The 107,966-nt window shown below is 32.8% G+C and overlaps 9 protein-coding genes and 1 long non-coding RNA gene across 13 annotated transcripts; 4 read left to right on the top strand and 6 right to left on the bottom strand.

The window, feature by feature from the left end:
* Positions 1–820: 820 nt before the first annotated feature.
* Positions 821–4,880, top strand: LOC128176477 (probable cardiolipin synthase (CMP-forming)). Its single transcript, XM_052842859.1, has 7 exons — positions 821–1,193; positions 1,342–1,479; positions 1,905–2,034; positions 3,319–3,404; positions 3,567–3,635; positions 3,863–3,954; positions 4,732–4,880. The coding sequence occupies exons 1-7, from the start codon at positions 930–932 to the stop codon at positions 4,814–4,816; spliced, it is 864 nt and encodes a 287-aa protein (XP_052698819.1). The 5' UTR covers positions 821–929; the 3' UTR covers positions 4,817–4,880.
* A 142-nt stretch (positions 4,881–5,022) lies between these two features.
* LOC128176476 (serine/threonine-protein phosphatase 6 regulatory ankyrin repeat subunit A-like) lies at positions 5,023–9,266 on the bottom strand. The gene is made up of 3 exons (XM_052842858.1): positions 9,027–9,266; positions 8,216–8,326; positions 5,023–8,006 (listed from the first exon to the last, which is right to left on the bottom strand). The coding sequence occupies exons 1-3, from the start codon at positions 9,037–9,039 to the stop codon at positions 6,376–6,378; spliced, it is 1,755 nt and encodes a 584-aa protein (XP_052698818.1). The 5' UTR covers positions 9,040–9,266; the 3' UTR covers positions 5,023–6,375.
* A 6,464-nt stretch (positions 9,267–15,730) lies between these two features.
* Positions 15,731–21,641, top strand: LOC128177503 (probable G-protein coupled receptor 139). The gene is made up of 2 exons (XM_052844225.1): positions 15,731–15,990; positions 20,433–21,641. The coding sequence occupies exon 2, from the start codon at positions 20,438–20,440 to the stop codon at positions 21,590–21,592; it is 1,155 nt and encodes a 384-aa protein (XP_052700185.1). The 5' UTR covers positions 15,731–15,990; positions 20,433–20,437; the 3' UTR covers positions 21,593–21,641.
* Positions 21,642–25,532: 3,891 nt separating this feature from the next.
* Positions 25,533–29,652, bottom strand: LOC128176727 (protein MEMO1-like). Its single transcript, XM_052843239.1, has 8 exons — positions 29,493–29,652; positions 28,813–28,894; positions 28,250–28,318; positions 27,866–27,978; positions 26,988–27,099; positions 26,546–26,765; positions 26,111–26,215; positions 25,533–26,000 (listed from the first exon to the last, which is right to left on the bottom strand). Exons 1-8 carry the CDS (start codon positions 29,542–29,544, stop codon positions 25,863–25,865), a joined length of 891 nt encoding a protein of 296 aa, XP_052699199.1. The 5' UTR covers positions 29,545–29,652; the 3' UTR covers positions 25,533–25,862.
* A 1,493-nt stretch (positions 29,653–31,145) lies between these two features.
* LOC128178922 (RAC-beta serine/threonine-protein kinase-like) lies at positions 31,146–35,229 on the top strand. The gene is made up of 9 exons (XM_052846357.1): positions 31,146–31,432; positions 31,672–31,748; positions 32,210–32,335; positions 32,618–32,781; positions 33,514–33,664; positions 33,773–33,835; positions 34,140–34,270; positions 34,573–34,637; positions 34,918–35,229. The coding sequence occupies exons 1-9, from the start codon at positions 31,413–31,415 to the stop codon at positions 35,012–35,014; spliced, it is 894 nt and encodes a 297-aa protein (XP_052702317.1). The 5' UTR covers positions 31,146–31,412; the 3' UTR covers positions 35,015–35,229.
* Positions 34,002–34,566, bottom strand: LOC128178924 (uncharacterized). The gene is made up of 2 exons (XR_008243018.1): positions 34,416–34,566; positions 34,002–34,336 (listed from the first exon to the last, which is right to left on the bottom strand). It is a non-coding gene; the product is annotated as an uncharacterized LOC128178924 (long non-coding RNA).
* Positions 35,230–35,842: 613 nt separating the features above from the next.
* Positions 35,843–46,311, bottom strand: LOC128178923 (uncharacterized). The gene is made up of 14 exons (XM_052846358.1): positions 46,203–46,311; positions 43,536–43,673; positions 43,177–43,259; positions 42,881–42,987; positions 42,383–42,479; positions 42,179–42,292; positions 41,527–41,598; positions 41,276–41,341; positions 40,129–40,252; positions 39,642–39,748; positions 38,877–38,968; positions 38,171–38,263; positions 37,452–37,569; positions 35,843–36,396 (listed from the first exon to the last, which is right to left on the bottom strand). Exons 1-14 carry the CDS (start codon positions 46,309–46,311, stop codon positions 36,205–36,207), a joined length of 1,512 nt encoding a protein of 503 aa, XP_052702318.1. The 3' UTR covers positions 35,843–36,204.
* Positions 46,207–65,196, top strand: LOC128178921 (RAC-alpha serine/threonine-protein kinase-like). 2 transcript variants are annotated; one of them, XM_052846355.1, is made up of 11 exons: positions 46,207–46,340; positions 49,704–49,789; positions 52,647–52,769; positions 53,503–53,708; positions 53,850–53,981; positions 54,215–54,280; positions 54,670–54,861; positions 55,250–55,378; positions 55,637–55,851; positions 56,942–57,029; positions 64,135–65,196. In XM_052846355.1, the coding sequence occupies exons 2-11, from the start codon at positions 49,732–49,734 to the stop codon at positions 64,390–64,392; spliced, it is 1,467 nt and encodes a 488-aa protein (XP_052702315.1). In that variant the 5' UTR covers positions 46,207–46,340; positions 49,704–49,731; the 3' UTR covers positions 64,393–65,196. The 2 variants fall into 2 exon arrangements, with proteins under 2 accessions (XP_052702315.1, XP_052702314.1); XM_052846354.1 differs by lacking the exon at positions 64,135–65,196 and adding an exon at positions 58,862–61,990.
* A 1,220-nt stretch (positions 65,197–66,416) lies between these two features.
* Positions 66,417–75,806, bottom strand: LOC128178925 (mitochondrial amidoxime-reducing component 1-like). Its single transcript, XM_052846359.1, has 7 exons — positions 75,559–75,806; positions 72,470–72,646; positions 71,991–72,165; positions 71,629–71,769; positions 71,380–71,450; positions 70,740–70,814; positions 66,417–67,640 (listed from the first exon to the last, which is right to left on the bottom strand). The coding sequence occupies exons 1-7, from the start codon at positions 75,777–75,779 to the stop codon at positions 67,529–67,531; spliced, it is 972 nt and encodes a 323-aa protein (XP_052702319.1). The 5' UTR covers positions 75,780–75,806; the 3' UTR covers positions 66,417–67,528.
* Positions 75,807–84,898: 9,092 nt separating this feature from the next.
* Positions 84,899–102,274, bottom strand: LOC128175766 (inositol-trisphosphate 3-kinase B-like). 3 transcript variants are annotated; one of them, XM_052841603.1, is made up of 9 exons: positions 100,764–102,274; positions 99,215–99,232; positions 90,896–90,998; positions 90,636–90,776; positions 89,690–89,817; positions 88,022–88,171; positions 87,522–87,623; positions 87,097–87,168; positions 84,899–86,963 (listed from the first exon to the last, which is right to left on the bottom strand). In XM_052841603.1, the coding sequence occupies exons 1-9, from the start codon at positions 101,133–101,135 to the stop codon at positions 86,715–86,717; spliced, it is 1,335 nt and encodes a 444-aa protein (XP_052697563.1). In that variant the 5' UTR covers positions 101,136–102,274; the 3' UTR covers positions 84,899–86,714. The 3 variants fall into 3 exon arrangements, with proteins under 3 accessions (XP_052697563.1, XP_052697564.1, XP_052697565.1); XM_052841604.1 differs by lacking the exon at positions 99,215–99,232 and having other exon boundaries at positions 100,764–102,271; XM_052841605.1 differs by lacking the exons at positions 99,215–99,232; positions 100,764–102,274 and adding an exon at positions 92,871–93,041.
* Positions 102,275–107,966: the final 5,692 nt, after the last annotated feature.

The following is a 107,966-nucleotide window of genomic DNA, read 5'->3' on the forward strand; positions in this document are numbered from 1 at the left end:
ATACAAATCATGCCCCATATGAAATATAATTATTTCGTTATAACAAGATCAAAAATCACCTTAATACCTTTACTATATAGTTACATATATTTTAATTGTAATTAGATATTAAGTGAGAAATCTCGTTCAAATGCTGACATCCTTATAATTTATCTTGATCCGTTGTTGTCGGTCGTTTCTTACTGTGTCACAAGCTGTTCGCCATGATAGTAAGTTTAGTAAGTTTTTGAAAGTGTACAAAAAAAAATTAAAGGACCTAGACATAATTTGATATTAAATGTTTATTGTTTATATTTGTTATGTATAAAATTGTTTACTCGTGCATATTTATTGATTGACCAAAATTTGAATTTTATATAGCGATTTACAGAGGTTAGATATCATTGATATGTAAACAAAGCTCGATCGCTTTTTATATTTGTTTACAAATAATGCAAAGTAAAGAAATAACAATTTCTCTGACAAAACAAAATTATTAAATATATTCATAAATGAAATTATCAAAAAAACAAAAACAAAACAACGTTTGATTGAAACTTGTACCAATACCACACTTATGTAAAACAATAACAAGACTCGAACTTGTTTTCATATCAAAGAATTTCAAGCCCTGTATCTTGCTTGTAACTCGATATTTTACTTTCAAATTTTGACGAGCCATAAAAAGACTTTAAAATTTTGATATTGAAAATGGAAAAATAAAATACCTTTGTTCAAATTAACACGTCCGTAAGAAGAGCGAATATCTCATTAAATAGTATAAAGGAAAAATAAAAGATAAAAAATACATATCATCGAGATCGGAATACATTAAATATCATCCAACATGTCTGCGCCCTTGAGTCAATGAAAGGAACGACTTCTGAAATCTTGCACAAATATTGCCATATCTGGTTAATTTGCCTTGATTTTTAAAATGTGATAGGAAAATGCTGTGCAGAAATGTTTATTCTTTGGCTGTTAAACTCGGCGCTAGTTTGAAAATACCATGCAATGTGCGCGAGCTTTGTTCTGTCAAAACACAACATATTGGTACACTCTGTTCCGTTAGCCCCAGTCGTCAGACATACGGACAATCTTTTATAACTACGACTACCAATGCAAAAATATTCTATCGTCGCTTTGTTTTAACAACGTGTCAAAACTGCCGAAAACATGATGATTTTAGGAGAGGGAAAGGGAATGTACAACAGGTTAATACTTATACCTTAGTGAATAATGTTATGAGGAAAAGAAACTGTATAAAAACTTATAAAATCTACTGAAAATATTTTCATTATTTCAACTAAAAAACGTTTAATCTTAAATTATCACTTACATTTTCTGTTATATCTCTTTTAGAAGGAAAATATTCTGACTGTGCCAAATCTTCTAACAGCCAGTCGAATTGTTTCTACACCATTTCTAGGCTACATGGTGACACATGGGCATTTCGAAATAGCTCTTGGGTTGTTTGTTGTTGCTGGCATCACTGACCTTGTAAGTACACCATATTTAGATGGTTGGAAGTACTGGCAGGGTTTTGAACCTGGGACCTATGCACTTTTAGCCACGAGCTATAACCAAGCTGATATGCATGATCCATAAAGCTCAGAAATGAATGCAACCATCATGCTGATTTTACTCTCTCATAAATATTTATCTTTGGTTTATGACTCCTTATATTAATTCATCAATGATAATCATTTACTCTATATGTATATATTGGTATCAAATATCTTGAAATGCTCTTTCTTATCAGTAGTTGTTTGTATGACAAAAATTTTCAAACCAAACTGATTAGAAAGGCTGTATAATTTGAGATTCAGAATCCTGGGGACAATGACATAACTTTTGAAGATTTTTTATTCAAATACGTTGCCTAGCTAGGTTATGTTTTATAAAGAAATGCCTTTTTTTTAAAGCTTGATGGATATGTTGCAAGAAATTTCAAAGGACAAATGTCGAGCTTTGGGACATTTCTGGACCCTTTGGCAGACAAGGTCATGATGACAGTGATGTTTACCACTCTGTCAATGGCAAACATTGTTCCAGGTAAATTAAGTTAATATATAGAAATGAAGAAAATGTATACTCAGTTGTTAACAATACATCTGAGAGAAGCTTATAGTAATTAATTTAGATACATGTATAAGATAATTACATGTGTAATAGGAAAGGAGGAATATTGAAAACATATGGCTGGACCGGTAATCGACCCTGGAACCCCTGTATCTCTAGTCAGGAGCTCTACCACTGAGCTACCCAGGCTGACATTCACAGTCGATATAACCCCAACTACATTTGTACTACATTCCTCCCTCCTTCAGGAGGCCAATTTGGGGTTTTTTGCGGAAAAACTACAATAGCATAACTCTTTTTTTTTAACCATATGTAATTTAAACCAACTCTAGTTTATTTGCGAAGGTTCATGAAAATCGACCGTCTGGTTCTTTTTAGGGACCATCTCTAAATAGAGGTACATTTACTATAGGAATATATTAAGGAAACTGTCATTTTCCGCACATCAAAGCAGTTAAAAAAAATACTACAATAGCTTTTTTTCTCAAATTGTTATATATGATTAGTAATATCATTTCCTACCTTATATGTAAAAAACCCAACCGTCTGGTTTTTAGTGGGGGCCATCTCAAAATATTAAAATGCACCAAATTTTGCTATATATTTGGATCATCACGAATGATGATTGGTATAATGGATTCATTCCAAAAATGAGGAAAATGTCCTCGAGGATAGCATCATTCTCAGTGTATATAAAATTTCAACAGCGTACAATTTTTACTTTGTCTTTTATGTTATTTCTTATAAGGTACTCCTACAAAGCTTCATTTTATCATAACATCATAAAAGCGCAATGGCAATGCTCCCCTACCGCACAACGTAAAAATCGTGTAGAAAATAAAAATTTCCTTTAAAAATATAAATATTTTTATCTGTATTTTGCTTATTGTGTTCAATTTTATAAATGATATCGAAAAAATTTCATAAGAAGTATAAATCAACTGTATTATATTAGAAAGCGCAAAAACATGCGCAATGCAAACTAAAGTCGGCCTCCTCAAATGATCTTCGCCCCAGGTTCTTGTCAGGTGTTAACCTGTCAGTTCCAGGGGCAGGTCACAGCACCAAATGTAATAGGAAAGGGGATATTGAAAACATATGGCTGGACCAGAAATCAAACCTGGGACCTCTGTAACTCTAGACAGGAGCTCTATCACTGAGCTACCCAGGCCGATATCCATGGTCCATATAGCTCCAACTACTACACATGTATAGATATTTTATGAATATGATATATCCGTTTGTTGTACATTGCAGTGGCGCTGGCTGTGATAGTGGTGGGCAGGGATGTGTTACTGGTGGGGGCCGGATTCTATGTAAAATACATTTCACTAAAACCACCAGTAAGTGTTTACATTCTTCTAAGTGAAATAGATATTACTTAAAACCCCAGTAAGTATTATGCATATATTTTTTAAAATGTGTACCAACATTTTGTCCTACTGATATTTTAAGAGTTTATAAACGATTACCATATTTCACTGAATGGTTATTTGATATTGTAGATAACATTCTCGAAATTCTTTGATGTTACAAATGCAAGTGCAACACTTCATCCTTCGACACTGAGCAAGGTGAGTGTAGTCTAGAAAACGCTTTACCTCCATTTAGTTCACTTGCTTTGTCAGAAACCCACATTCAGTTGAGGCATATACTTGCTGACCATGGACTTTCTCCCTTTTAACTCCACTATCATGAATGATTAGTTTGTGTCAATTTTTCTTTGAGCATTTGATCACATCCTTAACACTTTTAAGCTTATTTCTGCTCTAATTTTGTTGTTTGTTAAACTTTGTTACAGTACAACACACTTCTCCAGCTGTTGCTAATCTCCTCAGCTCTGGTATCTCAGGTGATGGGATGGGGGGATAACTCTGCCCTCCAAACTCTATAGTAAGTATTTCGTTTTAATGGCCACCAACCATTATAAGTTCAATAATTCCTTAAAAAGTGTATAAAAGCTAGACTTCCATATACTCTTTATTCAGTTTATGAATATATCTACTTCTGTGTTTGTTAATGAAAAGTAAAACTGGTGCCACAGATTTAAAGGGACTTGGACACGATTGGAGATCAAAATTTTATTTCTTATTTTTATGTATAAAATTGTTTACTTGTGCATTTTGAATGATTTACCAAAATTTGAATGTGTGATGAATAGTTTCAAGCAAGATACAGAGGTAAGAATTCATTGTTATGTAAACAACACTTGAGTCTTATATTTGTTTACAAATAATGTAAAGTAAGAAAATTAATTACCATTTATTTGACAAATTGACTCTCGGTTAACAAGATACACTGATTTAATGTTTTCATAAATAATATTATCAACAAAAGAAAGCACCATTTTATTGAAACTTATACCAATACAACACATATGTAAACAATAACAAGACAAAAAAAAGAATTTCAAACTCGATCTGTATCTTGCTTGTAATTTGATATTTGACTTTCAAATTTTGATGAAGCATTTAATAACAATACACATATTAACCATTTTAGACATTATAAATGGAATTTTTTTTTTCTTCAAATTTTGAGTTCAAATTGTGTCCAAGTACATACATGAAAAATAATGATCACATCACTATATTTTTATCTGTATTTTTAGAACTAAAAGATCGATTGTGATCATAAAAGATCCTCTAATTAGTACATGTTCTGTTTTAGTTTGGTCACAGGTTGTACGACTATTGGATCAGGCCTGCAGTATATGTGGAACTCTAAAGCTTATTTTAAATTAAAGAAAAAATGAAAAAACAAAACACTGGCTTTGGTTTTTTTCCTGATCTCATTCTATAGATAAGTTGCAGGTAAACAGAGATATAAAAAGTCTGAGGAAATTAATGATAAACTTCATGAGCTACACAAATACTAAAATTATACAGTATATGTACAGGTCTGTGATTTGATTGAAATAAAACATGCAGATATTGTATCCTATGTTGGTATATGCTATATATGAAACTTTTTTTCACAAAAAATAACCTTAACTAAAAATTAATCTAAGAATTTTCACAAAATGTGTAACACATGAAAAAAATATCTAAATCAGTAAATGGGATTAACAGTATGTGGGATATAGAAACAATTATTCTTGTTTGTGCAGTCTAGTCTGTTCTCATTACCTTTGTTTTGTGGTCAGAAGAGACAGGTTGTATTTATCTCCCTTATATATTATTAATGCTGCTTAATTTGGTCTAAGTAAAATAATTGCTTATAAATGAACCTTTCTATTCTCATCTTCCATGCAAATGATCAGTTTTGTTAATAATTTATAAATACGATTCAACTTCAGAGAAAATATATTTTTTCTTAATAATTCTGTTCCATTTCATTGTAAAATCAATTCAACAGAGAAAAACATCAAGATTTGTAAATGATCTAGAATTTTTATTAGGAGTTAAGAACAAATAATTAGATCACGAAAACAGCATGATGGACAAATAATGTATCAGCATATCCTTTGGTCATAAACAAGAATTTAGAGCAGAAATCCGTTAATTTGAGCGAGACAATATGCCCCATAAAGGTTAATTTTTCATTGATTTGCAATGAACAGAGATGAAAGACTTGTAGGTTAATATCTCTGTTAAGAGAATTGTGTACAATGTATTTTACTGTACAGTACATGATTAATAAATTAAACAAAGAGAAATGAATGATAAATCACTGACAACAATTTATTCTGGGAAGGGGGGGTGGGAGTGGGGTCAATACTGATAATTTAAAACAATTGTTGCACAAAGTCGGTCTCATGCAACTAAGGAATAAATTTCGAAAAAGCAGTTTGCACCTACAGCTATGCTATATTGATAGGTTCAACTACTATTATTTTGCAACATTAAAAAACAAAGAGCATAGAAAAGGGAAATTAGAAAGAACCAAAGTTCTTTTATGTACATGATCCTTATTCCAGTATATTTAGATTTTCCAATGTTTTTGATCACTGTAAGAGTCTTTATAACATAGTTTAATACATTTCATCAATGATGAAAATGATTGAATGTTGTGGCATGGGCAAGCGGGGTCTGCAAAATTATTCAAAATGGAAATAATGTAAAAATGTAATTAATTTAATATTTAAAATCGTTCATTTGCTGAAAACTATATAAATATATTAATTAAGTGAAAAAGGAATTATTATTCTTTGAATATAATGAGGTGATCTTCATAGTCTGGGTAGTAGGATCATTAAATCTATCATAAAGCTCTTCACTACTGTTTTCAAGTACAAGCCAACAAATAATACAGATAATATAACTGCAAGAAACAAACTTTTTGACAATACAAAAACAACTATTTAAGATGATTCTACATCTTAAAGAATTCCTCTGGGATGAGATTTTTCAACATCAGATTATTTTTGAGATTTCCAGGAATATCCAAAGAACTAACATTCTCCTCCAAGTTTCCTTTGAATCTTCTTCTAAAAAACACTCTGCACAGGGCCAAAAGGCGAGGAGGAGAGGAAGAAAAATTAATCAACATCCTTCGCAATAGTGGGGAACTGTCGTAAGGGAATTCACGATCTACGACCCATTGCTCTCGGTAAATGTTGTAGCCAGCCAGAATGAGAGTCATCACTACATCGACAGAACACTGAAGGGCCGCCACATAAAGCAGTGATCTCGGCACTGGATATATTACAGTGGCAACGTCTGATTGAGCATGCTGGTCTATGCCTCGTGATGACACCTCCAGTTCCACATTCTTTACTAGTAAATATCTGATGGTATCCTGGTCATTTTTGTAGACAGCATTCCACAGTGGGGTGGTGTTGTGATGGTTTCTACAGTCTGGGTCTGCCCCAGCGTTCACCAGCTTGCAGACCATTTTTAAATTGCTGTTGAATGTGGCATACAGTAGTGGTGTGTCATCATCTTTGTCGACATTGTTAACATTACATCCCAGAGGTAGCAACATGTTGATAACTTCAAGATGGTTTCCATGGGCAGCCAAGGACAGTGGAGTGTTGCCATCATTAGTCCGTGTGTCATGCTCCATTCCTGTTTTAAGCAACAGATCAACAATATCGTTATAGCCATTCCATGCAGCTATATGTAAGGCATTGTAACCTTGCGCATTCTTAGATGTTACCTCTGCCCCATGTTTAATAAGTTTCTGCGCCACATCAAAGGCGCCTGCAATGCTTGAGAGTACAATAGGTGGGTTACCATCATCTCCTGTCACATTGGGGTCTGCTCCATTCTCGACCAAATAACACACCATTTCTGTGTCCTCTGCCATGAGTAGGTGCAAGGCAAATGACAGGGCAGTTTGATTCCTTTTATTTTTTATGTTGAGGTTGGCCCCTTTTTTGATAAGTGGTCGAACATAATCCATGCCACGAATGACTGCCATCATAAGAGCAGTGTTCCCCTTTTCATCCTGAACATCGCATTTAGCCCCGGCTTCCAGAAGAGACTCAAATGCCTCATAGAAATGAATTCGAACAGCATGAACAAGGGGGGATTCTCCTTTGGTATTTTTTATGTTTATTTTCAAATTCTTCACAGTTAAAAGTTTATTGACAACATCCATGTACCGTAAATGAACTGCTTCATGAAGTGCAGTGTATTTTTCAGGATAAACAAGAACATTCACATCAACTCCTATGCCCAATAAGAAGTCTATGACATCTAACTGTCTGTTCTTCACTGCATAATATAAGGGGGTTTTGTGACTCGTTGTCTTGGCATTCATATCACATCTGTATTTATTCAGTAAAGACAGAATTTTTATGTGTCCAAAGCCAGCGGCGGCATGTACCAGGCTTATAGTGGCAGAGACACTGTTGGACTGATTTAGGTCCTCCGTCCTACAGCGACATTTTCCCCTGGTAATGTCACCCAGCACAATGTTTAGTCCTTCATTAAGGGCATTTTCGTGCCTCAGTGGATGGCTCTCCAAAAACTTTAAACAAATGCACGTCTGGGTTGTACCTGAAAGTAAATTTCCTACATAAATTTTGGTATTAAATATACATTGTTTACTCATATTTGCTTAAAATAAGATAATTTTAAAGTTACACTTATCAGGTAAGGCATTTCCATGCCTTTAAATGCCCAATATAACTTCCTTTTTATTTATGTAAATTACTGGTAATATTATATATAATGGGGCATGCATATACTTTCACAGACTTACTTACCCATAGTAATTTGCATATCCAACAGGTCTTTGTATTTCTGGAACAATAATTCAATATCACTGTCTCCCCTCACCACTCGCTCATACAGATGGGCCTGGGCCCTTCTCATTTCTGCAATAAAAAGTCTACATTTGAGGACAAAGCAATTCAAAACTTATTACATGACCAAGGATGCATGTTAATTATTATTCAAGCCTGTTATAAGCCTTGCAAATTAACACAACTTTGCATGTATCTCATGCTAACAAAACTTCACTAACTTGGTAGTTGCTGCTGTGGGATTGTGTTGGCAAGATGGTATGCAGTGTGACAGTGCGATGGTATGTTATGTAAAGCTGTGTCAGTGCAACAGCTTATTGTGGTACAATGTATGATGTAAGTTGCTGTGATAATTAGTATATTGGGCTCAGTACTGCCATGCTGCTACTAGCACTAGCTAGTAGCTTAACCCTTTAGCCAAGTCAGTACAGTGTTGGTTTTTAACTGAAGGGTTATGGATTTGGGCTTACTTGTGGTCATTCCCCCTAATCTGTAATTGTATATAAGTGCACAAAAAATAGTCAATGAGGAGTGGATTAATGACAAAATAGTCTAAGAGGAGTGGATTAATGACAAAATAGTCTTAGAGGAGTGGATTAATGAGTCTTGTGCAAGAAATTCTGTAATACTAATTAACACGTACGTCGTTCAGCATAAAACATAAATATACATGTAAATGTATGTAAAATACTGTACATTAAAAATTGACATGCAATTATTGATTGCTGGTATTTAGATGAGCTAATATGATATAAAAAGTTATGACATTTACCTAGATCATCCATTCTTATCTGCTCTCAGAGTGACAGTCACTTTCAGTTTGACAGGAGACTGAAAATTTTCCATGAACTCAGCAAGGCTCCATTTTTACACTTCAACTCGTGTTTAACTAAAAATGCAAATTCATTGTTGTCATAATCTGTATCGTGACCAAACAGCGTTTCATAAGGTTTGATTGTTTACATTCTCTTTCCGTCTTGTTCTCTGCCAAGACTCGACACACCTGTCAATTTCACCCGAAAACACAGAAGAGCTCCTCAGTGTGAAGAGTTATCGGTCGTGTCTGAATATAACGGGACTTAGACAATCTATGCCCCAAAAATCGTTTATATTACGGTTTTTTGTTTTTTTTTGGGGGGGGGGGGGTGTTGTTTGTTGTTTTTTTCTTCTTTTTTTTTGGGGGGGGGGGGGGTGCACATATTGTGTCAAAACCCTGCGGCCTTTTCCAAGTTTGATGTACGTTCTTGTACGAATTTTTGTCACAGATTTTTTTTTTACAAAACAAGTTTTACATTAAGGATATCGCATTATTTCACTGGCCCCTCTCCTTCTTTTTTTGCTTTGAAACTAAATGTAGAAGATTTATAAATGTCTTTTAGAAATGATAAAACACGCATTCACTTAAATTATTTTTAAAGATTATTCATAAGTGGATTTCTTTTTCAAAATTACTTATATCTAGTCAAGTATGTAATATATAGTTAATTGATGTTGTTTAATCTTATATCATTTAAAAATGTTAATTTTTAGAATGAAATAATTTTCACCAATGGTTTTTAAATTTAATTTAATGGATAAATTGTTGAAAAAAAAAAACGAGAGAACAAATTAAGAGCGATATGGAGAATTAAGGCACTGCTATAATCATTTTGTGGAATATCAGTATTGACATATTAAACAGTGTTAAATGACGAAGCATTAGAAAAAAATCACTAATCATGAGTTTCAAAACAAATAAACAAAACATGTTTCATATAAATACTGGCCGTCCATACCTCATAAAGTCTTACATCATAACGCCTCAGTCAAGAAAATTAAGTCGGTAGGTAAGTTATGGACACTTAAAAGCGAATGTATAAATTGTGTTATTTTAGCCTTATCTTTTCTATAAAAAAAATTTCAAATTCGTTCTCATTGGATATTATAATTACCTTTATTTATATTGAATACCTCAGCAATATTTTAAGTGTATGTTGAAGCATGCATTGCTTGCAAGCATCCACAAAATAAAGTTTAATCAAGGCGAACAAAAGATTCACGAGAATTATAAATGGTCATTTAGATCTACACGGACAAAATAATTAAAACTGGTTTGATGGTGATCCGATTTCAAATCAGTAACTGTATGAACACAACTGTTTTGTCACACCAAGTAAAAGACTGTGACGTCGCGCACGGTGTTGGTGTTAAAATGTCCTATCAGGGTGCGCGCACAGTATTTGAGTATTTTTTAAAACAAAAATTTGGACATATGTAATTTTATATACCGATCTGTTCGAATGTATACGGACTTCAACAAAACATGTAATAAAATGTAGGAATTTTTTTTTATATTTCATAAATCGGTGTTAAAACCTGAAATTTTTTCTAGAAATGGCATGTAGATAGGTAACACTTTTTGGGTACATATCTCAAATAAACTACATTATCTCGGTGAACTTTCATTTTGGGAGAGAAATTATTGGTGGACTAATTATTTTGATAATGTAACAGATATACGTCATAACGTTTTTGACGTAATCAATGACAGGGATCGATGCCGGATCAAAGAATTCCCAGAATGGAGTTGTAGATGCGTAAAAAATCCTCGAAAATGGCCAGGGCAAGATGAGTTAATTGCCAAAATATAAATTGTGATTCAGGAACTTGCAATGATCTATTGAAGTTTTTTTTTAAATATATGACTTTTTTAATAAAGAGAAATTGTTTCTGTGTAAAATTTTCGTAATATATATTTTATAATAATTTAATTTTCAATGATAAAATTTTTTTCGTTATGCTGGAGTTTATTCAAGACACGTGTCACAAGAGATATATTTCACAGTCGAACGTTATACGTAGCATGGCGATCACAAGTATTATGCCCGTTAAAAAAAATGTTGGCTATATTTCATAATAATAGAAATCATTTTAGAATGTGCATTTTCATAAGTTGTATAGCCATTAAAAAGAAGCAAATGTGTCCGCAAATTTTCTTAATAGAAACATTTTAGAATGTCAACATGAAATGTCACACTTTCATAAAAACACATTAAACTACATAAGCAATGAAAGAGAAAGTAACTTAGACACTTCTTTTAAAAAGTCGCGCAGAAAATTCACAAAAATGAATCGCAGTTAGAAATGTGCTTTTTTTCCCAAACAATTTGATGCCAAATATACAAGCATTGCGAATAAAAATAATTGATTTTTAGGAAAAAAATGATGTCAACATTATATGTCACGGGTACGTAAAATGACGCAAGGACTTAAACGTTACGGCATGCAGTATGTGTGCGGGGTTTTTTTCTTCATAAAACCAGTTATATAGAAAATTATAAATAACTACAAATTATTTTGTGAAGAAGGTACCAAAGTATAATAATAACTAAATAAGATATAGGAATAATAACTTACAGACATAATTGATGATAAATATCTGAACTTAACCGGTCGAATTAATTTATTTTTACTAATAAGATATAGGGTCATGTAAAATGACGCAATGACGTTAAACGTAATGTGACGATGAACATGTATTTTGATTATTTCAACGGGATCTTTGACTGCTACACTACGAATTAACATTAATGAAGAAAAAAGGAAACATAGAAGGGTAGAACAGACTCGGGAATGGAGGAGTTTTGTATATCATTTTTGAATCAAGAGCTATTTTTTATAATATATGACTAATTTCAGAGGAAGTTCATTTAAGAATTTAGGAATAAGAATTGAAAGCTGTGAGCGAATCACATGCTTTTGAACATTGATATTTCTTACAAATATTTATTTATATAACAGCTAATTTTGAAATATAAAATCTCTTACATGTGGAAAAAAATCAACTTAAAGGTCTTATTTTTCAATTTATTTGTATGTTGTGGTTAATGAAATGTATCATTAAGTTATGATAATGACGAGTGAAAATGACGTTTTTGACAATTTTTTACGTTACCGAAATTAACACCAACACCGTGCGCGACGTCTCTACACAATTAACCTTGTAAAATTCCTGGAATCGCCGAAGGATCGCAGAAAAAATTCAGTAAATTGTACAATTTTATATGAATTTTTTTTACAAGTAAAGATTTTGATGACAAAGGCGTCCTGACGGCGAACGGGGCGTTTCTATAATATGGCGCTCGCGCGGTGTGTAACTATTTGACAGCGCTCTCGCCGAGAATCCAAGCTCTCATTGACGTGCTAGGAGGTTTTAACTCGTGTACACGGCGTGCTAAGTGTGCTTACTGCGTGCCCAAGACTTTTAAAAAAAACTTTTTACAATTGTACAGATAAAATTTAAAATTGTACGTGAAACAAACATTTTTTTAAACTTTATTTCTAGTAAATAAATGATAAACACATTGTTTTTTGTTTGTTTTAATGAAATAAGGTAATTCAAACAAAACTTTCCGACTACACAAAAATCTTAGTAGTCGGATCTACTATTTCTTAATTAAAAAAATCGACTGTTATTCATATTAAAACCAATCAAATAACTTTTATGCTTAATGTTCACATTGTTCACCGGAGCTTTTGACTATGGAACGCCACAGCTGCCTTATGTGCCTATTTCATGTGAAGATGGTGCTTTATTATATTATGCTGTGGTTATTTCATGTGAAGATGGTGCTTTATTATATGAAAGTGGTGCTTAATTATATGAAGATGGTGCTTTATTATATGGAGATGCTGCTTTTTTATATGAAGATGGCGCTTTATTATATGAAGGTGGTGCTTTTCTATATGAAGATGGTGCTTTATTATATGAAGATGGTGCTTTATTATATGAAGATGGTGCTTTTTTATGTGATGATGCTTTTTTATGTGAAGGTGCTTTTTTATGTGAAGATGGTGCTTTATTATATGATGGTGCTTTTTTTCTATAATGGTGCTTTTTAATGTGAAGGTGGTCACTCGGAACTCCTCTTATTTTTGAATACTGGATTAACCATTTATGTATTATCTCGAAATATTGAAAGTAAAACAAAAAATTGATGCGATCAAAATCCATTTGATACACTATTGCTAGTTCCTCTTTTTTCTAGCACAATTAGTATATAAGCTATCGAGAAGATCTAGCTGTTTACGACTTTACCCCAACCGAACTTACATCTATTAAGTGACAACTATATAATGACGGAATATTACAAGAATTAAAGCCTAGTAACGTTATCCTGAAAAGCAGAAAATTGAATTTAATAATTATTTGTGTTTAAGCGAAGGTTATGCCCTAGCAATCTGATTAAAATAAGATCTTTGATCCGCTCTTAATTGGGAGTTGATTTTAATCAACTCTCCTATGCAGTTACTCAGACAAACCGAAAGTGAAACAGTGTTTGGACCTCATCACAAATCATCGCTGCTGACAAGACTTAGTTCTTGAACATAATTGATAAATTCGATGTAATGTATGCTAAAGCATTGTTTTTCAAGGAAACTTATTTATAAATAGCTTGAAAATAGTCAGATTTTAAATGGTACGAACAATTTAGATATTTTTTGTAGTCGTATGTATTCCTACGCCAGAGTTCAATATAGTCTCGTTCAACTCAACGCTCGGCTGTCTCCGTAAATCTTCGACAAGCAGAGAGTCTCCCTTGCTTGTCGGAGATTTACGGTGTCAGCCGAGCGTTTGGTTGAACGAGACTATAGAGTTCAATATTGCTTGGATCCATACAATTTTCGATAAATATTTCTATTACTGAAACATAGTTTGATTGAATTAATTTTATCTTTAAATATTATTTAAGATGATTCATATGGGGGGTTTCTCGACATTCTTGTCGAAAAAGTACAAAAATTCATATTATAAGAAAGTGCGTAATTCAAATACAAATTAGAAACTACATGTACTTGTCATGCAAAATAACATATCATTGATTTTAGAATAAATAAACATCGACAAAATCAACTCTCGTCAGTTCTTCAGTACTTTGATTTTGTTATTGTCATCGCCCAGGTCTTCGTCATTGATGACCGTTCCTCTTTAACCTAAGTGGTGAGTTGGAGGAAGAGCTCACATTCTGAGTGTTTCAAAACAAAATATTATTAAAAAAAAAAACAAATAAAGGAACGGATTGAGGATCTGATTTTAAACAGACTGATGCCCTAGGTGATAGGATTTGACTTGAAGATAAAGTAAGGGAAAGTCACAGGGAAAGGTCTACTATACTATAACATAGCTCAAAGAAGGCCCTTTTATAAGTGGTAAAGGCAAAAATAAAATGTCAAGAAATACTTACAAAATAGTGTATTATTCAATTAATCATATTCGTCAATTCAGTTGAGATTAAGTTGTACAGTTCATCTCGTAACATAAATACTTATTATGCTAAAAAAGAGAAACTAGCAATTGTGTATTAAATGGATTTTAACTGTATCAATTTTGTTCTAGTTTCAAAATTTCGAGATAATAAATGTTTAACTCAGTCTTCAAAAATAAAGTTCCGAGTGACCATCTTCACATTAAAAAGCACCATCACATAAAAAAGCACCATATTCATAAAATAAAGCACCATCTTCATATAATAAAGCACCATCATCACATAAAAAAGCACCATCTTCATATAAAAAGGCACCACCTTCATATAATAAAGCACCATCTTCATATAATAAAGCACCATCTTCACATAAAAAAGCACCATCTTCATATAATAAAGCACCACCTTCATATAATAAGGCACCATCTTCATATAATAAAGCACCATCTTCATATAATAAAGCACCATCTTCACATGAAATAACCACAGCATAATATAATAATGCACCATCTACATATAAAATAGCCACATAAGGCAGCTATGGCGTACCATACTTGACGGTTTGAATTGTTGATGTTAACTTTATGTTGTTTATATTTTGATCTTCGAGAGTTAATGCTTTATTTGGTGTTTCATATGTACGGGTTATATATACGTACGAAGGTAACGATCACTGTAGGAAAATTCACATAATCAGGTATTTAAAGCGGTTTTTTCTGCAATTTTCACTACCTTCATAACCCTATGAACCACATAAGAAAGCACTTTATTGATTCATTACTCACATGACTGATTACTGATGTATATATGCCTCTCGGGTCCTATGAATGAAAATAAATCGAATAGATATCTATAATATATATATATATATATATATATATATATATATATATATATATATATATATATATATATATATATATATATATATATATATATATATATATATATATATTGTACTTTTATTCTAAATCAATGTACATGTAATGTAATATTCATCTGTAACGATTTCTCAAGTTGTCATTTAACGTAGCGTAGAAAAACAAAAGCTTTTTAAAGATGCTAATAACATGAAATCACGGTTGTTTTTGCGGGGTTGAACTGGACCAGTGTCAACAGCATACGAATATATGTACATGTATATACCTACTACATTCACTCAAAGCAGCTGCTGTCCAGCTTGTGAGGACAAAAACTCGATAAGTCTCTCCCTTCTAAAATTGGTTCACAAGGATTAAGACACGATAATGCTTCCCTCGGGAATCTATAGGAAAACATCAATTAGAATTGATTGGGAGTGTCTTTCGAGGACCTCATTAAAAGCATCTTCGGAAGAAGACATCATATAAATGTTTATTGTAAGCAGTGTCAGTACATATATATATATATATATATATATATATATATATATATATAATGGGCGCTGGAAGTGAGACAGGCTCTTTTGTGTAGCAACTAGATTGTCCTCATGCGTTCCGACGGTTAGCAACACAGGTAAGACTTTTATAGATTTGAATTATGCAATATCGTTTCCAGGACGAAGTTAGATTTAAATAATCGCAAAATTCGAATGAAATGACAAATGAAGCAATTCTGTTGTTCAAATGAAAAAATAAAAAGGTAAATATAAAACGTATATATAAAACGAATTAAAAATGTCAAAAAATAAAATTCTGTACTGATATGTAAAACGTAAGCTTTCACTTTGAAACATCTTGAAATATTTTAGGGTCATGATTTATTTTAGAAGCAGATGACTATAACTGTAGTTAATTTTTTTTAAAGCAGAATTCAGAAAACAGAAAATTCAACCAGTGTTTAACCAATATGAATACTTAAAGGGGCATGGTCACGATTTTGGACAATTTTTTTTTTCGATTTTAATGTTTACAATGCTTCAGTAAGGCATTTTTAATAGGCAACTAAAATTTGAGTGTCATTTGTTGAGTTATAAGCGAGTTACAGAGCTTACAATTCTTCGCTATGTAAACAAAGCGTTTGTTTACATTTTTGAATGTTGAAGTAAAAATTCCAGTTTTAGACCTCAAATAAATGTGTTAATCGTTAGGAACTGTTTATTTATGCTTAAAATGAATAAGAAGATAGACAAATTAGCTTGAAAAAGATTTTTTGCTAGTATATTGAACCTATATGTAAACAAAAAAAAAAAAACAGGACACGAGCCTTGTTTACCTGACGAAGAATTGTGAGCCCTGTATCTTGCTTAAAACTCATCGACTGGCACCCAAATTTCATTTGATCATTAGAAATGCATTCCTAAAGCATTGTAAATAATAAAAGCAGAAAAATAAAATTTGACCAAAATCGTGACCATGCCCCTTTAACATTAATATTTAGTTCTACAATGTTTTTTAAAATGAATTTCTCTAGTTAAGGTAGCCCCATACTCGTAAAATTCTCTGAGGAAAGTTAAAAAACCAAACTGATTTCGACTTAATAGACTTAAATGTCATCAATTGTTAGAAAAAATATACATGTCATCACACTTTTTAAGATGCCAGATAAACATAAACTAAAGCATGTTTTAGCATTAGAAAAATGTATTTTTTTGTGTTAAAAGTAAAATCTTGTAGGCAGAAATTTGTTTTTCTTGTTTAATTTTAATGTCAACTTTATCAGAAAACTGAAATTACAAAAATATTTTAATATTAATCGTTGGAATAAGAAAAACTATAGCATTTAGACATACAACTGAGAGAAAAGTCAGAAAAAGAGTTATTTCCCCTTTGCATAGATAAAATATATAAAAATATGGAAATTTAGTATAAAATTAAGTGCGAAAATATCTTGAACCTACCAATAATCTAATTACATCCATGTGATTACATTCACATAAAATAGATAAAACTATATTGCACAATTTTTAAAGAATTCAAAGTTTTACAAAAAAGTGTGACATCACAGAACACTGGATCTACTTTAAACTGTCCAAAATGTCATGAATTTATACTTGTGTAAGTACAAGAAATATGCCCTCTTTTCAATAATTCAAACATACAGTTAAGGAAGGAGTCTTTTCATTATCAAACATACTTCTTATAATAAGAAATCCATGAAATTTTGACACAGTCAAACGGATCATATTACTTAATGATTCTATCAGTTTAATTAAATTTGACCTTTTTGTTTTCGGATAAAGGTCAGGTCAAGGTCACTACCTTTTTCCTCAACGTAAAGAGTGATAAAAATAAGTGTAGCTCTTTATAGTTCTGTAGACATTTGTTTAAGATTTGAAGATTCAAATCTTCAATGAAATCATACCACGTGAGAGTGTCTATCAGCTTATACTACTTAATTGGAATAAATATTTATACTAAATTTGATATTGCTTAGCCCGCATTTCCTCTAATTTTCTTAAATTTTGAAGAAATTTTGATTATTTTTTTTATGCTTCCAATAATAAAATATTTCTAATTTTTATGTATTATGAAGACTTTATATAAAGATATAAATTGACAGAAAAGCTAATATATTGACCGTTTCATAAGAGAGAAAAACTGATTTTAGTGATTTTTTCACAAAAATCAATGTATAGAATGGACGCTTTGAAAAGCTTATTAAAATGTTATTTGATAGGCAAATTATATTTTAAAAACATATTCTTCAACCCAAGTGTCATATTATTAGTTCACATTAGTAAAAAAAATCCAACATTATTGTTATTGTTTTTAAAATGCTAAAACAGACTCATTATATATATATAATCTGCAGCAATTCTGAATTGCGCAACATGTGATATTTTCCTACGCCAATATTACGCCAAAAATATAGTCCTTGTTCCATTCTAAACATTGATTACATTTTTCTATGCCAAGTTGTATGATAGTAAAAAAGAAAGAAAAATATACTATTTTAATTTCCTTTCATCTTGATTTAATTAACAATTAATCAAATTGACGTTTGACAAGTCGAAAACCAGAAAAGACTCCTTCCTTAACTATCATAACAGAACCATTCTAACAAGAGCTTGAACATGGGGAACTTGTGTCAAACAGCAATGTGACATAGGCCTGTCTATATCATTTTTGGCCACTAGCCATTGCATTTTGAAATCAACAAGATTTGTCTGGCTTTTGAGCAAAGACTTACACCATCTGTGTATATTTCACTTGAAACCAGCATCACTTTATAACTTGTTTTGATGCAAGAAAAAGATGGTTACACCCTACCGTAAGTCCAAGGTTTTGTTAAAATGGTTCTAACTATATTGCAGAAACCATGCTCATAATATTATTATATAATAAACAGATCTTGATACCCCTGCAGCTGGCGTATATATACATGTATACTGCAATATAGATTACAGTTGCCCATCTCAGATTGCTTTCACTTCTACTCAGAACATGCTTTTTCTGTCAAATATAAAATTACTGGGACCACTAGGATATTGAATGGTTAACAATGTGTCTGAGCACGATCTGCAACCCTTCAATATCGGCGCGTGTGAGTTCTGATTGATTTAATGAGGCTGGATTCCGTTGAACCCGAGTCATTGTCCCCCACACGTTATAGCAACCAGCCACCTCTAATTCCTTTCGAGAGCTATCAAGTATTCATCATGTATGATATGAAAAACAATCAATCGCGTGCGTCATAATTTCTGAACTTTGTTTTTGGTACACAAAAACTGTAAATAATGCTTTTCGCTCTTCTCTTGGACGTGATTTGGGATCGGAAAGACTGAAGGGTGTAAATCAGCTCCTAATCTATTTTATAAAGTGTGAGTTGCGACAGTTGACCGACAAACTCCGGGAAATTTCTTGCAAGTAAACAAGATTGACCTTGTCTGCTAGCGTGTGTATATAAAATCACGTGATGTGTTTTGATTGGATCTTTCTAAAACAATCATTAAAAGTTATTGCCTTATTGATGAATTGTAACAAAACTCAATTATTAGTTAATGCTTCAAGATATTTGCGCATGCACATGCAGCGATTTGTTATAACGCGTGTACTTTTTCTCTGGGCTAGACAATAAATCAAGGATGAATTTAACTAATGCAGACATCAACTTTATTGAGCTTTCATAAAACTTCGTAATTGAGAATTTTTTAAAAATCTTAGATGATGAGCTTTTATATACATTTATCAACGAGCTTTTAAAATATTTGAAAGCGAGCACTCGTAATTAAACTTTTTTATTACGCTTTTAAAAGACTTTATATAAAGCTATGTGATCATGCTCGAACAATGGAAACATGGAGGCTGCTGGTCATGTACCATACTCCTTGCTCACTCATTGTGGCTTTAATTAGATTAAAAAACCCATTAATAACCTGTTACAATTCAAACAACTTATAATGAATATAGTTAAATGATATGTACATGTAGATTGTATTTTTTTTTCTGTTGGCCTTTTTTATGTAAATTCAATGTTTATTCTTCTTTTTATCATGCATGAAAGGCCTTTATCAATTTATTTTAAAATCGCAGTATAGCTTATCTACACTGCGTGATATTAAAAAAAACGGACCCAAAATGTGGAGAGAAAAAATTCAATTATTGAAAATCATTTTGTAATCATGAAAAAAATAAAGCAAATTAAAAATTTCATTGTGGAGAGTAAAAAATTCCTTTTTATAAGTTTCATGTTTCTATTTTATTTGTCTGTCAGTGTTTTATATACAATGTAAAGGCTTGATTCCCTCTCTGATATTTTTGTATGAAGGTCATACCAGCAACCGGATATTTCATAATGATATAATATCTCAATTTATTAATGCATTATGCTTCATTTTACAAAATTCAAAATATTTTCCACTACCAGCCTCACCGATCCAGGATATATCGTCACTCATAAGTGAAGCAGATGTTTCTGTGGTCCGACGCCATTAAAAAAAAGTGGCGACCTAATTAACTATGCGATCATAACTCTTGGCAACATATGTTATGATTAGATCTGATATTATTTTCCAGAAAGAATGGATCCGAACTACACGAACGAGACGAAAACCTTGCATAATTTCATTTACGAGTTTATGATGAACAATTACGACACTGAGACTGATTCCCGGAATGCTTCTCTTCTGGACTGGATTGACGGGATCGAAAGGGACTCGCTTCTCCACCACGCCAGGCAGTTCTACTCCTACTGCACGCCGCTCATCTTGATTCTCGGCCTTTCCGGTAACGTCCTCTCACTGTGCGTGTTTCTGTCGAAGAATCTTCGGAGTCTCTCGGCCAGTACCTATTTAGCTGCGTTGTCCGTTTCTGACCTCCTGGCCCTCGTGTTTTACGTCACTGTGGAATGGCTCCGTCGTGGACTGGTGTACTTGGATCCGGCAATGAAGAGCAAGATTTTGTTCTTTGACGGGGATGTCGTCTGCCAGTTCCAGCTCTACGTGTCTTACGTATCACGGCTTCTGTCGGCGTGGATCGTAGTCGCTTTTACGTTTGAGAGATATATCAGCGTTTGCTGGCCATTACTAAGAAAGGACTTTTGCACCAAGAGACGGACCAAGCGCGTTATTGTTGGAATAGTGGCAACGTCGGCCGTAGTGGTTCTCTATAAGCCGATTCTAAGCGCCATCTATGTCAGTGGGGAGGGTAACCATTACTGCACCACGGACAAAGACCACGGCTTTCTTTCTTTTATTTTGGACAGCATTTACGCTATTTTGATTACGTTGGTTCCCTTTTCAGCCATTGCTGTCCTTAACATCTTGATTGTGCGGAAACTGATATCGCAAAATAAAAAGCGACAAAACCATTATGTTATAACCGAGGAGAGAGTGATTCGTCTGGAGTTCACCATTATTTTGTTGGTCGTGTCATTCTGTTTTATCACGTTTAACGTACCATTCTTTGTTGTGTGGCTAAGGAACTTTTTAAGTTCCAATCATATTTACAGTACAAAGGATTTGACCACATACGAGGAACCGAATGTCGATTACTGGCAGGGCGTTTTGTATATAACGAGGACGATATTTTACATGAACTACTGTATTAATTTCTTTTTGTATATTATAGCAGGAGCCTATTTCCGTCGGGAAGTCAGAATGTTGTTTTCTCCCAGTTCCCTTCAAGGCCACATTACCTCCCTCTCAAACACACAGACTCCCCATTCATATGTGTAGGACATATAGACAAGAGTCCAGTGACTTCTGTCGGTAATACGGGGGGGGGGGGGGGGGGGGTGCGGGACTTAAAGTTAAAATATCCGAACCGGATCCTCCATATTCCCGTGACACGTGCTACGCTCAAGTTTCTGTAAGAATCCGTCCAATATACCAGTACCATATGAATCTCCAACATAAACGATGATAGACTAATATTACTAGTATGTAGTATCTGCAATAAATCTTTTAATAGTATACTAAGTAAGCCTTTAAGCAATTGTTTTGTGGACTTTGGGTTGGTTTGTTTATCAACCCGATTTAAAAGTCTGCAACGAGATATCTATTAATGTTGTTACAATTCGATTTTTTTTTTTTCGAATTAAACAGGACGTTGTACATATCAAAGTTCAGAATTTTTTTCTTCAATAATCGCCTGCAGATATCAATGGTATTTTGCTTACCTTATGACGAATTGATTGAGAACCTGATTCTGTCGTTGGCGCTATATATGTATGTCATATGAATAATCAACTTTCAACCAATAAGGTGAAATGTACTAGTAGCTAAAACGAAGCGAATATATCAAAGAAAAAAACCTTTTGTCTTTACAAACTATAAGCTTTATATGCATGCCAAACACTCTTTTAAAGATGACTGATTGTATTAGAAATGATATTTACTCCGATGTAGATGATTATTTGTAGACGCAAAACGTGTGGTGTATGATGATGATGTAACTGAATTTGATGCAAAATGTCATAATACCAGTAATTGTAATATGATATAATATAACTAATATGATGGTGATGATGATGATGATGATGATGATGATGAATTTGATTTTCATGAAAGAGAAGATTTTTTTTAACCGATAGAGACCAAAATAAGAAAAAAAAGGAAGAAATTAGAAGATATGATTATCGTCGCTGCCTAACTAATATAATCATACATTCGAGGTAGATATATTCATAGCCTAACCATGGATGGTACTGATCAAAAGTAAGAAATCCTTTGATGATTCTATTGAGATTCTGATTCCTATATAAGGTTTATTATTAAATATGGACTATAAGCTCTAAAATAAAATATTAACATTTTTCAGTGTCTTTGTCTGTGATAACACTATACATACGAATCGATTTATCATTGTACCAGAGACATAACTAACACAATGTTATTTGTGTCTCTGATTGTACAGTCGAATACTAGTAAATTCAAATGACGTATTGTTGGGGACAAGCGGGGTTTGCATAATAAAAAGAAATGAAAATCACATAAATATGTCAATATTCTAAATTAATATTTAATCGTAACATTGCTGAAAATAATATAAGTATAAGTAATAAAAAATCATTCTTTGAATATTATGAGGTGAAAATTTTGATCAGGGCGTGATCAAATCTATCATAAAGCCATTCGGACTTTATTGGATTTGACCACGCTCCATCCAAAATTATCACCTCATAATACTAAATGAATGATTCCTTATTCCTTAATTAAAGTACTGATTTTGTTTGAATTGTAAACTTACAGCTAGCCAATTTCTCTTTCATTTTTAGATTTACGATTTTTATCTGTTAAAAGAGGTTTCTATTTCATTTATGAATACTAAGTAAATCTTACTAGTACATGTATTCTGTTTCATTGAAACCTTTTGTTGAAGTAAGCACGTCATTTTGCTGAATAACATATGTTTTGCAAAAAAGACTAACGACTTACGACCAAATTATAAAATGCTAATCAATCACACAAAAATAGATGTTTTATTTTTTCAGCTGTGAAATATGATAATGGAAATCGAAATAGTTTTAAGTAAAGGGTTTTATATAAAGTCGATCTGTTCGTCAAAGATTATCTGCAGAACTGTAGCTCCCGCTCTGAGAAAAATTCGGATGGACGACCGTCCATCCCATTTTTTTTAGACCAGGAGCTACAGACCTGCTACTAGGCAAAGATGAGACTGAAAATATTTACGACTTTGACATTTAGAGCTATGTGCAAACTAATATGATAATCAATTTTATTACACGAGATATAAATACCCATAATCATCAATCTCAGCTCTTCAAATATCGCATACAGTGTATTTGAAGGAGAAGATTAGTTTAAAATTAATCAGATTAATCATTAAAAATTATTAGTCTGCTTTCTAATGTTAGAGGATTTTATATATTTCAACAAGAGGCCCATGGGCCACACTGCTCACGTCAGCAACATGGTCATAATAAAACAGCTTTTAATATGGATTCGAATACAAAAAATCTGGACTATGTAGTAAATTAGATCCTGTATAAGCATATTTTTAAAATTTCCCCCAGTTATTATTATGCTAAACATAGAGTCGCTTTTGTAACTGGATGACTTCATAGTCATATCATATATTGAGCATGGCAGTTCACAATAAGATCTCGACCAACAGTTTTATATACACCACGGTACCTTTGGGTGCTTCCACACAAAATACAGCTTTATTGGCCAATTGGTTTTCTAAATTCTTTCCTCTATATATCCCTATGTACAAATTTAAACCCCATTGTCGCCCCACCTTATCCTCGGGGATCAAACTTAATTCTACATTACTTGAGGATGCTTTCACACAAGTTTAAGCTTAAATTTTTAGTCAACTGGTTTTTGAGAAGAAGATTTTTAAAGAGTTTCCACATATATTCCTATAAAATAATTGGCCCCCTTTGTTCCCTAACAGTACCTCTGGGGATCGTGATTTGAACTTGAATTTACACAACTTAATGTTGCTTCCACAACGATCAGATTTCTACAATACATGAATAGAAAACTAATTGAAAATTCAAAAAAATCCATACTTATAAATTAAAACATTTTGCCAATAAACTAAGAAATGCCTGCATCAGTGTAACTGCTCTCACCTTTGGCATTTCAACACATGTGATATGATGTCTGTAAGCTATAATTACGTGAGAAGTAATTATTCTAAAATTAATCAAAAACCAATCTCGTTTTCGATAAACAAGCCCAAAATAGCAAAACCGAGAATAAGGTGGTGGACACACGTTGGTGGATGCAAGTCAGTGCGATTTTGCATCAAAATATATGCTTGCAATGAAGTAATATTGAATAATTACGTAAATAGATAACATATTTACTGGGAAGTGACTTCAAGTGCACAGAGAAGTTAAGTTTTGACAAACATTAAATAATTAAAATAAGGCAATTCGTTTCTTGAATGCATAATTTTAGTTTGATGTATACAACTTATTCAAAGCACGACCTCTGGTGAGAAAATGGGATATAACTTACTAGAACAGGGTAACCAAGGCTAATTAACGTCATGGCGAAAAATATAGGACAGGACATTGGCTAATAGATATGATACACCAGAGAATATTTGACAGCTTGTTTCGATGAGCAAACTAGATAGTAACATCCACCGAAAGTCCAAGCTCTTGTAAAACGGCTATTGATAATGAAAGCTTTTCTAAAGTATTTTGCATATAAAAGCATAACCCAAAAATAAGAATATGCACGCTGGCCTCGGATTTATTTTAAAATTTTCAACAGATAAAGATGGGAGGGGGTGTCTATGCCCTAATTGCATGTGCTTATGACTTAAAATTCGTAATAAAGATTTTTATCTTCCCGTTGTAATAACTTTCTGTTTTGTTATCAAGACTTCTTTTATCTTGTAATAACAACATTATTGTATTATCGGGTTTTCATCATGTAATAACAATGTTATTGTGATTAATATTTGTTCAGTAGAACGATCTCCGCCCTGATATATATATATATTGCTCTCTATCTTGATATGAAAGCTGTGGATCTTAAATTCTGAAAGGCTGAGTAATAGGTCTACTGATAACTTGCAACACAATTGTATTGAATTCAAGTACTTTAGACTCATTACTAACAAGCACACATCAACACCAAAGAAATATTTTAAAGTGTTATTTAAAATACATGTAATACAAAAAAAACCATCTTAAATTATTTAGCGTTTATTCAGTACTAAGTCTTATTTAATGTCTTCATTACATGTACATTTATTTAACCGCAAAAAAGGCCAACTTTACAAAAATTGCAAAATGTAACTTGGAGATTTACAGTGACAAACCAGTGAATATAAGTACATGTACAGATGTACAGATGTACATTGCATCAATGTTCAGATCTCTCCATATAAAGTAGTGCAACATCCAGAGCTCAGATTGTGTGGCATACCAAAGTGGAGTACTAAACTGAGAAACATAAGGACATATAAGGCATGTTAAAAAGTCCATGTGCAGCAATGAGTCCAATGTTTCCTCAGCATTCACTGCATGAGCAGGGCACCTGAGGCATAACTAACTGAGGAGTCGCTCATTTTCTTACAGCGGCTTGACTGAGCATAGTTTATGAATTTAAATGACATTCTGCGTCCATTACCGTTTCTTCGAAGAGCGTCTATTGCCTAAAAAAAACAAACCAGATTAAAATTATTTAACACAGCCTACTTCTCAGCAGTTCATATCTAAAATGTGTGACCTATCTTGAATGATAATTCATGTCAACAGAACTTACACTTAAGAGAACACCTATTGGGTATCTGCCACATATAGTGTTTTCATACTCCTTTAAGTAGTGAGAAAATTTAGCTGGGTCCATTTGTTCTATTGCATCCATTCCCTGAAATATAAAACCAAACATCTTTTTTAGACACTATTGTTTAAAACATTTTGAAAATTCTATAAAAAGAGTGCTGATTCCTTATTACACAGTTTTTTATACTTTGGATTTTGAACTAAATTTCTGTATTAATATGGATTACAATTCACATTCCCAAGAAAAACACTGTAGTTCAAATAGAAAATAATGTAATATAAATTAACAGAAGCATAAAGAACAGTTCTCAAAAAACAGCAGGCTCTACACACATACATTAAAAAGATATAGAACACTGCCTGGTGCATTATTTTACTTTAATTTATGTTAATTGATCATCTCTGACCATCTTACCATTTTATCTAGGGCCTCAATGGATTGCCAGATGTCTCCACACGACTTATCATAGAATGTGTAACGGAATCGCTGTCCCCAGTGACAGAAGTCAGAGGAGATCACAAAGAAGTTTTCAGGGTCGGCTAGATACTGGCTAAATATAGATCCATACAGCTTCTCCTTGTCCGCAGACAGAGACCCGACTAGTACAGGGATAATGGTGAACTGTCCACGTCGTCTGCAATTACCGTTACAAATCGGATCATGTCATATCAATGTAAATGTACAGTTAAACACGGTTAAAGTGAACACGCTTACAATAAATTCTTAAAATATTGGATGATAGTGCAAGGCGCCAAGTACTGTACTGCACACACAGGGTTGAAAGAAATTCTATTGCATAGAAAGAGTATAAAAAAATATCTATATCAATTCTTTACATTCTTACTTTGTTACTCACCTCTCCATGACTTTAGCAATGTAAGGTAAATGCATCTCTATACTGTGTTCATCTTCATCTGTACTCATTTTCATTTTTTCAAAGGCTTTTGTGGCAAATAATTCTTCATTTACTAAAAGGAATTGATCATATATATATATGAATCTAAAAGCATATACAGTAAAACTCGTTTAGTACGAACACGGATATAGCAACTTCTCGGTTATAGCGAAGTTTTTTTTGAGTCCCTGGTAAAATTCTTCACAAATCTTTGCAAAATTTTACAGTTATAACAAATTCTGATATAACGAATTACGGATATAGCGAACTAATTTTGAGTCTTGTTGAGGTGAATTATAACGAAATTTAACACTTTTATAATGAATTTCTTTACAGTTTAAAATGCTTGCACTACCCTTTAATATAATATTTTGAGTATTTATTTTCATATATTTTTTTTCGACTCACAATCCAATTTTTAAAGATATCAAAGTAATGTATTTTTATTCTAAGCCTCAATTAGCAAAAATTATAGTCTGGTGAAAGAAAAATATGCATATAGTGAATTCGCAATAGTTATTAGGAATTTGTTATAACGATATAGTGAATTACGGATATAATGAAGTAAATCCATCGGTCCCTAGGACTTCGCTATAACCAAGTTTAACTGTAACTCTTTCGCACAAAATTTTATACCTTGTACTTGTATTAATCAAACAAGGAAGATTTTCAAACTGTAGACATGTAGACATGTCTAATTTTTATTCTATCATTAAGACAACAACTTGTTATAAACTTTGTTTAAAGTTGATATAAGCTTTGTTAGAAATTCATTACACTTATAGGTACAGTCCTGATATTTTGTTCATTAGTAACAGTACATGTACTAATGTACTCACTCTTCTGGTCTATAATCAGATCATACAATGGCGTCTGGTAGTGAGAGGTTTCAGTGAGGGCACAACCGGACAGACGAACATGGTGGGAGGGACCAAGAATGAATATTCTCTTACTGTAGAAAGAAATATCTACATATTAAGAATAACCTGGCATGTGGGGTTATGCTTCATGTGTTCAAACTCCAAATAAAATGATCTCAAATTTTATATTTTGAAATTTGATTCTAGATCTTCAAGTGCATGTACATGTACATTCCGCTGTATTTCCTGTACAAACTCATTCATTATTTGAAATATGCAATATAGAGAGTAAATTATGAGAGTATTTCAAGCTCTATGCCTCTGTGATGAAATATTGATTGGTTCTTGCAGTAGAATACTTGCATGTTAGATGGATCAATCTGCCTGTAGGCGTGGCCTCCACACGCTCCACAATATACATACCCTGCATGACTGAAATATAGAGATTTACAATCAACACAGTGGAATTATCATTTCATAGTTGACTGAAAGGTTATAATAATCTTTTTTGGTTTTTTCTCCACTACTCTCATACTTGAATGCATGTGCGTATACTGTATTATAATTTGTAAGTCCTGATACCTTCATGCTTTCCATTGGATGCAGACCAATAAATTAAAGAGCAATTATTTATTGAAATGACAGCTGCAAACTGTAGTTTTAAGTTGAAGCAGTTGAGGTAGAAGAATATGACCTAAGTATGTTTAATATGATTCTGCTATGATTTATGAATGTTATTGATGCTCATAATTTATAAAATTTCAGCTTTATAAATAATCATTATTCTTCTTGATCCAAGAAATAGTTCATGATAAACAAAGATATATACATGTATATAAACACACTGCTAAAATTATAGTGAACTCAGACACAACTTAGGCACTACATATCTAGAAACGCTAGGACACTTTGGTTTTCATTCTTACGGAGCAATTATGGCTCTTGCTGGGGAGTAGGATGGCTGGGCTTTCGATAACCACTCATCTAACTGGCTGCTCAACTCCCTTCCTGGAAAAGAAAACATCTTAAATGTTTCACCTTCAAAATTAATGCATATGTCTAGCCTGCTGAATATAATATTCAATGATGACTATGGTTCAATAGTATTCATTTGTTTTCTTATAATTAAAGAATAAATATTAATACATTCTATATCATCCACATGATAAATAAACACAAAACTTAATTGTCACGTTTATGCCTTGCACAACTTTTATGATATAACCAATTTCATTATCATTCATCAGTTCATACTGTATCATTAGATAATAAAGAATATTTATAATTAATTAGATTTATTTGTCATACATCATCAACACAACACTGACAAATTTTTAAAATTATTTCAAAATATTATTATTGATTACACAAGTACCCCCCCTCCCCCGCCCCACCTAAACAAAACCCAACAAAAACAAACAACTGCAAACCAAACCAAAACAAAGAAAGAAAGCCACACCTTTCAGTTCATTAAAAGCTGCGCCATGTTGACTGAACCATGACTCCATAAGTTTGTGTGATATACATCAAAGAATACTAAGATACAGTGCCCGTTTCCATGTGATCTTTTCATCTGTTTAATATAAAATATATCATATAAACTCACCGTCGTTTGTGTACCAGCTCCCTGCGTGTGTTGCCCGCCTAACTTTGGACATAGTTATTCCTATGGCTACTGTACTGTTAATAACTGACCACCCTTCGGAGAGGCCTTCTTTATAATAACTCGGAATTCCTGAATTTCCTTTGCTTTGTTTATCAAATCATTGGTATTTCGATCCCGATGTAAATATTTTTGACTGCAATGTCCTCAGAGTTATTTTTAGAAATAATTAACGAAATATAATGTCATGTATTAAAATGATGATTTTAAATTACTAAAGTATAATCCTTATAACACACAAGGAAATATTTTTTTTTCAGATTTCAAAACCATGTAATTTAGATTAATGTATGTGTCAAACAACTATATTTCGCATAAATTTATCCATTACCAAATATTTATAAGCAAAAAAAAAAAGTCCAATAGGCCTATCATATAAATATACAGTTTGACTTTTATTTCTAATATTATAGTAGAAATATTCTTTCTATTTCTATATTAGAGTATCGTTATTTTTTTTATCAACAGACTTATTATAATAATTCAATTTTCTTAAATTTACATATGAACAAATGAATTATTGCAATAATTAACATGGAGTGTGCCCCCTCCACCTTTTGGGAGTATGTAAAAAATTCGAATGGAAATATGGAAAGTGAAGTTATAGCAGAGATATAAATGTTATTTTTGTCTCTGGTTATAGATATACTACGCCACCCCCCCCCCCCCCCCCTTGGATTTTGAAGATGTTTGATTTTTTTTTCGGCTTGCCATGAATTTTTGGATGAGACTGCCCCCCCCCCCCCCCAATTTCAAAAACGATGCTACATGGCTGAGAATAAATGCTCAAATCAATGCCAATGTCTGCATGTGTATTGTGTAGTTCTCTTTTCTAAATAATTCCCCACAGTTATGATTCATTGTAATTGAGAAACTATTGATTAAGACCGCTGTCATTTAAACCAGTCAATATTTTCTCACTGTCAATTTCATAGGCATACTAATAAGTAGCATAACAGTGATTTGTACATTATAAGTAATACTGGAAATATCGTACAATTTCACTAATACATGTGACAATGTACCTGTAATATTGAACATTTTTAGTATAGTTCATGTGATAGTGTACATTTTAGTAATACCAATAATACTGTACAATTTTAATAATACCTTTGACCTTGTAGATAGTGATATCTGTGATATTGTTCTAAAATAATAACTCAACGACAATTGGCAGATTCCTGAGAAATGATTGCACACTTACAAAACTGATTCAAAATACTGTTCGAATTGATATGTATATACATGTATATGAACATGCCCTTTGAGAACCCATTATTTCCAAGCACACCAAGAAACCCCGAGTATAACACCCACTTCGAAGCATCTAGAGGAATCATGCGCGGATCCAGAAAATTTTTCCAGGGGGGGTCCGAAGGATAATTGTGTTTGCCAGGGGGGGGGGGGGGTCCGAGGCATATTTTCGCGATAATTTTACTATGTAAATTTAATAAATTTTCATTTTCCAGGGGAGGGGGGGGTCGGGACCCCCCGACCCCCCCCCCCCCCCCTCTAGATCCGCGCATGGGAATAATCCTATAAATCGATCGATGTCACCCTAATTTACCTGAGTCATAAACCATGAACTGTTTAAATTCTCGACTGCATACCGTTACCAGCTACAGACAATATTACCACCTGAACTTTAAAATTACATAGCTAGTAGTGAATGAAAGAGTCATGAAAACGTAAACAGATATTGATTTAGCTTTCGAAGACGTATACTTGAAATTGTGAATCTCCATGATACTATCTATGCTAACAAGTGAAAACATTACGGATTGAATAACCTGTCAACTGACGGAATATAAGGGACAGCAATGGATAACTTGGACCAACTCTATGTGGTGATTTAGTGCCATAATGCCATCAAGAGTAGGGAGGTATGTGGATCGAGAAATGGAACAAATGGTGGTTGGGGGGGGGGGGGGTTGTTAATTTTAATTACTTAGGGAAAATGCATGCAGTACTGCAATGTACTAAAAAAATTTAAAGAATTATTTCGAAGCCAGTTACGTGTGGTATTAAAAGTGTGGTTTGTTTACACTTTTTAAATCATTATGTTCATAAATTAATTATGATCACATATATTGACTTCATTGCCTTTTTACAATGCATACAGTGCTGCGATAGGCGAGGCTACACAGGGCCCTAAAGAGGTTGCTCCAATCGTCAAAGAGGGGTACCTGTTTAAGAGAGGTGAGATATCACTGGTTATGGATTGCACTTTTCATATGAGCGCGGATCCATAAGAATCTGAAATCTTGCGTATTTGAGTAAGCTCACAGCATAACATTGAAAACACAAATTAAGTAAACGTAGTAAATGACATTCATACACTTAAAATAGAAGATATAATTTAATGTCTTTTGTGAATTAATTCACACACATGTGACACCTACTGCGTTTTAATAAGACAGTACACCACAACTGTCTGTCTTATAGTTTTTAATTTTTTAAACGATTCCCTTTCTTATTGACCAATTTGGCACCACTGACATATATACGTGTTCTGCACATACATGTATTTCTAAATAAGAGTTAACATTTGGCATCGCTTTGGAATTGAAGAATGTGGACAAATAGAATTTAAAATTAATGAATTATAATCAATTACTGTACACATGATGTACATACATGTATCTCCTCTGACTTTTTAGGGGAGTATATACGTAACTGGCGGGCCCGTTACTACATCCTTAGAGCTGATGGCGTGTTTCATGGCTTCAAGTCAAAAGAGGAGGCTCAGACGTCAGCAGAAATCCAGAATGACTTCATGTTACAGGGTTAGTACCTTAAGGCTATGAATTCTAAAATGTTACGAGTGGAAACCATTACAATGCATGCAAACTGCCTATAAAAGATGTCTATGGGTCACAATGCTCACCTGAACAATAATGACTGTTCAATTACACATCAAAAAGCTATACATTTAAATAGTTTTTGTTTTTCCACTTATGAAATCAATACAATGCCAAAGTATATATTCCTTGTGAAAAGTATGCAAACTGGTTCATGTGTAAAGCGATATCAAATCTTTAACGATGAAGTTTGTTGTGTCTACATAGAGGATGTTAACATAGTAACCCAAGAAAAGCCCAAGTTAAACACCTTCATTGTACAAGGAATAATTCTCCGTGGTATGCAGGTGGATAGGATATATTACACAGAGACAGCAGAGGACCGAGAGGAGTGGATCAGTGCCATACAAGCAGTTGTGGATGCTCTTGGGGTACGACTAGTGATTTATGATTGCTTGTTATATCTACCTTAATGTGTCTTATTAATGGCCTTGTCATGCTGACTGGAGGAGGTTCAATATTTTAACTCACCTAATTGTCAACCAACCCTTCTCTTTTGCCATCTTGCCCCTACCCTAATACATGTGTTAATTAACTAATCCTAAATTCAACCCAACCCTGCCCTAATACCATTTTACTCACCCCATGGACAAATTACTCTTGGCAAATGAAAATGCACAATAAAATTTAAACTCTAATGAATATATGTACATAAGGAGTAATAAGAATTTTTTAAAATAAAAAAATTAAAATTACACTCTAACATTAAACAATTATCAATATCAATTAATCCAAATGATAATTGTACTCACTAAAGTTTTCAGTAGGGGTGACTCCACAATGTTTGATATATCAGTATATAGACACATGATAAAAGCTTACTGTATGTTGATTTATTTTCTTGATTTATTTTCTTGTTATATTGATAAATAATACTTAGTATCACATTTTGACACAGAACAGAGTAAAAGCCATCAAAACACTGAACGAAAAATGTACATGTATCACAAGCATTTCAAATTTTTGACACATTTGTACTGTATGTAATCATTTCAACAATCAATAAATTCAAGTGAACAAAATAACCTGAGATTATATAAGTAGAAGTATTCAGCAAAGTAATGAAAATTAGACAATATTATTAACAATACAAAACATTACAGGTTGGCAACTGGAGATCTGCTTTCAATGAACTAGGAGAGAGAGAAGAGAAGATGTATGATATCTCCCTGCTGAACTCCTCCAGTAAAACATTAAATGACCTGCCACCCAATCTAATCGTTCGTCCTCTACAGCTATCGGACTACGATAAAGGTGCGTAAGAAACGAACATTGAAAATGACAATCAGAAATTACAAAATCTGTCTATTGAGTTGTTGATCAATTTTGAATTTGGGGCCTGAATAAATTCATAATTTGCAGGTTTTCTTGAGCTGTTGTCGCAAAGAAGCAACACAGGAAATATTTCCAAACCAGAGTTTAGAAGTAAGTGACACAGGCATTTTTCAATGCATAGCATTTGTGGTTTCCTTTTTCTTTTGACACTTAGTATATAGGCACTATATCTTTGATTCCAAAAGAACAATTATTTATAGTTTTGTTAGACTAGCTAACTCAAAAGAGATACTAGTATAGAATTTTTCTTTATATGATCTCACAGCATCATTTTCTTATTGTACTAATATATTAAATGAATCTATTTATGGATTGAATCTATCTCTTATCACTCTTCTTCATCAAGTCTTCACAAATTCCTTGTTTTAGTATGCATCTTTGTTACTTTTCAAAGGCTTATTTAAAAAAATGGCATCTCCTTCAAATACCTACTATGTAACAGTGGTTGAGGATACAGCTATTAACCGAGTCATTTCTACTGCAACACTTGTCACAGAACTCCAGTTTAACCAAAGAAGTCCAATGGTAAGAGTGAATCAACTAACAAAAAATCATCATATTGAAAATTGGACACTCCATTAAATATGCACCCTCAGATATATTCTCTTTTGAGAAGTGGACAGGCATAGCCTACATCCGCTATGCCTGTCCACTTCTCAAAAGAGAATACCTCAGATACATTTCATGAATTTTCTAAGGATGGAATGTTTAATATATTTAAGCACATAATATACATACATGTTTACCAAAGACAAGAAATATTATATTTAGTTCATGTAATTGATAGACAATGCCAATTTTATATGACCTTGACCCCATTTTTTAAGGTTGGGTGGATCAAGGACATTGTTATTGACAACAGCAAGGGGAACCAACCACAGCTAAAAAATGTGTAAGTTAGTTCGTGAACTCTCATACATGTAATATATACATATCACAGTTATCAATAATTGTTGTTCATATGAATTCCACATCAACAAAGCCATACATGATTTTCAGAATTGATTTTCTTTTGAATTTCATTCCCCATCATGAACAATTTTTCCTTTTTTTTTTCATGAGTGTTTTACAGAAATTTAACCGAAAAAAAACAAACAACAAGAAACAAAATTGCAGCAAATTAGGAAAGAGATATGATTATCCATTTGTTCTCAACTTTCTGTAATTCATAGATTGGTGAACACTTTAAAGGATCTTGGGGAAACATGTGGCTGTAGTCGAGTAGAAAGCATCAATACATCTTTGGGGACACAAGATGGAGATATCTAGTGCAATAGGAATGGAGTTGGAGGGGGGTGTGTGGGTGATAAATTGTGATATTTTATCTAACTTTTTATATATTTTTTGTCCAACCGTGTATTGTTATCATCATTATTGATGTTGATTGTATAAGTATTAAAGGGTATTTATTTTATACAAGTAGCTATAGGTACTAGAAAAATTAAAAATGTTTACAATGTATGCAATGATTGACAGTGATTAAACTTTTAATTTAATTTAATTTAATAAGTATTTTATTCAAGTATATAAATACATTGAATTGGATTGAACAGCAGGCACAATGCCTATTTATGTTCTCTCCTGATTAAACTTTTATGACAGTATGAACGATATTTTGTTGAGCTACAAATACTAGTATACATGTTTACTGTAGTACATTTATCTTTACGATTTCCCTTATACCCAGAGCAAACTGGTTAACAAGCAAGAATGTAAACATTTAAAATAACTGATTTGAAATCAGTTAACAGTAGCTGAAGACAAAATCACAAGAATACGATAGAACCGGTCATGTACCAGAAATTGTAACAGTAAGTTATTGCCATGCCAAATCCAAATCTATTGATTAGACTACTGGGTAACATGTATCTTTTGATCAGGTGATGCCATACTTTTATATACTTTTTACATTCCTATTGTTGAATAAATATTTTGAAAAACCATATAGTGTAGATTTTTTTTTCACATACATAATGATCAAATTAAACCTTAAAGTTTCAATGCATAATTAATATTATAGCTACCAGTATTATTATACAGTGCAGTTTAGTTCTTTATACAGTAAATACCGATACATCTAATTATAATGAAATCCCCTTGACAAACATTTTTTTATTCACTATAAACATAGCTTCTTATGATCATTTGCATGTAGTTCTTAAAAATATGTTTAAAGACTTTAAAGAATGAAAGTGACTTTGCTGTAAGCTTTAATTCATTTTGGCAATGCATGTTCATAGTCACCATGTTTTACTGAATTTTATCAATTGAAGTTACAAAATTTGGCAGGAATACATGAACTTGCTGATAGTAATAAGCAAGTTTTTCATTAAAACTTCATCAAGTTCATGAATAACAGTTAAATAAACGAATCATTACTGCACAAGTCCTCTAATAACATTGCTACATTTACCGGCAATTGACTAGAAACCTGGCTAGGAACTTCTTTTATCACAGTTCTATACAAGTTTGACAAGAAATGAGTCACTAACAGTGATGTACCGCAGCCATTTCTGTGGAGTTGTCTGCTCTTGATTCAAAACTTTAACAGTTTTTATCTTCATTCCTGACAACAAGCAACCAGAAATTTCAAACTTCATCTGAACTGGTCCCATATCTTCCCTGTTTAGTGGGCCTGACTGGTTTATCAGCTAAAAGAAAGCAAAGAAAAAAAGGAACATGTATGGTAAGTGAACAAAGTGGGGACAACACAAAAGATGGTCACAGCCAATGTGGCATTTATGGATTTATGCTTAATGAGTAGTAATTACTGGTTAAAGCTGTTATGTCTATATAAAAATTTTAAACGCAGTACATGCATAACCTTATCATTTATAAATTTTGTTTATAAAGAGTGAAAACTGTTTGTCCCCCTGAATCTCTAGCCAGCTATTTAAACTGGCCTGACTGTCACTTTTCTCTGCCGCTAACTGATCTTCCTCTTAAAGATCACCATCCCCAGGTTCTTTCCCCTAACAGGAGTTGTAACCTTTCAGTAACAGGGTTGGCACTGTACCAAATGTAACTTACAGGATATAAGAAATTATGACAATGTGATTAAAATACAGATCTCTATATAAGTGCACAGCACTTATATAGAGATCTGTATTTTAATAAGATTGAAATTATGATGGACCAGACCAGAATTTCAACTCGTTTCGCCAAGTCTATAGTCATTTGCTCTACCAACTGAGCTATCTGCATAGCGTCCATATTCAAAACGGTTGGCTATCACATGCATAATATATTTTATAGCTTTTTCCAGGAGTGGCATATACCTTTTAACAACGTTACTTAGCATTTTCAAGACATAGGGATGAAATTATATCATATTTGTGATACTGAGAAAACTATGGTAATTGAAAATGTGTATAGTATACATTTATGGTTCACCAAAGCTCTTGTGTGGTATCTTTAAAGTATTTGAAACAAGGAATTATGCGACGCAAATGTAATTAAAATTGGTTGATTAAATATAAACATCGAACACTTAAAAAAATGTTCGCAGTTTATAACATTCAGTATGATACAATAAATAATTGCATGCTGGCCAGGGTATCATCTGTACTGGAAAAAATTGTCCCTAAAAAGCTAAGGAGGATAATTTCCAATGCTACAGATGTATCCTTGCTAACATGCAATATTTATATAAAACATGTACTACATTCTTAAACTAATTAATTCTCAACATGAATACTGATCTTACCCTGAATTGGGCTACTGACTCGGCTTGTGGTGCCAGAGTTTTCAGGGTCCACAGAATTGTGCCATCATTCTTCTCCAAAGCAGCTGACTGGTCAGGGCTATCCAAGTGCTGGGAGATGCTGAAAAAGAAACCACCATAAATATACTACGAAAGCCCATTGCGCTCATTTTCGTAAGTAAAAAAAAAGAATTCAAATTTTACAATATTTAACCAAAAAAAATATTTGGAGAGGTAAAAAATGTAAAAAAAAAAAAAAACCCCAAAAAACGTGAAATTTGAACTTATGATGTACAGATTCATAGTAAACTCTGTTATTTGACCATATTGCGAATGAAACTACTTACTTATGTATTATTAGTACACTTCATTTTGATAAACAATACTTCACATCATGGAGGTGTCCCATACCACCTTAATTTAAGGTACCGGTATGTGTGCCTAATTCTATTATTAAAAGAAATATTTCTAATGTAAGGCACCTAATTTTATTATTAAAAGAAATATTTTTAACATAAGGCGCCTGTGGGCTATATAATTCTCACTCTGAATATTAACTCAATCAAAATCAGAAATGAATTGTTATTTGATAGAAAGATAGAAAAAATATCAGTAACCTACACATATACTATACATTAGGCCAATTTTCATTAACTCATAACTTTTTCTTGCATAGGACGTACTTGATATTGGTTTAACAGTACCAGTAGTACATTACTTACTTTGACACAGACCGGGGAACTCCAAACTTTAGACGCACATTAACACAGGGCACAGCTAATCTACTTTTTATCCTCAAGGTCACCATCATGTCTCTACTCAAAGTAAAACATCAAACCTCAAACCTCAAAGAACTGTATACCAGAAAGTTATATGTGGATGATAAAGAACATAGCAGATAAGAAACCCCATTAAACATGCATCAGCAGGTTATACCCTATGTAAAATATTTCTGCATTTAATAATTATTACAGCATAATAGAATTAACAGTACAGGCATATTTACTGAAAGTACTACATGTACATTATTCAATGACATGTGTTTAAAAGTATCTACTTGGATAAATGTTTTATGCAGAGAAAACAGTTCCAGGGACTATGAAGTATTGTATAAAACTGTCTTGCATGCTGTAGCCTTTATGTTATAATTTTCTTTTGTCTGTCATTTGATTTCATTTTGACTGTATGCAAACATGGTGATGTCATAAACCTTTGAATTGAATTGTAAAAGAGACACTACATGTACCTATATATTATTGCATCTCTAACAGATGAGAGAGAATATCAATTCAAAGTTACAAGAGGTACCAGGTATATATTAAACAATACATAAATTATGTGCAAACAAACTTTCTGTAAAACTACAAACTGGATTGCTATAAAATCATTTTCATTATATATTAGCTAGTGGACTGCTAGATATCTTACCTGCTTTGTTCTATTGGTTGGACAGAGGAGACAAAATGAAAAGGGGAGGTAATGCTGCTCTCCCCACTCACACTGTATGACATCAGAGTAAACTAGAACAAAAAACATGTTTCCATCAACAAAGATTCCATGTACAATAAAAAGCATTGAATACATGTTATATGATGTTCATGTTCAGAACTATAGTTAAAACTTTGATTTTTCATTTCTTTTTATTACGTCAGTTTTTCAAAAACTTGACATTCTGACTTTGTGTGTAAATATATATGTATATATATATATATATATATATATATATATATATATATATATATATATATATATATATATATATATAAAAACACTTACCACCAGACTATTTCAGATAAAGAAAATTAACATAAGTCTACTTTAAAAGTGGTTATTTACATGTGGGGGAAATTTACACTAGTTGCGTGGTGTGGGATTAAAACCACGTAAAATACCCCCGCACGTATGGTAAATAACTCAACATTTTACAGTGTTACATCGGGCATCAGCCTATTTAACACCCATGCGTATTGATTGACCATAGAAAACGCGTACTTAAGGCCTAACCACCAGCGTAAATAACCACTTTTACAGTATCTATTTTACAAGGCAAATTTTAACAAACTTAACTTGATATGGTCACTAGTGGCTACATGTTCAATGTATCACTTCTTACCAACTGATAACCCATAACTACCAGTGCTTTGACTCCAGCTCTGGGATTTTAGTCCCACTCTGATTCCAAGGAGTCCTTACCTCTCCGATGTGTGGACAGACAGTCAGTACTTGTGGTGAGTCTGGGTTGTCTACCTTTGCAGATTCGTGAAAAACACAGGTATCAAGCTGGACATTATCTCCATAAGCTGCAGAGAGAAGACGCATGTCCTCATTTGTTGTTAACATTATTTGACCTTTCTTGTGCATACATTTAACTTGAGAGTCAAACAACTATCATCAAATGAGTTTGTGATTTGTGTCTTACAATTGCTCATGGTCTTATTGCATGTATTCTTTTGGTAGCTAGTTCTTATTTGTGATACTTGTCAGATATAATACACCCCTGTACAGTTGATATACCGGTATATATTTTGCAATATCAATTTCAAACAATTACATCCTTTACAATTACTGTATACCGGAAAATTTTTGCCTCCATTTGATTTTTACCCCTTTTGCCCTCCTTGTCATTGGGCAAATTTAAAACTGGGTGAATTCAAACAATTCTTAAATTACTACAACTTACCTTTAATTCTGGAATTTCTCTGGACAATTACATTGTCATTCAAGATGATCTTGAGTTGAGGACTACCATGTAAGAAATTTTTAACCTTCATTGCACCATTTACTTCTAGACGACTTATACTTCCCTGAAAAACCAATTTCATTTTTTTTTTTAATTTTAGACCCTTGAAAATACAATCTCACCACATTGTTATTGTTATTGGCAAGCAAAGTCTGTAATACTAATAAACTTTATCAGGTTTATGAATCTTATGAAAATTTCAACATGTCAGTCATGTATAACCCCCTGTTTTAGCTTACAAAGACATTATATTTGTACCATTTCAAGGGGCATGGTCATGATTTTAGTAAAACATTATTTTTCAGATTTTAATATTTACAATGCTTCAGAGAGGCATTTTTAATAGGCAACCAAAATTTGAGTGTCATTTGTTGAGTTATAAGCGAGTTACAGAGCTTGAAATTCTTCGCTATGTAAACAAAGTGTTTGTTTACATTTTGAACGTTGAAGTAAAAATTTCAATTTTAAACCTATAACGAATGTGTTAAACGTTGGGAACTGTTTATCTTTATCTATGATTAAAATAAATAAAACGATAGACAAAAAAGCTGGAAAAAGATTTTTTACTGGTATAGTGAACCCACATAAACAAAAACAAGGCACGAGCCTTGTTTACATGACAAAGAATTGTGAGCACTGCATCTTGCTTATAACTCTTTGAATGACTCTTAAATTTTATTTGATCATTAGAAATGCATTTCGAAAGCATTGTAAATAATATAAACATAAAAAAAGAATTTGACCAAAATCGTGACCATGCCCCTTTAAATGATCCCTGTTTATATTCATGTTCTCTTTGGACTCAGTTTTCGGCTTGGGACTCATAGTTGTGATTAAGAGGGGTCATCTGGACCCATAAAAACCATTTTCAAAATGAATCACTGCCTACACTTTTACATTAATAATGCATATTGAGACAGCATACATATGCACAATTTATTCTAACATTGGGTTAGCATTGTGATGGATATATGTGACAATAAATAATCTGGGATTTATCAAGATAACTTTTAAAGTTACCTTTCTCATCTGAACCCCCCCCCCGTTTTTTTAAATAAAAAAATCCCCTAGTACACAATACACTTACATCAGCATTAATCACACCGGTTACCCTTTCTATGAGGTCCACAAATATTTCATTTTTCCTCTTGTCCTAAAAAATCATTAAATACTCTGCTCAATGACAAATACACTTCAATTTTTTTAATACCGGTACATTTATTAAATATTCCCCAGTAAAGAGGAAATTAAGGTACAAACTGAATGTGCCAGACCCACAAATATATAATGATGTAATGTTAATGGAAATAAAAAAAAAATTCCATAAGGTACACATACTTTAATTACAGATGAACTTATTACTGGTGTGTCTGTAGCTGGGGTGGGTAGACTTTTCTTCTCTATACCAAACTGTAAAAAGAGGATTCAGTCAACAAAGTCCCAACAAGAATTGTATCAGGAATCTTAAAATCAATTTACAAATTTTTCCCTTTTACAGTGAGAACTAGACAATTTGAAAAAGGTAACAGAATTTTTTTTAGCATAACAATAATTGTAGACTTTTTATGCTCTATTTCAGATCTACACACCCTGTTTATTGATTGGTTAAAACCTACAGCCACCTAAGAAAAATCACAGACTGCACACAATAATCATGATGATGTCAGACTCAAATTCCCATAGCAGATGATTTGGTAGTTTCTTTTAGCTGACGTTCTGATGTATATTGACAGTAATTTAGTTAATTAACTTACTTTTTAAAATCAATTCATTAATTTCCTAAAACAAAGATGTATATATATAAACAATAAAATGCTTTCTTTGATGATTCATGCAAGTTATGAAGGTAGTCATGCGGGTTATGAAGGTATCATTCTTTGCAGAAAAATTTTATATAAACCGTAACATGTATTTTTTCTGCTATGTCGCCACCTTCATGTCCCGCATGAAGCACAAAAAAAAAAGTATTTCATTGAAAAATTGAACTCACGACTCTAGATGTGATGTCCTGTATTGGTTGCTGGTTAAATCTGGTAAGAACTGGTGTAGACTGAATATGGGGCTGAAGCTTTTCAGTTGTGGACAGCTGAACAAGTCCAAAATCCTAAATGAAAAACAACATAATCTAGATCATAAAAAATTGATACAAAATTGAGTCAGTTGTACAAAGGTGTCAGTGAAACAAACCACTTACCATGAACTCATTTAAAACCTCCATAACAAGGAGCAAGTTTTCATGCAGAGAATCTTCCGAGACAACTCCACAAAAATCTTTGATAACATGGTAAAGCCTTTAAAATACAATAAAAGAAGATTGAGCAAAGCTATGAATTCACTGGTTAATTTAAATGATGAGATTTGAAATAAATAAATACTGTGCAGAGATTGTACTTGCAGTTGAATTGGTGTTTTTTTTAAACATTTGTAACATTTTTGAAGTGGGTAAGTTCTGTACCTAGAATAAGTATTCTCTCTGTTTTTTCCTTCAATAAAGATTAAAATATAGTGTTTCCAGAATTTACTAAAAACGAATATAGATTTTTTTATACTGATATGATTTTTTACTCTTTGAATCTTTTTGGTTTTTTTTTCTTGCTATTAATGTGTGTGTGCATGGTGTGAGAGAGAGAGAGAGAGAGAGAGAGAGAGAGAGAGAGAGAGAGAGAGAGAGAGAGAGAGAGAGAGAGATTACCTTGTTAGAATCTCAATTACAAGAATGGGTGATGTGTCCTTATTTGTTGTGGCAACAAAATAGAGTTTTTCTCTTTTGATGAAATGAAACCAAGTATTGCCATCAGTCTGTTAATTGTTGAATGAGAAAACTTTAACGTACATGCATATGTTAATTAATTTATTCAACATTTTAAAATAAGTTTAGATCTTTTATATTATCTAAATTATTGTATTATGTAAATAAATCATGATTACAATAACTTCATTGCTTTTAGTTGATTTAAATGTCATAAAATGACGTATCCAGTTACTTACAAAGTATGGTAGTGTCTGGTGTTCTCCTTTCTTTAATTTCTCGGCAAAAATATCTCTTGCAGAGTTATTACAGGACAATGTATCTGGTATAATGTTAAAGTGCATATAAAGTCCGAGATTTAAACACAGGCACAAGAAGTAAATTTAATTAATATATATAATTAAATTTATACAAGCACATACATGTACTATATACAGATAAATTTCCACAATGCATGCTCCATGCCGCTGTCATCGTGCTAAGTTTGTTGCACGATGCATGAATGCCATCCAACCAAAAATAAGTTTGAAGAAAAATCACTTTAAAATCCGCTAAACCCTTAAAATCAGTAATCAAATAAAAGAAATTAAAAGGATACAACATTTGTGAACGATGGTAACAAGGCGTTCAGAAACGATAAATATTTCGTCTACTTTCATCTTTGCGTCAATAAAATGAAAGTAAAAGTTAACATCCGGGATCTTGTAACAAGGGGACGTACTAAAGACCTGAAATACTAATGACCTGAAAGACCTGAAATTTTATATAAATGATACTTTTCTAAGATTTTTATCAAATAAAATTACTTGTGGGGGTTTAAATCATATTTCCAGGTATCTGTTTGTTTAAAAAAATATCATAATGACCAGTTATTTACGCAGAAATATGAAAGACCTGAAAATTTGAATTGACCTGAAAATTTCAAAAGACCTGAAATTTTATATAATTGATACATTTCTATTTTCTGTGTCAATATTAATGTCTATTTGTAAGTTTTTATCATATTTCCAGGTATATAAGTGTTAAAATATATCATACTGATCAATTATTTATGCAGGAGTACGAAAGACCTGAAAATTTCAAATGACCTGAAATTTTAAATAATTGATACATTTCTAAGTTCTGTGTCAGTTTAAATGTCTATTTGTGAGTTTTAATTATATTTCCAGGTATATAAGTGTTAAAATATATTATTTACACAGGAATATGAAAAACTTGAATATTTGAATTGACCTGAAAATTTGGGCTGACCTGAAATTTTGTGATGGTGTAGTTGTGTAGGTCATCTAACAGCCCATGTTTAAAACACAAATGCCTGAAGTTAGGCATTTCCAGGGTAGTTCACATTCTAACACTAAACATTATTTTAAAAATATAAAGGGTCCTACTGTGTCTTTGGTTGTACACAGTGCATGATGTCCTATTCTATACCAGCATGTGCACGTACGAGCGATCTGTCTTGGGTTGTACACTTGAGCACAAGTGGTTTTAACCCTCCCAAAGGACGGGGCTATACTTACCTTACCTAATATATAATACACTATATACAGTCAATTGAATTTACAGTCTTTTATATTCAAAATGCAATATACCCTATGTCAAAAAAGAATATATATAACTTCAATATTTGTGGGTCCAATATTTATTGAATACAGTGAAAAATATATTAGAAAGTATTTCTATGAGAAACCATCGATATGTAAACTGCTGCAATACTTTATTTTGAAATTAACAACAATAATTTGTAGTTGACTTTTGTTGTTGTTCTTCTTATATCAAAACACCTAATTCTGTACTTTATCTGTAATTTATACACTTTGATAAGCTGTAGACCTTTAAATAATAATTAAAGAATGAATAAATATATAACTATCTTTCTTTTAACAACTTAAAATACTCTAGATGAAATTGCATTTATTTTCTAACTATTTATGTAATTAATAACAATATATAAACTTTAATGATTCATTACAACTTTCTTGACTCTATTTGTGATTACAGTTTGGTTGTGTTTATTTAAAACACACATTGGCTAGTCCCGTTAGGTGGCAAACAAAGGGGTTAATCTGTAATTGTATTTTCCCTTAGATAATCATAGTGGCGTAATTGTTAAATAAGTGCAATTTTGAATTGAAAGGAAACTTGCAAAAATTCAAGTGACTGTACATATTGCAACATTTCAATCAATGCATTATATAATAACGGTGTTAGCTCCCCGGGGGCCTATCATGTTAGTCTCCTTTCTTTGTAATATCTAGCTGGGAGTTAAAACATATGTGCAATGGGTGAATGCTTCATATAACATAAACAGTTATATTGCAGTCTTCCCCGAATGTCCAGCATTATCTCCTCCCAGAAGCCCTCAAAGGAACTCGATCAGACACAGATATGAAAGAGGTGTATATACATGTGAAAATAAATAAAGACATGAACTGTTGTCATCTAATTTGACTCTGAACAACGTATCTTTTGTATAAAAATTTCAGGTAATCTAAAATTTTCAGGTCAATTCCAACTTTAGATGGGGAATGCACTTCTGCGTAAATAACCGATAATGGTGCTATTTAATGATATATTTCAAAACATATATACCTGGAAATATGATAAAAACGCACATATATACATTAAAATTTACACAGAATATACAAATGTATCAATTATATAAAATTTCTGGTCAGTTAATATTCAGTTCCATGGCGATTCAAATTTTCAGGTCTTTCGTATTCCTGCATAAATACTTGATCGGTATGATATATTTTAACACATATATACCTGGAAATATGATATAAACTCAACAATATACATTAAAATTGACACAGAACATAGAAATGTACCAATCATTTAAAATTTCAGGTCATTTGAAAATTTCAGGTCAATCTAAATTTTCAGGTCTTTCATATTTCTGCGTAAATAACAGCTCATTATGATATTTTTCAACACAATTGGAAATCTGGAAATATGATGTAAACCCCCACAAAGTAATTTCATATGACCAAAATCTTATAAAAGTATCATTTATATCAATTATATAATATTTCAGGTCATTTGAAATTTTCAGGTCAATTCAAATTTTCAGGTCTTTCATATTTCTGCTTGAATAACTGGTCATTATGATATTTTTTTAAACAAAATTATACCTGGAAATATGATTTAAACCCCCACAAAATAATTTCATTTGACTAAAATCTTATAAAAGTATCATTTATATAAAATTTCAGGTCTTTCAGGTCATTAGTATTTCAGGTCTTTAGTATGTTCCTGTAACAAGTCTCACAAGTCTCGTCACTAAACGAGAATTCAACGGGACTTGGGGGATTGATCAACAGATTGAAAAGAGAAAGAATTTTAATTATTTTGAGAGGATTCGACATCATTTTCCTCTCGATCGTTATACTATGCAGAGGTAAACTTAATCTTTATGTTTATATATCAGCAGAATCAGAATTTAACAAATATTTCACGGATAAAAAGCTTAGTAAATATTGCAACCATGCTTGAGTCTCCTCCAACTAGACTAAGTGATTAACTCATTATAAAAAGATCAAATAATGAGACCATCTGCATTGTAAATGAATTTAGTGCGTACTGCTAAAAAGTATGTGATGTAATATTAACAGTGAGTTCTACTTTTTCGCGAATCCCCAAAATTTTGGATTTTATGCCTATTCTCATCAAAAGCATGCAAAAATTAGTGGCCTAGAACTTTAAATGAACTCAATATATATCATTATATGTAGATTCAACAGGAATATTTGTTCATAATCATTAATCTTCATCCTAGTGAGTGTGTTTATTTTCAAATGTATTTTTGTTTGTTTCATGGATGTTGTCCCTCCATGAGTAAAGTAATGACTGTCATTTATTTAGGATGGGTTGAAAATTTTATTTTGAAATTTATTCACTGAATACGAACCCTTAAGTAATTGTTTCATGCAATCCATAAGATCTTTACCACATAATTGAATTGGTTGGTCTTGTGTTTAGAGTGATACTTTAAGTATAAGGCTAAGAAATATGTTTATTTTTTACATTAAATGTTATAAAAACCAGGATCTACAGGCAAACAATTCTTAAAAAAAATAAAAGCCTCAAGTTTATAAGCATGATTGATCTGCTAAACTTTTGTATCGTTATATATAAATTGCTTGATGTGGTAGTACTGTCTTCAAAGTCAAGCTACAGCGTACTTGTATAGTGCTGTACGTACTTTCATAACTGTAGCTTTACATATATACTGACTAATCATGGAGTTTCCAGTTCGTAAGCATAGGACAGGAACTTTGCACGATTGCAACTGGTTGCACTTGTTAATAATTTGATCTCAATTTTTTGAGTAATAAGTCAAAAACCAAATTTCCTTTCACTTTGAGCATGTGGTTATACTTGACACCCAAAAGTCCTGATCAAGACATTAACGATTGTAATTCTGAGTTTTTTTGGTTTTTGTTTTTAATTTCCTCAGACACTCTCATAAACTTAAGAAAATGAAGTGTGATGAATTCCTTTGCTTTATCTTCAGTAGCTACCTTTGTCACTTTACTGGGTTGATGAGGGTGTTGTAAAATATTCAACTTAAGGGAATGTCAGTGAATATCTGGTAGAAGAACACTTCTGCAGCTAATAAAAGTTGGTTTGGTGCATGAATTTACGTTTGGTCTGGTAACCATTATCAAGATGGAATTTTTATAGCTAGACTTTAAAAAAAGGCCTTATTTTTCATTTTTTCAATTCCTTATTCAAGAATTACATAATATTGCACAACTTTCACATGTCAGTGATTAATGCATCAAATGCCACAGCATCATGCACCCAATTATGGCAGCCAGAATCAATATCACAGAATATAGGGGTTCTATCTGTTCTCTTTGAATTCTGGGTAAATGAATCATGGTTTGAATCACACAAGCTATGTTCCAATACTTAATTTTACACTACATGTATTTGATGTGAATGTATTTTTGCTATAGCACATATGGTGGCCAACCTTCATATTTGCTGTTTATTGTCAACTGGTGCAGACCCATCTGCTCTCATCATATAACAGTTAAAAGTTTACTTTGAAATATGAATATAGTGTAGTGAATGCTTGATTTGAACATTTTATTTACATGTGGCTCATTCATTTGTGGATTTTATGAATGTGCATCATTTCAGTGGGTTTTTTTGTAATTTAATTTTCATGAATAATAACCACTGATAAATATAAAATTGTAGGGAGTAATTTAATCAGTGCAGTTATCTAGACTTTTCATTGTTTTGCATATAATAATATTAATTGAGAATTGTAATCTTTTGAAAGTTCTAAAGATCATTTTTTTTTTATTGATGGCCCAACAGTTATACCAGCATTTCTTATATTCTCAACTGACTATGCATAGGCTAAACAACATTGGCATCATTTTTTCATGATTTACATTTTACTCAGATAAAATCTGTCCTTCACAGATATCTTTTAATATACTAGATAAATTAACTGTCCATGTTGCTAAGCAGTAATGTTCATCACCTGGGTGTACTGTATCAATCAACTGCATTGATTGGCGATGTGGATGACAGTCTTGGATGGCTGTGTATTGATATATATATTGCTTCCTCTTTTATAAATTTCTATTATGAATTTTGTGTGCCTGGAGTACATGTTTATCTGATAATCACCCAATATAGACTGGCTGTCTGACCAGCAATAATGTAGCTATATACTGCACAGGTCATTGCCAGTTCATCTCCATCATACATGTATATCTGCAGTAATCTGTTCAATGGCTGTTACAGCACTTCACCAGTGGCTAGTTCCAGTCATTCTGTCACTGAATCAAGTGTCGTACAGCTCTCCTAAGCTTTGTTTCCTGATTCAAGTGACATTGAAACTACATGTAAACAGGAAAGATGTGGGCTGTTTTTGTTTACTTCAATACTTGTGTGCCTTGAAAAGCTGTAGTACTTGCAAATCACATTCAAAGCATTGTGTATTGTGATGTTGAGCGACCTTGGCTGACCCTAGAAAGAGCCCTCTTAGCTTTTTATTCATTCATGTGCTGCACAAAGGAAAGTTTGTGGTTTGACATGAATCAATACAGGGTTTTAGGGGGTCTCCTGATTGTTGACAAGAATCACACTGAGTGATGTTTGACACAGGAAGTGTTCTTCAGGTGATACATGCCTTATTCATTCTGTTTATTTCCCTGTTTTCATACACTATAGACTTCACAACTTGTTATGCTCCTATAGCTTTGTTAGTTATAACTCAAATTCTTTCAGTTTATATCACAAGTGATCTAATCTTTTCCCCCATGAATTTGATGTATTTGTTGTTCCTTAATGAATTAGAAAATGAGCTGTGATACCAAATAATTTATTTTTTTATGATTTTTTGTCCATTATTTTGTTATTTTATAAATATTTATGTACATGAAAGCAAAGCTGAACATTGATGTATGTTGGTATTAACCCATAGGTTCATGGCTGGGTCAATATCCTTATATTGCTGGTGTGAGAAAAACAAATTATTGGAAATCCGTAAAATGAAATTAAGTAGTTAGAATTTTGTTTTAAAAAAAAAACATTGTGGAATGTTATGAAATGATGAAAAGAATTTCATGTTTACAATGATTTAGTGAAATATTACATCATAGTCAAAACGTTATGATTAGTGCACAAAAAAAATCAATGTTTGGTACTGGTAAATGATAAAAGTGTTGATACCTATGCAGTGCACACCTCAAACCCAGTAATATTTCAACTGATGATGTTGGTGTTTCTTTTGTAGAAATCGTTGAGGAGAAGAGACAGGTGAGATGAGTAATTCTGACACTCACATACCTGTTGTTAAGGAGGGCTATCTCTGGAAAAGGGGTAAGAACTCTTTCAGGAAGTACATGTTTAAATGGTGTAGATCTACCAAATGAATTCATTTTTCTCTCAAATGAAATTTTTAAACGATTCAATTGTTAAAAATCAGTACCATATATGAAATATTCTCCAGTTACAACCAGGGGGTTCGGTGATATTTGATGTGTTTATCACTTTTATTCACATTGCAAATAACACTTCTGAGGAGAAGGGAACATGAGAAACAACAATTATACCTACTTACAATAGAAGTGTGTTTTTGTAAAAATAACTTCCTAATGGTGTAAGTTGCCGAAGTGTTTGTGATTTCTCCCAGGGTCTTTCAAAACAATGTGCAACAGTTTAACAGAATAATTGAGGGCTTCGTACAATACAAGTGCTCGGTACCATACAGTTCCATAATAATTAGAAGGTATCAGAAATGGGGTTTATCTATTTGACGTAGTTTTGGACCATCTAATGCACAAACAACTTACTACCGAGACCAGAAGCCACACCAAGCCACTACTCAGTCGCCTTTAACAAAATTTGTGATCAATCTTTCATTTTTCTGATGTTTGAGTAGACAACAGTAACCGAAGAACTTTAGAATGATCAATTCATTTATCTGTTATGTTCCAAAAACTTGTGATTTCCTCTGTGAGGGTGTCTTAATTGTCGTGTTTCATAATTGAGAAGAAATACATCTTATAAAATTTAATTGTTAGTTCCTTACTAAACTCAGTCAAACTTTTATTTTTGAATAGCCATATCTATAAGTGCATTCTTGTACATGTATTCGAAGAAAACAGGAAACTTGCGTAGGTTCTTCATTTTATTTTAAGCACAGATTCCTTATTTATTGTGGTTAGTGAATTGTCATTGTCATTGTTGAGGATGTACTTAGACACAACTATAGCCAGACTGAAGAACAGCAGGTCCATACCTTGTGATAATTAATTGTAACGGAGATATCGATTGGGCATATTTCACAAGAGTTGCTAATTACACTCTCCCAATAATAATGGTATCTCGCTCCTTTTTGTACAGTGATATCGTGTGCCATTACTGTTGATCATGCTTAGGGGTGATAATGAGCGTCAATATGCATCTCCAATGAAATTCACTTACTTGTATTAGCATACTCAGATAAAGCTGAGAGATGCAGGTGTTTTGCCCAAGAACTACATTGTTATGTTTAAAAACTAAAGGGACATGCATTCACCTCACAGACATTTCTCTGTACACTAGCTTATTCACTGAAGATAAATTGTTCTGTTTTTGATGTAGTTACCTTCAGCCAAACATTAAAAGATGATGCCAGAAAAAAGTAGATTGTATTTATAAGTATGTAAAGGAGAGCAATTGAATAATCAGAAATACCGGTAATAAGGGTATTATAGTACAATTATGGGCATTTTACCCTACTTTTCCCTTTTCAGAGTAAAAGTTTCATCAACACTTTAAGAGGGCTGCAGAGAATACAAAGTTTATATATTTCATAAGGCCAACTTTGAAAAACTGTTCAATTTCCCCTCTTCTTACTCAGTGTCCAAACTTTTAGTTGGTACATGCGCCCCTGTAATGTGCAATATATGTATGGTACATGTATATTTAAGGAATGACAGTTAATTTTTCTTTCAAAGTATAAATTTGTAACTACTTCAGTTTCATAAAAGAATACCATACATAAGCTTACAAATGCATTTATAACAATCTGCATCAGATACTTTTTAATTAGTTATGAGGAGAGGATTTAAAGGTGGATGTCCTCAAGGGTAATCAGTTGAATGTCTGTGAATGTATGTACTGTAATTACAGTATGACTAATATTGAAGTACTCTCTTAGACTAGTATAGGTACATGTCTTGCTTTAAGTTGATAATTTTTAGAAAACTAATCATTGAACATGTTGAATGATAAATATTTCTTTTTACAATTTCAATTTATAGATTCTGATAATCTTTGAGTAACTAATAACATGTACTTCAAAAAGAATAAGAAATATTTTAGTAATTTCTGTCATAACATATTTACTGCCGCACTTCGATGTAAAAACATGCAGGTGTTGTTTATTGTTTAGGATTGCTGTCATGCATTTCATGATATTATCGATATGAACAGAGTACAAATATTTATGCATACTTTAAATGCACAAATGTTTACAAATAACTTAATTGCTTTGCATATTTTTAAAAATGTGATATTTCCTTTTATTAAATGTTATGTCATTTCAAAATATACGGTATGTGATCATACAAAGATAAACCCGGTAGTTTCAATTTTTGATGTTTAAAGAAAAATTTATCCAAAATTTTTTTTTTAAGCATTGCATTTATTTTCAAATGCTGAATTATATAAAAAAAATTAAATTCTGTATTTTCTAGGTTGTAAGAAAAATGATAATAAAATCATTCAAAGCTCTAGAGTACTGTAGTGTACATTTACATGGAATAAGCATGTACAAAGAAAGAACAAAAGATTTCAATCATTTAGTCTTTTTCATTTACCCTTTACAACACATCAGTTACAGATCTACATAGAAATACTGGTAAGCATCAGTAACAAGTATAAATCAGGCATCAAATTAAATATAATCTGTATAAATACAACAAAATAATGTTTAACGTATGAGTTTCAAATGATAACAACTTTTTACAGTATTAAATTAAACATAAGTCAAAAATGCTGTTAAGATGTCATATTTCATTGGGGCATAATAACCGGTCAGTCTGGATCATCCCAGTCTTTGTTAACTATACCTCCCACAAATAGTTAAAAGGTAGACTTGGACGTCTAGATAGGGAGTAAATAGTCCAAATCAGGTATACATCTAACAAGTGCTTGTCTATAGTTTTATGGTTGGGACTTGTGTTTACAGGAGAGCACATCAAGAACTGGAGGAAAAGGTACTTTATCTTACGGCAGGACGGGGCCTTCCTGGGATACAGGACCAAACCGGAGCATGGGCTGGGGGACCCCCTCAATGATTTCACAGTCAAAGGTTAGTGAATGGACCCCAGTCCTCTACTGGACGTCTGTAGGAGGTCACTGGGATGTCTGTTACACATATGTACTAAAGTTTTATTTGGATTAAATGTTTTAATTAATCAAAAAGAAATAGAATAATTTTATTTTGCAATTCATAAGTTGGTTTCTACTGAAGATCATCCCTTTTCAGGTCACACAAACATTACATCATTGTAAATTTTCACAAAATCTTCCTTTGATGATCTGCTATAGATGTTAGGTTAGGAGACTAAAGAACATACCTGGTCTCTTCAGTTGTGATCAATGCATGTATCAGAAATAACTCTCTCTCATTGCAGATTACAGCAAGGATCATTAATATGCTTTAATTGTTATTGTTTGCTATACACCAATTTTAATGGTTTTGAATAAGTCAATCCCCACAACAAATTTTCATAAAAGTTATGTGACAGAAAATGTTATTAATAGGACAACTGTTCTTGAATTTTTGCATCCTTGAATTTGAAAATGCCATGGGATACAAAGGAAACTATGTTCAAGTTTTTTTTTTCTTTTTGCACATTCAATGAAGAAATTATCAGAACCATTGACAAACAAGGAAAATATTACATGCATAAATCTATAAAACACTGGCTCATGAGATTGTAAGTCACAGCTGGATCATGTTTGTTTTCAATGCAAATACAATGTACCAGGTTAATGAAAAAGGAAGAAACCTTTGAGACTTTATTGAACTATTTTTGCAGACTGCCAGTTGATGAAACAAGAGAAGCCCAAGCCAAACACATTTATCATCCGGGGACTACAATGGACAGTGGTAGTGGAGCGAATGTTTTATGTGGAAAGTAATGAGGAACGCGAGGACTGGATCGCTGCCATTCGCTCTGTGGCGGAAAATCTGAAAGTCACTGAAGAAGAAGGAGGGTTGCTCGAAAAAGAGAAAAAGAAAGTGGTAAGGGCATGAACTCTGTGTATGTCGTGATAAAGTAACTGAAAAAATATTAATTCAATTGCGAGAAACTATGAAAGATGAAGTTATCCAATTTGAAAGACAAAACCCCATTATTGATAGATCTGCAATTTATCTTTTCAGTCATTGGATGATTTTGAATTCCTGAAAGTCCTCGGGAAGGGCACCTTTGGTAAAGTAATCCTTTGTAAGGAGAAAACAACCAATCACCTGTATGCCATTAAGATTCTGAAAAAACAGGTCATCATTGCCAAGGTAGAGGACATCAGAATTCATTTTACTGTCAAGAAATATTTTGGGATGTCTGATTCCCATTGTTCAAGTGCTGACACCTTTTAGCAGATATATTGCTTATTATGAAAAATTGATTGGCAAACATTTTAAAATTTATATTGTTACTGAATTTTGCAAATTTTAAACTACAAAGCACTCAATGGCATAATTGATACCTACAAATAGTACTTATAAGAATCTTCTAAATTTTGTAGGATGAAGTTGCACACACTCTTACAGAAAACAGAGTTTTACAGACTACTAAGCATCCATTTCTAACTGTGAGTACAAGTGTTTCTAAGCTGTGGTCCCCATCATCTTAGTAAGCTAACAGTGCTTCATCAGAGATTAAAATGGCAGTATGTACTGGCATCCTAGAGAGGGTTGCATCCAGGAGATTAACTGATTTTTGTTTAATAATATCAGTTGCAATGTTGGATTTATGTTTTCTTCAACAGTGAGATTGAATTCAATCAATATACATTTGCATCTTTGAATTAATTCTTTGTATTGAAAAAAAAACCCAACTCAATAATTGACAAATATGCTTAACAGTTGGAGACTTTAGAGGCCAATAATTTTATATCTATTAGGCAATTTAGGATATTTGTATGTGTTATTATTCTATAGTATTAACTGCTATATAATTGCTTTACTTTTCTGTTTGCAGCAACTGAAGTATTCCTTTCAAACGCCTGACAGACTTTGTTTTGTTATGGAGTATGTCAATGGTGGAGAACTCTTCTTTCATTTGTCACGAGAACGAATATTCAGTGAGGACCGGACACGGTTCTATGGAGCAGAAATTATCTCCGCTCTAGGATACTTGCATGAAAATAATATTGTATATAGAGATCTCAAGGCAAGTTACCTAATATCAGATACATGTATATTGAAAAAAAAATGTTAAGGAATGAATTAGATATATAGAAACTGGTGTTTGAGTATAAAATTGGCTTGGATTGTTGAGGCCAAACAATATTTTTTCTTAGGTTTGTCAGGCCTTGAATTTGAAAAAATATCAACATGATAAGAAAGTTTCTGTTATTCACAAAATCGTATTTAAAATAAAATTGGAAATAACTTAATTTTCTTGTAAAATTCTTAGTAATGATATTATTCAATTGCCCATGACATCAACAATAGTGAATTAAATTTTAAATTTAGTTTGGCCTCACTGTACATTCTTTAGAGGTAAATTAGGCAAACATGGAGTACCTGTTATTCAGTATAAATATGTTATTTTTCAGTTGGAGAATTTATTACTGGACAAAGATGGGCATATAAAGATAGCAGACTTTGGTCTCTGTAAGGAGGAGATGTATTATGGTGCTAGTACAAAGACCTTCTGTGGAACACCTGAGTATTTGGCACCTGAGGTTAGGAAGTAATATGTCTCTAAAACGTAGTCCGATTGTTTGATTGGTGTTTTTTCAGTCTGCAGTGATGTGTTCAGTAAGAATCCATGGTTGCCAAATATCCTATAGTGACGAAAGTTGAGTCGTTTGGACAGATACATTGAAGCTGAAGATTGAAAAGTTTTAATTATGTTAATAAATTTCATATGTTTTGAGATATAAAAGTAAAATAGCTCTGCTAATCGCAGTGAATATAGCTATTAATCTGTTGATTGACAGGTGCTTGAGGACAATGACTATGGTCGCGCGGTGGACTGGTGGGGGACTGGTGTTGTGATGTACGAGATGATGTGTGGCAGATTACCATTCTATAATCGTGATCATGACATTTTGTTTGAACTTATCTTGCTTCAACAAGTCAAATTTCCTCGGACTTTGTCGGAGGACGCTACCTCTCTCTTATCAGGCCTGCTGGTCAAGGACCCCAAACAAAGGTTTGTCATAGTCCAAGCCTTACTACTGGGATGTGTGGGGTACAGATTGTATTTTTCCTGTGTCTGTCTGATTAAAAGGTCAGTCTGACTTGTTTGTCAGAGAAAGTCAGTGTGTATGACAAAAGTACAGAAAGTCAAGCATGTATACTGGTTTGCCTTAGATACAGAAAAGTCTTTCTGATCAATGGTACAAGTGTCTTGGGATATAAATAAGTCCTCAGGTACAGTTAGTCCTCAGTCGCATGTACTAAAGGTATGTCATGTGAGTGTCTCGCAAATAAAAAGAAAGCAAAGAGTTGAAGTTTCACGTACAATGCAAAAAGTAATTTGTGTGTGCAACACATTAAAAATAATGACTGATATATGTCTGGGATATGAAAAGTGACTTTTCATATCCCAGACATATATCAGTCATTTGACTTTTCAAAAGTCACATGTATATCAAATATGTCTGATTGTGTGTATGTCCTCAATAAAAAAGGCAAATTTGTGAATGTCAACTCGGTGCAATGCCTCAGAAACAGAGACTATTTATTGTATGAACATGTGCATGTGTTAAGGCTTAAAGAATAAATGTTTAATTTCCTGGGCATTGATACATCATGTTAGATTAAATATTTTGGCCATACTTTAGGTCTTGCCATAAATAGAAATGAAATATAAATTTTTGCCTAATGAATAATATTTTGGAGATTTTTATCATAAGACAAAAACATATTAAAAAAATCATATTAAATCAAAGTAAATTGTATCAAAGTTTGCTTTAATTATTACAATAGATAAAAAGATCCTATATATATCCTATATGTTTCAAACAAATGTAAATGGTAAGTGAGACATTTGTAAAGTTTATATCTGTGGTATACAGATACATGTGTATTGAACAGAATACACTTTGCGGACTGAAGCATTGGAAACAGTTAACTCTACTCTTTTGGATAAAGTTTACATTTTGATAATATTGGTCATAACATTTTACTACATTAGGATATTATTAGTTTGAACTGCTTTCCTTCTTTATGTTGAAAATATACATGTATGTGATCTGTTGCTCCACTGACTTTGTCTGATTTTCTGCCATATATTGTAGGTTGGGAGGAACAGAAGATGATGTTAAAGTTATCGTAGCTCACCCATTCTTTAAAAGCATCAACTGGCAAGATCTCGTAGAAAAAAAGGTAGGTTTTATGGACCACTACTTATAGTTCCTAGGTAGTCCATTGTAGTTTATATCGGTTTACAAGCTCTCAGCTTAATAGAGGTACATGTGAGTATAATTAATGGTATAAAAATTTGTTATTAGAAATCATGTGTAGCCATGATATCTAATGACTGAATTCAGTGAAATTGTGCATTGTTTTGAAAACTCTTATTTTAACACCAATTACTTAAAACTTACTGTCTATTCAGTGGTGATCTGCTATCTTGAACTTTAGACTTCAGTAAGAGAGAGGAATTCCCCTTGCATTCTTAAGGTCAAACGACACGTTCCTCAATTTTAGATAACTTTTTCCAGGAATTTGTTAATGGTTTACTACTACTTTAACAAGCTTTCTTGCAAAAAATTAGGGTACCTTACCAGGCATTTCTGCAAACTACTAGAGTATGCAATTTTCTATATAATCTTCTTGAAAATACACTGAATTGCTGATATAAAAATAAATACATCTACAGCACAGCGAAATTCACTAAATTAGAACTATATCTCCGTTGGGGCGGGGCTTTGAACTCACAACCTCTAGATACGCTTCTGGCAGTGAACGGCCACGGTTCTAACCACTCGACCATCTAGACATATAACCAAAATTTAAGTAAATTTTGATCATTTTTAAAGTAATTATGAAATTAATATTTTTTATTGGAACTCTTTATTACGAGGAGATACAAAAAAGATTCTTGAGGAACGTGTCGTCTGACCTTAAAGGGGCATGGTCACGATTTTGGTCAAATTTTATTTTTCTGTTTTTATCATTTGCAAAGCTTTAGGAATGCATTTCTAACGATCAAATGAAGTTTTGGTGCCAATTGTTGAGTTTTAAGCAAGACACAGGGCTCACAATTCTTTGTCGTGTAAACAAGGCTCATGCCCTGTTTTTGTTTACATAGGTCGAATAAACTGGTAAAAAATCTTTTTCAAGCTGGTTTGTCTATTTTATTATTCATTTTAAGCATAAATAAACATTTCCTAACGATTATTACATTCATATTGGGTCCATTAAAACTTGAATTTTCACTTCAACAATCAAAATGTTAACAAACGCTTTGTGTACATAGCGAAGAATTGCAAGCTCTGTAACTCGTTTATAACACATCAAATGACACTCAAATTTTGGTTGCCTAGTAAAAATGCCTTACTAAAGCATTGTAAATATTAAAATCGAAAAAATAATTTTTGACCAAAAACGTGACCTTCCCCCTTTAATACATATCTCTATATTTTAACATCATTGAAAGTTGTTCAAGGTAGCAGCATACTCTGTGGTTTTGAAAGCTAATTTTGACTGGTAGCAATGATAAATAAGTGTATGTGGTCTGGTAAATCTCTCAATAGCGACCATGCTGACTGCGCGTGCGGTTTATACATGTATATACCCCTGTCAGTCCAGAGGTCACAAGGCCCCGTTTGGTTTCTGTTTATCTTTCCTCGGCATTTAGATCCTATCTCTTGATGTTGTCTGTGCATTCCTGCAATTATATCTTTATATATGCTCTAAAAAGGGAACACTTTGTTTGAAATTAAAATGCTTTTTCCTTCATTTTTTTCAAAATTTTCAGTTGAATGAATTTGTTTTTAATTAAAGCTTGGCATGAGTATTTAAGTATCTTCATCTCCATTGCATTTTTGAACATTTACTGAAAAACTTCTTGAAAAACTTGGATGAATGACAAATTTTTTATGGGGCTATTAAACTGTAGTTTGGGAGCATAGCAGGTCGCTAGTGAGTGGTGCACCATGCCTAAGGACGATTCTGTCTGTTGTGTTCCTTAGCATGTTCTGTTCCTCTCTCAGATTCCACCACCCTTCACGCCTCAGGTGACCTCTGAGACTGACACCAGGTATTTTGATGACACCTTTACGGGGGAGTCTGTGGAATTAACCCCACCCCCAGCACCAGCCATGCCAGAATTCGAGGCTTCCAGTCACTCTCTGGACCGAATCGATGAAGATATGGCAGAAGTGGACACCCCGTATTTCGAGAAGTTTTCCTACCATGGCAGTAAGATGAGCCTTGCCCAAAGTCACAATAGCGTCATGAGCTTCGATACCACATGGAGCACATGATTGTCACATGATCTGGTCACCTGACTTAAAATAACCTCAGGACAATTAGATTTTGAACCCAAGCGTATTCATGGTAGAAATTCAGAGAAAACCTTGTCTGTATGACAGAATTGTTACAATTATTATAATAGTTAAATGAGACTTATCTCCCATATAATCCCATATACTGGTCAAGTTTTCATTATAATCAGCAATGCCATAAAATGAACTATTGTAAAGTAAAAGGTTTTTTTCATGCTAATTAAAAGAAAATATACACAGTTTAATCTTTTGGAGTGTGTAATAAATCCACTAAAGCGAAAAATGTGCAAGAAATAAAAATTGGTTGTCTTTTGAAAAATTGATCAATTAAATTATAACACAATGACATTGCAACTTTCATATTCAAGATGTCTGAAGTGCTAATATAGGTTACATGTATATTATATATTATTATGATGGATGTCTTTCAGATTGTTTTGATGGGTTATTTTTTAATACATTTATTTAGAAAAGTTTTTGACAGATTTTTATTAAATTCAAACAATATTAGTGTTTTGTTTGATAGCTTTTGAAACCATGAATTTTTATTGTGTTTGTGATTCCTATTTAATTCAGAAATGATATAAAGCTGTTTTAAAGTGAAAATATGATTTATTTACATTCATTAATTGAAGATCAATGTTGTGTTCAAAAAGAGAATCATTTTTTAAACACTAAAAAGTGAGGTCATTTATTTTTCACTGGATTAAATCAAATGACAGATCAAATCTTTTATCAACAGAGAAAAAAACCCTGATGTATGTAATACTTTGAAAGAATTCAGTTTTACCTGAATGACATGTACGCATTTTATTTTTTATGTAACAGGTAATGCTTCCCTTATAAGAAATACTTGCACACAAAACCAACATAGTTCACTCCAAAAAAATTTTACATTGTGTATTTGTAAATTTTTGTTAATGTGAAAAATTTCGTTGAAGTAACTCAAGTAAGTAACAAATCTCATACATCTTCTTTTGTTCCAACATGAGTGCCGTACTGAGACGGACATTGTTATTATAAAATAAAACGTCGCATTCTGTCCTGTGACTTATCAACAATGATCTTAGAGAAATTTGTGCCTCTATCAATTCACATGTATTTTAATTTGTTAGTTCTTGGTTATGTATGATGAAATTCATTTTCCTGATAGAGAAAAAGTGCTAGATGAGATCTCCTTGTCAAGTAATTGTACACATTATTGACATAATCAAGATTAGTTGAAATCTTTGTATTTTGTGAACATCTTCAATACATTTATCAGTAAAGAATTTGGAATATTATTTATATTAGGCTTATAATTATTTTTGTATTACTATGTGTAACTGTATGTTCTTATTCTTACCCAAAAGTGGGACCTGTGGAGCAGTTTTATCACGTTTTTGTATATGATTTTATCAATTGTCTGACAGGTTCAGTGTACAAGTTTAATGGGGAATTGAAGACCAATGTGTTTATCTGTAGATGTGTATTTATTTTACTGGCCAGTAAGAAAGATAATGATTTGTAAATAATCTACACAAAAATATCTTAACATATAATACAAACGTTTTGTCACAACTAATCATTGTTCAGCTTTTTGGTTTTTTTTTTATTTTTTGCAATATATTTGTAATACTGGGTAATTCAGTCTGTTATGACATTTAGTGTTTCAAGTTCATTTTATTTTTCATGACTTTAAAAGGATTTTCAAGGTGTTCATGAATGTTATGGGTTTTTTCTTCTAAAAATTACCGAGATGTTTCAGAGTGCTTGTAGCACTAGTAGTTTTTTTTTTAATTTGTTTCGATGCTATTGAATCACTCCTAGAGAGAGACGGGCATCTGGACACGATTTACTCCCATGTCTCAGTTAATTACAATGTACACACATATAATGTGGACAGCAAATGCTGGTAGGTTTTGTTTCTTAAATTTATGCTTTCTCTGTTAATTGATCATATCTTTGAGTTAAGCAATTTTTGGCATTTTAAAAGAGTGACAAATGTTTAGTCAAATTTGAGAAATGAGCTAATATTTGCCAAACTAAAATGAATGAGTTTCATATTGCTTTAACCCTATTTGTGTATACAATCTTTTCTCAAATCTCTCAAACATGTACATGTACCAAAATAAAACCAGTTATGCAGGAAAAATTAACCAAACACTAACCAACAAATAATGATGACTTAAAAATTTTGTGCTGAAATTTCAAGTGCTGATATGCATATTGGATTTGTAAAATTGGTGTTATAAACATGTATATTATGGTAGAATTGTTAAAATGTAACTGATGGAGTTATGACAAAACGAACAAGTTTAATGTTCTGACTGTAATCAATATATTGTTAGCTCAGTACTGGTGGTACGTACATTGTGTGTGAACTAACCAGACATTGCTTGTTATTGTATTGGCACATTTGTTAAAATACATTGTGTAAAATTGTCTGAAATGTTTTCTTCAGCTGACTGATCAATATACATTAAGGTTAAGTCAATCCCCACTTTGCAATTTACAGGGCTTAATAGTTTGTGAGGGTTAGAAGCAGTTTATAACTTGACTAATGACGGTATCCTTTTTTTTTTCTTTTTTTTTTGATTTGTTTACATAACTTCAGTGAACTTGTCTTTTATCAGTGAGTCTTATTGTGATGGTAATGTTCTCTTAGTATATGCCAGATACAGTGTTGTTATATATACCTGAAAGAACAGTAGTGAACATTTTAAAATTTTGAGCATTAATTCATCACTGTATGTCTAATGCCTTTTAAAACCTATGTTGTGAGAGCTTTTTTTATCAGACACTCTTCATGAACCTGTCTGTATAATCTAACAATGAATAAAGTAACAAAGGGATTGTTCTTGTTTTTATTTTGATAAAAGATCAAACACCATAAATGGAAAAAAGTATGTGCCAAAACTTTCAAAGTTAAGGTGTCAAATGCAGATACCATTTTACATCTGACTGTAAATTGAATTCAAGTTTAGAGACCATGCATTCTTAAGTTGTCTTATTTCTTTTAAACAAAGTTGTTATCACTTACTAAATATATTATGTCCAACTTTTCGAATGTTTTGAATGCCAGGTCCCAGGGTCTCAAAACAACTGCTCATTTTTGGGAGTTGATTTTAATCAACTCTCCTGTGCAATTACTCAGACAAACCGAAAGTGAAACAGTGTTTGGACCTCAGCACAAATCATTGCTGCTGACAAGACTTAGTTCTTGAAAATAATTCATGAATTCAATGTAATGTATGCTAAAGCATTGTTTTTCAAGGAAACTTATTTATAAATACCGGTACCTTAAAAATAGTCAGATTTTAAATGTTACGAACAATTTAAATATTTTAATTTGTAGTTGTATGTATTCCTACGCCAGAGTTCAATATAGTCTCGTTCAACTCGACGCTCGGCTGTCTCCGTAAATCCTTGTCGGAGATTTACGGTGTCAGCCGAGCGTTTGATTGAACGAGACGAGTTCAATATTGCTTGGATCCATACAATTTTTTGAGAAATATTTCTATCACTGATACATAGTTTGATTGAATTAATTTTATCTTTAAATATTATTTAATATTATTCATATTGGGGTTTCTTGAAATTCTTGTCGAAAAAGTCCAAAAATTCATTTTATAAAAATGTGCGTAATTCAAATTAGAAACTACATGTACTTGTCATGCAAAATAACATATCATTGATTTTAAAACAAATAAACATCGAAAAAATCAACTCCTGTCAGTTCTTCAGTACTTTGATTTATCATGGTATTACTTTTACTAGAGGTAAAAATAATGAAAAAAGTGAGACTGCGGTCAGAACAGTCAGGGCACATCTTTTTTATGCAAGGGGACAGGATCATGATCAGACTAGATGCTAGATGGTGGTGAACATTTTTTTTGGTTTTTTTCAACCACTAGACCAAGAAGAGTTTGGTGAATTAAATGTTATCCATCTTCCACATTTATGATATAAATAATATATTATGTTCAAAATATTGATATGTTTGACAAAAAAAAGTTTGGAAAGTTTTTAAAAAAGGATGTTTCTCTATTTGCATGTTTAAGATAATTAAAGAAGGCTCTCTATCAAAATGATGTAATTAAAATTCTACTGACTGTGTGTGCAGAAAGATGGGATAAGAGTAAAAGGGTCACGATAGGATGTAGCTTAAAAGGTCTAGTGATATTTCGATAGGATGGGAGTAAAACGGTCTCATGATATCTCAATGAGATGGAAGTAAAGGAGTCTCGATCTTGATATTTCGATGGGATGGGAGTAAAGTAGTCTTATGTTATCTCGATAGTATTGGAGTTAAATGGTCTCGTGATATCTTGATGAGATGGGACTGAAAGGGTCTGCAATGTCTTGTGTTAGTATTATTGTTTTGCCAATACCTGTCTATGACTATCTTTTGAATATTTTCTTTTCAAATTAGGACAATATTGTGTTAATTTCAAGCTGATAATTGAGGTTACAGTACAAGAATGTGCTAACTATTTGATAACTAAAAAAAAAGCACACAAACAAAATGCAACTTATTTTTACTGTACTTTATTGTCAATTTTGATTACTTAATATCAAGTAAATTTGATAAGTCTGAAGATGATGTTATGAAAAAACCATGCAGTGAACCGTTGTTTACAACACAGCCCCCTCAAAATTAAGATTGGTCTCACAATGTGTTCTGGACTATGAATGTCATTAAAAACTTTAAATGAAATTACTCTGTCTTAATTTATTCAACTGTATATCAAAGGTTCAGTATGAACATTGTATAACAATGGTTTTGTTTTGTCTACTGTATATAGATAGGTAATGGGAGTGTTTTCCCAATCATTTTGTATGAAAAAAAATTTGATAATGTGATGGCCAAAAAATTGGACAAGTAGCTTTAAGCATGGTTTTAATTCTGACTAACACTGCTGAATGATCCAATACTAAAATAAGTCGTGTCTCATAAATAAGATTATTATACTTTGAACGCTCTCTCTCTGTTATAGATTCAGCCCCCTTGGAAGCCTGATGTCAAAAGTTCTTGGGATACAAAGTATATCCCCGATGAGTTTGCTCGCGAGATCACATTTTTAACTCCCCCTGGCCAGGAACATCTCTCGGAGAGCATGAGACACGAGTTGGACTCCATTGATGAAGAAGGCGAGCTCCCATACTTTGAGCAGTTCTCATTCCATGGGAACAGCAGTAAGAGTTTTGGCGGATACTTAAGCGAGTCTGTGAGACATACCGATGAGCTATTTTAAATGTACCGGTGAATGAATGGATGGATCAAAGCATTCTCATGGGGTCATGTGCCTCGGTTGTTACACGGTCATGTGATAGAGGTTTTGTTAAATAATGGTAGCTTAATTCAATCTCAGTATTAAGACAGAATTCTTGCTTATATTGTCATTCCTGAAATTTTCATTTGTTAAAAATTATAATGTTCCTTCTGAAAGGAACCTGTGCTAAAAAGGAAAGTATAAATAGGGTATCTACAACACAATATTATGAGTACATATGCATGTACTCAAACTCATTTTCTTAACTTTATCTTCATTCAGAATGTGATTTGTCCCCCCCAAGTTAATGTGTACTTCTGTTGTTCTTGTCAAATATTGTCATTTGGTGCAATAATTGTTCTAGCAATAGAAATTAGACACTTCTCCAATGCCAGTTATGATGCATGTGGATTATATTGTGCTGTTTTCCATTCTTCGTACGTATCCTCTCGCGTTGTAAGGGCATATAGTCAATCTGAGACTGCCAATCGGTTGGATCATTCACTGGCAAAATGATTTCAGCATTTTCAGCTATCAGAGGAATAGTATTAAACTGTATCAACAATGAAATGCATCCTAAAGTTTGATGACTTTAAAACATGCAGTGACGTACTGACCCCAAGATTCATATACCTCCAATATTTATTATGAAATCAACACTTATGGTACCTTAAAAGCACAATTCAAAAATTTATGATAAATGTGGAAGTTGTTTGGATTGGGTGTTAAGGGCTGTTTGTATCCGGAGGGGGGAAGGTGGGGGCATAATTTGTTGACTTGCACACTGATATACCCGGTAATTCTGAGATTGGACATTGAGCTTTTGAATACATGTACATGTGTATAAAGACAAACATCGCATGACTTGATGTGGTTAAGTGTATACAGCTGTATTAGCATTTAGTTTAGGGTTATTATGCATATGTAAAGAATGAGGGGGGAAAGGGGGGGGGGTAGGGCGGCATAATTTTATGACTTGCACATTGATATAATTCTGAGATTGGACATTGAGCTTGAGAATACATGTATAAAGATAAAATATCACATGACTAGAAGTGGTAAAGTGTATACAGCTGCGTTAGCATTTAGTTTAGGGTTATTATGCATATGTAAAGAATGCCTAGTATTCCAAGCTTTCAGTAAGGTGGTTCTGTACAAACATACTCACTTTCTATAGTACTGGTGATTTATACTCGTATATTCATGGTCTTTGAATAATATAGTTCATGTAATATCAATTTCCTAATTATGGTCAAAAGGCATAACTATGCTACATATATTATTTTTAATTAGAGATAATGATTTTTTTCTTTGACCCCTAATTGATTCATTCCATAAACTTGTTTTATTATCATGTTAAATCATTAGTTTAAAAAGTTAAAATTATTTGTGACAAGGATTAATGATTAATTGAATTATACTGAAATTAGGTAAATGTCCTTTCATCTTAAATCCTTTTAAAGTTTGTAAAGTTGTTAAAATGTACATGTGAAGATGTCGAACTTTATTATCTTTTATATTCCCATCCTTGTGTTTGAACTGTTCCCCTGTTTTCTCATCCGTTACATAAATATATAACAGGTATACACATCCTGTTATATGAGGTATATAACTATACATCAAAACAGTGCCATGGCTGATCACATAACAGAATAGATCTGATTCAAATTAATTGAACTGTGTCATTAAACAAATAAGGATCTATGTAATAGAATCAATGATTTGAGATTTCACATCAGTCAAATTATGCATTAAATTGTTTTACTTTTGTAAATTCTGTATTGATTTTAACTTATTTTTATTTTTGATTTAATGTTCATTGAGAAATTTTATGGAAAATTATAACATGTGATTGTTTGATAGTTTTAAACAAGACTAAGAATGGCACTCTCTTCTATCAATAAATGAATTTCTTTTTAAAAACAAATTTTATATGTATTTGTTATCTTCCTTGTTAAATATTGCTGAATCTGCATTTTCATGAAATCCCTTTTTTTTCTTTGTAAGTATAATGTTCTATTGTATTTTATGTTGTAAGAAAAGTTTATGTATTTCAGTTGATATGGTCTTTATTTTGTCATCTCTTCAAACATCCCGATCTACAGTTCATACATTTTGTACAAAGCAGACGACTACCATGTGTTTATTAAGTGTTTGCAGCACTGGACACTTTTTATTTCACGATTTTATAGTTTTTATGTTGGCGTTTTACTTTATTTTATCAGAGCCTTTGGATTTTAGACCGTCATTTTTACACCTGTTGATATATATACTATTTTTATCTGACAGCTTTAACAATGCAGAAAGCATGTTATAAGGTTCTTCCAAATCTATCATACATGTGACAAGGACCAGTGTTATGTTGTGTGTTAAAGTACCAATAAAGTTGTTTTAAAAGTTTGGCAATTTGTTTGTTTTATTGTGCAACTAAAAAATTTTCTGACAATATCTAAATCTTAATGAAATAAAATACAGACATGAAGCTGGTTAAAACTGGTATAGACCATGTTTATTTTATGCAATACAATTTGAAATGTGGCTAAGAATGGACAGTCCTTGTCAATGAAAGACACCTAGAACACGGGGATTTTTTGGTGAGGTGAAAAGTCTTGTCCATGACGGTCATTTCGGTAAATATTTTTGTTAATTATTCAAAACTTGTCTTATGAGTGATTTGTAAACACAATGTTGCATCAGATTCCCAAATGATTTTGAGATATCTGTTTAATTAAACAGTATAAACACAGAATCTGGATAAAGCATTTGTTTAGATTTATTTTTACATTGATTGTCATACTGCTTTTTACATGTATATTCATATATACCAGTATGTACATTGGTATGTGACAGTCAAATGATGTATTTGTTACACAAGTCTCTGTTGCTACACAATTGTACATATTGCTACATGTATATGTACTTATTTTCATTATGTTAGCCTTGAATTCCTGTATTTTTTTTTTAATTGAATATATCATCCCATTCAGTGAATTCATTTGATTTCTTTTTTGGCATATATATTCAACTGAGGTATTAATTTCAACAGGATTATTCAAGGGGATTGCTTCGCCTGAATCATTTCTTATTTTAGTCATTTGTTTTGGGCCTTTAGTTTTTGTCATTTCAGGAGAGCATATACAGGATCCCCAATCTGTATGGTTCCATTATTATCCAGAGCAGCATTCACTCCAAATATTGGGTCATCCCCATATGGAGGCATGCAACGGAATCTAAAGAGAAAGATAGAATCAGAAAAATAATATTTTTAAGTATCATCATAAAATGGTTCGAAAAGATGTTTAACTTCTAGGAAAATTCCTTCAAATACACAGTGAACCAGAAAAGACACTTTGTGTATCTACAAACAATCAACATAAATAGAATTATCAGATTATTACTATGGATAGATATAATGAGTGTATGGTGTTGTTAACTGTGCATGGAAAAGGGTATATTGATTGAGGTCAGCAATTTATGGATGTATGTTGTGGTTGACTGTGTATGGATACACTGGATGTATGTTGTGGTTGACTGTGTATGGATACACTGGATGTATGTTGTGGTTGACTGTGTATGGATACACTGGATGTATGTTGTGGTTGACTGTGTATGAATACACTAGATGTATGTTGTGGTTGACTGTGTATGGATACACTAGATGTATGTTATGGTTGGCTGTATTTGGATACACTAGATGTATGTTGTGATTGACTGTGTATGGATACACTAGATGTATGTTGTGGTTGGTTGTATTTGGATACACTAGATGTATGTTGTGGTTGACTGTGTATGGATACACTAGATGTATGTTGTGGTTGATTCTGTATAGATACACTAGATGTATGTTGTGGTTGACTGTGTATGGATACACTAGATGTATGTTGTGGTTGATTCTGTATAGATACACTAGATGTATGTTGTGATTGACTGTGTATGGATACACTAGATGTATGTTGTGGTTGATTCTGTATAGATACACTAGATGTATGTTGTGGTTGACTGTGTATGGATACACTAGATGTATGTTGTGGTTGGCTGTATTTGGATACACTAGATGTATGTTGTGGTTGATTCTGTATATGGATACACTTGATGTATGTTGTGGTTGACTGTGTATGGATACACTAGATGTATGTTGTGGTTGGCTGTATTTGGATACACTAGATGTATGTTGTGATTGACTGTGTATGGATACACTAGATGTATGTTGTGGTTGATTCTGTATGGATACACTAGATGTATGTTGTGATTGACTGTGTAAGGATACACTAGATGTATGTTGTGGTTGATTCTGTATGGATACACTAGATGTATGTTGTGGTTAATTCTGTATGGATACACTAGATGTATGTTGTGGTTGACTGTGTATGGATACACTAGATGTATGTTTTGGCTGATTCTGTATGGATACACTGGATGTATGTTGTGGTTGACTGTATATGGATACACTAGATGTATGTTGTGGTTGACTGTATATGGATACACTAGATGTATGTTGTCGTTGATTCTGTATAGATACACTAGATGTATGTTGTGGTTGATTCTGTATGGATACACTAGATGTATGTTGTGGTTGACTGTTTATGGATACACTAGATGTATGTTGTGGTTGGTTGTATTTGGATACACTAGATGTATGTTGTGATTGACTGTGTATGGATACACTAGATGTATGTTGTGGTTGATTCTGTATGGATACACTAGATGTATGTTGTGATTGACTGTGTAAGGATACACTAGATGTATGTTGTGGTTGATTCTGTATGGATACACTAGATGTATGTTGTGGTTAATTCTGTATGGATACACTAGATGTATGTTGTGGTTGACTGTGTATGGATACACTAGATGTATGTTGTGGTTGACTTCGTATGGATACACTAGATGTATGTTGTGGTTGACTGTGTATGGATACACTGGATGTATGTTGTGATTGATTATGTAGGGATACGTTGGATGCATGCTGTAGTGCATGGGGATGTATTTCTTTTACCAATAATGGAATGGAATATTTGTGTTGTTGTGTGTGTATGTAATTATGTATAGTCTGATTAACTATTGTAGATTATTGTATCTGGATAAGCCACGTGTCTGTTATGTTGTGGTTGACTGTGTATGGATACACTGGATGTATGTTGTGGTTGATTCTGTATAGATACACTGGATGTTTGTTGTGGTTGACTGTGTATGGATACACTGGATGTATGTTGTGGTTGACTGTGTATGGATACACTAGATGTATGTTGTGGTTGATTCTGTATGGATACACTGGATGTATGTTGTGGTTGATTCTGTATGGATACACTGGATGTATGGTGTGGTTGACTGTGTATGGATACACTAGATGTATGTTGTGATTGACTGTGTATGGATACACTAGATGTATGTTGTGGTTGATTCTGTATGGATACACTAGATGTATGTTGTGATTGACTGTGTAAGGATACACTAGATGTATGTTGTGGCTGATTCTCTATGGATACACTGGATGTTTGTTGTGGTTGAATCTGTATGGATACACTAGATGTAGGTTTTGGCTGATTCTGTATGGATACACTGGATGTATGTTGTGGTTGACTGTATATGGATACACTAGATGTATGTTGTGGTTGACTGTATATGGATACACTAGATGTATGTTGTCGTTGATTCTGTATAGATACACTAGATGTATGTTGTGGTTGATTCTGTATGGATACACTAGATGTATGTTGTGGTTGACTGTGTATGGATACACTAGATGTATGTTGTGGTTGGTTGTATTTGGATACACTAGATGTATGTTGTGGTTGATTCTGTATGGATACACTAGATGTATGTTGTGGTTGAGTCTGTATGGATACACTAGATGTATGTTGTGGTTGATTCTGTATGGATACACTAGATGTATGTTGTGGTTGACTGTGTATGGATACACTAGATGTATGTTGTGGTTGACTGTGTATAGATACACTGGATGTATGTTGTGGTTGACTGTGTATAGATACACTGGATGTATGTTGTGGTTGATTCTGCATGGATACACTAGATGTATGTTGTGGTTGGCTGTATTTGGATACACTGGATGTATGTTGTGGTTGATTATGTAGGGATACATTGGATGTATGCTGTAGTGCATGGGGATGTATTTCTTTTACCAATAATGGAATGGAATATTTGTGTTGTTGTGTGTGTATGTAATTATGTATAGTCTGATTAACTATTGTAGATTATTGTATCTGGATAAGCCACATGTCTGTTTTGTTAGAATGTGTAGGATATACATTATTTGAGTTGAGATTGAATGTGTATGAATACATTAAGAGTGACTGATGTTAAGGGACACATACTTTTTGAGGGTTTCCAATGGTTGTCTGTCTTTGTTTCTTTCTCCTGTGTCAGGGTTGACTGTTGTTAGAATACACCTTAAGAAAAATCAATAAAAATAAGTATGTGATAAATATTAGCCACATTAAGCAAAAATCAATAAACCAACACAACTATTACAGCTGTTGAAAACATTCTACATCATGCAAGAGGTTTCCCTTTTTTACCATGCGTTTTTATATGCTTATTTTGAAATAGAATTGTATAAACCAGCTATTAAGGGGCTCACTCAGTGGTCAACGAATTAACCACCTGATCCACTTCATATTCTTTAAAAAAATGTTTAGCTCTAAACTATAATTTAATATTGAAAATTTTAATTTATTTTCACTATCAAATTTTAATGTTTTCCTTTATTAATATTTAGAACGCTTATTTGTAAGGAGATTTATAAAGTATAAAAATGGCCATGAAAGTATAGAATAAAGTGTTGGTCATTGAAATCCTTTGAATTCTCTTCATTGTTTTATAATCATAGAATTTCAGCTGTTTGAAACTGACTTTGAATAAGATCAAATAGCGATTTTATTAATAAGGCAGCGTAAAGAATATTCAAGACATACACAAGTTAGTACTTAGTATTTGATTGATTTAATCATTCACCTGGTACAAGGGTCCAACATTCGGAAATATAGCGGGTTTGTTTCACCAATTCGTATTTCTTCCCAACAGTCCTGTCAATTATAGCGTCATAAAATACTACATGATTGTAGTACATATATGTGCAAATTTTGTATAGGAAATCATAAACTACTTATGTGAAAAACGGCATAAAGTAATAAACTCATGTACGTGAAAATAGTATAAATTTATCTTAAGATATCCATAAATCGTGTGCGTAAGAAAAGGTACCTCGGCAAAAGCTTGGGACCCAGACACGACAATGTTTGGTCTGAAACTTTTGAAGGTGACCTTGTTCTGTAGACGGCCATTAAGATCTTCCAGCGAGGCGTCGTTCATCACCAGATAACCACCACAGTCGGAGAACAGTGCCTGGAAAGTATCACAGATTTTTTTAAATTAATTTAGTCCTTTAATTATTCTACGTAAAAATGTTTCAGTTCTCATATTCTCGTATTTCTTTATACTTTCCATCATACAATTATCATTATTGTGACGAAGATATTCGTTTTCCCAATTAACATTTGTTCTAAATGCCGATGATAATTAACATACGCTTTTATACCAACGTCCACTTATCTATTTGGCATTACCAGATCGCCCGGCTGGGCGGGGTTTCCCCACGGTTTCAACATTTTAGAGGAATCCTTCTTCGGCATGGGTCCGGAGGATACGACCAATCTAACGCCCTCCGCCTGCAGGAAGGTCTGGAACCAGCGCGCAGCCTCGTCCCCGCAGTCCATCCCCAAAACCTTGAGTCCCCACACTCTGTCAAATACCATACAATTCGCCGTATTCGTTTCGTAGTGGGATCCACCAACTAAATTTGCTTAGTTCTTAATTTAAAAGTGAACAATTGCGCAAAACTTCTTATCTATACATTTTTATGAATAATTGTAATCGACAGAATCCAAGAAATACAACAACGAATAGATATCGTGTGAGATTTTTTTTTATTGTTATCGTACCAGTTTAAAACCGTTTCAAACCGTTCATTCTATACGCCCATTGGCAGGAACGATGACTGTGCACGGTGCAGACATTGGTGGGGGTAGGGGGTCTTGTTCTTTACCTTGTCATCATCAACCTGCTCTGGTCCACAGGTGGATTTTTCGGCAAAACCAAAGTGGGCTGTCCCGGGGCGTCTAGGTGAATGTTGTCATGGTGATTAGACACGCGGACGAGGGCCATTTTGGAGTATTGACGTTGACTGAGGAAATCCCCATTTGCCCTCACCAGCATCCACTGTCTGGTTTTACAAGAAACAATTTTAATATTTCATTTTGAAGAATCGGGCTTTATTTAAGGAAAAAGAAAAACATTCTTTATGTATACCATGATGTTCTCAGCCGGGGCGTTTAAAAATAAAGCACAAAACTAGCGCTTTATGAAATATTTCATCACGGCCGAACGTATTTGATCACCTCATAATTAATATACACAAAAAATGATTCCTATTTCTTAAAAAAAAACTACTAAAATCTTTGGAGCTCTTAATAAACATTGAATAACAAAAAAATTAGACGATTTCATAAATTTTCGGAAATACGATTTATCCAATTATGCACGAAACAACGCATCATGATCCTATAAAAAACAAGATTCATGATCTTGAATTAATACACGCATAACTTAAACTTTCTTCAACTGAATTAAATAACTGAATTGGTGCACGCATCTGTTGAATAATTTTCTCCCCAACTGAATAAACTTACTCACATCAATTTAATAATTGCTCCCACAATCTTCGAATGAATTAATGCGCGTGTGATACAAATTAAGTAAATACAAAATTTAAAGGTCATATGAAACGATATCCTGACCATATTGAGTTATATATGGGAATGAGTTCATAAGTGCCTATTTAATAAGACTGACATTGTTTTTTGGATATTTTATGCAAAATGTGAGCGCCACAGTCGATCAAAATTACTTAATCGGGAAAAGTAACATTGACTTACGCGGCTTACCTCCCTTGCTTATGACGTCAGTAAGACCCAATCGCCTTATAAAGCTATGTTGTGAATACAAATATCCATGTCATTTTGCACCATTTTAAAAGAAGAAAAAAATACTATTTTATATAAAAACTTGTATAATTATACAATAATCAACCACGTCAGTATTTTTTCTCTCAAGAAATGAAATCGTGTGCGTTTTTATTTACATGTAATAGCGTGTACATAATGATATTCAGTTTCGAGACTGCAGGGAGAATAAATGGTTTTCTTCATAGATCCACATGCAAGTATAATATAATTTTAATATAAGCATATTTATATGTTTTATTTTGATCTTTTTAATGAAATTGACAAATTCAAAAATAAGTCTGATCGTTTTTTCCCATTTGCACGTTCATGCAATTCATTAAGATTTTTTTTCTAAACAACTTGTAGGCCTCATTGTGCCTCATTCGCTTCACGATATTATTGTTTGTTTCACTTTCAAATTCACAAATATGTTACCATTTAATTATTTTTAGTCTAAGAGAAATTTCTTCAAATGTTTTGTTTTTGAAACGTGTACTTGAATGTGCCGTGTTTTGATTTTAAAACGTGTATGTGCGGTGTTTACTCACAGGTCCCTTTTATCTCACTTTCTTCCGCAATGTTTTCTTTCGGTTGTTTTTTTTTTTCATTACTGATGCTTGTTCTTAATAAAATCTGTTGATTATTTTCACATTCGTTCACAACTATTTTTATCAAACAACCGATTTATTTTACCGATACATTTCTAAATCCTTAAATGTTATATATTTCCGCGATCTAATTTAATAAAACGTTAATACACGTGTACACAAAGTATTTTCTAAAGATATTGCTACATGTATATATCAATAAGTCAGAAATTTATATTATTTCGAAATAAAATTTAAGAATAATTTTACGGCATTTTATAGCAGCTCTTAAATACAAACTATGTACAGAATGCCTCAAACATTTTCATTGGCCTGCCTTATATACTTTTTTATGTGACAAAATAAATCAAATCAATTTTAAATGCTTTAATTCCCTATAAATGTAACTCAATCAATATAATGTTGGAGCATTTCTTTCGTTAAATTTCCACTCCAGTACGGGATCTTCGTCATGATTTTACTTTTGTGAGAAGCTGATATTAGATTTACTCATTAACGACCAATTAAAACTAAGTCATCTGTAGGCTACTACGAAATCAAATGATCTCATTTGAAAGGAAAGACACGTTCATATATGCAAAAATTACTAAAATTTAATCGATAAACTACTGTAAATTTACACTAGTTTTAATGCATTGTTTACATCGGTGGGTCTTTGTGACGTCATAAATCCACAAAATCAAGAACGATAAGCGGGCAAGAATTTTTTCAGGTGCTCAGTTTTCACGGTTATTTCTCAGTAATGCAAAGGCAAAAAAATCTTACATCATGTATTTTAACATTTGTTTATACCAAGCTTTATATTCATGAAAGAAAATCATAGTGTTAAAAATCGTTTCATATGACCTTTAAACAGTTGTAATGTTATAAAATTTGAACGTGCAGAGATGCACTGTCACCCAGTAAATTTAGATAGAACCATTTTAACAAGAGCTTGGAATTTGGGTAGTTGTGTCAAACAGCAATGAGACGTAGGCCTGTCCATTTCATTGCTGGCCACACAGCCATGGCTCTTTGAAATCAACACGATTTGTCTGGCTTTTGAGCCAAGACTTCGCAATCGGTGTATATTTCGCTTGAAACCAGCGTCATTTTTACTTGTTTTGATGCAAGAAATTGATAGCTACGTCTTACTGAAAGTCCAAGGCCTTGCTAAAATGGTTCTAATATGACACGTGCAACAATTTACACGGTCTAGAATTTATTTACATTACATGCAGTAATTGTGAACTTTGCAACTCTAGGATAAAGAGTATGAACGTAGTTGGTCTAAAGATTGCCATTTACTAAATACACAGGCTAAAACTTGACCAGCTCTTATCCTCTACTTAGAACTATACAACACAACACAATGTATATATAAATACATTGTACATCTTGTCCACCCCTGACAAAGACAATATAACCAAATGCTGTTTAGTACGCGAAAAATAGCTGTTATTTATGTGCATGCAGGAAATATCAGCAGTTTTAAAAAATAATTTAACAGAGAGAAAAAAAGAACGAAAGAACAAGTAAAACACCTGTCGTATAATCCTTCTGAAACCAATCCAGCGCTCTCTGCCCTAGCACTCTGTAGAGGAATCCCCGGACAAGACTTCACCGGGTAAAGGTTCAGTTCCGACACCTTCCCCACCCTCACAAACTGTCCCCGCCTGACCCGGCTCGACCACATAGAGGTCAGCCATCGCGCCAGAGACGCCACCGTCAGCGCCAAAAGAACGTGTCCTCCCTCGTCCAGCATGGTGAACCGAACCGACAAAACTGGGTCGGCAAAGAAAGATAACTCTATTGTCAACCATGAGGGTTGACTTGACCTAAAAAAAAAATGGGGGGGGGGGCGGCGATGATCGATAGCTTCTGAATGAATACAAGGGATGGATACGCGTGAATCTCCATTTTTTTTTAAATGTTATAAACACCAGGCTGAAGCTAGCAGCCACTAACAAGCAGCCACTAAGCCCGTAGAAGCTGGCAGCCAATAAGGAAATTAATTAAAGTACTGAGAGTACTCGAACAGAAAATTATATAATTAATATCAAATTGGTTAATACTTAGTAATTTGTACGAGCATTGACGACTTCCGAAGCATAAAAGTTCGCCTGGATAAGAGTTATAAATGCGTCTTTGTTGGTTAAAAATGAAATACGTCTATACGGGTCATAAGTTATGAAAATAATGTTATCCTAAGTGTAGTTTTATTGATACAAATAGAAAAACTATATGCATCGTATAAAGTGACATGCAAACGTATTATGATATAAAAGACATGATAAATTAAAGTAAATTAAAAGGCATAAAACGATACAAATACAATAAAAACCCCAAGCCAATCCAGTGTGGCAAGATAATTTGTTTACATCGAAGCTGAACATGTGCGTGTTTAAAACGTTTATAAAACGTTTATTAACAGTGATTAAACGATAAAACAAAAAACGATTTCTCTTTGGAGAAATTACAACATTGCTGTATATCTAATCTCTCCATTCTGTTAAAATACATGTACATGTATTTCATGCGCTTATTAGCATTGATAATTTTTTCCTTTTAAATATATAAAAGTAGAGATATAATTTTTATGTAATATCAAAGTCTCCGTCTAAACCTAGGGATATCCACTAGCTTAAATGTATTTGATGACATAAGAGAAAAGCAATGTATTTAAATTCACAAGTTATAAGAAATTGTTAAAGTTTAGATTAAAATATAATGTTCCAATCATCTATCTAAAAAATGGTAAAATGATATATATCTTACCAAAAATAATTTATAAGACTATGAAAGACATTAGATTAAATATTTTTAAATCCCATTTCTTCACATTTCTTAACAACATCCCCATATTCCTTAACAAGGTCGGGTTGAATTGTTAAAAGAGAAAAATATTTCTTCAAGTTTTTAACAATAAGATTTGGAACTGACAATAAGATATTGGTTCAATAATGTTAAAGCTAAGCTTTTGTTTTGGAAAATTTTGAATAACGTTGTTACCCATATAAGTCTGCATATATATTTCAATTGTATCATTTGATCTTAAATATAGTTGATATAACTTAATTAACATCAAATCGCATTCCTTTAGTGCAATAATTTAAATAAATAATGTATAATAGTAGGCGGTAGAATATCGTTACTCAACATTATTAATATATCTACATTGTAATGGTTTTGTCGAAGTTAATATGAAGTTAAGATAAACATGTATCTGAGAATTTCTCGGTGTTTCCCTTTTCACTGCTCATTAGAATAGGCGATGTGTCATTGATTTTCGCCTGTTGCTTTAATCTAGTTATCGGGTCTTATCTTAGCAGCTGTATGGCGGTTCTATATAAATCACAGATGTATGGAGACAAAGGGTCGCCCTGTCTCAGTCCTTTCTGAACATTGATTCTATCAGACATTACTCCCTTAATTAATTAACTGCATCTGCACATGCGTAATGTCTGTACTAAATAGTGTTAATATGAATAAATATTCTCAGCAATTGCAAATAAATATTCTCAGCAATTGCAAATGACCTCCAATGAAGTCGAAATAATATGCTTTGTTATGAGAGAAAAGATAACGGGTTCACTAATTGGAACTGATGTTGCAAACATAAAAATGAAATATTTGCACTTATATTTTTATTTTTACACATACATGAGCTTGCAAACAAGTTTTCATCCCCATATTTTAGCTCACCTAATGGGAATGTTCATCATTATGTAGTGAAGGTTCAAGATTATTCAAATTGTGGTCCCGGGGTCAGGAAATAGGGAAGCAAGTTTTAATTTCCATTTTTTTCAGTAATTGTAAAATTTGTCGAATTAATATGTAAGCATCATTATCAAGTGAGGTTTATTTTTGAAGAAATGGATGGGACCACATTATAGGGGACTGAATCGAGAAAATTGAAAATTTAGAAAACAAGCGGGTATTAAAAAAAGGAATTGAGCAACAATCTGAAAGAATATAAAAGAATTTTAATTAGGTAAAACAGGGATTAGGTTTTTTTTTAATCCTGGGGCAAAAAAAAAACAACTCACAGAAAGGTACCAATTTTCTTAGAAAAAGGACATCCACACTCAAATCATACATTTCCCTGTTCGTTTTGTTAAAACAACTTTTATCTAAAAAAAATGAGAAGGGGTCTTAGGTTCTTGAAGTTTTAAAAAATTGTCAAATATGTTGAAAACTATTGAAATATATGTTTTAATGTTTTTGGAACAAAACAATTTCAAAAGAGCACTTTATGATGGTCGCAGAAGTTCTGCCTAACCCTAACCTGTCATAATGGTTCTATATCTAATTTTCCAAAATTATTGAATTGAATTTGAATTGAACATATTTTATTGAATAAATCAAAAGGATAAGACACAAGTTCTAAAACTTAGATAGTCTTCTCCTAGTAATGAAATTTTATAAATATTGCCATACATTGAATATATTGAAATATTGAATAAATTGAATACACATAAATATACATGAATAAACAATCTACTGCATATATATATTGTTATACTTTCATGTTAAATACTGAAATCTGATTGGTTAAGACGCAGTTAATAATATTTACTATTACCCTCAGCGTTAGCAACGCACTTGGCAACGGGTAACATTAAAAAATATTACATGCGCGAAAATTATGCGCGTACGGTTCGCTGTAGAATTCACGTTATTCCTATATAAAAGCAGTAAAATTTTCTTAAAAATTTTAAAAAAGACATTCAGTATAACAAAATAAATAGTGCCTGTTTGGTAGGATAACAGTTGAAATTGACACCCCTCGAAAACCATTGTCAACCTCCGCTTCGCGTCGGTTGACAATGGTTTTCTCGGGGTGTCAATTTCAACTGTTACCCTCCCAAACAGGCACTATTTATATAATATTAACATTTTTTAGTATCGAGACACTTAACGCACTTTGAAAAAATATGTAAAAATCACAAATTCATGAATTTAATTCCTAATTTGTTGATAGTATGATGATATTGATTACAGGAAGAATGTCCCCTACCCTCTTTTTTTCCTCCCAGAACATATGATATTCCGCAACTTCGAGGAAATGTTTGAGATCGAAAAAAGAAAATTAAGTACAGTGATATTGGGAAAATGGGCTGGCCAAACAATAATTTCTCTAATGTTGTAGAATCTACTCGTATAGGTGTTTCAACATATACCCTCTTTTCAAATTCTAATCAAATAAATCACTTCATTATAAAAAAAATTACATGTATATTTGACAAACATTAAACTATTATAAACTTATAAATAACCATCAGGGTGTAAGGTTTTTTCCTCGCACTGATCCCAAAGATCATATTGTTTTTGATAACCATTACTAACGTATTCTTTTTTCACATAATATTTGTTTAGAAGCACATGCAATTGAAGGCATTTGAAATATGTTATACATCATCTCCATTATCAATAAATAAATTAAATCATTTTCGTTTCTGCCACAGCCCAATGTACCAGATAAGAAGTAAATTCGCTGCATACACAAAAAAGGAAAATGCAGTTGCTAAGCGATGCAGCTATGTCATATCTGGATAATTATCGACGATATCAACGTACTTTGAATGTTTTTTTTTTCAAAGTGCGTTGACTTGGTCCCAAAATTAACGAACTTTGAACAATTTGTTCAAAGTGCGTTGATTTTTCAAAGTGCGCTGCAACATACCAGGTACATTGTTTTGAATGATTTTTAGAAAAATTATCAGATTTGTTGATATTTAAATTTTACAGTATCTTATCTGTCCTCGTATAGATAATTTACACGCCTTATTCACCCATCTTTGTAGTTATAGTCTCTCTCAAGTTATTGCTTCCATAACATTTTGATGATTTTTAATAAAAATACATATACCTGTGAAAGAAGTACACTTGAAATCGATGAAATGGAAAATATCCAAGATATCTTCATTAACAAATTATCCCTTTTCACTCATAAGATTTACAGGGAGGAAAACAAATTTCTTACGGAGATTTAAACTGGGAAATGTTTACATCTTTTCTCCATTCGAATTCGAAAGTACTCGGAACACCTCGCGCAATTTTTCAACGTTATCATCCGGGCTTATTAATGGCTGATGCAATGCAAAATCTCCGTAGACCTTCTATTTTGGGATGTGTATTGAAACCTGAAGCGGTAGAGGGGGCGTTTCAAAACAGATATTCTGGACTTTTTTCATATTAGTTGATGAACGTAGTTTGAGCACAAAGGTATAAATTTTATTATTATCGATATATCAAGCGAAAAGTGGTGGAAGCAAAAATTCGGGACAGAGTAGGACCAAAGGTCGTTGTACATAGCGAATTCTAATTCCGTTTCATTTAAAATGCGTCTCTTTTATTCAAACAATAAAATGCCCACTTTAGTGAGTCATATGTTATGCAATTTTTTTCTGCAATGATCGCTACTTCATAGCCCGCATGAATCATCAAAGATAGCATTCTATTTTTTAGAACCTTTTAGACCTTTTTTGTTAGAAATAAATTATTGAACTAATCATAAAGATAAAGGTACATGTAAGAGTAAGTAATTTATTGTTGATGTACATCAGAGAGTCCATTAGATATTATAGTGAAAGAAACAGCCAAATCGTCTCCTCTGGGATTTTGAGTCTTACATCATCATGATTATTTCGTGCAGTCCGTGATTTTTTGTGAGTTGATTTTAATCATCGCCGCTGACACGACTTAGTTCTTGAAAATAATTGATAAATTCGATATAATGTATGCTAAAGCATTGTTTTTCAAGGAAACTTATTTATAAATACCTTGAAAATAGTCAGATTTTAAATGGGAGAGTGACTAAAATGGGTAGCGAAACCCGGGCCGGGCCGGGATTTTCGAAACTGATAACCGGGTTTTTGTTGATATCTTACAAAATACTTATTAGTTCTGCAAGAAATTTGCAGAAATACTTTATTACAACTTGTTTTGTCTTCGCTGAAGTTTTTATTATCACAGAATGAGTTTTTCAATATTAATTACACATTTTCATTTTTCAGGTGACTAAAATGGGTAGCGAGCCCGGGTTACACATTTTGGCGATATTCAGCGAATTACATTGTTGAATTTGGAAACTTGTGTATTTTATCATTGCTATTTAAGTTTAAATACTTAGATAATTCAACATTTCCGTCAAAAAATATCATTTAATAGAATTATGGACAAATATTACAAACCCGGGACGGGACAAAACCGGACACGTTTACCCGGGACAAACCTTTTATTTCCGAAAAAAGCGACGAGAACAAAAACAGAATATATAACATAAAAAGAAAATTAATATGATAACCGGCAAGATTAGAACTAATCACTGAATTATTGTAAAACTCATTATTGAACATCTATTTTTTAAACCGATTAAAAGGATGAATTCTTCTCAGCTAGTTTCAGTAGTGTTATTGTTTTAATTAACCGTAATTACTTGTTAATACTGGTAAAATCTGCACTGCTAGCTTGGGAACTGCTCTAATTAGAATCAGAATGTACCTATTAGTATGATGATATTACAATTGCTGGCTTACTACACGAGTATTAAATATATGTTTCAATTAGTTTAATTATAGGAATTTGTGCTCATCATTCAGCTTCTATTAAGATGAAAGTGAAATGAATTCATTTATAAAATTATTGTAATTGATTGAGCTTATTTTACAGGTCTTCTATATATATAGTGCCTAATACTACAGATGCCTCATTTTAGTACCCGATCGTGTGATGTGCACACGTTGGCTATCTTAAGTTTCTCACGAATCACATTTAGTAGGTATGCTGATTTGTTTCTTAATAAAATAAAATGCACAAAAAATACATGTATGTTGACTTTCAACTCATCGCTCGGGAAACATCGAATTAATATGCTGTTATAATTTTTAATGATTGAATATAAGGTCTATATAAAAAGTAAATTATTATAAATAAATTATATAGATGTATTAATGTTTAAAAAAAAACGGCATATTAATTTGATCAGGTATAGTATAACATGTACGGATACCTAACGGTGACAACCCAAGTACATGTCTTTATTTATTTTCCACACCACACGTCTCCTTTCATATCTGTGTCTGAGTTCCTTCGGGGGCTTCTGGGAGGAGATAATGCTGGACATTTGGGGGAGACTGCAATATAACTGTATATGTTATATGAAGTCTTCACCCATTGCACGTCCTAACTCCCAGCCGGATATTACAAAGAAAGGAGACTAACTTTATGAATTATAGAAAAAGATGTTCAGGATAAGAATTTTGTTGATTAAAATAAATGTCTATGAATATGGATAAGAGGATCCATTCATAAGGGTTTTGATGAAAAGGAAAAGGATTGTTACGAGTAAACGAAGGGTATAAAAAGGACAATTATAGGAATGAATATAAGTTTGTGAGAGCAAAAGATATACATGGAATAGAAGACCCATACATGGATCACTTGGATGTGCGTTATGTATATTGATGTATATTGAAAAAAAAGATTGTTAAAGAACAAAATATTTGCAAATGCGTAAAATATGTATATTGATATTACATAGTTTTTAGATAAAAAAAAAAAATAAACATGTTTGAATGTTTCCATCTTGGATGTTCAACAACAAACAAATGGTGTTGACTGTGGCGTATTTGCAATTGCAAATTTGACTGATTTCTGTTTTTCAGAAGACATCAAGGACCAACCAATTCCATATGACATAGAAAAAATGAGGAGTCATTTGATAAAATGTTTAGAAGATAAAAAGTTTGAAAAGTTCCCAAAGAAGCAAAATCAAAAGAAACGCTTGAGTTTAACCCGGAAAAGGGAATTTATTAAACAAATCAACATTGACTGTGCTTCAGGGTGTAGCCTTCCAAATGTATATGACAACATGATTGCATGTGAAAATCCATCATGTGGACAGTGGTACCATCTCCGCTGTGTTGGAATCCAAGATCCGAAAGAGAGTCTGGTCTTCATGTGTCCATCATGCGCTGACTAGGCCGAAGAAATAAAGAATATGAAAAAACGCATGTCTTAGTTTTTATTTGTTTTTAATGGGTTTTCTAGTGCTTATTCAGGGTAAAAATACATGAAAATCGAGTCTGGGCCCTGGTAGGGCGTTGCTGACAATGCAATAAGAACGGTTTTCTTGTAACTTTGTAAATATTTTGTACAAATACTTTTAAAATAATAGATAGTGCTTATAGATAGTTAGTTTTATTTTCAGTAATCAGGTTAAATCATTAAGATACAAACCGAGTCTGGGCCCTGGTAGGGCGTTGTGTTTTACACAATAAGAACGGTTTTTCATCGTGATTTGCTGTTTGCATCCTTTATATTTGTATTTAAAAGGAGGGGGGGGGGGGGGGGGGAGAAGGCTCAAATGAGGATACCTCCGCGTGGTTTGAGCTGGGCAATGTCACATGAGTGATAGCTAACATCCTCTGGTCGCTTTTTCGGAAATAAAAAGTTTGTCCCGGGTAAACGTGTCCGGTTTTGTTCCGTCCCGGGTTTATAATATTAGGCCATAATTCTATTAAATGATATTTTTTGACGGAATTGTTGGATTATCTAAGTGTTTAAACTAAAATAGCAATGATTAAACACAATAATTTACCAAAAAATCAATGTAATTCTCTTAATATTGCCAAAATGTGTAACCCGGGTTCGCTACCCATTTTAGTCACCTGAAAAATGAGAATCGGTAATAAATATTGAAAAACTCATTTTGTGATAATAAAAATTTCAGCGAAGACAAAAAAAGATGTTTTAAAGTTGTCCTGCAAATTTCGTACAAAACACATGAGTATTTTGTAAGAAATCAACAAAACCCGGTTTTCAGTTTCGAAAATCCCGGCCCGGCCCGGTTTTCGCTACCCATTTTAGTCACTCTCTTTAAATGGTTCGAACATTTAAGATATTGTTTGTAGTCGTATGTATTCTTACGCCAGAGTTTGATATAGTTCGTTCAACTCGACACTCGGCTGTCTCCGTAAATCTCCGACAAGCAGAGAGTCTTTCTTGCTTGTCGGAGATTAACGGCGATAGCCGAGCGTTTGGTTGAACGAGACTAGAGTTCAATATTGCTAGGATCCATAAATTTTCCAGGAATATTTCTATCACTGATACATAGTTTGGTTGAATTGATTCTATCTTTAAATAATACTTGACATGATTCATATGTTTTTTTTTCCAACATTCTTGCGTCGAAAAAGTCCGAAAATTCATATTATAAAAATGTGCGTAATTCAAATACAGATTAAAAACTACTCGTACTTGTTATGCAAAATAATATAGCATTGATTTAAAATAAATAAACATCGATAAATCAACTCCCGTCAGTTCTTCGGTACTTTGATTTTTATATGTAGTTTAACTGGTTAGAATTGGACGGTGTGGATTTCAGCCCTGTCAGTATCTATAACGCTATAAATCACAACAGAGGATAAAATACTCAGTAAATGTTAATATTTAAACAGTAAAATGATTTCATTTGTGATTCATGCGGGATGTGAAGGTGGCGACATTGCAGAAAAAATATTAGCGGGTTATGTAATTTTTTTCTGCAATGATACATGTAGCTACCTTCATAAATCATGAAGCATCAAAGAAAGCATTTTATTGTTTATATTTACTTCTTTCTTTTAACAAATTAATAAACTGATTGTAAAATGTAAGTTAAATTCACTCGTTCAGTCTGGTTGTTTCCATAGAGCTATGAATTAAATAAGTTTCCGTAGGAAATAGAGGGAATCATACTTGAAGTTCGTAATTGTAAATATAATACTTATATTCAGTTTGTATATCCTTGGGTTATGTGATTACATAAAAATAAAATACTCCTTTCCTCAAATTCAGATACCTGTAATGATACATGTATATTGAATACAATGCACAAGAAATTATATGAACTTTATTCAAATATTTCAAACTCAAAGTTTTCGGAATTTTGTAGAAAACATCATAGAAGCAGAATATAACATGAAAATTTATCATGCTGACATGAATTTGACATTTCAGTATATATATACAAAGGTCATCCACTCTTCCCAAGAAATCGACACCTGCTTGACATGTTAAACTTTATAGCTAGATTTTTAGTTATTCAATAAAACAGAACAAGGAAAGACCCAGAAACACCCCACTCACTTTTCATTACATCACACTGAAGAAATATCTCCTTATGTTAGAAAATGTCAATTTTAATGAAAACAAAAATCAGCACAAATAGCGTAGATTTCATTATCACTGTCTACATTCTTGAAATTGACACAGAAACCTTGTACATGTATATATACAATGTAGATTGTAAAGAAGTCCCCTCTGGGGGAAGAGGGGTAAGCACTCTACAAATATTGCACTTTGCTGTTGCCATGTGACAGACACCTTTTTCCACTGCCCAGTGTCGTCCACAAGCCTCCAATAAAAAAGAGGGGCCAGAGGTTAGGTCAGAGGCTATACCATCCCCTGTATAACTGAGACATGATTTGACTTTCATATACACATTCAAAATGAACCTTTTTTTTAAAATATACGTGTGTACAATAATATATGTGGACTGATTTTATTATACCAATATGGCAAGTAAAGGCATGGCCAATTGGCTTTAAATCAAATATTTCTTTATCATATACATGTAAGTACTTTGACGTAATAACAAAACTTATCATGAAATTTCTTATTTCAGATAGTTGCACAATAAAACTTTGTTTTGAGATAGAGAAAAAAAAAAACACCCACAAGATTACACGATACACTCTGATCAACAGTTTCCATAATTAACAAACCTGTCCAAGACTGGTTATGTATGCTGGCTACATGGTAACAATACATGTTATAATACATAATAGAATAATGAAAAAAAAAAAATTCACAGATCTATACATGTTATATGATACATATCATCTCGCGTGGTCTGGCTGACGAGGGCCACAGATCAAGGAACCAATCAGAATTGTTAAGTACAATATAATAATACCATTAACTTGGATATACAGCTGCTCTGCTTTGGAAGATCTTGATTTCTTGATTTCTTAACATAAAAAAAACAATACATTGACATACCTTGGCATTATATTACTTACAAACATAAGTGTGGAAATGAAATAAGGATTTACCTGTCACAAGAAAAGGAATTCTAAATTGGAGGGAAAATGTACATCATTGCATTTAAAATCAGATATCCAGACAATGTTTCATTGGAGCAGAACCAAAGACCATGTGTGGGTAATATACAGATTACAGAGAAGCAGTAAATGTATATTTTTTCTACATCAGATGAAACCATCTTTTGCACATGTAAAACAATACATGATTATAATCTTATTATCTCACACCCATGCATAACTGAGAAAATGTCCAAGTTGAGGAGTTAATTTGTGAGTTTGACTTTTTGTTTGTGTTGAATCCCTCGCTGTTCCAATCATCGTTCAATTGTCATTGCTTTGACACCAGAGCTTGGCCAGTCATGCATCACACAGCTCCACATACCTTCAATCTTTTCATATGTTTGAGGATTAATTCTAGAGTAAATTCAGGTATGCCCTATACTACATCTAAACACAGGACCTCAGACCCTGAGCACACTGGCTGGGGTGGGGCCCTGTGCAGCCAGACACAGAGCCCCTCCCCGGGGAGGGACCCTTGAGATTTAAGGGGTGGGGGAGGAGTGGGGTTTTATTTCACAACACTTTTGGCAGCAGAGCTGATGATTCTATTCACATGGAATGTTACTGTTTTCTCTCTCTGCTACACTGAGGAGTTCCTGTTCTATTGTCTCCAGTATGGAAATCAGATTGTCCAATCCGAACAAGTACCCATCCTCGTGATTGCCCTCGACCCAGAGGTTGCGGTGATTGACCTTAACATGATCTGGGAGAGGGTTTGTCTTTCCAAAGTCAATCATCCACACACTGGCCTGCTTTGACTTATCATGCACAAACAAAAGAGAGCTGCCAATAATCTGGAAAAAAGGGAAATCACACTGCATTATCATTGATGTAATATAATATGCAAATTAATCCAGCGATAATTTGGTATTCATGGATGATGGAAGCAACAAATTAAAAAAAAAAATACCCCAACACTTTACTGACCTCATGTGCACTGAAGAACTCGGATGATTCCTGCGTGACACGAATGGCTTTTAGTCGCTTAATGTATCTAGACTGTAAAAACAAACATATTAATGTGTTATTATCAATTCAGGCTATCGGTCTGGTATATTTACTCTTTACATTTGAGCTCTACATTTATTTCAAGATACAATCTTTTTGTCAAGGACAACCACAGACCTTCTTTACAGAGAAATGTTTAAGTTGCTTAAAGATTATTATTGGTAGAGTTTTTGTGTACACTGTCTGCATTAAACATGTAAATATCTGATAAACTTTCTTTTTTGTCTGCTTGTTCAGAATAATTGAAAAGAACGTGTATAACAACTGTTGCTTTTCACTTAGAAGCCTGCAGAAAGGACTTGATGATTTTGTTTTCTAGGAAGTAGGACATGCCCAACACTTACATAGACCTCGGGATCAGTTCCCACAAAATGCTTCAATGCTTCCTTCACCTCCTCTGGAGTTTTGGTTTTTTTAAAGTTTTTACTGGAAGCACCATCCATTTTCTAAAGGAGATAAATGTTGAGATGACATTTATGTCTCTGATGTTTTTTTTTCATTTCTTAAATCTGCTAAGTACATGTATGCTGATATTTTTTGTTAAGTGTTAATCTTATTTAGCAAGTCCTTAAAATTCTCCTTTATATAAGGCTTGTTTTTTTTTTCTTCAAACTAAAATCATGAGATAAATATACCACAGTACACTTCCTTGTAGAAAATATTACCAACATCAAAATATAGCTACAGAAAATTTTATTTACTTTAGGGTTCCACATTTTGAAAAATATCATTATTAATTTATCTTTGTAAACACTCATAAATATGAACTCTAATTCCATCAACATCTTTTAATTATCTCTTTTTTAATTTTCAAAACTCTGTCAGTTATTATAATGCGGGTTACCTTGATTCCCTCAATTCTGAAACCGAGATGTGTGGAGGAAGACATCTCGTCTCTCCACTGCATGTAGCGGGGTTTGATTATTGCTCCCTGGGCATTCTCCTCCTCTGTAGGGGCTGAGGGGTCCACTTCGATCATTTTTTGGTACATGTCCTAGAAATAAACAGATAAATCTCTGCTTTAGTTTCAGCATATATATATATATATATATATATATATATATATATATATATATATATATATATATATATATATATATATATATATATTGCTTTAATACTAAAATTATAAGATGAAAAGAGTTGGTAATAAAGCAATCGGGCAGTATAATGAAATGAAAGGATATTTTCTCAATTTAATTTAAGGAGGCCGACTTAAGTTTGCATTGCGCATGTTTTTGCGCATTCTAATATAATACAGTTGATTTATACTTCTTATGAATTTTTTTCGATATCATTTATAAAATCGAACACAATAAACAAAATTCAGATAAAAATATTTAGATTTTTAAAGGAATTTTTAATTTTTAACACGATTTTTACGTTGTGCGGTAGGAGGGCATTGCCATTGTGCTTTTATGACGTTATGATAAAATGAAGCTTTGTAGGAGTACGTTATAAGAAATAACATAAAAGAAAAAGTAAAAATTGAACGCCGTTGAAATTTTATATACAGAATGATGCTATCCTCGAGGACATTTTCCTCATTTTTGGAATGAATCCATTATACCAATCATCATTTGTGATGATCCAAATATATAGCAAAATTTGGTGCATTTTAATATTTTGAGATGGTCCCCACTAAAAACCAGACGGTAGAATTTTGTTTTTTTTACATATAAGGTAGGAAATGATATTACTAATCATATATAACAATTTGAGAAAAAAAGCTATTGTAGTATTTTTTAAAACAGCTTTGATGTGCGGAAAATGACAGTTTCCTATATATTCCTATAGTAAATGTACCTCTATTTTGAGATGGTCCCTAAAAAGAACCAGACGGTCGATTTTCATAAACCTTCGCAAATAAACTAGAGTTGGTTTAAATTACATATGGTTAAAAAATAAAGAGTTATGCTATTGTAGTTTTTCCGCAAAAAAACCCAAATTGGCCTCCTTAAGGTTGACTTTAAGTTATTGTGTTTCAATTTTGTTTAATGGAAATCTGCAAACAGTGTTAAAAATCAAATACTCAAATAGTAAGAGAGAAAAACTCTTCTAAGACAATTATGGATATTGCGAAATTAAGGATATATCAAAGATTACAACAATTGTGTTGTACGTAGGAGCTTGCGGAAAAATGTAAGTACATGCATTTACTTCAATCCTTTAGTATACAATCCAATAATTTAAGGTTTCTAAAACAGGTCTGTTTGTTTAATGGTCAAGAAAATATGTACTGGTATGTTGCAAATTTGCAAAAACTATGGTATCTTTCAGTTTCGCTATACGGATATTGCAATTTACAAATATGGAGCAGTAATTAATCCAGAGGTCTCCAAGATCTCGCTTTATCGGAGCTCTACAGAAACACACATGTCCTTACCACCAACCCTGGTTTATAGAGATAACAATACTGTGCACATTTTTGATGGGAGTATGGTAATACTCTACAAGTCAGTACTTGCAGCATGGTATAGGTCTTTCTGATAAAACCTGAGCTCACTCTTACCTTCCTGAGCTTGGGTTTTTCTCGAGCTTTCTCTAGCTCCTCCTCTAGGTAAGTTCTAGTTCCCATTTTTATGTCCATGACACAAGGCGAGTCAAACTCGCACAGTAGGTCCTGTAGCTGTAAATATTCTAATTCTAGATAAGGAAGCAAGCCTTTACAAATCATTGACAGTCTTACTGTAGAATTAGCCCTATTAATAGCTGCATCCATTGACAAAAACAAATTGCTGGAAAATAAAAGAAAGATATGGACCAGACACAATTGCACAGAGAGACAGAGGGACGGACAAGGTGATTCCAATATACCCCCCCGAACATTATTTGCAAGGGGGGGGGGGGGGGTGTTAAAAAGATGGTATTGTGCAGGAATGACGAAACACCTTGTCCTGATTGGTAGTACAGTAGGTGAGTTGAACTGTTGTTTACTTTCTAAAATTCAAATCAAATCAGGTCAAATCAGTAGCTGTTAATTTCCATGTGACGCAATGTCTGGCATTTCAACTAAACAATTACTTTATGACTTATAGCAGAACAGCAGTCCTGACAATAATGTAAATAAATCAAATGTTATGATAATATTATGAAGTTTAAAATAGACTAAGAATCACCATAATGTACATTCTTAGTCATATGCCTTACTTACTCTATAAATTGATCTAAACTAAATTTACGTATTTTTAACTGATTTTAATCACCAGGGAATGGTAATAAAACAATTATGGCATGCTTACTAGGAATACAGTCAAACTATTGCCCTTAGGTAAGGAAGAAACCTTGGAAAATCATTGTCCTTGGCCTTTGGTCTCTGAAAACAGTTTCCCTGAGGCCTCATCCTCTACCTCAAGACAATCATTTTGATGTGACTTTAATTAAGCATATAATAATTGTATACTATTTTCATTAGGGTGTCCAGAGCTTTAAACAATGGCTTAAACACAAAAGGATACTCTCATTGTTCTTTAGCACATCCCCTCTGTATTCTGGTACATAGGAACGGAGCACATCTTTCATCAATTTATCAAACGCTTTCTGTTCTCGAGAATCATATTTTTTCAACACAGCCCCAGGCTCTCCTGCCTGGAAATTTCCTGAAAAATCAAATTTTTACAATCAGAAATCAAGAAATGATCTTCCCAAAACTTATTTCAAGTTTCAAATCAAAACAAATGGATACAGGTAGGGATACAATATGGTAGGTAATTCTTACCTTGGTGGCCAGCTAACTGTATCCAAGGATACCTGTTTTTCTTGAATTGTTGAATAAAGGGTGACCAGTGAACAATGTTTCTGATCTTTTTCCATGAACTTTGCTGCAAAAAGAAAAAAGGAAGGTCAGTATATTCACACTTATTTCATCAAATTGCTCCCCATAGACTTCTTGTTTATGCATTGCCATCAATGCCTGCCCCTCCTCACATGTACATATATAGCAATATTGACTCCACTACCCAAGTACCGTATCCAGTGTTTGAGTCAGTGACTCTCTCCCATAAATATGTACCGGTACAGTTTATGACCCATTAGCTCCCCCAAATGTACATACATGTAATGTACAATCGGCAGGGAATTGAGTCCCCCATTTGTAATTTTGTACATTGAACATCATATCCTCCCCCGCATGTACATGTTTTTGCTAAAAGAAAGCAAACTCCTTGATAATAACATTGATATAAAACTGCAGCCACCGATGCTTGCACCTAAAATCTGATTGTCGGATTTTTCGTACCTGTGCCATGAAAATTGATATAGTATCAGATATAATTAACAGTTGCATCAAGTATATAGTGAAACTTAATACAGTAACTACAGGCGTAAAAGAAATTAACCGGCTTCATTGATCGAATTTGCTGATATTTATCTTCTAAATGTATTGTAGTAATATGATGAAATCAGGTAATGAAATTGATTTTTCTTTCTAAGAATATTGTCTTGATGGCCTTAAAAAACTCATTTAACTCACTTATATAAGATATTTGGCAATTACGTGTCTTAAAAAATACAAAGTTCATGGTACTTCAATTGACACTCATGAAAATGAACAACAACAGATGAAAATTGATAGCGATAAGTCACCTGAATGACATATTGAAAGCTTCAAAAATATGTATTTAATAACTTTGAGATATATATCTTCAATAATGAAAGTGGTTAAACTCAACCATTATCCATAAAAAATAATCAAATTCAACCACCTTAAATCTAATTCAACCATCTTAAATCTAATTCAACCATCTTAAATCTAATTCAACCATCTTAATTTAAAAATGTCAGTAAATCCTTTTGTTATTCCACTAATCTGCTTACTTAAATGAGATGTTATCGACTGGGGTGATAATGACGACTTTAAACTAAAGGTGTTTACATTCGAGTCATGTTTAACCTGATGATAAACACATAAGGATTTTCCATGGAAACCTTTGAATTCTATGCAGATTAAATACCGTAAATGCAACATGTACACTATTTTTTATCTAGAGTAGTGAAGTCATATAGTATCTGTGAGTTATCTTTAATATAAGTCATTATTATGCTCTCAAACTTGAATTCATGCAAGTTTTATCTTTCAAAAGAAAAGAAAATTTCTCCTTTGTTTTCACATTCATCTGTGATTCATTGCTTGGCATGACCAGACAGCCATCATGATTTCACTATTGGCAATATAATATGCAAAACTCTTTATAGGCATGTGTGCTAGCTGTCATAGCAACCGAGTAAATGGGTTGTGACCTTACCAGTACTTGAGAACACTAAATGGTTGGTACTCAGCTGTTCCATCCATTTTCTCAAGAAAATTATTATCATTCAAGAATAGCGCATCTTCAGTAATTAATTAATATTTGCAAGGTCTACTTGAACTTGTCATATCTTTATAAAATAAAAATTAACAAATTCCAGGTCTATTGAGACTTCTTCCTTTACCTCAATAATAAATTGCTTTGAACTGAAAGTTCCAACAGAATTAATGTAAAACAAAATAGTTTAATACTGATATTCTGAATGCATGAATTTTGCAAAAATATATCTCAATATCAAATTTCATAAAATTCATCTCATTCAAAAGAGTACGAATATGAAATTGTGTGGTCACATACTAAATATTAGCTAAGACACAATGTACAATATAAGATCCTTCAAAATCAAAGCAACCCCCTATACATTAACAGCAACATTTGATGACTGACCTTCTTTAATTGGATCATAAAGTACAAGCCGTAGACTAGCAGGGACACTGACACCAACAAAACCAAACTACAGAAACTGGACACCGCCTCCATCTGAACAACATCTAAGTGATCCACCAGTGAAACACATTTCTCCTCCATTAATTGAAGCTAATGGCTGGGAGACTCCACTAACATCTATTCTATTATCATATATTCACCTTATGTAAGACTTCATAATCTGAACAACATATCAACACCCCCCTCCCCCTTCCACCACCACCACCAAGATCTGAAAACAATTCATTAAGGAATGTACAAACACCCTGACGAGGATTAGAAATGAATACAAAGCCATACCGTTATCACAACAATAAGTACTGGATGTAATAAATTGCGTTTTATAAATCTGACACAATTATTTTACCCCTTTATAGACTAGCTCTTACATGTCCCATTGTCTGTCAAAGAACCTGGTTGTAATACTGAATATTGCAGTCATTAATATGAACGAGAGAGAAGAAGTACAAATTGATATAAATATTCCACACAGAAATGTAACCCCTCCAACACACTGTCAGGTTGTCTTTGATCATCAAATCACTTAACTTCAAATTTGCATACATTTGAATATTTTTCTAGTTCTCACATATATGGACTTCTGGGCATTGTATTCATTAATGTATATGTGTAATACACCAGTTAACAGATGGCCATTTGTGTACAATAAAAAGAGTTTAAATCTAATTTGAGAATACAGTAACACCCGTTTTTCATCAAACAACAGGGAAATGATTAAGGTGGTTTAATTTCATTAAGCTCTGATTGACTTACCTTAGGTTCAACACTAAATAAATCCTCATTTCTGACCAGAATGAATTCCCCCTGTACCCTACATTTAGTCCCAGGAAGCTGACACAAAGATGTTGACATCACTTCCATGATGTCATTGATCAAACTGACCTCACAGTCACAGAAGCAGATTAGCTAATCTTGACCAACACACTGTTCCCCAATCTCAGTCACACTGCGGGGCTCCAACAGAACCGTGTGTTTTCCGAGAGAGAGCTGGGATTATAAACAGTCCTCCGTCGCCGTGCGAATCGAGACTACAATATTCACACTCTAGGCCTCTATGTTCCTCCTACACCTCATTAAGCAGTCTAATACAACAACCCTGGCTGTCACCAATCAAAAATATCGCTCATCAACGCTAGACAGCTGTCACAAACTCATATACCGTGTAATGGCAATATTTCTTAGGACTTGCTTCTACCTTTTTTTTCTTCTATACAAGATGCCATTAACATGAAAAGTGAATACACACTGTCTCATATCTTAGACATGTACTTGGTTCTCTAATAGTAATAGCCTGACAGTTATAGGACTTAACGGCAAAGATTCTAAGATCTGGATTATATAATGTTAAAGTCCAGTCAAACTGTCTGAACAGTGGAGCGAAACTTTCCTATGTAATTAGATACAATCAACATTAATAATAAAGCAAACCAACTTATTTCTGTTAGTCTTATATTGTAGCTGCAGATCCTTAATCCCTCCTACCTTTGAACATGAAGTGTTGATGAGCAGGTGAGGCATCGAAACATAGTTAAGAATCTATGTTATATGTTTATAACAGGGTTGTAGACCAAATATCAATCCATATACTTAGTACTTTCTCATAATTGCTGAGGATTGGACATTATCAAACCAAAGTTAATAATATTACTTTGTCAGCTGCATGAGCCAATTAAATAAGCCGATTTTATGAACTTAAATGAGGCTCAGTTTAATGAATGGAGAAATTGAGGCCATATGGTACATCTATTAGAGGTTGACACCAATTCCAACTTATAGAATATGAGAGGATTTTATAAGCCTTCTCCAAGAGATCACTACAAGAATGGTGACCCAACAAATATTGTTACAGGCCATGGAATCAAAAAAAAGTATTAAAAAAATATATTTACTAGGTGTAAATTTTTTTTTTGAATGTCTTTAAAAATTAAGTTCCTAAAGAAAGATCATTGTGGTCAGCTATAAATCTAAGTTACGGCTGTGTAAAATTAATTACCAGGTACTACATCTACGTCAAATCGACTGTAGCCCCTTAAAGTCTGCTCTATTAATATTCATACCACATGATCAACAACTTCTTTCTTTCTTTTTTTTTAAACAAGAATGCATTCCTTAATTGTAAATTTAAATTTGATGCAAATTTTGACACTTGTACTGAAAGTATTTCATTACTCTTTGCATTTAAGGAAGAATGGCCGACATTCTTCTCATTTCCTTGCATTATGATTCTGTATATCATATCTTTTAAATAATCTCATGTTTAGTACAGTATGCTCTTTTGCAGAGCAATTTGATTTAGTTAAAGGTGAGATTTTTTGTTGGTAGATAATTCAATGAATAAAGTTAATGAAAAAATTGCTGTTCAGTAAAATTTCACCAAACTGTATCATTTTGTGCTGCAAAACAGGTAAGTCCACCGCTGTCTTTATTTCATTTTTGTAAACTAAGATTACGTAAAAATGAGCTAATGATTCCTATGACATTATCACAATGAGAAAACATAGCTAGGTGATTAATACATGCAAAGGGGAAAATAAAAAAGAGCCCTAATTTACTTAAGTCTGTTGCTCGGAGAAACAGAATATTATATAAATACTATAAGTATTGTCTTTCAGTTTTATTCAATAACCTAATTCTTTTGAGGCCAAGATCTAGTAAATGATTCCAGAGTGTCTTTTCAGTGCTAGAACCATTATGACGTCATAATTGATTTGAAGAATATTTTTCCCATATATATACTTTATGGCTTTAAATGAATATGTAGAAAATTAAACAAATTCTTTACATAATATGTTTAACATGGGAAAAGCAATCCAGATACCTTAATTTATTTAATTTGACATTATTTTGAAGAGGAGGTGCAAGAGCATGTTTAATTTTGTTTTTGGAGAGACTTCAGCCATTCTAGATATTATTGGTTAAAAATGGACAAAACTCCAAAATTTGTACTTTAATTTCCTTCATATTTAATTACAAATGACAATTTAAGACATGATTTTCATTGCGTTTAACAAAACATTTTGCCCCAGTACAGCCTACTAAACAAAGCTATTGTTATGAAGCATATCATTGAAACAATTTATATCTAATATTTTAGAAACCTGTAAGCACCTTTCATTTACTAGATCTTGACCATAACTTGTCATTCATTTACTCTAAAAAAAAAATTGGCTATAAAATGTAATATTACCGTACATTTGTGTCACACATTAATTAATAAATCTGAGAAGCTATATATACATTATGGTACATGTCTTCATATTAAAAGCTTTTAAAAACAAATTTTAAATATCTATTAACAACTGTGAATAATTTAACATATGACGTTTGTAATGCACTATTCTATTGATTAAATGAAAAAGTTTACACTTGTTAAAACCTTTATGCTGCTGTCACATTGGCTCACATAAATTAATATTTACATTTGCAAATACATTAATTTTCCTTATATAAACCTATCGAAAAGCGAAAATGTTAAATTCTGTATGAACTTTTTTGTGACGTCAAACATAAAATCTCGGTAATAACAACAGTTCTGAACGATTTGTCTTTTTCAAATGTAAATATAAGTAATAAACAGCAATTTTAAAAAGTTCACGGGGATATGAAGTTGGTTGGTATGTGATCAAATCTACTGAGAAGCCCTTCTGGCTTCACATGATTTGATCATGTGACCAACCAACTTCATATCCCGGTGAACTTTTTAAAATTGTTGTTTATTTCTTAATTAAATCCATATGACGTTTTGCATAAATTTTGTACAATTTATTCCTTTTTATGACGACAATATTTTCTGTATTTGATAATCTAAAATTGAATTATAAGGAATACACAGCTACAGAATTAATGTAAATAATAAAATGCTTTCTTTGATGCTTAATGTTGGTAAAATGAAGGTAGCTCAGTATTGCAGAAAAAATAAATAACCGATTGTGCATTAGCAAGTTTTTGGAGATCTTTAAGCGGCTCTCAATGTAGCTTTATATACTTTTATTCCATCAAAAAATAATCCACCCAAAGTTAACAGCAAAAGTATAAAAGAAAGTCATCATTGAATTAACAACACAAAATTTATCTAATTATAACTACATGTACTAGAATTAAGTTGTCATTTAAAAAGCTAAATAGTGCATTCAAAAGCAGTTTAGAATGCTTATATTTTGATGCCGGATCTAGATCATTTCACAATTTCGCAGATTTGTGTCTTGCAGCTAGTTTATAAAATGTAAACCGCCCGATGTTGTTGGTAAAATTCTGTATCTACTGAATTTATTCCCAAATCTAATCTGTATTAATTCATACATGTAGAAGTCAGGGCTTATTATTAAGAATGGGGCATTTTGAGATATCAATGTGAAAGAAAAAAATACATCAAATAAAAAATAAATGGTTTCAAACTAATAATGACTCGCTGCAAAGCAATTTACAGACTCTTATTTCATGGCAGTATTTTTTGGGCAGTTACTTAGAGTTATCTACCCTTTGGTGTAAATTAAATTGAAACAAAAATGCATATGTTTTAAAATCATTAATATCATCAGTAGATAATAATTAAAGACTCGAGTAGATGTTTTCTGTACTGTTTTTGAACATTTTCTTAAAATTTTAAGAAGAAATGATTTCTTTACTTTCAATGATGCACTGTAATTAAACAGTTGTCTGTGCATTTGATTCGTGAGAACAGTGGTACAATTATACCCTAAGCTATTACATGCTTTACTTTAATTAACAATTGCTGTACAATTTTTTAGAGTCAAAACAACATTTATTATTAATTTAATATTGGAATCTGATAAAAAATACCCCAGCCCTAACAGAGATCTCCTATATTCTGACTGTTACAGCATATGGAAAACTCATTTATCGATTGAAATACTGAGGTTGACCAGACTGTTATAATTTTACAGTCTCTGAAACCTTCCACTTTCCCTATGACTGTGTTTACTTAAATTGTTTGCTCTCTGCATTTAGTTAATGGCTCTCTCTGCATTTAAAAAGATCATCATTCACCTTTAGTAAATCATTTTCAACAAATTGCAAATTCAGAACGATACCATCAATACCAGATCGGGTTTAAATTAAAACCATGCTGTATAATATTAATGGAGTTAGGAAATTCTATATTTCAAAATCAGTCCATCATATATCATAATCATAAATTCCAATTTTGAATTATACATGTATCTGTTTCCAGGAAAATACAAAAAAAAAAATCTGATTAAAATTTATCATATCACCTGCTTTGAAAAACAAAGCCATTTAAAAAATGATACTTTAATAGCAATTAATCATAAATAAAAATTGTGATGTAACATATTCCACAGTAAATGATTGATAAAAACAACTGTATTTGTCATATTTCTTTACACAGAAATTGATTCAACTAGGTGTGTACCATATATGTATGGGAAAGCTACTACATGTATTAGTACAAAATAAATCTTTTAATTACTAAATTTTTTTGACATAGTGCATGATTGGAGTACACGAATATAGAAGTGCAAATGCAAGTGCTTAAATAGAGGTTTAAGACTCAATTCATTTTTTCAACAAGCTATAAAATTTCATCCACATGATCAAATAAGCATAAAAATTTAATTCCTTCACAATTGCTACATGAGTTTGAGGTACCTGCTGGTATGTTCATTAACTCACTTTTCAAATGTCACTAGAAATGTTAATTAATCTTCAAGGAAGACTAAAATCTTCAGGATTTTCATTTTCAGTAGAACAATTTGTTAATGCATACTGTATGAGACAACGTCAACAAAGATGAAACATAAATCACAAATATCATTTAAATCCCCTTTACCACACCCAGAAACTAATAAATTATACCAGCGTGCAGATCGAGGGACACCAAGGATATCTTTACAATTCCTGAGATAAAATTTTGAACCCTCAGCCTTACTTTAATCACAATGAAATATCTCAGAGTGAGCTTTTTAACTTCACCCCACAGGAGAGACAGTCTGCACACAGAGAGATATACATGTCTATAATAGGACTCCCATGACCACTGATTAATAACTGGGCTGATTGAAGAAAGTGAAAGTGTTATATGTAGAGTTAGAAATAACAGCTGCAGGTACTTAGGTTCCTTGTACTAACTACATTAGAAGCAATCAATGGTAGAGTGCAGGAATAATTGCTAGCTGCTCAGGGTACACAGGAAGCTGCTGTTTTCTGTACATCATCATAAGTGCCAAACTATGTACAACCATTGGCATATAATGAAAACAGATTTAATGCATAGTTGTTTATACAATAGACCATCAATAACTCACCCCTTCAGCTCCCGATAGCTTCAAATGAAAATAAATAAAATAACATTCCAGTACATTGCCACTAAACAATAAATGTTTGCTTTATACACATGCAATGCTTCTATTGCACAACCTTGTCTGTCCTTACAGTTAGTGGTTATAAAGCAACCACCAAGTGGTGCCTCATGTACCGACTTAAACTCCAAATTCTCTGGACATTTTTAAGCCCTTAACCTTATAGACATCAATTTAGGTCCTTTATTGCACTAAGACAATCAATTTCATCCTAACATTCCTTCATTATACATGTATTATATTCAACATGGGTATTGTCTGATGTTTGGACTGAGACACTGGGTTTAAATAGGTTTTATTTTTGGCCATTCATGATACATATAAACATGTTGAAACTTTATATGTAGATGAACACTGTCATTTTATTTCCCTTTCAAAGGCAACCAAAAACTAACCAGGCTACATGTAGGACTTTGATCTTTTCACTGCTAAAATTGTAAAAGGACATAAAAATTATTCTACGTCTAAGCTCAGATATGGAAAAGATTGTTTGCAATTCTAATGTGTGTGCCATGATGTGGTTTCCACAACATGCCTGGACAGAAACATGCAGCACAAATAACTCTGCCATAAAACTGGGCCTCCCAGGAATAAATAAATTCATGGTCCAATCGGCCACTGTATCACATCTAGACCGTGAAAGATATGGGCAGGAAATGGTTAAGAGTACAGACTTGCCAAAGTACATAGACTTGAAAGTGATATCTCTCCATGCATTTGATTGAAGTTTATGATAGAAACTTGTGGGAGGACTGATAGTCTGCTTGCCTGACTAGTTCCTTTCTCTTCTGCTTTGCTGGTTAATTTTTGTCCCTGTGGGGACTTAGATCATCACTTAAGACATTTGTGTTTCTGCCTCAATACCCCAGGTCTTTGTGGTTTGTCATTAAATAAAGTTGACCTGACTGGGCTTTGAGTTTTAATGGTCTCTTATCTCATGTGACCTACTTTATTGCCAGCGGAATGAGCTGGTGGTGGGGGAGTGTGAAATGATCACACAGGTAAATTAATCACCTGTTTACCTGAACAACACAGGTACGAACCTCAGGTAAAACCAAAGAAGAATGAACATCCTGCAGGCTTTTTAAACTGTGCATGCATACGTACATTGCAGTGGTTATATCATGTGCAACTTGGCATTATGCATAGAATTACAATTTCTTCCTTGTGTTTAAGCATGCTTTAAATGTCAACAAGTGTCTCCTCCTACACACGCTCAGTAAAAACCTCAATTAGCATACAAAACTAGCAAACTGTCCTCATTTAAATACACCAATTAAGACAAATAGCAAAAGATTTGGGCCAGCGATTTCGATTTGGCAGCTATTTATAATAAGGCCCCAAACTATTCATTGTCATATAAATCATAAAATATCCCCCCAAAATTTGTTTGGAAAACTGCCATAATACCTCTGATAATCCAAAATATTCAAGACCATTAGATATTCACCAGGTACGCAAATTAATGGACATGATTTGAACCCGCAGGACTTACCCTATTGAATTTTTTCACAGGGGGCTTGATCTCATCTCCGTTCTCAAGGATACATTCATCGCACTCACAGGGTGGAGGCTCACCAAACTGGTACTGAACGTTCCCGTCAAAGGTCTCGATTCCTACTGGGTTGCTGACCTCTGGTTTGGGCAGGGAGGCATCAATATGAGGAGTAGAAGAACAGGCCTCTTTCTCATTTTCTCCATTTGTTAATCTCACATTGTCATCCTTTCCATGCTTTTTGCAGTCTGTTTTGGAACACTGTCCATTAGGTAGTATAGGTCCATTGTGGTCTGTGATACGATCATGAGAGTCCCTGTTCTCCCAATTCTGAGGATCAGTGCAGGTTTGAACCTCAACACTTTGCTCCATCTTGCGTGTATAAGCTCTGACCTGATCTGGGTACTCCACTGTCTTCTACATAGTAAATGCCGGTGGATATATTTAGACCATGAACGTTTCACTTGAATGAGCCATAGAGCTTTGAAAATCTTCTATTAAATGTATACACCGATTCAAACAGAGCAGAACAAAAACAAACACCCTGGACTTTGCCAGGTTCTTATAAGGTCTGTATAATCCAGGGACCAAATGATAAACAGCACAAAAATTGTCCCATAAAACTGTAAAATATCCAACAGTTGACAAAGCCCACTTAAACTTCAGCAGGGGTACATATCACTGTTGTTGAAAGGCTGATCTGGAGTCATTAAAAGCCTCGGGAGTAAGTGAGGTGTACATAGGTGGGAGTCACCAAGGTCAGTGGTGAAGTAATATAAAAGTGAACAGAGATCATGTGGAATCATCGCTAGCCTGCAGTCATTGGCACAGTGTAAACAATTTCTGTACACAACAGTTGGTCAATCAGCCCCACTCAACAAGCAGCTATTGTTTTCTCTATCAGTAATTCATCATTGGACAGACACATTTAGTGTGTACACTCACCCACTCATACCGGTTCTTCTCAACCTGATGTATTCTGATTGACAGTCAGGACTCTGCAGACAGCATTCAGACACAGGAGTTAGGGAACCAGGGCTGCCTCGGACACTACCTATCTCGTCCAAACTACAAAATCAGGCTGAATATAGACCACAGAATGTCAGGGATGGACGTCGATAGATTGTACTAGCAAATAACTTGGCCATCTGTTCTGTTAGTGAGTTAATGACACTGTAAATGTCATCTGTCGATCACAGAGTTAGTTGTCTCTATAATATATGCCTGGTAAATAACTATAAGTCTATCGAGCATTGAATTCACCCATCGGTTTATATCCTTGTATATTTATCCGGCAAAGACGACACATCCAGATTTGTACATATATTGATAACTGTAATCCCTGTAAATATACGTCCATCTAACCTCCAACCTAAGAGAGCTCTTCCTGGCGTCTCCAGGAAACAAAATATAAAGCTGCTATTGTGGGTCACGCAAATTTGCCAGTTTGTGACAAAATCTAACCTGAGCTATCGGTCACTTGTTAGATAAAAAGAAACCTGTCGCTCTCACTATATGAATGCAGACAGTTTTTTTTTTAAAACTAGTCCTTATCTGTTACAATAGTATTTGTGTTTACCGACAGTTTTCTCAATAGCTATTTTTAAATCTATATATATGCACTCTGCCGACCAACTAAAACATCCTTTTTAGTGCACATGGGATGCACGTGATGTGGAATTGGCAAAACGCTTAATATCTAATGCTTTGATAAATCAGGATCAGAAAGCTTAAAGAAAATGTTATCCATTTTAAATTTTGCCCAAAATAGCAAAGTTGCTATTGATTTTATCAAGTATCTTGAGTACCTATGGCAACTTTTCAGAGCACTATTCTATTTAAAGCCACACACTGTACTTGCTTCAAAATATCAGTGAGAGTACAAAATGTACTGGTAAATTCTAAATCACCGCTACATTAGCTCTCACAGGCTACTGTGGATCTCTAGGAAAAGAAAAGCGTAGGCTAGCAATTTTAATCAATATTCATACAATCGCAAGCCAAAAATATAGAAGAAAGCAAAAATATGAGTATTGAAGATCAAAATATCATTGTAAATAAAAATTAATCCAGTTTTGTTTGAAACCACGAAATTCTCCACTTTCAATCAATTGATGCATTTAACCCAGGTTCTAGGTACATGTATTACTTTTAACAACTCTATTTATCTATAATCAAAATTATCTATAACACTATATAAATAGTTCCTGTTTGGGAAGATAACAGTTGAAATTGACAACCCGAGGAAACCATTGTAAACCGACGCGAAATTGGAGGTTGACAATGGTTTTTGAGGGGTCAATTTCAACTGTTATCCTCCCAAAAAGGCACTATTTATTTTATTATACTAATATTAGAGAATTTTTTACTGCTTTCATATAGAAATTACGTGAATTCTACGCCGAACCGTACGCGCATAATTTACAGGCATGTAACAATTTGTTGTGTTACCCGTTGCTATGTGTGTTGCTAACACTGAGGATAATAGAACGGATTGTCAACTGTGTCTTAACCAATCAGATTTCAGTATTTAACATGAAAGTGTAATAAAATATAATATTGCTTTTTATAACTTTTAACAACTTTATATTAATAAACTACATGTATTTGGATCTTAATATCAACACTTATTAACTGCTAAGATCAATATTTACAAACTTTGAGAGCTAGAGTATAAATATTCTTAAAGTGGTGATCGACCAACTTATTATCTCAAAGGGCCCTGCTTAAACCCCCCCCCCCCCAAAAAAAATAATGGGTTGAAATGGACACTTATTATAATAAATTTTGCACTGTATTTGGAGAGGAACAATATTATTGCAATCACACCTTGTGACATACTGGCACTTTTGACTGATTTGGATAAACCAGTTTTTACAAAAAAGACAAAGTATCCTCACATAAGGGCCAGAGACTTTGACATTTAAACTTATAATAAAAATTGCACTTTGTCTCACATACAGGCACTCTTTGAGTAAAGGATGAGTCAGATGAGACCAAATGTAGAGGATAAATACTCAGAACAAAGATTTTATACAGAAGTATGCTATGTCCTTCACCTCTGACCTAGAAACTTCATTTAAACTCACTGACACCTTTTACTCACAGACACTTGCTGTATGGGTCAGAAAGAGCTTACACTGTATACCCAAACGGAAAGAATTTAATACATTTAAGTCCTGGATAAAAAAAATGGATGCACATTTATCTTTCAATGACCTTTTGTGTAGAAAATTAGTTCAAGGTCAGCACGCCTACTACTCAGACATTTTAGATAATGTTTGAGCCTGACTTTAAAGTAATGATGAAAAATAGTTTCAGATAAATGAATTATTGACAAAAAGCTGGGTGGGTTGATTGCTATAGGGCATATGCAGAGTAAAAGTTTAATCATTAATCATTAGTGCTCGGGATAAGTCTTTTATAGAGGGTGAAAAGACAGTGGGCAGGCACCGATGTAATATTCTGCTTCGTTTCCCCTTATGTTTGTGAAACACTTATAAAATAAAAATAATTAGAATTTTTTTTTTAAGTCCAAGGGGCATAAGTCTGTCAAAAATTGCTTGATCGAATCCAAAATCAAACGTGACCTAGATATTACAGTGCATTAGGATAAACCTGTATACCAAATTTCATTTCAATACCAGGTATGTGCATAATCTGTGAAGAAAATGAACGGAAACTGCAAATAACTGGAAGTTTTCTAAGTCCAAGGGGCATAACTCTGTAAAAAATTGGTCGATCAAACCCCAAATTGGATTTTATGTAGATATTATTAATTATGATAAAACTGTATACCAAATTTTATTTCAGTCCTACCACCTCTGCAAAGAAACGAATGGAAATGTTGATGAACCCACCGACTGACAGACAGCAGCAAAGCAATTATGCCCTCCCTTCTTCAAAAGGGGGGCATAAAAAAAGTCAGAATTAAACATGTTGATTAATTATCACATAGTCTTAAAGTAATCTTTATAAATTCACTTTCAACTTCATCATATTCCAGAATTTATTATTGTTTTGTCATTGTTGACAGAATATCAATTACATTATATCCTGACCTGCAGATAATTTACTGATATACTGCAGCTAGGTTATATGCTAAACACGATTTTATTTTTGGTTTTTTAAAAAACAAACCCTTTTCTCACTTCAGGATAAGGAATTCCATTGTCCAATTTCTTTTGTAAAAGTATATATATTTTCAGATCCAAAAAAATATTATGACACTTATCAAAAATTCATGTGAATTAATGTAATTCAAGTCCAATTTTTTTTCAGATTTTAAAATCAGATACAGAAAAAAAATTGTGCTAAACAGGTTCAATTTATTTGTCCAGGTTAAAAACATCATATATCAATTTCTTTATTTCTACATGCAGTGTATATCATATTCATACAGCTGATGCAACGTTCAACATTGCATGCAAAGTGGTTTCTCTCAAACTCATAAAGTCTTGGGTTAAGTAAGTTTGAATTTGAATATTGTTCTTTGTTCATTGCACAAATGTTGCAACTCAAAATTTTCAGCCCAAGTGCAAACCAGCTCACAAGAATTTGTTTTTATTTTTTTAACAGCTCGAGCAAATCACAGTCTTAAAATTGAATGACGTACATTTTGTGAATTATCAACAATATAGCTTTCATACCAAACAAATATCACTGTACAACTACCAGTAGGTAAACAAACTTAAAGTCCTTTTGACTTACGCATATTATATTACATGTATTGATTTTCATGTTTATCATACGTATAAATTTAAGTATCTATCTATACAATCAGATAGAACAAAAAATCTTTATACAATGTACATGCACACAAAATTTAAGGTTATAAACAGCAAGAAATCAACACATGTATCTATCTTCTACTTAGGTCCTCCTACATAAAATTTGAAAAAACTCAAAAACCAATATTTTCTTTCCCAATAATTATGGTTTTGATTTTACTTAATTGATCGCTTTGGGGCTCATACTGGTATGAATCAAGGTTATACACAAAGCAAGCATTGTAGAATAGATACACTAAACCAGCTGAAGTGGGTCTTACAGTTTATTAATTTTTTTACATATCTCTCTGAATCATTTACTTAAATTGTTTATATAAAGTCAGTTAAAGTATGAAAATTATCCAATGTTTGATCAGTACAATGCGTAAATGAAACAGCCATTTGTTTGGTCAATGTTTGGTTTAGCTATGTACCGGTATTGTAAAGTCTGATGTCAGTCCCTGCAGTTTCACTGCTCATATGTAACCAAGTTTCAAGTGATTGTAAAATCATCATTGACACATTAATTATGCCAACATCTTAATAAGATGAGACATTATTCACACATTGTATGTTAAATGTTATATCTTGACAATCAAACTAAGCAAATATTAGTTCATTTTCAATTACAGCAAAACACGCTTATCAATTATAATTAACAAGTTTATAACGAATTGACCCTATCAGCGAAGTGATTTTCATTCCCGTGACTTTATTTCATGTTGTAAATTTGACAGATATAACAAATTACGCTTATAATTAAGTTATAACAAAGTAAAATTGCTCGTCCCTGGGACTTTGTTATAAGCATGTTTTACTGTACATGTATATATACGCAGACAAATTGTTTAAAACTGCATGACGAGATTGGGATTTACTCGAGTCAGCTTGTAGCCTAGTACTACTAGTTGTAGCTGATGTTACATAAGTAGCATTCATGATAAATGCAACAATATTTCTTGAATCTAAATAATTTAACTTGCCAAGGCTCTGGAATTCACACCATACAATCTTGGTTGGTATGAATCTGAGTCAATCGCAGTAACATATCGAGTAAAATTTTGAGAAATTATCTTAAGATCAAAATACCGTATGTCAAGAATTTGCATCTTAGATTTGATTTTGACTTTATAACATATGTTTCCTTAACAAATTTAAACTTATGTTTCCAAACATACATGTTGAATAAAGTGGGCAATAAAATTCAACAATGAGAGCTGGAAACAGATTATCATACATTAGCATTGTGATGTTACTTTAGATGAAATTGTCCTTTAAGTTTTTACCATTAACGAGAGAAGTGATTGAAGACTTATTCACGGGAAAATAATCATTCCAAGTTTTACTTATTCAAGTGACATTTTTAACTCTCTGCTACCCATGCAAGAAAACCCTAATAAATCAGCCCATTAAATTTACATAAAGCAACAACAACATAACAATGCTGGGATGAAAAACGTTTTTTGTGGTCTACGCGAACATCTTCAGTCTTGATATTTTTATCATTAATATGCCGGTAAATCAAATATACTCAATCTATAGGTAATTGATCTGTGAGTGATCTGAGCATTAGCTTTACACAATCTTACACAGGTTAAAGCCACCATGGGTTATTTACACTCATAAAAATGATTGATGTTCAATTACATGTAAGTCAAACAGTCTGAGTCTCCTATTAGAAGAGTACGTGGCTAAATGGAGGTCTCTCTTCGTTCTAAAGGTTGTAATACGTCAAGAAAAGCTCTAGAAGGTGAAAGACCCAAACTGACTGCTTATAAGTGGTTCCATTTTTGTGCTGAGCAAAAGTCATTTGAAGTCTTTCACATGCAATATAGGTCTCCGTCACTATAGGTAACAAGAAGGCCCTTCATGCATCACTTTTTACCATTTTTACCCAGTATGTATAGCCCTTGGGTAGGGATGGGGGTGCTGTAATGTCCCAAAGCATGAATTTTATGTTTGAATTCTCTTAATCTGCAACAGATACACAGGTACTAAATACAAAATTTTGTCAAGATTGGCTCAAGATTGGCATACCAATAAGTGGTTAATACGCACATGTTCATGGATGAATAAACACAGCAAAAGGTCACTGTTTTTGATAAGTCACTCTTCAAGACTGACCAACCCTGATTTTTAAGAATTTGAAGAAAAAAATGAATTTAGACGAACCATCATAATATTTAAAAGAAAGTGTGGTATTAATACATTAATGATGGAACTTCTAGAACAATATTTCTTGAAATTCCATGTAATCAGTACCGTTTCAGATGTGATGCACCAACAATCTTAGTCGTATATGAAAAAATTATATATATTAGACTCAAAGGGGTACAACTCTCAAAAAATAATTAATAAGACTTTTTTAATAAATATGCATATCTCGACTTTATGTCTTAATTAAATTTATTGGAATTACAAAGTTTCCTCAAGT

Source organism: Crassostrea angulata, chromosome 3 (assembly GCF_025612915.1).
Source record: "Crassostrea angulata isolate pt1a10 chromosome 3, ASM2561291v2, whole genome shotgun sequence".
Classification (NCBI taxonomy): domain Eukaryota; kingdom Metazoa; phylum Mollusca; class Bivalvia; order Ostreida; family Ostreidae; genus Magallana; species Magallana angulata.

Coding starts and splice junctions, on each gene's coding strand:
- LOC128178922 (XM_052846357.1), top strand. CDS start 31,413: ATGCCATCAAGAGTAGGGAG. Junction 31,433..31,671: donor ATGCCATCAAGAGTAGGGAG/GTATGTGGATCG, acceptor CAATGCATACAG/TGCTGCGATAGGCGAGGCTA. Junction 34,638..34,917: donor CAACCACAGCTAAAAAATGT/GTAAGTTAGTTC, acceptor TGTAATTCATAG/ATTGGTGAACACTTTAAAGG.
- LOC128178921 (XM_052846354.1), top strand. CDS start 49,732: ATGAGTAATTCTGACACTCACATACCTGTTGTTAAGGAGGGCTATCTC. Junction 55,379..55,636: donor CTGAGTATTTGGCACCTGAG/GTTAGGAAGTAA, acceptor GTTGATTGACAG/GTGCTTGAGGACAATGACTA. Junction 57,030..58,861: donor AAGATCTCGTAGAAAAAAAG/GTAGGTTTTATG, acceptor TTCCTCTCTCAG/ATTCCACCACCCTTCACGCC.
- LOC128175766 (XM_052841603.1), bottom strand. CDS start 101,135: ATGGAGCAAAGTGTTGAGGTTCAAACCTGCACTGATCCTCAGAATTGG. Junction 87,624..88,021: donor TCAGAATTGAGGGAATCAAG/GTAACCCGCATT, acceptor TATCTCCTTTAG/AAAATGGATGGTGCTTCCAG. Junction 86,964..87,096: donor AGTTCTTCAGTGCACATGAG/GTCAGTAAAGTG, acceptor CCTTTTTTCCAG/ATTATTGGCAGCTCTCTTTT.
- LOC128177503 (XM_052844225.1), top strand. CDS start 20,438: ATGGATCCGAACTACACGAACGAGACGAAAACCTTGCATAATTTCATT.
- LOC128176727 (XM_052843239.1), bottom strand. CDS start 29,544: ATGTCCAAAGTTAGGCGGGCAACACACGCAGGGAGCTGGTACACAAAC. Junction 27,100..27,865: donor TCTGATTATAGACCAGAAGA/GTGAGTACATTA, acceptor AATTCCTTTTAG/TAAATGAAGAATTATTTGCC. Junction 26,216..26,545: donor TTGAGGCCCTAGATAAAATG/GTAAGATGGTCA, acceptor TTTATATTTCAG/GGAATGGATGCAATAGAACA.
- LOC128178925 (XM_052846359.1), bottom strand. CDS start 75,779: ATGCTGGACGAGGGAGGACACGTTCTTTTGGCGCTGACGGTGGCGTCT. Junction 72,166..72,469: donor AGCAGGTTGATGATGACAAG/GTAAAGAACAAG, acceptor GGTATTTGACAG/AGTGTGGGGACTCAAGGTTT. Junction 67,641..70,739: donor CCATTGGAAACCCTCAAAAA/GTATGTGTCCCT, acceptor CTTTCTCTTTAG/ATTCCGTTGCATGCCTCCAT.
- LOC128176476 (XM_052842858.1), bottom strand. Junction 8,007..8,215: donor GGATATGCAAATTACTATGG/GTAAGTAAGTCT, acceptor ATTTACTTTCAG/GTACAACCCAGACGTGCATT.
- LOC128178923 (XM_052846358.1), bottom strand. CDS start 46,311: ATGATGTCGAATCCTCTCAAAATAATTAAAATTCTTTCTCTTTTCAAT. Junction 43,260..43,535: donor TACCATCGTTCACAAATGTT/GTATCCTTTTAA, acceptor ACATTATACCAG/ATACATTGTCCTGTAATAAC. Junction 36,397..37,451: donor AGTCAGTAGCCCAATTCAGG/GTAAGATCAGTA, acceptor GCTTTCTTTTAG/CTGATAAACCAGTCAGGCCC.
- LOC128176477 (XM_052842859.1), top strand. CDS start 930: ATGCTGTGCAGAAATGTTTATTCTTTGGCTGTTAAACTCGGCGCTAGT. Junction 2,035..3,318: donor AATGGCAAACATTGTTCCAG/GTAAATTAAGTT, acceptor TGTACATTGCAG/TGGCGCTGGCTGTGATAGTG. Junction 3,636..3,862: donor ATCCTTCGACACTGAGCAAG/GTGAGTGTAGTC, acceptor ACTTTGTTACAG/TACAACACACTTCTCCAGCT.